Source organism: Amborella trichopoda, chromosome 2 (genome assembly GCF_054954075.1).
Source record: "Amborella trichopoda isolate Santa Cruz 75 chromosome 2, AtrichopodaSantaCruz75HAP2 v2.0, whole genome shotgun sequence".
In the NCBI taxonomy this organism is placed as follows: domain Eukaryota; kingdom Viridiplantae; phylum Streptophyta; class Magnoliopsida; order Amborellales; family Amborellaceae; genus Amborella; species Amborella trichopoda.
The window spans coordinates 57108387-57252565 of NC_142337.1; the positions used below are offsets into that span (position 1 = coordinate 57108387).

The 144179-nt window shown below is 37.4% G+C and overlaps 4 protein-coding genes and 1 pseudogene across 21 annotated transcripts; 3 read left to right on the forward strand and 2 right to left on the reverse strand.

The window, feature by feature from the left end:
* The first annotated feature begins 24908 nt into the window (after window positions 1-24908).
* LOC18431332 (uncharacterized) lies at window positions 24909-26393 on the forward strand. Of its 2 annotated transcripts, none has more exons than XM_006841457.4 (3): window positions 24909-25094; window positions 25189-25273; window positions 25444-26393. In XM_006841457.4, the coding sequence occupies exons 1-3, from the start codon at window positions 25077-25079 to the stop codon at window positions 26136-26138; spliced, it is 798 nt and encodes a 265-aa protein (XP_006841520.3). In that variant the 5' UTR covers window positions 24909-25076; the 3' UTR covers window positions 26139-26393. The 2 variants fall into 2 exon arrangements, with proteins under 2 accessions (XP_006841520.3, XP_020521214.2); XM_020665555.2 differs by having other exon boundaries at window positions 24935-25094; window positions 25441-26393.
* Window positions 26394-32688: 6295 nt separating this feature from the next.
* On the forward strand, window positions 32689-73561 carry LOC18431331 (transducin family protein / WD-40 repeat family protein). Of its 10 annotated transcripts, none has more exons than XM_006841456.4 (13): window positions 32689-32967; window positions 34260-34353; window positions 34671-34817; window positions 34957-35060; window positions 41520-41674; window positions 51945-52033; window positions 52220-52757; window positions 53077-53247; window positions 57716-57912; window positions 58027-58106; window positions 65265-65376; window positions 72318-72392; window positions 72479-73561. In XM_006841456.4, the coding sequence occupies exons 2-13, from the start codon at window positions 34264-34266 to the stop codon at window positions 72647-72649; spliced, it is 1929 nt and encodes a 642-aa protein (XP_006841519.1). In that variant the 5' UTR covers window positions 32689-32967; window positions 34260-34263; the 3' UTR covers window positions 72650-73561. The 10 variants fall into 10 exon arrangements, with proteins under 10 accessions (XP_006841519.1, XP_011622236.1, XP_088714915.1 ...); XM_011623934.3 differs by having other exon boundaries at window positions 32697-32967; window positions 34960-35060; XM_088858789.1 differs by having other exon boundaries at window positions 32719-32967; window positions 41520-41646.
* Window positions 73562-77024: 3463 nt separating this feature from the next.
* On the reverse strand, window positions 77025-79565 carry LOC105420435 (pentatricopeptide repeat-containing protein At3g22690 pseudogene; annotated as a pseudogene). 3 transcript variants are annotated; one of them, XR_016049759.1, is made up of 2 exons: window positions 79037-79562; window positions 77025-78839 (listed from the first exon to the last, which is right to left on the reverse strand). The product of XR_016049759.1 is annotated as a pentatricopeptide repeat-containing protein At3g22690 pseudogene, transcript variant X2 (transcript). The 3 variants fall into 3 exon arrangements; XR_016049760.1 differs by having other exon boundaries at window positions 78949-79472; XR_016049758.1 differs by having other exon boundaries at window positions 77025-79565.
* Window positions 79566-81100: 1535 nt separating this feature from the next.
* Window positions 81101-92962, reverse strand: LOC18431327 (PRP38 family protein). The gene is made up of 6 exons (XM_088858791.1): window positions 92564-92962; window positions 88911-89032; window positions 88700-88790; window positions 83701-83830; window positions 83524-83597; window positions 81101-81849 (listed from the first exon to the last, which is right to left on the reverse strand). Exons 1-6 carry the CDS (start codon window positions 92851-92853, stop codon window positions 81435-81437), a joined length of 1122 nt encoding a protein of 373 aa, XP_088714917.1. The 5' UTR covers window positions 92854-92962; the 3' UTR covers window positions 81101-81434.
* An 18105-nt stretch (window positions 92963-111067) lies between these two features.
* Window positions 111068-140944, forward strand: LOC18431325 (TOPLESS-related 2). 5 transcript variants are annotated; one of them, XM_088858793.1, is made up of 27 exons: window positions 111068-111220; window positions 111442-111615; window positions 111804-111983; window positions 112079-112192; window positions 112950-113108; window positions 113599-113776; window positions 113972-114101; window positions 114783-114901; window positions 115140-115275; window positions 115464-115573; window positions 117306-117375; window positions 117468-117541; window positions 117615-117710; window positions 117812-117904; window positions 122377-122504; window positions 122631-122865; window positions 122968-123135; window positions 123524-123619; window positions 124732-124884; window positions 124987-125097; window positions 125211-125390; window positions 125716-125844; window positions 126156-126251; window positions 135727-135909; window positions 136307-136485; window positions 136993-137231; window positions 140856-140944. In XM_088858793.1, exons 2-26 carry the CDS (start codon window positions 111536-111538, stop codon window positions 137213-137215), a joined length of 3420 nt encoding a protein of 1139 aa, XP_088714919.1. In that variant the 5' UTR covers window positions 111068-111220; window positions 111442-111535; the 3' UTR covers window positions 137216-137231; window positions 140856-140944. The 5 variants fall into 5 exon arrangements, with proteins under 5 accessions (XP_088714919.1, XP_088714920.1, XP_088714922.1 ...); XM_088858794.1 differs by lacking the exon at window positions 140856-140944 and adding an exon at window positions 139874-140178; XM_088858796.1 differs by lacking the exon at window positions 140856-140944 and adding an exon at window positions 139874-140178 and having other exon boundaries at window positions 114825-114901.
* Window positions 140945-144179: the final 3235 nt, after the last annotated feature.

Consider the following 144179-nt stretch of genomic DNA (forward strand, 5'->3'; position numbering starts at 1 on the left):
TTCTCTTATTTAATTGATTCCCATTGGTTGAAATTCCAACCTTGATACCAACATACAAGCAAGATATTCTTTTTTTTTTGACAAATATCAAGAACCTTTATTAATAATTACCCAAAGGAAATTGCATCATCAGAAATCAAGAGAGAAGGAAGAGAAGAACCAAATTTAGCTAAAGAGTCAGCAAGAGAATTGGATTCTCTTTAGTCATGGCAGAAGGATATCGACAAAACAACAGCAATATCCATAACCTGTAGCCAAATCGGTACTAGCTTCCAAGGAACCAGAAACTCCCTCTTGCACCATTGAATGACATTCAAAGAGGTTCCCTCCACTAGCCAACAAAAGCCCAAGTTTTTACTATGCAGAATCTTGAGACCTTGTTGGAGGGCAAGTAATTCAACATTATTTGTTGTGGTTTCCCCTACCGCCCAACTTCCCCAACACCTACAGAGCCTGGGGCCCCAACACCTATAGGGCCTGGGTTCCCCAACGAACTACCATAAAAGTTTATATTCAAAGTCCCCTATAGAGGAGGGGTCCAAAAGCTCACCAGCCAACTTTTCACCACTCCCACCATCATAAGATTTGAAAGGTTGGTGATAACATCAACCTGCAAAATGCCTCTCCCTTCCTTGGAAACACCAAGAATAGACCATAGAAAATGAAAGATTTTGTCTAGAATTCTCTCAACATGAAGGCAGACTCCGTCAAAGGTACGCTTATTCTTTTCCTTTCAGATCTCCCAAGGAATCAAGTCACCCAAAAACTTCCAAATTACATACCCAATCTTGGGTAAGTAGGGCATTGACAACTCCGAGATAATCCCTGCAGACTCTTGGGGCATCGTCAGCTGAAAGCCCAAAAGCGAAAAGAAATGATCTTATATCCTAGAAGCAAAGGAGCAATGAGGGATCAAATGCGCTACGGACTCCGCATTCTCCTTACACATAAGACAAATATTTGACAAAATATTTCCCCTCTTCACAATATTATTGACAGTAAGTATTCTATTTGGGCTGCCAGCCAATTTAAAGATTTGGATTTTGTGAGGAATGGGTCATTTCCAAACTTTTGAAACCAATGGGAGTGACCAGCGCCAACTATTATGGAACAACAAGCGGTAACAAGACTTTACTGAATATAGTCCATCATATTCTACATCCCAAATAAGATTATCTTCCATATTTTAAGGGATATAGACCTTATCCAGAATTTCCATAAGAGACCGAAATTGGTCAAAGACCTCCCCACTAATCCTATTATACCACAGGGACACATTCCTGACAGCATTATCTCCTTGCTCCTCAACAATATCTGCCACTTTAGCATCTTGATCCACCACTCTATTGAAGACATTCGGGAAACTCGATTTTAAAAGATAGTCTCCCATTCAAGAATGATGCCAAATGATATATATTCCCCATTATCAATATTCTACCGAAGATTCCTCGCTATGAACGGCTTACAAAAGACAATAGCCTTCCATACAATTAAAGCATTGGCACCTCTATTATTATCAATCCACATGCTATGTCTATCAAAACCATATTTGGTCTTCAAAACTTTATACTACAGATGATCCTTAAAAGTGAAGCTACGCCACCACCATTTACAAATTAATACTTGGTTAACCAATTTTATTCTCCTCATACCCAAATCACCCTCATTCTTTGGAGTACAAACCTGATCCCATTTTAACAAATGGAATTTCCTTGCCTTTTATGACGATCCCCACAAAAAATCCCTCATCATCCTCTCAATATTTTTAGCAACTGAGGTGGAAATTTGTCATATCGACATCTGGTAGATAGGTAAGTTTGACAGGCAAGATTAGAATAAAATAACTCTTCCACCGGACGAAAGATACATATGCGTCCAAAGGTCTAACTTAACTTGAACACATTGAAGTACCCTATCCCACACCGAAATAGGGAGACTCCTATCTGAGATAGGCAAACAAATCAACCCTACAGTTAAACACTTTTGCCAAATCTGAGAGTACCAATTAATCAAAGTTGATACCGATCATGGATGTTTTTCCGAAATTTACCTTTAGTCCCATAGCCATCTCACAACATCTTAAAAAGTAGCTATATGTTGTATTTGCTTCACCTCAGCCCCACAAAAAATTAGCGTATCATCCGCATATTGAATATGCGAGATACTAAGTTCACTGCTAGCAATCTGAAAGCCTGTGAAATAAACCTTCTTAACGACTCCACTGGGGATGCGTCACCCTATCGTTGGTTCGGTTTGCTCGCAAATCTTCACAACACTTAATCCACACTTAAAAATGGCTGTGGGGTTTACTAACTCCTCCTATTCTGCAATCGACTCTTATAAAGTCGTTGCTTCTGCGGGTACCAAGAAGGTCACACCCAACTCTTCTTTTCACATGCATGCCGCTCTTATCGGCATCACATCTCGCACACCCGAAGCTGGCAGTTCAACCACTTGCCCATCTCAGTTGAAGGACCACAATGTCACTCGACACACTTTCATGCCCACTATGACTAATGGCCTAGCCATTGGTTCGTCTTCTCGAGGCAAGCAAAAAGCTACCCTGAGTCTCTCGCACACTTTGGGTCTCTTGGGACCCGGACCCACTATCAAGAGTGACTCTCAAGTCACTCGAATTGCATTGTATACTATTCACGCAATCAACGATCCAGTCGTAGGTCAAATATGCACATGATCAAAGGCCATCTCCCAAATGCGGACACGACCTAGTCGTAGGTCAAATGTTCAAATGATATATTTGCATGCAAATAATGGTGGCCATAAGGCCACTCCAATCACTAAGGTCGACATCCCAAACGCCAGACCTTCTACCTCACTATGGGTTGGCTCCCAAGCCACCATAGACACGTCTACGAACTATGCACACACACGTAGGTCTGACACCACCACTTCAATCACCAAGGTCGGGAAAAGTGAATATAGCCTGTAGGAACTGCTCGCCTTTGCTATGGAGCAGTTCTACCTGGGCATCAAGAAAGGAAATGATGGTGAAGCCCGAATATAGGGTCGGGAGACCGAGACGCTAAAAGCCCGACTTAAAAGCAAAGAAGAGGACAGAATCAAAGATTTATTCTCTAAAGAGCCCCCTTCTTCCCCCTTGTTTCCCTTGGCGCCAACGAGACCGAAGAAGCCTGCTACATGGTGCAAGTCAAAGAGGTTGTTGTAGTGGGGACGATGATCTATAAGGTCTGAAGTTCGGCTCGGGGCAAAGAAGAGCCTACAAACGGGGCAAAAAGCTAGTTTGATACCAACAGCCCTATAAAGCCCATACAAGCTGAGCCACTACCGTTCAAACCCTTGAGCCAGAACCTGCTCGGCTTGAACTTGTTGCAGTCCAGAACTCTAAAGAAACTCCAATCGAGCTTGTTTCAAGTCGGGGTACCCAAAGCAATGGCCTTCCCAGGCCAGCTAGATCCGAGCATGTCATAATGCCATAGCCTAAGACAGCTCAATCTAAGTTTGGGGCAGCTCGTGAACCCGAAGAAATCTCACCTAGACTTGTCTTGAGTTAGGAAACACTAACTTGAGGCAGCCCCCAAGTCTCAAGCAAAATAGAAGCCGAACCCATGAACGGGGCAAAGGTCCGAGTCCAGGACGAAGGTCTGGCTAAGTCAGTCATTCTCGAGCCACCCATGATCAAGAATCCAAAATTTGCCCTTCCTAAGTTGTGAGGAGTCTATTATGTAGGGGCAGCTCTCAAGCTTTGACAAAGGTGGTTGAGCCCGAGAAAGTTATGGAGCATGCAGAAAAGAGCAATGTGATGCCCTTTAAAGAGGTCATTATATGCTCCCTTAAGCAAAGTATCCTCCGGATGGTGCAAGTTCTGAACCAAGCGAAGACTGGTTTCACTACCATGTTGCAAGAGAATGACCTACAGCCTTCAATCGACATCTCGGCTCCCCAAACTGAAATCAAAGGGCAAGTCAGTATTGATAAACTGCTTCAAAGGGCTGAGAACCTCATTGCCAAGATAAACATCATGAAGAAGGAAGAGGCTCTATCACTGTTCATCCCCTCTTCTTTTACCCAGATTCATCCTAGAATCTCGGAGACCGAATGAACTGGATTCTTCTTTAGCCAATTCAAATGAGGCGACCTCCATTACCTTCATCTACCCAATCACTCCATCCTCTTATGAGAGCTCGTCACTCTCATTTGCGAAAATCAACACCTAATAGTGGAAGAAGTTGCTTTATTTACTGGCAACCTCACTAAAGCAGCTTCTCCATGCCTCAAAGATGCCATGGTTCCCTATGAGGTTGATTGCATGTTTTATCTATGCCTCGAAAGCCCCATATGTTCTCTTGATGACGACGATGTGACCTTATTATCTTATAAGAGTTGCACACCCTCATTTGATGGTAAAGAGCCCAATACTGATGATGTAGCTTCCCTCACCCTTATCCGTCCAATCACCCCATCCTCTGATGAGAGCTCTTGACTCTCATTCGAGGAAAACCACCCCCTAACAGTGGATCGGATGAGGTGCATTCCCTCTATTGGTGACCTCACTAAGGTGGCTTAGCCATGTCCCGAAAGTACCATGATTCCTTATCATGATAATTGCATGTCCTCTCCATGCCTCAAAAGTTTCTTATATTCTCTTGATGATAATGTGATCTCGTTGTCCTATGAGAGTTTTACACTCTCATTTGATGACAAGGATATCCATGCCTTGAAAAATGAAGCGGGCTCGACAACCGTCATCAATGATGTTGTTCAGGCAACAATAGCCGAACCCTTGAGCAAAAACTCCATTGAGTAGGAGGCATGTGGTGAGCAAACTTTGTTGAAGTGTATCTGTAAGGACCCGAACTTTTTCGGCATATGGTGGTGCGCCGGCGAGTTGTCGGCATGGGTGATCTGGTGCGCGACGTTGCCGAGCAAGTGGTGCCACCGTCGTGCGCAACGCAGTCGTGTGTGTTGCCGTTGTGCGCGATGCTGCCATGTACATTATTGTCGCACATGACGCTGCCATGTGCGCTGTTGCCACGCACGTCGCTGCCGAGAGCGACAGTCTTGGGAAAACTTATTCTCTCTCTCATGATCTTGTGTTCCATGTGGCACATGCATGCCTCTTGTGTGCCATGTGTCTGCATGCAGTGTGCCATGTGTCTGTTGCATGCTGCTGCCCCCTCTCTTTTAATTATTTAAACCCCCCTTCACACCCCTCCATGAGCTTTGCCCTCTCTCATCCACATCCTCCCTCTCTAAACTTAGAGCCTTAAGCTTGAACCATCATTGGAGTTTGGCCTTTTGAAGAGAACCTGTGTGGGGGAACCTTGGAGTCTCTTTGGCACAGGTAAGTAGATCTAGGTTCCATGATTCCATGCTTTTATATGATGCATGTTTATTTAGTTCATCAAGTGTGAAATTCATGCATAAGTATGAATGTGATTGTAAATATGGGTGTGGATATATGCTATTGAAATCTTGTCAAGTTATGCCCTGTTTTCCAGAACTGTGACTCTCATTTGTGTGATCAATTGAGTATCAGAAACATCTCTGTTGATCACAAAATTTTGAGAGAAAGTATCCCTTTGAACCTTATTTAAGATTGCAAAGGCCTCCTTTTACTACCTCTTTTGATTTCAAAGTTATTAGGCATTTTTTGAAGTATGTCATAACTGTGAAATGCATTTTCAAAACTATTAGGTCTTTTTGTGTGGAACTGTTCACTGATCTAAATATATCATAATTGAGTTAAACTGCTTCTAAATGAAAGATAAGTGAGTCTATTCTAAAAATAATTTTGGAACTATGATAAAATGCCATGTGGATTGGAAGTTATGCCTATCTTTCTATGAGATGTCTAACTGTAAATTTCTACTCTGAAGACATGAATTTTCTAGAACTGTGACTCCCATTTGTGTGATCGATTGAGTATTGAAAATATCTCTGGTAATCATAAAATTTTGTAGGAAAGTACCCCTTTGAATCTATTTTAAGATGGAAAAGACATCTTGTCAATATTTCTTTTGGTCTGAAAGTTATTGGCTATTTTCGAAAGTATGCCAGGATTATGAAATGCATTTCAAATAACTTTATATGTTTTTATATGAAACTGTACACTGACCAAAATATATCAGAATGGAGTCAAACTACTTCTAAATGAAAGATAAATGAGTCTATTTTAAAAATAGCTTTGGAATCCTCATAGAATTTTCTATAAATTGAAAGTTATTCCCATCTATGAGAATGTCTGTAACAATCCTAAACTTTCAAAAAAAAAAAACTATTAATACATGACAATTCGCTTGAACATGATGGTCCTTAGGGACCATCGTTACTTTTAAAAGCTTTTGTTTTAAAAGCTTTGTGTTTCCTTGCTCTTGCCACGTCCACTAAAGGACGTGGGCTTTAGGTGTTTAAAGCGTAAACTAACGCTCACACCTGTAACGTAATAAAAGCTTTAGGTGTTTAAAGCGTAAACTAACGCTCACACCTGTAACGTAATAAAAGAATAAAATAATATGTTAGTAAAATTTAAATTCAGAGAGGTGAAGACTCCTACCTTAGAAAACTTATGAGATTTTTCTCTCTAGTCGAAACACAGTGAACTCCTCTCTCGAGCCGAATTTTTATCGGAAGCTCCCTCTCAAATATTTGTGTGTAAGTGAAATCGTCTTCCTGAAAAATAGTCTATTTTTAATAAATAGTAATATTTCTGTCCAAGATCTTTATTTTATAAGTTTTGTGTGTAAGTGACCTTATTGTCTCGAAAAATAATCCATTCTTTTTAAAAATAAAATGAAATAATTATTTCTACTTATTATCATGAATTTTAGGCGCAGTAAATTTTATGCGCATACGACCTCATTATCTTGAAAAATAATATTTTTAATAAAAATTGTGATATTTTATCTATGTTAGAAATTTTAAATGCTGTAAATTCTTAGAAAAATAAATTTATTTATTTTTCTTGTCTATTGTTAGAAAATTTTAGATACTGTAAAATTATTAAAAATAAATGTAATATTTCTGCTGTTAGTAAAATTGTGAGAATTCTTTCTACTGTTTTTGAATATTTAGACATTGTAAATTTCATGTGCAAATGACTACCTTACTATTTGAAAATTGATATTTTTGCATTTGATTATAGCACTGTCTGTGAAATGTTCATTTGTCAATTGATATCCCATAAATTGTGATAATTTTGTATTCTTGAATTTTTATAAGAGTTTTTCTATACATATTAAATTGGCAATTATGCTAGAATGTCTTTACGAACTGCTACCTTTCTAAATTTGAGCCCAAAATATTGGATTGGTTATTTTTGAAATGTTATTGAAAGTGAATGTTATTAATGGTTTCAGTGAGATTCATATTAATGATTCCAGTGATATGTTGAGTACATGATATTGCTGCTTTCAAATGTTTAAAGAGATTTAAAAATAATTTAAGTATGTAAGTGGACTCATCCGATTCGCCGGTGAGGTATAAATGGACCTATCCGGGACGCCGGTAGGGATTAAGTGGACTCATCCGCTACGCCGGTGAGGTATAAGTAGACCTACAGGGATTAAGTGGACCTATCTGGGATGCCAATAGGGATTAAGTGGACCCATCGGGACGCTGATGGGGTATATAGGTGACCTACTTGGGACGCCAGTAGGGTATTTTGTGAAATCCTTTGAATTATGCACTACCGTTAAAGTGTTTTATGCATTTCAATTATTCGGTTTATACTTAATTATGCATTTTTTGAAGTGAAACTATTAATGCATTTCTGTTAATAGATATCCTTTTTGGAAATATGGATATCTTTCAACCATGATTATTTTTAGGATTATGATGATCACTTACTGAGTAGCCAAACTCATCAAACTATGGTAAACATTTTTCAGGATAACTGCAGTTTCATTTGAGTGGTCGTCAGGATCAACTTTGAGAAGATATTGTAGTTGTGCTTAAACTTTCTTTATTTACTTTGTAAGACCTCGCCATTGTAAATTTGTCCTATCAAGAGTTGTATATATGTTTTGTCTGTCACATCTCAGGAATAATAGTATTGTAAATTCTTGGGGTGTGACAATATCACACTGAAATTCCTGCTATAAAAACATGAACTATACTCAAAGAATGCCAGTAAGTTTTATTAGTTTTAAGCTAAAATTTGGGGTCACCCCCTTCACAAAAATTACGTTTTCATGATCCGAGATTGTTATGGAAGTGGTCTTGGGTCCAAATAATTTCTAAATTTCATATTATGCCCCTAAAGGGGGACTGTGTTCACTGTGCATTGAGCTAATGAGCTTGATGACATGGGTGCCTGAATTATGCCCTGTTGTGATATGTTCTGTTATGATAATGCATGCTCTATTATGAAATGAATGCATGCCCTGTTATGAAATGATGAATATGCATGGTTGTAATAAGACATGCCTCTAATGTCATATATGTGCATGGTTGTAATAAGACATGCCTCTAATGTCATATATGTGCATGGTTGTAATAAGCCACATCTCTAATGTGATATATGTGCATGGTTGTAATAAGACATGCCTCTAATGTGATGAATGTGCATAGGTATAATAAAACATGCCCCTAATATGATGGTGTCGGAAGCTGTGATCGCTCCCTAACTTCCATGATAGGAAGGGGGTTGAGTTGTAATGGAAATCTGGGAGGACCGTGCCTCCCAAAATCTATGTGGGCACTACGCATTGGGTCATCATCTGGTAGTGTAACGCTCTCTCGCCAGAAGGGAATAAAGAGAGGGTCGTGTCTTGCAAGGCACCGCCTATCAAAAGCCCCAAAACATGCTAGGCACTGTGAGTGTGTGTGTGTGTGAAGGCATTACAAAATGGGTCATCCTTTTGTCATTGTTTTCCCTTCTAAGTGATGGTAGAAGTCCTAAGCAATAGGATTGGCTTGGCCTGATAGATAAGGCTTCTACTTCGGGAGTAGGGGAACTAGGGAGTGAGTTAGTTGTAAGTTGTTGTTACTTGCCTAAATATGTTGATCTGTTATAACTTGTACGGTTGAATGATTAAATTGACCTCTACTCCGTATCTTATATGACTGACCTGATATGTCGCTGCTTTACTATGAATTACGCACTACACACTAGCAGAGATGATTTTGATACATGGTTCATGTTTTATAAGAATTGCATGACACCTTGAGTATTGTTATGAGGGAATGTTCATAGGCAAGAAAGCATGACAACTTGATCTATTTATTGGGCTTTACAGCTCACTCTTTTATCTTCATCTATGTAGAGTTATAGTCGCGGGTGGAGGACGGGCGAGTTGGTGTTCGCGGTTGGCTGTTGGAGCTTCGTGCTTTTGTGGAAGTTTTTGTATTTTCAATTGTATGTGTTGGATGGCAGTAGCCATATAGTTCTTGTCTATTTTTGAAGCCATGTTAATGTTATTGGGCCTTTGAAGTCTTGGACATATATGTAATACTTTTGGATCTCTTTTATATGTATATGCAGTCTGGACGTTGGTTGTCCAGTTCTCTTTTAGTTTGTAGTTGTGTGTTTGGAGTTTTGTTTTTTTTCGTTCATGGTTTGCTTTGATTCATTCTTCTTAAAGCATTGAGCACACTCCCACCTGAGTGGCATTTGCTATATTTGGTTGAGGTCCTGCACCATGTTGCCGTCCGGCAAGTATGGTAGGACGGTAGGGGGCAGGGTCGTGATAATATCACCCCAAATGAAGAAGAAGCTTTCAAAGCAATCAACCCCAAAGCCTCAATTGTCCCTTCGCTCTCCAGTGATGAGTGACTTAGCACTTTAAGGGAAGAAGAACCCTAAAGCTTGGCATCATCAACCTAGCGACAAGATATTAAATCGCATCGCATCATGGTTAGCACTGCAAGACCCTGAACAACATAGTCTCGATCTAATATATACAACCCTAAATTATAACACACGTCCTAGGCGCACGAAGTTAAACTGCATCGCATCACTATCCAAGCTATACGACCGTAAACTATAACACATGTCCTGGTGGCATGACGTTAAACTGCATAGCACATGGTCTTGAAGGCATGGCCCTAAACTTGCCTCTATTAGGTCTTGGTGGATGACCTTAAAACACACCAACATTACGGTCTCGAAGGGACGACCTTAAACTTGCCTTCATTAGGTCTTGGTGGATGACCTTACAATACACCAATTTGACAGTCATGGTAGCATGACCTTTAACATGCCTCCCCATGGATACGACATCTTGACTTTAAAAGTGCCTCCCCAAAAAGCGCACATGACGAAAACCTGAAAGGTCGTCATGGGTAAAAGAGTCAAAATAAAAGAAAAAAAAGAAAAAGAAAAAAAAGAAAAGAAGATAAATGAAGGACATTGTTGTTGGAGGTATTTTTCATCAACATGGGGCCCCCACTCAATAAAGGCTTAGCAGGTAGTGGAAATTCAAATAGTCTTAGAATAGTTCCAGAACTGGCCAAGATCTTCATGAGGTCTCTCAAGAGTCTCCTGCCAAGTTTCGTCACATTCTGACATGTTTAAGGCAGTGCAGACTCAGTTCTAGCAAAATCGACCTCTACCCCCTAAAACGGACCCCTATAACTAGAGATACATTTTCAGCATCTCAAATTGTTGTGGGACTATCACCATTAGATCCGGAACGGTTGAAAACCCCTAGGGGCCAAGTTTCAGCTCAAACGGACATTTCAGGAATAAGTTATAGGCGAAAGAGTGAAACATGAGAAGCTGCACACTATTCTCGTACGGCCACCCTGTAACACTACACCATTGAAGGGACAATCACGACCAGTGACTTTCGATGCTCATATCTTATTTGTCCTAAGTTAGATTGCTCTCAAATTTGATGAGCATGTTCGTCTAGTTAAGATGAGCGATTCGATATGTGGCACGCCCCGTGACAATATACGAGCGCGAAGAAAAGCTAGAGAGAAGTTGTTGATCCGTAAAGAAAGTGTAGAAATTCAGCAGTGTCGTGCCTCACTAAAGTGGCGAAATCACATCGCTTTTGAGCCCAATCAACACGAAACTAATTCCATTGTGGGCGTAACGTCTCGAGCCATCTCTGACCTGAACCATGTACATGATTAACGGTTGGATTCTACACATGAAGCTGACGAACAGACTGCAAATTCCGTCGCCAGAATCCTTGATTCCGGCCAAAATTCCGAACTTACAAATCTTCGTTCAGCCGCATAATCGAGCTGCATTTGGTGCCCCGTGATCATAGTGGCATGCTCAATGTGATTCAGCGAAAAAAAACACAAAAAAACATCAAGCAACGAACACATTATCGACCCAAAGTTTTAAGATCTACTCAAATTTCAAGTCATCATGCATCATAAACACGATCCATGGCTCGAAGTTGGTATCAAATCGATCGTCATGTCAAGCCCCACAAGAAAACATTCATCTTACGATCAATTAGGCATCAGAACAACCCCGGATCAACCATGCAAGATCATGCAAGTCCTAGGGCAACACATGGATTGTTTTGGAATTCCATAACTTGTTAGGAATGGGCAAATTTATCATTTTGCAACCTATTTTTTAATTTCTTTTAATTCAATTTAATCTTAATTTCTAGCAATTAGGGTTACATTTGATCATCCACCCATGTTTGGGGCATACTTCTATATATACGTACCATCATTATACGCAGAAGAAAAAAAAGAAGAGACAAGCATACACACACAAGAGAGAGTTTTCACTTAATACAAGTTTCTTTTTCTTACCATTGTTGTGTCACGCTTGAGAGAGGGAGTAAGGTGCGAGAAACTTTTGACCGGTACCCTTAGGTTTGAGGTAAATTTTCTCTCTCTTCTTTTTCTTTTCTTCTTCTCTCTATTCCCCCCTCTCTTCTCCTTCTTCTTCACTTGAGTTCCTCGCAGGGGTCATGCATGGCAGTGGCAATGTCGTGCATGCCTCTCCTTGGTCTCACAGGGCACGCATGGCGATGGCAGCGCCATGCGCGAGTCTCCTTCCCCTTCTACTCGTCTTCAAGAGAGGTGTGTAGACGGTGTTGCCCATCGTCGCCCACAGACATAGCTTTGACATCTCGATGAAGAACCCAGACAGCAAGGTTTGTTGCCGCCTGCAGAGGTCTCTCCCTGTCGCGCATCTAGTGTAGACAGCGATACCTATCGCCGCCTGCTAGGGGCTTTGGCAACGCCTATCGCTGTCCGCAAGCCTCCTCCGCGTGTCTGGTGCTCGTTGTCGTTCTCCTTGCATCCCGCGCCTATCGTTGTGCGACTTAGGAGAAACTATCGACGTGTGCCTCGTCAGGAGCTAGCGCCGTCCTCAAGGGATGCGCCGTCTCCTTGCATTGCTCCCTGCGATGCCTATTGATGTCTGGATTTCCCCTTCTCTTTGTCGTCTCGTTCTTTCCTCTTCACCTCTTTTTCCTCTCACCTAATTGAGGGTAGACTTAGACTATCACCGACATACTGACCTCGGTTTCTAGTAGTATTGTCGTCGTGCTGGTCCTGAGAACTATGCTCGTCTTGCTATCACTCCAAGTCGATAATTTCTGGTTGTCATGCTAGTCTCACCCCTACATCAAGCTCTCTTCTCTTCTTTGTCTTTCATCGAACATTGCACTTCATCGCCTTCTCCTGCGAACGTGCATTGCCCTAAGACAAGGGTGGGTCCCTTCGACCCACTTGTCATACAAATTAACCATAGAAGTGTTGTGCAGAAAAACAAGAGGATTACAGGTCAATGGAGGCGATTCCGAACCAGCTCAAGCAGCTGGGCGGCTTTCGTCGTGATCTAAGAGGGCACCCACATGAGCCAGCCCGGGTAAGTCCCGAACCTACCTAAAATTCCTCTCTCATTGGTTGGTATACCTACCTTTGCCCTTGAGAAAGGTTCTAAGAGAGGGATCTCAAATCCCGAGTTCACTAGAGACCCGAGACACGTGCCGCCAGATCACCTAGATCCGGAGGGCGATATTGAGGTACCTAACCAATGGTATGCACCCCAAAAGTCACAATGGGCAAAATACGTCAAAAAGAAAAGAGAAAAAGACGATCATAGTGAAAACCCGCAAGGGAACTATGGTCAAAAGTGTCAAAATAAAGGAAGTGTGATAAAAACCCTTCAGGGCACTCACTCTCAGGTGATGGACGTGTTGATCTTGTCCTACAGGTCATCATGGGTAAAAATTTTATGGTCCTACGTCCTTGTAGCATGACGTTAAACTGTGCAATATATAGTTTGTTTGCACGACTATAAACTGCTTCTCATTCATACATATTCCCATGGGGTTGCGACATGACACCTCGCCCCTTATAGCCCCTATCTTATCGCCTCTTCATAACATCCTGGATGGAGGAGTACTGTCACTCCAACATCTCCAATAAAGAAGCACCATCTCAAAGCAATTTCAAAGTGCTCTCCCCAAATGAGGCGTACCGCAGTCCCGACTATGTTCCCTTAAAGCTTGTAACCGCCTCTTTATGCGAAGCAGCAATCTCCCCAAGTGAGGTATACCACAGTCCCAATTGTGTGTCCTTAAAGCATGTAACCTCCTCTTTGTGTAAAGTAGCAATATCCCTAGTGGAGGCCCACTACTGCCTCAATCGTGTGACCTGCTGACTATGCCACCATGTCACACCCATGAATTTACAATACTATTATTCCTGAGATGTGACGGACAAAACATATATACATATATTGATAGGACAAATTTACATTGGCGAAGTCTTACAAAGTAAATAAAGAAAGCTAGTACAACAACAGTATCTTCCAAGGTTGATCTGGACTATCACTCAAAATGAATCCGCAGTTATCCTGAAAAAATGTTTACCATAGTTTGATGAGTTTGGCTACTCAGTAAGTGATCATCATAATCCTAAAAATAATCATGATTGAAAGATATCAATATTTTCCAAAATGAGATCTATTAACAGAAATGCATCAACAGTTTCACTTTCAATAAATGCATAATTAAGTCTAATCCGAGTAATTGAAATGCTTATAACACTTTTAACGGCAGTACATAATTCAAAGGATTTCACAAAATACCCTACTGACGTCCCAAGTAGGTCACCTATATACCCCATCAGCGTCCTGATGGGTCCACTTAATCCCTATCGACGTCCCAGATAGGTCCACTTAATCCCTGCAGGTCCACTTATACCTCACCGGCGTACCGGATGAGTCCACTTAATCCCTACCGGCGTCCCAGATAGGTCCACTTATACCTCACCGGCAAACCGGATGAGTCCACTTGCATACTTAAATTATTTCTAAATCTCTTTAAACATTCGAAAGCAGCAATATCATGTACTCAACATATCACTGAAACCATTAATATGAATTTCACTTAAACCATTAATAACAGTCACTCTCTATAATATTTCAAAAATAACCAATCAAATATTTTGGGCTCAAATTTAGAAAGGTAGCAGTTTGTAAAGGCATTCTAGCATAATTGCCAATTTAATATGTATAGAAAAACTCTTATAAAAATTCAAGAATACGGAATTATCACAATTTATGGAATATCAATTCACAAATAAACATTTCACAACAATACTATAATCAATTGTAAAAATGTCAATTTTTAAATAATAAGGCAGTCATTTGCACATGAATTTTACAATGTCTAAATATTCAAAACAGTAGAAAGAAATATCACAATTTTATTAAAAGCAGAAATATCACATTTATTTCTAACAATAGACAAGAAAAATTAATAAATTTATTTTTCTAATTTACAGCATTCAAAATTTCTAACATAGATAAAATATCACAATTTTTATTAAAAATATTATTTTTCAAGATAATGAGGTCACGTGCGCATAAAATTTATCGCGCCTAAAATTCATGATAATAAGCAGAAATAATTATTTCATTTTATTTTTAAAAAGAATGGATTATTTTTCGAGACAATGAGGTCACTTACACACAAAACTGATAAAATAAAGATCCTAGACGGAAATATCACTATTTATTAAAAATAGACTATTTTTCAGAAAGACGATGTCACTTACCCACAATTATTTGAGAGGGAGCTTCCGATAAAAAAATTCGGTTCGAGAGAGAAGTTCACTGTGTTTCGACCAGAGAGAGAGATCTCAAAATTTTGTTTTAGGGCGGGAGTGCTCACATCCCCTATTTAAATTCTTATAACGTATTATTATATTGTTTTATTACGCTCTACCTCATACCTGAGGTGTCGCGTTAAAAGCAGACTTTTATCGTACGAGAACCACGTCCGACACTGAGCTGTCTTGAGCCTTTCACGAATTAATGTTATTTTATATGTAGTTACCTGGACAATTTCGGGCCCCAAAAGCTTTCTTTCACCAACCTCGTTCCAACATATGGGTGACCTGCATTTCCTTCCATACAGGGCTTCATATGGTGCCATCTGAATACTGGCTTAGAAGCTATTATTATAAGCAAACTCAATCAGGGATAAATGGTCATCCCAGCTTCCTGTAAGGTCAATAACACAGGCCCTCAGCATATCTTCCAAGGTTTGGATGGTCCTCTCCCATTGTCCATCAGTTTGGGGGTGAAAGGCAGTACTAAAGGTGAGTCTCGTCCCCATGACTGACTGTAGTCTAGCCCAAAATTTAGAAATAAACCGAGTATCCCTGTCCTATACAATACTGACAGGAACTCCATGCAACCGCACTATTTCCTTAATGTACAACTGAGCCAGTCGATCCAAAGTGTACGTCGTGCGAATCGGTAGAAAGTGGGCAGCTTTGGTTAACCGGTCCACAATGACCCAAATGCTATCATGTCCTGAATTTGTTCTAGGCAAGCCAGAGACAAAATCCATAGAGATGTGCTCCCATTTCCATTCTGGCACCGGTAAAGGCTGCAACAACCCAGCGGGCCTTTGATGTTCAGCTTTTACTTGCTGGCATGTTAGGCATTTAGACACAAATAGTGCTACCTCTTTTTTCATATTATTCCACCAAAAGGTTTTCTTCAGGTCCTGATACATTTTAATACTTTCGGGATGTATCGTATAACGAGAATGATGTGCTTCTTCTAAGATAGCTTTCTTTACACTCTCATCATTTGGGACACAAACCCGACCTTTGAATCTTAGCAAATCCTCACTACATATAGAGAATTCATCTCTCTTTCCTTGCTTCACCTCTTCTATAATTGTTATAAGTTGAGGGTCTTTCTTTTGTGCCAATCGAATCTGTTGGATTAATTGGGGTTCCGCCTTAATGTTGGCAATCATACTTACCACACCATTAATGGACGGAGTTGGATGCCAATCCACTATTTCCTCTAACAATCGTATTTCTTGGATCATTAGATGAGCTAAGACTCCCGTAGATTTTCTACTTAGAGCGTCGGCCACAACGTTAGCTTTTCCTGAATGATAATGGATTGTACAATCATAATCTTTTAAGAAATCCATCCATCTTATCTGCCGCATATTTAAATCCTTCTGAGAGAAAAGGTATTTCAAACTCTTATGATCCGTGTATATTACGAATTGCTCACCATATAGATAATGCCTCCATATTTTCAAAGCGAATACTATTGCAGCTAGCTCCAAATCATGAATTGGATATTTTTTCTCATATTCTTTCAACTGTCTTGATGCATATGCCACTACTTTCCCATATTGCATTAATACACAGCCCAAACCTTTATGTGAAGCATCACTATAAATCACAAATCCCCCACTCCCCTCAGGAATAGTTAAAATCGGTGCTGAAGTTAATCGAACTTTTAGTTCTTGAAAACTCTCCTCACATTCACTTGTCCACTCAAATTTGACATTTTTCTGTGTCAATCGAGTCAATGGGATTGCGATTCCAGAAAATCCTTTTACAAATTTTCTGTAATATCCTGCCAATCCCAAAAAGCTTCGAACTTCAGTCGCATTACTTGGTTGTTTCCAATTAACAACGGCTTCAACCTTTGAAGGATCAACTGATAGACCTTCTTTTGATATGACATGTCCTAAAAATGTTACTTGTTCAAGCCAAAATTCACATTTACTAAGTTTGGCATACAATTTATTTTCTCTTAATATTTACAATACCATTCTTACATGCTGCTCATGTTCCTTCTGATTCTTGGAATAAATTAAAATATCATCGATGAATACCACAATAAATTTATCCAAAAAGGGCCTAAAGATTCGATTCATCAAATCCATAAATGCAGCCGGTGCATTAGTTAATCCAAAAGGCATAACTAAAAATTCATAATGGCCATACCTTGTTCTGAAAGCTGTCTTGAGTATATCTTCACCTTTAATCTTAAGCTGATGGTGTCCAGATCTAAGATCAATTTTTGAAAACACTTGTGATCCTTGTAATTGATCAAATAAATCATCAATTCTAGGTAATGGATACTTATTTTTCATTGTCGCTTGGTTCAACTGTCTATAATCAATACACAATCTCATAGTCCCATCTCTCTTTTTGACAAACAGTACTGGAGCACCCCAAGGTGACACACTGGGCCTGATAAAACCTTTATCTAATAATTCTTCCAATTGTTGTTTCAGTTCTTTAAGTTCTGCAGGAGCCATTCTGTAAGATGCCTTAGAAATTGGTGCTACTCCTGGCAATAATTCAATGGAGAATTCAATTTCCCTGTCAGGCGGTAATCCTGGCAATTCTTCAGGAAAAACGTCGGGAAATTCTCAGATAACCGGAGTGGTATCCAAATTTATTTCTTCCTTCCTATCTTCTTTGATATAGGCAAGAAAGCCTTGACACCCTTTTCGAAGGAGGCGATTAGCTCGAATACAAGAGATTAAATATGATGGGGAGTCTTCTTTGACACCATTGAAGTAAAATACTGGTTGATTCGGAATACTAAAGGTAACAATTTTCTTATAACAATCAATACTTGCATGGTATGAAGAAAGCCAATCCATGCCTAAGATTACATCAAAATCTTGAATTTCCAGGAGAATTAAATCAACCAACAGTTCCTTTTCTTCTATCTTTATTACACATGATTTGTACACTATATTGGTGTTAATTGAATCTCCCATCGGTGTGGCTACCTCTAGAATGTATTCTAATTGTTCTGGTTCTACGTTTAAGTGGCATGCAAAGTGTTGTGACACAAATGAATGAGTAGATCCAGGATCAATCAAAACATGAGCTACTTTTTGGAAGATAGTAAGAGTACCTTGGATCACTGATTTTGAGGCCTGAGCGTCTTGCTCGGTAATCGCAAATACTCTTCCCTTCATCTGAGGCTTTGGAGCTATCTCTCCCTGCTTTGGAAGCTGTTGTGTCTGTAAGCTAGGACATTGTTTAATCTGGTGTCCCAATTTTCCACATTTAAAACAGGCTCCGGTATTCCAATAACAAGGGCTTGATCCATGATTTTTCCCACATTTTCTACATGGTTCTATTGGGTTTTGAAATGGCGAGGGCCTTGGCTTCTTGTTTGGCCTTTCAAACTGTTGTTGATTAGATGATGTAGGTCTAACATGATTGTTCTGATTTTTCGTCTTTTGGTAATCTTCAAAATCTTTTTCGACAATTTGGGCACGATCCACTATTTCAGCATAAGTTCTTAATTTCAAGACTGATATTCTGCTTCTAATAGCTGGCCTAAGACCCCTTTCAAATTTCTTCACCTTTCTTGCCTCATTATTAATCATATGTGGTGCAAACCTGGCCAATTCAGTAAACTTGGCCTCGTACTGTGCTACTGTCTTATTTCCTTGGATTAATTCTAGAAATTCCATTTCTTTTTGGTCTCGAATAAAATCTGGGAAATATTTTTCATTAAATGCCTCTAGAAATACTTCCCAAGTCAAGGTTTTATTTTCTTTGACCAATACTCCTTTTGCCATTCGCCATCAGTGTTGTGCCTCACCTTCTAACATAAAAACTGCCAAGGCCACCTTCCTATCATCAGGACATTCCATAACCTCGAATATTTTTTCCAGTTGCATAATCCATCCCTCGGCTTCCAGTGGGTTTACAGCACCCTTAAAAGAAGGTGGGTTTAATTTCTTAAATTGTTCGATATTGCTCCCACCATTTCCTGTAATTGACTGCCTAGGTGGATTGTTATTTTCCATCTGATGTTGCATTAGAGCAACCATATTTTCCAAGGCTTTGTGAATTCCTTCCATATTGGCTTCAGCCATTCTGGATCCTGACTTTATCCCGGTCTGTACACACAATAAATGTGATTTTACGTACATTCTTTTTAAATTTCCTAAGAATCTTAAACCTATTGCTCTGATACCATAATTGTCACACCCCATGAATTTACAATACTATTATTCCTGAGATGTGACGGACAAAACATATATACATCTATTGATAGGACAAATTTACAGTGGCGAGGTCTTACAAAGTAAATAAAGAAAGCTAGTACAACAACAGTATCTTCCAAGGTTGATCTTGACTATCACTCAAAATGAATCCGTAGTTATCCTGAAAAAATGTTTACCATAATTTGATGAGTTTGGCTACTCAGTAAGTGATCATCATAATCTTAAAAATAATCATGATTGAAAGATATCAATATTTTCCAAAATGAGATCTATTAACAGAAATGCATCAACAGTTTCACTTTCAATAAATGCATAATTAAGTCTAATCCGAGTAATTGAAATGCTTATAACACTTTTAACGGCAGTACATAATTCAAAGGATTTCACAAAATACCCTACTGGCGTCCCAAGTAGGTCACCTATATACCCCATCAGCGTCCTGATGGGTCCACTTAATCCCTATCGACGTCCCAGATAGGTCCACTTAATCCCTGCAGGTCCACTTATACCTCACCGGCGTACCGGATGAGTCCACTTAATCCCTACCGGCGTCCCAGATAGGTCCACTTATACCTCACCGGCAAACCGGATGAGTCCACTTGCATACTTAAATTATTTCTAAATCTCTTTAAACATTCGAAAGCAGCAATATCATGTACTCAACATATCACTGAAACCATTAATATGAATTTCACTTAAACCATTAATAACAGTCACTCTCTATAATATTTCAAAAATAACCAATCAAATATTTTGGGCTCAAATTTAGAAAGGTAGCAGTTTGTAAAGGCATTCTAGCATAATTGCCAATTTAATATGTATGGGAAAACTCTTATAAAAATTCAAGAATACGGAATTATCACAATTTATGGAATATCAATTCACAAATAAACATTTCACAACAATACTATAATCAATTGTAAAAATGTCAATTTTTAAATAATAAGGCAGTCATTTGCACATGAATTTTACAATGTCTAAATATTCAAAACAGTAGAAAGAAATATCACAATTTTATTAAAAGCAGAAATATCACATTTATTTCTAACAATAGACAAGAAAAATAAATAAATTTATTTTTCTAATTTACAGCATTCAAAATTTCTAACATAGATAAAATATCACAATTTTTATTAAAAATATTATTTTTCAAGATAATGAGGTCACGTGCGCATAAAATTTATCGCGCCTAAAATTCATGATAATAAGCAGAAATAATTATTTCATTTTATTTTTAAAAAGAATGGATTATTTTTCGAGACAATGAGGTCACTTACACACAAAACTGATAAAATAAAGATCCTAGACGGAAATATCACTATTTATTAAAAATAGACTATTTTTCAGAAAGACGATGTCACTTACCCACAATTATTTGAGAGGGAGCTTCCGATAAAAAAATTCGGTTCGAGAGAGAAGTTCACTGTGTTTCGACCAGAGAGAGAGATCTCAAAATTTTGTTTTAGGGTGGGAGTGCTCACATCCCCTATTTAAATTCTTATAATATATTATTATATTGTTTTATTACGCTCTACCTCATACCTGAGGTGTCGCGTTAAAAGCAAGCTTTTATCGTACGAGAACCACGTCCGCTAAAGGACGTTGCCAGCTGCAAGCAGCAGGAGGCAAAAGCAGGCAAGCAAAACAGGTAAGCAAAAGTTAAACGAATTAAAAGTTTTTGAAAATAGTGATGGTCCCCAAGGACCATCATACTCAAACAGAACATCACCCATTTATAAGCATATTTTCTCCTTTTTTTTTTTTTTTTTTTTTAATTTTAGGATTGTTACACACCACCTCTTCATAAATACCCCCAATAGAAGAGCACCATAGTTCCAAATGCAACACCACAAAGTTCTCTGCCCAATTGAGGCATACCACAGTTTCGATTGTGTGATTGCAGAGTATGCCACCTCCTCTTCATAAATACCCCCAGTGGAGGAGCACCATTGCTCCAATATCCCCAGTGGAAGAGCATCATCATTCTAAATTCAATGCCACAAAGTGCTTTGCCCAATCAAGGCGTGCCACAACCCCGACTGTGCGACCTTTAAAGCATGCAATTGCCCCTTTACACAATGCAATATGCCCAAAAGAGGCATACCACAGACTCAATTGTCCGGCTTGAAATCATGCTTTCACCTCTTCATAAACTCCCCGAGTGGAGGAGCACCATTGCTTCAAACCCCATCATTTCTAGTGCTAGTCCCAATGGAGGCTTACCACAGTCTCAGTTGTGTGACTTCAAAGCATGCAATCGCCTACTCATAAAGCCATATCCCCAGTAGAGGAGCACCACCACTCCAAACTCATTACTGCAAAATGATCTCCCCAATCGAGGTATACCGAAGTCCCGACTGTGTGACTTTATATCACGTCGTCTCCTCATAAGAAACAACAATATCATCCCCTATGGATATGTACCATAGTCTTGACTGTGTGACATTATAAAAGCATGCAACCGCCTCTTTATGTAAAACATCAATGTCCCCAGAAGAGGCATACCACAGTTTTGCCTATGTGATCAAACCCTACCACTATATCTGATAGGGCACTTCTATCACCCAAAGTGCCCTTTACTTTTTCCCGAAGGCACAACATTCTCCACGAGTCAATCCATCACCCACTTACGGAACCTTAACCATGAAATTCTTCATTTCCTCCCAAACCAGTCATTTCTCAGGGCAAATCATGGGGCCACCACCTTAGTCCCGAACCGTGTGACGCCTCAAGTGACATACGTGACCCGATTCCCCAGGAGTCAAACTACCCCAAGGGATTCCCAAAACTGCACAGCTCCCCGATGAAATCTAGTCATGAACAACAAAATCACAAACACCCCTAAGAGAGCCACGTGTTTCACAAAACTTGCAGTTCTCCCTTGGATCGTACGCCTTATGGTACCCCATGATCTCACTTTGTGTGCCCCTACCTTAACAGTCTAATATGGTTGATGACTTTAAAAGCACCCATATTCTGTCTAAAGTGGGTGAGGACCTTAAAATTTCTCTCAAGACGTCCAAGAAGGGTTATGACATTAGAAGATCCTCGATCACATCCAATGAAAGCGAATATATTAAAAGCCTATTTGCGTCAAACATGAGTGAGGACTTTAAAAGCACCCGTACTTGGTCTAAAATGGGTGATGGCCTTAAACTTTCCCTCAGCACGTCCAATATGGGTGAGGACTTTAAAAGCACCCCTAACATGAATTTCACCCCAAAGGAGTAAATACACAGTATGCTTCCAAGGGAGTGGCAAATCTTTTCACTCAATATGTGCCCCTAAGTACATAGAGATATGCACCATGTGTGGTTTAAATAAGGTTGCAACCTTAAATCATTAAAGGAGAACCTTCAAACTTTGTTGTCATATGCAATTTTGGTGTTGAAAATTCTTAAGATGTTGCCCAAATCTAATTATATCTCTAATTATAAAATTTTAAACTCTAAAATTAGTTTAAATCAAGCATATATATAAATGCATGAAAAGTTTGAAAATGGACGGTCCAAATAATGTGTTACAATATATACTATTTTTGGACTTGGAATCTTTTTTTTCAATATCAAAAGAACTTTTTCCGAATGACTTTAAAGATGCACCTTAATTGTACATTTCAATGTGTCAACCTTAAGTAAACTTTTCTCTCCAAATGTTTGGTGCTATGTAATTGGTTGCACATGTTATATTGGGTTTTCAAGTCTAACCACTATTTTAATATTTTTATTAAAGGAAAAGTATGCAATGAGACCATTTACCTTTGCTACAAGATGATCACAATCAATCTTGACCATTGGATGTGAAATTGGATGGTTGCATTTATTCCATTGACTAAACTCAAAGTTCAAAAGGAATTTTATCGAGCTTTGAGACACACTCAAGCTATCAGATTTCACATTTGATGGTTGTAATTAATTGTAATCTCCATGTACCAAAGTTAAATGATCTCATTGTTACAATCCATTTTTAAAATGTTAATTTGGAATAGGTGGGATTGGAGCTCCTTACGCCACTTTGTAGCTCCCCTTGCCCACATGCCAAGAGCCCCATTCTCAAAAAATTTGGATCGTTTCTCAATTCGTGCTTGTCATTCTTGCAAAAGGGCGTTAATCTTAATATGAAAGAAAACTAAAAGTTTCGGATTATTAATGGTAATAATAGCCATAAGTTTGAAAAAGTAAAAAAAAAAATTGTAATATTTTTTTTATTTTGCAATTTTCTTTTCCATTATTCTCCCCCTATTTTCCATTTTTCAAATTTAACTAGATAATGAGGTGAAATGTTGTGCAGTCAATAAACAACATATCTATAGATTAAGTATAGTTAAGATGAAGATCTTAAGATGGATACGTGGCATGACAAGAAATGATAAAATTCAAAATGAATACATAAAAGAGAGCTTATGAGCAGCTCCAATAGGTGATAAAATGAAAAAAAGTAGGCTTGATTATATATATCTTCGAACATAATATCACCGCTTAGGTGAGGCAATTTGGTTTAAGTGTAAAGTTTTAAAAAGATGAGAAAAAAGCCGAAAAAGATATGAATAGAAGTAGTCAGAGGAGATATGATAAACTATGTTACGATTAAAATATGACCCTTAATAGAATAAAAAAACATAACATGATTCATATAACCGACTCAAAAAAATAAAGCTCCCATGGTGACGATGAACTAAGTAAGGCTAGACGAGATGGAAATTGTACATGGGTAAGAGTGCCGATCACAAATATTCGCCACCATATGATGCATGCTTTTCCTTTCCAAAATCCGCCCCTTTTTCCTTGCCCATTCTTCAAAGCCGTCATTTCCATGTATGAATAAACGTCACCACTAGTAAAAAGTGGGTGCAGAATTCTCACTTTCTTGTCTCGACATAAAAAGAGAGGGGCCCAAAACGCATTATTAAACCCCAAAAGGAGATATTCAATGGGTGCGGTCCGTCCATTTCTTCTCCAACCTTAGCCGCAAATTATGATTTTGAAAACTTTAACCATTTAAAAAATAGGTAGGTCCTGCATTCTTCACCGAATTACCCAAAAATAAAATAGAACTCAACCATTTAAAAAATAGGTAGACCCTATATTTCTCACTAAATTACCCACAAAAAAAAGCATTGTATATAAAGAGTGTGTGTTTAAGTGACTACATTTCCAGGTATGAGAGAGAGAGAAGTGACTACATTAAGGGGAGAGCAAGAAAGGATGAGAGAGAGAGAGTAAGGTTGGCAACGAGCTGGGTCAGCCTTAGTCCTAGCCTAACCCTTGACAACTTTGATAATAAATAAATAAATAATAAAAATAAAAAGAGGGCTGGGTTGGGTGGAACCGAGCCGACATTGACCCTAGTCGGACCCTTGAGCCACAGTTCATAGCTCAGACCCTACTTTTTCTTGACCAAGCCGACCAGCCCATTGCCAGCCCTAGAAAAGATATGACCTAGGGGAAGAAGATGAGCCACAGGTGTATATACTATTGGGAAAAGGGCCTTTGGCGTTTTTTTGACCAAGAGGCCTCAACCATGGTTGCTTTATTTTATTTTTGGTCGGCTAAGGATATTCCGATAACACCTCAATTTTATACATGGTTGAATAAGGGGATAGGCCACCTTTAAAAAGCAAATTCCCTTTCTCAAATATTCCATTGCATCCACCTGCATGGCATTGCATCACCCGCCCCTTTGACGTGATACAACTCAAAGGAATCTCTCAGTGTCAAGTAACTGCACTGCATTACCACCTAACCTCACCTCTCCCCCTCACCCTCTTTCTACAAATTCCCTGCCTCTCCATATACAAATAAGCCATTTCACATAACCCTCACCCTCTTCCCATCTTCTATCTTCTTCTATGCAGCAGCCATGAATGTCGATCTCAAGGTCTCTCTTTCTCTTTCTCTTTCTCTTTCTCTCCCTCTCTTTCTCACACACATATTTGTGATTTTAATAAGCTTGCTTTTTTTTTATGTAACAGAGACCAGGGGTAACAGAAATACAAGTCCGAATGGACTGTAACGGCTGCGTGCAGAAGATCAGAAAGGCTCTACATGGCATCCATGGTGTTCTTCTTCTTCTTCTTCTCTTTTATCCGTTAGCATTTGATTTATATACTCATATAAATACATCAGTTTCGCCGAAAAGGCCAAGAATTGAAACTTCCTAATCTTCTCTATGTGCAAGCAAGTTGGAGACCCTGAGGTGACTTGTTTTTCCTTTTTCCTTAAAGCAGGAATATATGATGTGTACATTGATTTCCCTCAACAAAAACTAACGGTCGTCGGCTGGGTCGATCCGGAGAGAGTCATGAAGGCCATTAGAAAGACAAGAAAGCTTGCCACCATTTGTACCCACATTGAGCCCAGTGAACCCAAGAGTGAGCCCCCTCCACCTCCAGCTCCAGACCAGCCACCACCAGACCCTGCCAACCCACCTCCCCCGGATCCTGATCCACCGGCTGAGCCTCCAGCCGAAGAACAACCACCACCACCGCCGCCGCCACCACCACCACCTACAGAAGAGCCCAAGCCTGAGGTGGCTCCCCCTCCAGAAGGTGGAGAGACAGGGCCCACAACCTTTCAAGAGCCCCATTTTTCTAAACTAAAAGAAGTCCAAGAGGTCAGAGTTATGGATTACCACCCTAGGGACTACTACTACTACCCCGGAAACTGGCACAATGGCTACACTGGACCTGGTTTCCAAGGACATGGATTCCGACAAGAATATCCTCCTCGGCATGCCGCATACGCATATGAAACAGCCCCCTACGTGCCAGGACATGGCTATGTTCGATTGCCGGCCCAGAACTGGCGGCCTTACCGGACTGAATATTTGGGCTCAGATTATCCTAGCCGTCCAATTGGAGATGGGGCCAACATAACTTCTATGTTTAGTGATGAAAATCCAAATGCTTGCAGTGTAATGTAGAAGCCTTTTAGGCTAACTTTCAAATTTATTTTATTTTTTTAGGGGTTTTAGGGGAATTTAAGGGTAAGGATAATGAGTTCAGTAAGATTAGGAGATAGATGGGTAAATGGAATTAGATGCTTAGCTTGTGGGTGGTGGAAGGGATAAGATTCCTGCAGAGGTTTCATGGGGATGATATGCCAAAAGCAAATATTCCATACCTATATTTTCTCCCATTTTAATAAAACTCCTAGTCTTTACTTTGGTTTTCTAAAATATTTAATTTCGTCTTTTTCCTCTTTTTGAATGGGAAATAAATTCATTATCACCTTGCCAACTCTTTAGACAAAAAGAGTATACTTTTTGGAAGTGGGGGATCATTGGGAATTCCCATTGTTAATAATAAGAATCCATCTTATGCAATTCTTTTTTATTTATTTATCACCATGAAGGCTGGTTTTTTAGCCCCAAAACAGGAAAAAGTTTATAAATAGCAAGGCTAGCCACTAAAAATAACTAATATATATATATGAAAAAGCAACATAACTTAGAGAATAGACCCTTAGTGTCAAAGTTTTACGCTCATGTTTTATTATTTGTGGGTAATCTTCTTAAAATGCATCCACACTAGTCAATGGGTCTCTTAAAAACCCTTCATAATGGCATATTAAGCAAGTGATCAAATGTGGATTCTTTTTATGTGGAAAAAATTGAAGCTTCACTTCCTAAACCATCTGTCTTTTTGCCAATTAAAGGACCTTGGTAAGGGTTGCCAAAAAGAGAGTTTCTTAAACTTAAGCTAAGTATTAACATTTTGTAAGAGAATTGATTTAAAATTTATTAGTTGATTGAAAATTGAGCTATTAGTTGTCTTAAGACTCCTACATGATACTCACAGGCACAAAGTTGTTCTTGATTGGAATGCCACTAGATCCTCTTGAGATGATGATTTACAATGTTTTAAATATAATTTACGTTTATATTAAAAATTTAAAACCATATACTAATGCACAATTAAGAAGTTTATTGGGGATTAGTTTGTTAAATGAGGTTTATCTAAATGCCTGGCCCCTTCCAAAAATCCTTCTTAACGGATAAATTTAAGATGTAAAATACATCCTAAATCACTTTAGATGCATTTTTGCCTAGAATCATTATTCGCAGGTTAGAAAATAATGAATATTTGATTATCTGCGAACAATTTAAATGAATGGTTATAAACAATCTAAAAATAAAGTTCAAAATAATTTTTTTTGGTAGGAAATCGCATTTGAATAGGTGTGACTCATCGTCAAAAAAACTATCACATGTTTCTGTTGTACATGATTACTATCACTAAAAAAAGCTAAAGTTAGACGCACCTATTTTTATGCATTCCCCTCCAAGGAGACGGAATTTGGATCTAAAACTTGAGGGGTAAATGATCTCGACCGCAGTACTTTAAAAAACTAAATAAACTTTTAATTTTAAAAATGTTGCTTCTTTTTTTTTCAACTTTTTCTGGCACCACTTTTTTAGCTTCTTCATAGATCATTAGATCCATACAATTTTTGGAGCTAGAAAAAAGATCGATCTACGTACGAACAGTCTTCTCCGAAGTGTATTTTCAATAATTTAAGGTGTGTTTTACTTCCCAAATCCATGAAAAACCTGGTTAGAATCATTTGTTGGGGGCACTCATGCCACTTTTTCTTATGTTTAATTCTCAAGTACGATATGCTCTGTCACAAAAGGGGGAAAAGTTGATTCCAACCCTATCTCATCTCAAAAAACTTCTCCATTTACAATTCATGATTTCAAAATTCGATGAACTGGGTAGATCATTGATTGAATTCTTCATTTTATCACAAGTTTTTTGAATCCCATATTCTCCCATGAAACTTGTACACAACTATGGCTATTACAAATTACAGCATAGAGCCACTTTCTTGTAAGGGTGTGATTTGTATAAGGTTGCCACCTTTTAAACAATCAAATTAAGGCGTACTTTCAAATTCATCATAAGATGTAATTTTGGTATAAAAAATTCTTGGGATGGCCCAAAAATCCAATTTTATCTCTAATTATGAAAGTTCAAACTAAAAAAAAGTTCAAATCAAGTAGATCTATAAGTACATGAAAATCTTTAAAATGGCCGGCCCAAATATTGTATAGCAAGATGCACTATTTTTAGGACTCAAAATATTTTTCTTTTTCTTTTTTTCATTTTTATATACCTCGATGTCGAAGATTCATGGGTTTTTTGATAATCTAGTTACTTTCAAAATTATTTTGTAACTTTTATATTTATTTATTAATGAGAAGTATACACCAGCAAAATTTGAGCTTAATCATATGCATAAAAAATAAAATTGATATACCTTAGGTAAGGAAGAAGTTTATATAAAGTGTCAGCCTTATACTATATAAGTAAGATGCACCTCAAAAACACATCGAAGAATGTTGTTTCGTCACTTGAAAATTCTCCAATTAATCATCTTAACGTCCATATGTATGGATATGAAAGAAAAAATGAATTTTAAGTTTTAAAAATAGTACATCTTATTGCACATGATCTAAACCATCTATTTTTAAGATTTTCAAGTATACATGATCTACTAGATCTGCACCATTTTTAGAGGTTTCAATTTTATAATTGAGATGAAAAATATATTCATTAGACCACGATGAAAGTTTCAACACCAAAAATACATCTTTTAACAAGATTTTGTTTGAGGTTAACACTTTATACAAACCTCACCCCTTATATAATCACTAAAAATGGGACTTAATAAAAAATAGAAAGTATTCCAATTCATTTTTAACTTCTGAAAATACAATAAACTTATAACAAAAATTTCCTTCTCCTTCGTAAAATAGGTTTTAGAAATTTGCACTTGTCTGCCTTTCTTCCTTGAAGGGCCAGCGCTTCCCCCTCTTAGAGGGACATTACGATTCCATTCTATAACCCCCATCTTTTACTTAAATAACAAACTGTCCTAAAAGAATTTTCGGCTGTGAATTACTATTCTTCGTGGAATAAAGTGAACATATTATTAAATGGGTCATTTGGATATCTAAAAATATATTGTTTGTGAAATATATTTGGATATCTGGAAATATATTGTTTGTGAAATATATTACTCGCATAGTATATTACTTACAAATGTATTATTACTTTTTTGGTAGTATTTAGATCCATCCTGGGAAATACATGGCTATTTGGCTATATCGGGAAAAAATTTACATTACCTGAATTGTTATTGTTTGGGCAGTATTTAGATGCAACATAACCTAAGAAATACTGTTTGGCAATATCTGGAAGAAATATGGGAAATGCATTACCAATATTTTACAATAAACTGTCATTTATTTCTTTTTTTTGTCAAAAAATTCCACTAAAATGTGGAATTAAAGTCACCATCACATCGTTCCAAATAGATTTTCTAATAATAACATTATCACCATTCCCAAAAGATTTTCTAATAATAACTTGTACCATTTTAAATTCATCATCACACAATTTCTTACTTATTTTGCATGCCTTTGGCACTTACATGGGAGCACATGTCTTCTAACATGATTAGATTTTGGTTTCAACATGATAAGTCATTGGAATAATATGATTGGAATAACATGTTTTTATTGTGATAAGCCTTATTTTTATTTATTTTTTATAAAAATCTTTCAAATGTCTATCTATATAATTTCAGATAAGTAATAAATTTATGATACCAAATTAAAAATCTTTATGGTACAAGTTAAAAAATAGGAATAAGTTTGATTAGTAAACTAGAAAGTTTAGTAATTGCCGTAGAAAATTTTGAGGCATTGAAGGAAACTAAATACTCTTATTTCAATTAAGCTTTTACTAATGTCTTATGAGGATTATGTTGGGTGAAAATTTTTATTATAATTGTGTTGTATAATTTCTTACGTTGGTGAAAATTTTTAAGAAGAAAGGGCTTAAAAAGAGAGGGAGCACTTTATGCAAACCGGTTATTAGGGTTCAAGAGAGAGGTGACGGGTTTAGAGAGGGAGTGATCAAACCGAATAGGCGGGTTGGCATTTTATTAAGCTGTAACGCACGCTAAATATTTTTAAAGATTACCCATCAAGCACGTAATAGATTTTTCACCTTTCACGGTGTAATGTGTTTTATGATTTAATAGATTTTTCACCTTTCACAGCGCGTAATATGTTTCATGCTTTTTTAAGAAATCTCGAGTAGTGTCTTTCTATTTCCTTACTATAAAGTGTACCCAAACGGTGAAAATGTCATATTTTCTCGTAATAGATTGTCATGTAATAGATTTACAGTTATCCAAACGGCGCGAAAGGCTTTTTTGAACATAGTCAATAGAACTGATAATCCATTGTTTTAATAAAACTATTTTTGAATTATCTGTAATTTGACATTGTTCCTTATACAATAATATGAAGAAAAAAATTTGGGCAGCTTAACAAATGAGTTTTTTTAAAAAAATATATATCTTCATTTTATTCCAGGTAATTTTTTGAAAACCATATTTTTTTAGCCAAAAATAACTAAAAATAGTTGAAAGTCATCAATAAAGTTAGATGATTACATCTTATTGTATATATAATACAAGGTGTGGAGTAAACAGCCAACGAAACAATATTATGCAAATATTAATTTCAAATAGAAAGGTTGTTACGTATTTTAAAATAACATAGATTTTTGTGTGGTTTTCTTGAGCTTTAATTTTAAGAGAGGGAAAGGTGCGAATTTTTAGTCCCCAAGTTGAAGAGGAGAGTGAGGATTGAATGACATTTAAATGTGGGCATTCTCACTTTTATTATAAATGGTATATATGAGGAGCACGTTAAGCATGCCATACGTATGCACATGTGTGAGCGAGGGCGGTTGATGGCGCACACGCATTGGCACATTTTTTGCGAGCATGACTCGTGTGGGACATCCAACGGTCACTAGCCGTTGAAGAGATGACCACAACTGTCGATAACTTATGAGATGACCACAGCGGTCGATACTTGTGAGATGACTACAACCATCATTACTTGAAGGATGACCACATCCATCGATAAGAGTGTGGCTTGGTGGGACATCCAACGGTCACTAGTCGTTGAAGAGATGATCACAACCGTCGATAACTTGTGAGACGACTACAACCTTCGATACTTATGAGATGATTACATCCATCGATAACTTGTGACTGTTGATGTTGCATGTAACCACTCCTACAAATAGGCGACCTCTTGGAGCTCTATAAAAGGTGTCTTTTTTCATATACAAAATACATACTACACACATGGGTGTGGGAGGGTTTCATAGGATCATCACTCTTATATTATAGTATTTGTTATATTATGTATATTGTATATAAAATTCATATGGGATTGTTTACAAAGATACCATTTTTCTTTTGTATACGGATGTCATAATCATTCTTGTCCCTTAGATTTCAAAATAAGCGGTTGCAAGAGTGTAATTGATTAAACAAAAAGATTTTTTTAAAAATATTGGACTTTGTGACTCACCCCAATCCAGTCAATTAGATATCTAATGAGTGTAAATAGTTGTGACCTCCTTGTACAAAAGGTAAAGGAAAAAAATTATATAGAGCCTAAGCTCTAACCAATCAAATTAGAGCTCTCCTAAAAAATTTCACTAGAGGAGGTTGTTGCGATGTATCAAGATACATGGACATAAAAAAAAAAAAAAAGAATGGATTTCAAGTTTTGGAAATAGTATATCTTGTAATGCATTTTTGGACTGCCAAATTTCAAAATTTTAAGGTTTTAATAGATCTGCTCGATCTACACTATTTTGAAGCTTTAAATTTTATAATTAAAGCTGAAAATATATTTTAAGGCTCTCAAAAAGATTTCCAGTTTTGAAACCACATTTCTTGCACTATTTGAAGGTGCAGTTTACTTTGATTGTTTAGAGCCTCGACTCTATAGAAACCGCACCCAAAACAATCCCAATATATATTTATTATATTATATATAATACATAAATATTACGTATTATATTATAATAAACATTATATTATATATTATATATAATACAAATACACGTTAATGAAATAAATACAAAATATGTTATACTATAAAATAAAATATTATATATATATATTTATTTTCATAATATAAAATGTATATATAATATATTTTATTTATTTAATAGATATTCACAATATTATATATAATGCAAATATATATTAATAAAATAAATATAAAATGCACCATATTATATATGGTATTATGTTATATATATATACTATTACTCTTGCAACCGATTTTGGTGGATTGTAGAGATCTCCAGCCCGCATAATAATAGATGTGGGCTTAACCGTACCAAACAAATTCCCTTTCTATATTGTTTTTTAGTATTTATTTATAGAGTAATAATTTTATAAGACCCTCTTATATATCCGTATAAGACTCTAAAAGATTACCATTAAATTTGATAACATATTTTAAAAAGTTATCACGTGGGACTTCAATTTTTTAAAAATCTAGCCAAATTTACGGTGATCCTCTAGGTCTCGTGGGAATGGTCCCGTAGGATCATTACTCTCATTTATAAATTGCATTACTCTTATTTATAACATTGCAATAGGTTATCAAACACACCGGAACTTCCTTACTATGAGATCTTCTAACTTCACATCACCTAAGAAAGTTTACCTCCCAGTTCAGCGGGTGCTCGGCGGCCAGCACATTTGAACCAGAAGGGAGGACATTTGAACCAAAAGGAAGAGAGAGAAAGGAGCGAATTAGAAGGGAGAAGGAGGGAATTAGAAGCGAGAGGGACTGGCTGCTTTTCTTTGGGAGCTTTAGTGCGAGTCCTGATTCTCGAGAGAGGGGTTTGTTGTAGCTAGTAAGTAGTAACCCTTGATATGGGTGTGTTATAGGCATTTGTAACCCTAATTTCCATAACAGATATATTTTGGAGCTTCGTACCATCCTATTGATATCGACAAAGTACAAACGGTTGAATTTCTATTGCAGATATTGACAAACAATTGAATTCTGGAATTACGAGGTCCTCGATTTACATATTTATCTATTGAATTTTATATTTCATTCAAGGAAATACCCGAGGTTTAAGTTCAATTATTTTTGCTTTAGTTTATGCTATCCAAGGAAAAAAACAAAAAAATGAGTGCTAATTTCGTCCGCACTTACCTAATAGTTTTCCTTTTTTCTTTAGGCTTCCTTTTAACTTTCAAAATATTTTCCTACAATCTTTTACTATTGATAATACTGTTTTTGTTTGCGGCTTGGGTCAAAATGGGCTAGTGTGATTATGCTATTAGATAGTTGGCTCTCATTTTGGTTTCATTTCAGAAGTGTCTTAGTTTACTTGGATGTTGGGCGGGAAACTTTTTGTTGAAATTTGTGAGTTTCATGTTTTCAATACTTAGGTTTTTTAGTGAAGGTTTGAAGTAAATATCCTCACATTTATTGCTACTGAACTGTACATTCTAGTTCCTACTGTTTTTCTACTTATCAATGATCAATGATTGAAGAAATGAAAGGGATTATAGTTCTTGCAATTCCTTTTCTTTATTTTGTTGGGTTTTGGGAATTTAAGGAATGTAGTCTTTTTTGATATATTGGGTATTGGTTTTATTTTTTTGAGTTTCAGAAAGAAAAGATGGAAGCCATTGTCTGGGCTTCTTTTTGCTGTTTTCTGGACAGAGAAAGTTAGAAAAAGGTGTCTATGGGTATTTTTTATTGACGATTTGTATGTCATTAAAAGCGCTCATTCCTTGTTGCTTCATGGAGATATTGAGTTTCTCTTTCTATGTGTGTGCTGATTTTGATACTGAAAATTTCAGAACTCTGAGAAACCGATTGCACCAATCTTCTACAGGTTAATTGGATGGAAGTTCATTGAAATTGGTGCATGCTTGGCTTAAGTCTGTACCCATTTATTGGTTTTGAATAGATATGTGTGGTTAAAGTTGTTAATGATGCTGATATATATGTTCTACCATGGTACTTATGATTTGTTCAATTTTTGTTAGCTGAAGCTGCACATTTTATTCGCTTAATCTTGTTAGCTGAAGCTGTGCATATTATTTCCTTGATGATGTTTGACGTGCTTAATTATTCTCAAATTCAGATTTAGTTCAAAGGATTTGTGAAGCTCTGATTTCTTTGCAGGAATATGGAAACCCCAAATATCAAAGAACTCTTGACATCATTTAGTCCTTCTGGAGACTTTCTTGCCATAAGTGCAGGAGATGGTCGAATTAAGGTAAAAGAGTTTCCCGACTTAAAGAAAATGATAACTCAGATATTGACCTAACTCTCATTTTCCTTGGAAATATTGGTAAAAAGAGTCCCTCGAAAGATGGCTTTGTTGTTTCCCATTTTTACTTTTTGGTGTTGAACATCATGTCTACAGCTTGAACTTATCACTTTCCCTTACAATTTTTTAAATAGTGTTTAATCTTCAGAAAAGAGTGGATATTTTATGCACTTGGTTGGAATCTTCTGTTTTCTTTTCTTTCTCTCATTTTCCTTTTGCCAAATGAACGATGTTTGTTAGTTCATTTGTTTTTGCTTTTACAGATATGGGACACACTAAAGGGCTCTCTACAAATCGAGTTTGCCGATATCAATTCCAAAACTGATGGAATGGATTTGTCAGGTCACTCTAAAAGGGGGCATCTCTCTCTTGATTATACATGCATGGAGTGGATGACATTGGGGACTCAGGTCTAAACTCCAACATTCACTCATAGAACATATGGTGCTTTGTCAAAATCTATGAGGGCTTATAGTTTGATCATCTTTTGTTCCTTCAATCCAATAATCTGATTTTTCTTGCCTCTCGGCTTCTTCTTTACAACAAAAGAAGAAATCTTTGTCATTAGTATTAGGAACAGGAAATGGGGATGTTTTGGCATTAGATGTCTCTGTTGGTGAGATGAAATGGAGAGTTAATGACTGCCATCCTGGGTAAGTTCAACTATTAGTGTTTCCTTTTATAGTTGAGTTCCTCTTGGTATATTGTTTCAGTTTTTATTATGTGATATCTTTTCTAAGCATTTTTTTTACTATAAAAAAGTGACTGGAGCCGTGAGGTTGGTTCTATGAAGCATATTTGCATGATATGACTTTGTTTTCTCATGTGGATTAAATTCAATGGCTGGCTTCCTACAGTTATAGAATGTTATACATGTGGATTTGATCATCATATAGCAATGCTTAGCTGCCCTTGTCATTGTACCTTCTATAGTGGAGTAAAGAGAATAAACACAATATTTTTTCGCTGTTGAATGCATTGGAATGTTAAATCTTTTCGAGTTTTACTCTTGGACATGTTTCTTGTGTCATGTTGTGATGCATATCCATGATATAAAATATTATGTGTAGTCTCTCTCTTGATTTCCATGTTACTGTTGGGCTCTTGTAGTAAATATTGAATTACAAAATCTGAACGGTGATCAATGTATATTTTTTTTGAGTAAGGTTGACTATGTGGTGTGTATATCTTAAAGCTTGACATAGTTATGAAACAAAGCTTGACTGTGGAACTTGGGCCCTGGGTGGTTCGAGTGGCTTGGGTGAAATGCTGGTGTTTGTGGCCTTTAAAGGCCTTGAGAGCATGTAAAATAAATAATTTATAGTGGATGTTTACACTCCCGTGGGAGTGTTGGTTCACTGACCGTGGCTTGGGTGGTCTATGGCCAAGGTCATTTCTAAAATCCCTTATCCCTAAGGATAGGCACTACCATCCCCTTGTTGAGGTCGAAGAGATGCCTAGGGATGATGATCGGAGCCAGGAAGCCACCGAGATTCCTATGTGCGGTTGTGGGCTTGCGAGGGCAAGGGCCAAATCCTCAACAACCACTGCACGACATGTACACATGACAACCACAATCTGGGAACAACCCTATAGAGAGGGAACCATGTACACGTGTATAAGAAAGTATCCCCCATGCACTATTATGATGTGTGTGCGTCGTATGGATATGACTTGCTCTTAGGTGGGGGGGTTAGGGGAGGGGGTTGGGGGGGGGGCGGGGTGGGAGGGGCTACATGCCACCCACTCAGTAGATTTGTGGTTCCACTATTTATTGGCTAGCTTTGACGGGCTAATCATGAACCGTTACGGTTGAATGTGGGTCATAGGTCCCGTTGAGTTGGTTTGAAAAGATAGTTGTAGATCATGGATTATAGCACAGGTGGATTGCCTTAGAAATGTCACTTTTCTTAACTCATTAGTAGTAATCCACTGCTAGATTTGTTTTAAATGTGAATTTTGGAATGTTAGAAAGATTATTTTCTAACTTTATCATGTTCTTGTGATTTTTAAATATTTTAAGAATTTTTTAAAATTAAATTTAATCATTAAAAAGCCCTAAATGGTAGTTTTGATATTTTTAGAGTTTCCAGGGGAATGAATTCTGAGTGGGACTCCTGCGTTTTTTTTTTTTTTTTGGGGGGGGGGGGGGGGGGGGGGGGGGCGGGGGTGTGGGGGCTAAGATCCTAGCCCCACACGTGAGGGGCCCACATAGACTAGGATGGGGGCCCACAAGGGCGCACTCACGCCCCCCACAGGGGCCGCATGGTGGGATGCCCCATGATCTCACGGTTTTTTGGAGATCTCTTGGGGAATCATGACATGAATAATATTTCTGTTTTGAAAATACTTTGAAATAGATCTTTCTCTTTGACTTTGGATTTCGAAAATAATTGGAAGTTATTTCTGTGTAAGATAGAGTCCAAAATTTATGGGATTATGGATCTAATCTTAATAAAAGTGAATATGAATCAAGTATCTAAAGGATAATGGTTCTAGGATTCCTCATTGAGCATGATGGATTATCTAAGGAATGGATGGCACATATTTAATTCTCTTTCCTCACAGATTACTTAGGACTCCTTGGTCAAATTTGAGTTCCAATACAAGATGGCATACGCATAAGAAGGTGGCACACCATTTTGGCGAGCTTGAGAAGAGGGACACCCAGTCTAATGAGATTTCGTTGTTCAGAGGGTGTTTCCACATTGTGGCATGTCCTAGTTTTGGGTTGCAAGCATACCCATGCCATAGGTGTTTCCCAGATTTGGATGACCCAAGCAGGGCCAAGGATCAATGTGTAATCGGGTGTGGGGTGTGCTAAATCCTATGGGGGTGACCCTAGGCAAAATTCACAGTCTGCCCAGTTTTATTTCTCACTTTATTTTCAGTTTATTTTCATGATTCCTGTTTGTATTAGAATTCCTATTTGAGTTAGGATTCTTGTTTAAACTAAGACACTTATTTACGAATTGGGATTCTTATTTGGATTTGGATTTGGATTTCTATTTGATTTACAATTCATATTGTAATAAAAATCATTTTGTGAAGTAAAGTTTATTTTCTTTATGGCAGTAAGGGTTAAGATTTATAGATTGTAGTAGGTTTTATTTTCTGCTTCCGCTGTGTATTTTGGCATTGTAAGTAGAATAACCCGGTTGTTATTAAAAGAACAACGGAAAAATTTTGATTTTACACCTCGGGAATCCTAAATATCCACTGCTTTCACAAATCTGAGTCAACTTGCCCAGTCGTCGAATACTGGTCACAAAAAGTGGCAATCAGAATATTAAAGACCAAAAACAAGGGGCTGTACATACCCACAATAACAAACACAGTGGGCTAGGGTGCTAATGCTCTGGAAAAGTTTTAAAAATTTAATGGATCTAGATGTATTTTGGATGATTCAATAGTGTTATACTAAATAATTTATATTTTTATGCTAAATGACTTGAGTCAATTATAAATGACTTATCATTAGTTTTGGTTATACTTTAGGATTTTATCTTTTTAAATTTTTCTTATCTTTTTATATTTTCTCATTTCTCTACGAAAATAATCTTTAAACAATTCCTTTTTTTCTTTTTTTACTTTTTGAAAACTTTTTCTTATCTTCTATACATTTTCTATTTCTTATCGTTGTTTTTCCCTGTTTTAACAGATTTTAGATATTTTTCTTATATTTTGGAGCCTGGTGCGGACTTGGACGAGTTCAACCCAAGTATCTTGGCAAGGTCGGTGGCCAAGTTACCTGGCCGGGCTGAGTGAAAAAATCCTTGCGTTGATCTTCACGCTAACAATGCTTGCTGGCCATCATATTGGCTGTTCAGCCTAGCTTTAGGAGTGTGGAACTATTAAGGCGTAAATTACAACATTTCTGTTTTGGCTAATAGCCTCAATTTTAGTTCCCATACATGATGAAAGGTCAAATACGTGCCTCAAGAGGAACTTCCACGTGCCTGTGATGAGTTTCCTCAATACTGAAGTGATATGCTCATATCATCTGGTTTTGGCTAGCAAGTTAACCAGGAGTCTGGCTGCAACCTTTGTAAGATACAGGTCTCACTATGTGGTGTAACTATATGTATATTATTTTGTTTGTACTAATTTTGAACTACTAGACCATAATAGACATGTAGAGCTATGTTGTTTGGAAAACATGATTGAGAAACTTGGACAACATCCTACCAAAATGATGACTGTGGTGTTTTTGCTGCAATTCTTGGTTGCAACTGCAGCGAATTGTTGTGGTTGAAATGGTTTATAGCCCATTTACTACGTAATCATTCCATTTAATAGGTCCATATGATCACTAACTATGTATTTATAGTACTACTTGTCCAACTGCTGCTCAATGGAAAGAGATCCTAGTTTGCTAGTTGCTACTTCTATTCCGGTTCTCAAATTTTAAGCTCAACTCTCCAAAACTAAAGCAGCCAATGATTGGCTTATTACCGAGGAGGGTTATGGTTCAAAGAAGTTTAGCTTATTCTACAATGTCGCAACTGGGTCATATATGTTGGCTTCAGGTATAGGTTCTTATCGAGCCGCTTTATCCATTCAATCACTTATGCCTATTGCAAAGCATTATTGTTTTTAGGATCTGGATCAATTAGTCATTCAATGGAACCTATTCTTGGGTATTCTCCAGATAAAAGCCAGAACATGGTTTTTATGGGTGGTTTATGTGGTGCGGTTTGTATAGAGCCGAGGCTCTAAACAATCAAAGTAGAGCCCACCTTCAAATAGTGTCGAGAAATATGGTTTCAATACTGGAAATATTTGTGATAACCTTAAAATATATTTTCATCTTTAATTATAAAATTTAAAGCTTAAAAGATAGTGTAGATCTAGCAGATCTATGAAAACTTGAAAATCTTGAAAATTGATGGTCCAAAAATATGTTACAAGATGCACTATTTCCAAAATTTGAAATCCATTTTTTTTTTCCAAGTTCATGCATCTTGATGTCGAGATGATCAATTTGAGGATATTTGGGCATCAAAACAACTTTTTTTAGTGAAAGTTTTGAGGTGGGCTCCAATTTGATTGTTTAGAGCCTTGGCTCTATATAAACTTTTTCCTTAAGTAAATATGTGCTGGTAACAAAAGCTACTTTTTTTGTTAGGTACGCTCTCCCTTTGTGGTATTCCACCCCTTGCTTGTTTCTGGTCTTATAAAATACACTATATTATATATTATATTATGTTATATATATTATATATATATATTTAAAGTATTAATATATATTTGTATTATATATAATATATATTTATGTAGTATAATATATTTTATTTATGTAATAGATATTTACAACACAATATATATTATATTCTATTTTATATTTAATATTTAAATAATATTTAATATATAATATTTTATTAATATTTAAATAGTATTTAAATAAATATAACTATATAATCCAATAGGTTGTCAAACATAGGTACCTAGAACTTCTTTAACATTCCAGTAGAATATCAAACACAGACACCCAAAACTTCTTTTTGAGATCTTCTTTCTTCCGAGCAAAGAAGAACATCCAATTTCCAGGAAACATTTACCTTCTAGTTATTAAACAGGCCCTAAATGTATAGATTACATGACAAGTTGTAGCCAGGGTTTAGGCAGCTCGAATAAACTTACCTATTTTTGTTAGGCTTGATGGGCGGTAGATTTTAACATTCGCATGAATTTTGTTTCTGTTGAGCAGTTGCCAATCGCGTCCGACAATGGCCTTTCCGTAAGGGGTCTACGTGTGTCAAACATATTATAGTTACTCACTTGAAAGCTTAGCTTTCTAGGAAGTCAACATGTTTAGGAATTATCGTGGTCATACTTATGGACCCTGGTCAAAACACCTAGTTAAGGGTTTTGTGTGACGTAAAGTTTGCTGAGATCATCTTTGATTCATCCTAAGATTAATTGGAAAAAGAAAAAGAGAAATAGATTGATTTGAGCACAAGATCCCCAATGAGAGGTCTATCAAAATTGACTGTCCAGTTTTAGTTGTGGAGAGGATTTTGATGGGGGCATTTTATTGATTACGAAAACTTTTTTTTTCCTTATTAATTGATCTTAGAGTGTTCTGAACTATCATCTGAAGAGCTTTGGGTCCATCAAAACACTCCTAAGTAGGAGTTTGACTATGTGGTCCAAAACAATTTGGACGCATGGGTGTTTTAAGGTTTAGGGAAGGGGTAGTTCACAGCCTGTACAATGAATAGGCTAAACCAATTAAATTTTAAATTGTCTTTCAAATCTCATATTTAAAGTTGAAACAAATTATTTCTAAACAATAAATATTCATAATAAAAAAAATTTAAAAGTTTCATAGTAGAAAATAGAAATTAAACCAGTCCTTATAATTTGACACTTTAGATTCATCGGGCATGGAAATAAACTTTATTTATTCGGAATCTATGCTATATTGATGGCTTATTTTTTGAATTCCTAATTTTAGAATACCTAAAACTTTATTAAACAATAAAAATTGTAATTAAAAATGAGAAAAATAAAAAGTTGTATTTCTTAATTTACTTAAAAATCTTAAATAAATAAAAAAAACTAGAAATGTATCCTGATTTCGTACATGGAAGGAAATCTTATTATAAAGAGTGATTCCTACCTTAGAAGGGAAGAGAGACTTTTGTAAGGAGAACTTATATATTAGGACCCTAGTGTGCTAGCGGAGTTCCCTACTTTGTAAGGAGAGAAGGATGAACTAACAAAATCAAGGGCCTTTATTACATGATAGAAATGTATCCTGATTTCGTACATGGAAGGAAATCTTATTATAAAGAGTGATTCCTATCTTAGAAGGGGAGAGATAATTTTGTAAGGAGAACTTATATATTGGACCCTAGTGTGCTAGCGGAGTTTCCTACTTTGTAGGGAGAGAAGGATGAACTAACAAAATCAAGGGCCTGTATTGCATGATAGTGACGCACACACATACACTCAAAGAAAGTTAATATATTTAGTATAGATTATGATTATGTGCCCTTGTTGCTACCATAAATTGCCTAGTGAATTTTTGAATGCAAATGGCTACTGATTGTCTATATAAAAAATGTACTAAACTCAGTTTACTGCTATATTCTGAAATTGTGCAGGGGCGTTCATGCCATTTCTTTTTCTAGACATCGTGCATGCATATATACTGCTGGTAGTGATGGTATGGTTTGCCGGTTGAACTCTGATACAGGGACTGTACTGGGGAAGTTCAAGGCTTTCTCAAAGGCAATATCGTCCTTAGCTTTGTCACCTGGTATTATGCGTATTTGAATTACAAAAATATTTGAGTGCATAATTGGATGTTTTGCTGTTTTATTGCATCATGAGATTCATTATTTTCATCACTATTGATACTTGAGCTGAATTCTTGATTCGTTTTGATTGTTGAATTGGAATTTTTATGATTAGAGAAGAATCACTTAATTTTGCCTTGTGATTAGAAAACTACGACCAATTATTACCCTGTTTGTGATACATCTCATATTTCTTGCGACTGCTAAACTATAATTGTCTTATACTGAGGGGATTGTAGACCATTTCATCTATATTGAATGAGGCGGGCTAGCATAAAGCCTTATTATTACATGTATGTATCCTTGTTCCATCTCCAATGACTTCATTTGGGCCATTGTTTTACATGGCTTCGTATCTTCTCCTTTGTTAATGGACAAAAATTACTGAAGTTACTGAAGGGCAAGCTGTTCATGATTGTACAGCTTGAGGGGGCATATTAAGGCTATAACGTGGTTTGCAAGGGAAAACTTTTAGGTCTGTCCTTATGTAATTATTAATAATGCCATGGGCATGTTCAGCATATACATCATGAATCATTTTATAAATATAAGGACATCCAAACCAGGAACTTGTCGTGGGCATTCCATTCTTTCCTATCAAGAAAAGCTCGTAGTTCCTCCTTTTCTTCCTTCTTGAATTGTTTTATGGTATATCAGAGCTTGAGATTGAAGATTGATCTAAGAGAATAAAATTCAAAAGTGAGATCAACTATTTTCTTCCTTTCTTGAATCTCAAACTCTAATTCTTCTCCCATCAAATCCCAATTTCTTCTCAAGTCCTAACTCTTTTCTCAGCCCAAATTCTATTTTCTCCTTTTTTGAATATCAAACCCTAATTATTCTCCTCTTAAATCCTAATTTCTTCTCAAAACCTAAGTCTCTTCTCAAACCCTATTATTTTACATCAGTTCTTAATCCTATTCATTCTTGATCCTAATTCCATTCTCATGTCAAACTTTACCTCTTCTGCAAAACCAAATCTCCCTTGTAACATCTCAATCTCTTTCCATCTTATTTCTTCGCCTCCCAAAATCGAATCTGGTATTCCCTTTATACTTTGGACCTTATTATCTCTAATTTCGTCTCATCATTAGATCAAATCAGATCAGAAAATCCCCAATTCAGATTTGACCACTTGTTATATTTTTCTTCATGTCAATCCCCTCGAATTGACACTTTTGATTTTCTAGTTCATCTCTCAATTTTCTTTCCTTTCATTATTTTTCCAAAAGCCTAAATTCTTATATCTTTTCCACCTTAAATTCAAACTCTAACCTTCTTTTTAAACCCTAAGATCTTTTTTTTTGAGAATGTTAGCTTGTATTAAGTATATTGAACTTTACAAAAATATATACAAGAGTAGCAAAAACCAAAAAAGCTAGGCTGAGGGCATCTAGGTTAAAGTGGACTGAGGTCCTTAGCCAGTTCATCAGCCGAGAAATTCGATTCCCTAAAAATGTGGTTCCAGGAAATGATGAACCCTAGGATCTTCTTTTTTCATCTCAAATGTGGCTTCCTCATCTACAAATTTCTCTTCTTCACTGAACATGCTTCTACATATGTTCTCTATTAAATTGGATTCTACAAGTTCATTATCTGGAAAGTCAAGTTGTTCCACTCTGACGGGACATCTCGATGGAACACTATCTTCTCCCCCCCATTTTGAGAAAGAAATTGTATTTAAAAATGACACAAAAGAGGTGAAACTAGTCCCTAGTTGTGATTAGGAGAGCTGGTTTGCCTCAGAACAGTCTTTGATCGGTTGGCTAAGGTCTACTATTTCTTAAGGCATTTTGTCTCAAGTGATAGTTGTTCATTCAGTTAAACAATTATGGGATTGTCTTCATGAGGATTATTCTCAATCATCTAAGGCAAGCATGGCGCACAATCACCGTCAACTCCACCAATGTAAGAGAGAGATTTCTACCATTATTAAATTTTTCAACAAGGAGAAGGGAATTTTTGATCAACTAGCTACCATTGACTATGAGACTAGTGATAAGGATAAAGTGCTCTACTTGTTTCGAGGGTTAAGTGAACAGTGTGTCATGTTTGTCAAATCGATAATGTCTAGACCACCTACACATGGTTTCAATGAGCTTCACCCACATTATTGCAACATGGAACCTTGTTTAAGAAAAATTAGTCTAAGGCTATGGACGAGATTCATGACATCTTGAATGTCAATTCTTATAACTTCAACACTTCTACTAGATGTCATGAAAGAGGAAGTAACAATCGCGGTCCTGGAAATGGTCGATTCTATCCAATTAACCAGCATTATGGAAATCAAGGATATTCTGGTCATAACAGTCAGCCACAAGGACACAATGCTGTGAAAATTTTACTGAGGTAGTGATGTTTGGTCAGCTTGTATATGTCAATCAATCCATTATATGCCAGCTTTTTGTAAAATGAATTACACTGTCTCCCAGAGGTTCCATCGCTCTGATCCAGTTTTCAAAATGATGCTGCTGACCTGGCATATTTAATTGCCAATCTGAACATTTTGTAGCCCTAGGTGACGTCCTCAGCACCGCCTTCAGATCCCTCTTGGATTATGGATACAAGGGCAGCCAATCATGTGAAATCAGAGGCACATAAGTTTCATTCCTTGGTTCCATATGTTGGTAAAGGGACGGTTTTTCTGTTGTTTGATGATTTGAAGTATTTTGATATTTAACCCTAACCATGTCTTTCTGAAGGATCTTTGCAATAGGACAACATTCACTGAAGGAACATGGAACATGAACTTGTCCTTTATCAAAGAACCTTTTTCTTTGTGAAAATTTCATAGCCATTAAAAGCATTCTCCTGCCTTTCCAGTTCAGTCATCCATGACTTTTCTTCTTAATAAAGCCATTGAATTCATATGGTTCTAGTGACTTGCTCATTGTGGGCGAGGTCCTCTTCAAAGTCTGAAAAGAGTTAGTTTGATTTAATTTACTTCAATTAATAAAAAAGAGCCAAGTTTTATGTTCAAGTCGTCAACTCAGCAAATATTGTGATCTTCCTTTCAATGTTAATAAGAGCCACTTTTCTTTTAGAGTTGATACATTCTGATGTTTGGGGTTCTTCTCTTGTGGAATCTAAATCTCATTTTAAATAGTATGTTCTTTTTGTTGATGATTACAACAGATACATTTGGATCCTCTTTCTAAATAAAAAATCTTATGTTTTTGATGTCTTTGTTAAGTTTTGTTCCTTGGTTGAGTCGTATTTCCAAGGCTTCATTACTCAATTCTGGAGTGATGGAGGAGAGTACTCATCTGATAAATTCAGACCAAGGGCTTTCTTTTCCTAACACACTACAACAAATTCGTGTAATAGAAAGAAAGCTTTTAGACATATAAGAGTGGCAGCCCTATGTATGACATGCAAATGGAGTTCCCAAATTTATGTGGAGTATGGCCTTTCACGCCACGGCGCATGTTATTAATCGGTTGCCATATTGGTGGAAAATTGCCATACTTTATTCTTCACAGAAGGCACCCAGATTACATCATATGTTATGAGTTTATGAATGCTACTGTTATGCCCATGTCAATTACAGTCAAAGGGATAAGTTGATACCAAAAGCTTAGATGTGTGCGTATGTTCATGGGTTACAACAATATGCACAATGGATAGTGTTGTTCTTGTCGAAGAACCAAGGGGATGTTAATTTCTCGACATGCGACCTTTGATGAGAACAATGTATCTCCTCCAAAGCTTCAAAAAATCGAAGGAGAAGACATTCAGGTTGCTACCTCAGAACCCCAGATTGATTCTCCCTCATGCACCATTGCTACCAAAATGGATTTGAGCTTATTGCGTGATGAACCAGCAACTGTTAGAAGTCAGCCATCTGAAAAAGATAAAAGTGTTGCACATGAAAAGCATGACAAATAATTAATAATCTATCAAAAAGGGCAAAAAGGGAGTAGCCCATGGACATTCCAAATAGAAAAAATATGCACCAAGAAGAAGCAACTCATGAGAAAGAACCTGACATATCCCTTCAAGAGCGATAAATTCCAGAGTGTAGTACTTCACAGTTCAGAGATGTTGGGGACCAAAATCAATTCATTGCACTCGGCCATCCAGTAGAAAGGTGGGTAATTTATGAATCTCTCTTGAACATTAAGTTTTCTTGTCAAAAATTCTAAAAGACCGTGGGTCTAGTTCATGTGAAGTGGCAACAAAGAATGTGAGATGGATAGGGGCAATGAATGGAGAGATCCAAGCACCTCTGTTATATTTATTGCATTTTATAATAGTAAAAGAAAAGAAGAATTAAATCCATTCCTTCCAAAATTACATTTAATGAAAGGAGTGGTGGGTCCCATATTTATGTTCTTTGTTTACTTTGGTAATTGCCCCTTGAACCCTAGGCATCTTCTTTATGTCCTCAATCATGAGGTCTATATAATGTGCTCCACAGAGAGTCTTAATAGATGCTTCCTCTTAAATATCACCAAATGCCTGGTTGTAGAATAATTGGCACCATTGTCTATGATAACTTGCACATGCTCTTCCCCAATTGCATCAATAATCTCTTCAATCAGTACACACAAGTAATTTGAATTATGTGCCTTGTCTAATGCATCAATAGATTTCAAAGAGAAGAGTCCCCAAGGGATAATTGATGAAAATGTTAATAATTGACTAAAACCTTCCATGGGACCATCTACCCATCCTTAAGGAATTTGAAATTTTCTTGCTCGTTTTCACTGTATCTCTCCAAAAGGGCATGCTTGCCAAGCTCATAAAGATGAAGGGCTTTGACCTGAGGCCAAATTGTGCAATTGCCTCAATCATAACCTTGAAGCTATCAAGGCTAATGGTATTGAATGCATACTGACTTGGTTTAACCACTTGGCAATATACTTGCAAAGTGCAAACCTTGCTCCATTCTTCCTTTTTGTAGCGATTTTCAATTGTAGTTCATTCCTTCTATCCTTTACCACAACCTTAAGGTTTGGGTGCAAAATGCATCCATTGGCTCCTTTAGGCGTGGCCTTTTTTGTCCAACACCACCAATATTTATCAATCTCTGTTGTAATCCCATGAGTACGACCACTTCCAACTTCAGATTCATCATCTTTTATCTTCTTCATTATCAAATTATTGAACCTCTTCCAACAATTCTTGTTGCTTCAAAGCTCTCTCTTTTTCTTTTTTGGCTCTCAATGTATGCCTTAATATCTCTTCTAGTTTTGTTGGTTGCTTTAGGGCCTGCCCTTATATTTGGAGTACTACCAGCAAGATGTTCCTTTTGCCAGAAAATAACCTCGGCTTAATAAGTTCCACCACAAAATGTACAAGAAAAACTTTTGACCTTTAGGGTTGTTGAGTTTTGAATATTTATATGTTAGATCTTCAACTACCTCAAAATATGTCCGACCTTTGTTCTCGATGACGATGAATACATTGTTCCAAAGGAAAAAAAAATTGTATTAGGCAGTGAAACTTACCCAAAAATTGGCCTTGGCTCTGATGTCAAACCCAAATTCAAAAGAAAGCTTGATAACCCTAGGTTTCAATCTCCTCTCACCCTTAAAATCGTCAATTTCTTGGTAAACATTGGCCTAAATTCCTTCAAAATAATGCACAAAAAAACTCCAATTTTTGCCCTGGAATCATCAAATTTTATTGAAATCTTCAGATTTTATAAAAAGATTTGATTGAATTGTCAGTACTGTAATCCCCTTAGAAACATGAAAAACTGGTTCTAAGGGAAAATATGCTCCTGCTCCTGGGCATTTTTTCTGCCCACGAACAGTCACTCGCATATGCGGGCGCATAATTGTGAGAGATGCACGTACATGTGCTGCATATGCGGGTGCAACGTGATGTCCCTCATATATGTGGTGTCTTGTAGGGCGAATCCCCTTTGATTGGGTTACATAACTCATTGTGCAGCCACTTTTGATAACTATGCTGCGATTTGCCCTTATGTCTCTTTATTCAATTCTGGATATTTTTTCCCCAGAGAATTGTCATATGATTGTGCAAAGTTTTTGTCAGGTTACATGTATTCTTAACCTCAAAGGTTTCCTTGGTTGATTTATGCCTGTGTCTTGAGCTGTTCCTAACTGGTTTTTGATGCCTTGAAATTTGTATTGCCTAAAACAAAGGATATCTTGAGCTGGACCTGAAGTAGATGTTGAGGACCTACAGAAATTTGTAGGAGTCTAAAAATTGATTCGCGTTCAATGAATAATGAGTCCCTAGGGGCATATTGAGATATTTATCAGTTACATGTTCCTTGATTCTGTGCAAAAATTTGGTTTTCTTTTGTGCATGGGGTTGGGGCATTCTTCCTCGGCCTATTTGAGAGATGCTTTCTGTCAGGGGCTAAGTTGGATAGTTCTAAAAGATAATTTAGAGTTAGACACCCAGTAAACATCGAAAGCAGGGAATGATTTACGATTTACTCTGGAAAATTATCAGAAAAAATGATTGTGTATCCTCTCTTTCTAGATCATTTGCCTAAGGATGTTTATTTCTTCTTGAAAAGTTTCATTTTCTGAGATGAACGATTCATCCAATGCCTGTTTATGGATTTTCAAAAGGCTTCCGGATAATTGAGCATAGGAAGTCATATCCTTACTGCAACTCAAAAATTATCATCAGTCTATGTTGTTAGAGATGGCAATGAGTGGGGAGGTAGCCCAGCCCGGTCAGTCTGGCTCTAAATAACCCAGGCTTTAGCCCCGATTATTGACCCCCGGTTGAGCTTGGGCTTGGAATCTAGGCGTGGTGGTGGGGTTGAGTTGGGCCTTGGCCAAGGCTCAATAGCCCTGCCCAACCCTCCTCCATACGGGCTATAGTGTATATACCCTAGAGACTATATGAGAATGATTATATACTCTACATATTATAGATCTTATAAACTATATAGTATGCATATTCTATAAGGACTCTTTAGACATATGGACTTCTAGTTACCGGAATCGTCCACCCTAGGTAGCGATTCCTGTTTAGAATCGTGATTTCGCGTTTCCATGAAGGAATCGTCACAAATCTTTGATTCATGGAAGTTAAGAATCACGACGCCATGTTTTATCAATCTCTTTCTGATGTCTTTGGCATCTAGATTCCACCTCACCAAATTTTGTGATTCATCGATGCGTAATACCATGATTCAACCAATATGAGATCTCACTTCCCCAATACACATACATTGTTTGCCATTCAGCAAACATGAATTCCCTAGCTTGCTTTAACAAGTCACATGCTAAATTCGTTAACATGCTTTAACAAGTTAGGTGGTACTATGATTGCCAAAATTTTATGGAATGCTTGGAATTTCTTAAACATTTTTTGAAAATTTTTGTTATTTAAAATTTATTCATTAATTTATGATGGGTATCTAAAAACTGTGTGTGTGAACAAATTCTAGTTTACATCATTCCCAAAGTTGGAGAATTTTTATAAATATTTTTTAAAATACATTATTAATAAATAAAGTGGTGATATAGATGAGTGGCAAGACAAGAAAGGATAGAATTTAGAATGAATACATCCAAGGGAACTTAGTGATGGCTCCAATAGGCGATAAGATAAGGGAAAGTGGACTTAAGTGGTCTGGCTATGTGCAACGTCGGCTTAAATGAACAATACTTAGAAAGGGCGACTGTTCAAGTAGAAGGCTCTAAAAAGGTAAAAGGAAGGCCCAAAAGGACAATAGATGGAAGAAGTGAGAAGAGATGGTGATTTATGGTCTGATTGAGGGTATGGCCTTTTGATGGAGCAAAATGGTGGAACAAGATTCATGTAGTCAACCCCAAATAGTTAGGATAAGGTTTGGATTATGATGATGATCATGCAATAAATGTCTTTTTTTATATATGTTATTAATAAATTAAAGTAGTTTTATTTTCTTTATTCAATCTAAAAACTCTAGGAAAGTACTTGTTAAGTTGTTCGACCTTGTATCACTTGTGGAGAACTGTGATGGAGGTCATTCAATATATCGACTCCAATGTTAATCAAAGACATCGATTCAATTATGTATGTTGTTATGCTATTCTCCAATTTTGTTATTACAAAGTTTGTTATTAATTACAATTAAATATCTCGTATTTACTATTTTTAAGGTGAACTAAAAGAATTCAAATAATTTGATAATCTAATTTTATTCTATATGTATAATTATATACCCAAATAAATAGTTTCTTACCAGCTGTAGCTTTATTATCTTACCATAAAAGAAAAAAAACTTTTAGGGTAATGTACATTGCCAATATTAAAAATCTAGAAAGAGAATAATGAAAAAAATAGCAATTATCACATCTCTTACTTCGTCAAAATAAAAATTTTAAGAAAATCCAAAATAGAATGTAAGCAATAGTCGTAATTCTGTATTAATTTCCAAGATGACCTACTTGAATGAAAATTTTATGAGAATTTCCTACTTTATGGGGGACTAGGGAAGAGAAAATCATAAATAAAAATTAAAAAAAGCATTGAAGTAACATGTCCTTTATAATGAAATATCAAAAGTTAAGAAAAAATGAAAAGTTAAGAATACCATAAAAATTAGAAGTTAATACTTGTGTATATGCAAGGAAACCTTAACAGAGAGCAATGTGGGTTTTGGGCAGAGAGAGTAGCAATTTGAGTCTGTAGAGGAAGGAAGAACTTTGAGGGGAGAAAGAAACAGCGTGGGTTTGTGTTTTTGGGGGTGGGGAGAAAGAAACAACTTGGGTTTGTATCTGTGGGGCTGGGGGGGGAGAGAGAGAGAGAGAGAGAGAGAGAGAGAGAGAGAGAGAGAGAGAGAGAGAGAGAGAGAGAGAGAGAGAGTTGACTGTGTAAAGAGGAAGGGAGGTAGGTTTCTAATTTAGTGAGAGAAAGAGCGACCTAGGTTTCTGATTTAGCAGAGAAAGATTGGGTTTTTATTTGTGAGAGAGCAATTGGTTTTGTTTGTGTGTGTACAAGTGATAGAGATTGTAATATATTTATGTAGTGAATATTATATCTATAATGTATTTCACAAGTAATGTGATAGACAACTAGTTGATTGGGCCTTTAATGGTTAGTGTATCATTGTTAGTTACTATCAATAAAGTTTGAATATCGATCAGCCTATTTTAAATTTTTTTATATTTTATAGAATACCATAAGAAAAGTCTAGGCCAGGCCCTAGCAATGTCTGAACCACTAAAAAGGCTGGACTTGGGCCACCTGGCCACCATTGTGGCCATACCCCGGCCAGGGCCCTTAAGTCAAGTCTAGGTACGACCAATTCATATCAGAACTGTGAAAGTTATTTTGCACATCTCCTTTTTCAGCAGTTCATAGTTGCCAAAAACCAGAATAAAACCAAACTCATTGAACTCTTGAGCTTTGGTATTTCTGTATAGGAAGGTATGTCAATTAAGGACTGGGCATGTGATGTTACAAAACCTTGTTTAGAGGAGTATAGTTGATTATTGGTCTTGGGACTCATTTCTTGATTTTTCCTTCCAATTATTAACATAGAATGCCGTGCAAGGGGTGAGGACTTTATCTGGATCATAGTAGTCCTTTTGATAAGAGTTCCTTGATTTCCTTTGTTTGAGCCTCCTTTGTTCCTCTGGCATTTGTTTAGATTTGACTTTGATTGTTATGTCCTTTTCATCAAAGTTTTTATGATAGTGTTGTTCCTGAAAGCCTTTCGATTGAGTCAACAGTGTCCTCAAACAATTTTCAAATTTAATGAATTTTGGTAGCCAGTTTGGAGCTTTTCGAACTTCTTTGAAATTCTCTGCTGTCGTTTTTTTTATTATAATTCACTGCATTGTAACTTCATGCCAATATTAGCAAGCTCTGGGCAGGTTCTAGGGTTTGTGAGGGAAAAAGACCTCTTTTCACTGCATCAATTTTGTGAAAAGTAACCAAACTAAACAGAAACCCATATCTCTTGCATGCCCATATCTCATTGTTATGACCATATCTCTTTGATATGATTTCTCTGCAATCAAAATTTCCCCTAAAGGTCAGAATCCACCTTCTATTGAAAGTTCTGGAGAGAGATGGAATGTTCCAGACTGTATAACTTATCAATTCTTTATTAGATATTTAATCACCTCAATGAAAAGAACGAATGCCGATGGATGACATTGTGGCTGCTCCCTACTCTGACAGTCTGACTTGCTTTTCCGTAGATGTTATGTTATTTTGCTTTTCTATGATTAATGATTTTTCTATACCCTATGCCTATCTTGTACCTGATTTCGTAAAGCATTCCATGGGATTTCCCAGATGGAGATATGCTGGCAACTGCAGCTGCTCAATTGAAGGTTTTCAACTGTTCGGCTTATAAACAAGTTCAGAAGTTCTCTGGCCATCCTGTGAGTTTTATCTTCTTAATTTTGTGGAATTGGATGAACCTTGGTTTTCTTGATGTAGTTCATGCACAATAAACATCTTCATGCAGTTATTACCTTGTTATTATGCCAGCTTTGAGAGTTTAACTAGCATTTTATGGATTGTTGCTTTGCTGTGTATCGATTAAGTTTTGAAGATTGCCTTCATAGGTTTCTGTCCGCTGTATGATCTTTACTGAAGATAGGAAGTACATTATTTCATCTGGTGTTGAGGAACGATATGTCGCCATCTGGAAAATAGATGGTGGAAGAAAAGAATCCGCATCTTGTGTCCTTTCAATGGAGCAGCCTGCTATCTGCTTAGACAGTAAGGGTACTGACAGTAAGGGGATCTCTTTTCTGGCCGTTTCAGAGACAGGATTTTGTTACTTTTGGTATGGGAATGAGGTTGAGAAATTACATCCTAAGCCAGTCAAGATTTCGGTGTCTGCATCATTTATCGATCCCAATGTTACGAAGTCTAGAAGGGGCATGATGCCTGCAATATTTGCCGCAAATATACAAAACTCTGGGAAAGAGGATTTGGGAACTGTTTATGTTGCATATGGTTCTATAATAAAGCCGGAATTCGAGAAAATTTCCATGAAGCCTGATTCAGATGTGACCTTGAAGCTTTCAAGCAAGGGAGGTCTTTTGCTAATCACGCGATCTGATGCATCCCAGAAATCTAAATTGGCAATAAGTCAAGGTATGCAATGATTGATTTCATAGTTGCATGATGGAACAGGTTCGTCAATTTGACGAGTTGGAAAGAGATTTGGGCTGATAGAAGTTACATGTATCAGTCAAATTATTTCTATATCTTGGAATATTCTGTTAGGCATCTTTTGTACATTCTTGAAGAATTTTATATTATTGGTTTTCTGTACATTAATTTGCACAGGTTTATGTACGCGTGTTTATGTACTGTTCATAGAGCATTGATGGACATGTTGAAATTGGTTGATGGACCATTGTTTTAGTACTTCTAAGAGACACTAATGTATTTTATGAAATGTTCGCCGCAGTTACTGCACTGGACCGTGCAAATGCAGAAGATGCTATACTTCCAATTCCTAAACTCCGTGATTCTCATGAGAAAAATCAAAAGCATGAAGAGATGGATTTCTCTCATGAACAAATTGTTGCTGATGTTGAGGATGATAGCGAGGGAAAATCAAAACTTCATTACAGGAAAGGTAGAAGTAACAATGACGAATACGTCACAGCTTTGATAACTATATGCTTATGTAGTTGAGATACAAAAATTCTGCTAATATGCATGCCCAATTGGCTGTGTATCAATCATTTTACTGCAAAGATGTCCTTATCTGAATATTTTAAATAATCTCATTTTGCTGTTGCTGCTTCAGATGATTCTTCAGCACCCGGTAGGCTTCAATTTTGGCATAATTGATTTCATCATCTATTTTTTGCTTTCGTCACTCAAGTTAATTATTGATGTACAACCAATTGCCTATGAAAATCAAGAAATACGTTAAATGAATTTGGTGGTGTGTTTTAGCAGAAAATATTGCAACCAAACCAAATGTACTGATAGAGCCACACAATTTATGGTTGTTCTCTTTGATGCTTGGTTATTTTATCCATTTTGTTTAATGCTGATTTGGAATAATATGTTTACTGATGAGACCCAGTACTCTTACCGATTTGGAATGCTACAAAAAATCCATTTACAGATCTTCCTCTAGAATATGTCCTATGAATGCCTCTCAACATATTAGAAAAATGTCCTGATTTCTTTCTGTCCCCATAACTTGAACTGTGCATTTGTTAATGCATGCTAGTTAACTTATTCACATATTTGAATATGCTGCCCAATGTCCATATTGCTTTTTTGAAAGTTACAACCTTTTATTCACTTTACACAAATTAATCATACAAGGTAGTTTTTTGGTGTTAATAGTATTGATGTACCAATTGAATGGAAACATCTGCCTTCATTTTCTGGGGGCTTAACCAATGCACATTTCTAGTAGAACATGCTCTATATGGTATTGGTGTAGACCCTAATGTGCCAACGCCACTTACTAATTTGGGATTGTATGCTATAGACCATATATGACAATCACCCCTAGCTGTCAGACGTGATATTTGACAGCTTGTGGTATGTTAAAGTTCGAAAGATTTTTGATGGAACTTTGAGTCAGGTCAATGGCACACCTTATGCTATCCAATTTCACATCCAATGGTTAGGGGTGATTGTGACTTTGTTGAACCTGAACTAAATGGTCTTATTGTTTACTACTATGATCTGAATTCTTTACTCTTTCTCATTAATTTTGAACTCCTCTATAAATCATGTCCTCACTCCTCTCCTTAACAGATGGGACTTGTTGAGCATAGACACAGGCATATGGGCAAACTGCCCATGCTTTTACCATTCTATGAAGGAACCATTAATTTTTCAGGACATGGAGAATCTCATTTTGTTCTTTTCCACTCTTTGGATCTACGTAGTTTTTGGGGCTGAGGAAAATTTAAGGGTTGTTTAGCTACTTTTATCTTTTCTATATTGTGCTGAGGTATCTTTTTCTGATGAGATTCTTACCAAATATCACATAGTTAATTGACTCAGCTTTTGGGTTGTCTATGATTTTCCTCTTTTTTTCGTATCCTCTAAATAGATTTTCATATAAAATCATCCAAAGATTAATGCTAAAAAATTTAAAAAATTTATCCAAATGTCTTTTTTGATTATGATTGATGCAAAACAGGTAGTGAATTTATATGTATTGCCATTGAAGCCTTTCTGGAGCACGTCCATCTTATTCATTTGATGTATTCTATCAATCCACTGTATAAGTAGTAGTTCATTGCAGCGTTTTAAAAAACGCCGAGTCGAACCGGACTCGTCCGGTTCGACTCGAAAATCGTGAGAAGGGACCGGATCGCCCAAAAAATCGGAAATCGTCCGGTTCTAGAGAGAACCGGACGATTCTGTACAGTGAATCGCCGATTCACTGTACGGAATCGACGAGTCCGAACAGTAAATCGGCGATTCCGTACGGATTTTTTTTTTTTTTTTTTTTTTTTTTTTTTTTTTTTTTTTTTTTTTTGTAATCCATGATAGATTTTTTTGTAATACTTGATCGATTTTTTTGTAATCCATGATCGAATTGTTTTTGTTTTTTTGTAATCCATGATCGAATTTTTTGGTTTTTTGTAACCCATAATAGAATTTTTTGTAATCCATGATCGAAATGTTTGTTTTCTTTTCTTGTAATCCATGATCGATTTTTTTGTTTTTTTTTTTTTTTTTGTAACCCATGATAGAATTTTTTGTAATCCATGATCGAATGTTTTGTAATACATGATCGAAATGTTTGTTTTTTTTTTGTAATTCATGATCGAAATGTTTGTTTTTTTTTTTGTAATCCATGATTGAATTTTTTGTTTTTTGCTTTTTTTGTAACCCATGATAGAGTTTTTTGTAATTCATGATTGAATTTTTTGTAATCCATGATCGAACTATTTTTTTCTTTTTTTGTAATCCACGATTGAATTTTTTGTTTTTTTTTGTTTGTTTTTTTTGTTTGTTATTTTTTGTAATCCATGATCGAATTTTATGTAATCCATGATCGAATTTTATGTAATCCATGATCGAATTTTATGTAATCCATGATTGAATTTTTTGAAAATTTGTGATTTTTTTTGTTTAATCCATGATCGAATTTTTTTTTGTAATCCATGATAGAATTTTTTGAAAATTTGTGATTTTTTTTTTAATCCATGATCGATTTTTTTGAAAATTTGTTTTTTTTTTTTTTTAATCCATATTATTCAAAGAGAAAACGAGAGAGATGATGATTCTGAGGCCACCCTATCCCAGCCATATTATTCACATATCGAGTCCCAACAGCAACAGTGTAGGGATGAGCACGAAATACTGTAAATTAAATACTGAATGGCAGTTCATGCAGGGAAAGAACATATCAATATTCGCATATTCATTCAAAAACATGAAAATTCTTAATGGAGTACCCTCATTTTTTATTGAATTCCTAAAAAACAATATTTATAATGAATTTTAATAATTTTTTCGATTTTTTTTTAAGCTTTATTCTGACCGATTCACCCGATTCCCGATCCGGATCGCCGATACGCCGATCCGGATCGGTTTTTTGGAAGCCCGATCCGGGTCACCGAACCGTTTTTTAAACCATTGGTTCATTGTAATTCCTACATGGTATTTCTTACCTCCTGCATGCCACCTCATGCTCATCTTATGCTGCAATCTATCCCTATCAGTGATGACCCGGTTTCCTCTATTAATCTGCGGTATTTTATTAATCAACCTTCATCATGAGTACCATGTACCGCTGATCCTCTTAAGGCGATCTTCATGAGAAATAAGTGTATCCTGATCCTTAGCATCTACGCAGTTTTTTGGCAATATGCATTGAAGGAATCTCTTTTTTGAGAATCTTGCAGGCAACCAGTTGCCAATGAACATGAGACATTAAAACTAAGTTCATGGTATGAATGGTTATATATTGTGCATGTCTTGTTGTGAAGGATTATTATCAACAGTATAGATTTGATAATGAGCAGATCTTCACCTTAGTCACCATTGGTCACTTACAATAATATTCCTTTTGCATTTTCTGCAGTTAGGATGTGGTCTTTTTATTAGTTTGATGTAAAGTTTGGAAAATGCATTCTTCCATAATATCTTCATGAGATTTATAAGCAGCCTTTTAGTGGTCATCCACTTGGTATCTATCTTTGGTATGGTCTCCTTGGTATTTAAGGACTCAAGTGAGCTGCCAGAGGGTGTGAGAAATTTAGATATGGTCATCATTTGGTAATGACAGGGTTCATGTGGCTTCTCATTATGGTCTGGGTCCACTTATTTTTCGTGACGTTTCTTTGGGTTTAAAGTTGTTTAAGGGTAACTCATTCTATGTCCTATTGTGCAAAGTAACTTTTAACTCTGCAGCGATCTTCAATTTGGCTATACATCTACTGTCGTTGACATATCCAGTATCCCAGCCTTCCAGGAGTAATATGGTGTGCTGATAGACTAACCAATCAAGTGTAACTAGGTGTTCATTGGATTCATGGAATTTCATGCAATACAGAAATTATTTTGTTTCTGGAATTTTGTATATGTTGCTTATTTTTAGTAGTTTCTTACCAAGATTTTTGCACTATATGTATCAAAGATTTAATCTAAGCAGACTGAATGACATGCAATTGACTGAAAAGAATTGCTTGAGTTGTTATCTTCTTCCTAAAAAGCTCCTATGTAAGAGTAAATGCAAATTTGCTCGATACTTATTAACTGTGATTTTCCTAGAGATAAAAAGATGCCATTGATTTTAGCCTGGCAACATATTGTAGTGTAGGAATAAACCCTCCTGTTTTTGCATTTGCTTGGATTGCTTCTCTTTGGGCAAAATAAATGTTTGGTTCAATATTATTTGATTAATGATTAGCGGCCTTCTATAAAGAGTCATTTTTTGGGAATATAAAGGAGCAGTTTGATACTATTTGTCATAAATATCTTTTCAGCTCATTAGAACATGGGTAGTTGGTATTTATTTTATTAGTTCAAATCATTGTTAAATCTCAGTTTTTACTTTTTATGTCGCCTTTGCTCATTGAGGCTGTCTCACTTGAGTATTGCATGTATATTTTTAGCCGATGGTGAAGAGGATCATACTATGGAGGAGAAGCTATTATCGATGGGAATCTTAAACGAAAGTGTTGGCAATGATCACGAGGGAATTAGACACACATTATTCCCAAATGACCAATCCATGAATTCTTCATGGTTGACGGAGGCCTATCAATGTTTTGATTCCTTATTCACAGACCATGACATATCTGCAAAGAAGGTCTGTTATTGGTGGACCACAACTTTTTGCATCAGAGGGCATGCAAACCTTTTTACTGCATAAAAAATACGATATCTTTTTCAGGTGCTATGGCTGAATTGTCCATTTATGCAGATTAGGTTTGCCATCAAGTCAATGAGTTCAAATGATGCATGCAAATTTCTGGCTTTTATGGTATCTATGTTGAAGTCCAGGTTTGCAAATCATATTTCATTTCTCTTTGCCTTTTTTCACCTTTTACGTCACAAAATGGAAGGTACCCTTTGTTCTATTTTGATTCTCTCAGCTCACAAAATGGTTGGTTCTGTTCTCCTCTTTTGTTTTTCTAGCCTTGTTTACTTGATAATGAAGTTTTGCATTTGGTGCTCATGTAATGTTGGTCTCAGATTTATATTTCTTTTCAGTATTACCGAACGCTTATTTACACAGTTCTTCTAGATGCTTTAAGCCAGCTAAAGCATTCTAATTCCACCACTTCTAATTCCATCTAATTTGATCATAAGCTAGGCTTTATGTATTATTTGTAGGTGTTGTAATTTCATTGTAATTCTCTAGAAAGAAAACCTATTACCAAAGTTCCCATGAGGCCCGGTTTTCAATTCAGGCAGTCATTCATCCCTTGGACTTTTCAAATTTGTCTAATTTGTAATTATCTGAGTGCTCTTAATTTTTCGATGGCTATTCAATTTCCTTCTAGTTGTCCATTAACACATGTAGGTGTGGCAACGGGTTGGGTCAGGTCGGACCAACCCTGACCCAGACTAAAAAAAAAAATTATGGGCCCCAGACCTGAATGGACCCGGACCCGACCCAAAAATAAAAAATATATATATTTAAATGTTATGTATTTTTTTCTTTTGTAACGAATTAAATGTTGTGTTAAATATATACATGTATTATTTAAATGTTATAACTAAAAATATATAAATATATATACTTAAAAGTGAAAAGTTTATATAGATCCTAGGTTCTAAACAATCAAATTAAAGCCTACCTCAAAAAGTTTACTAGATGAGGTTGTTTTGGTGCCCAAATATCCTCAAATTATTCATCTCGACATCAAGATGCAAGACATGAGGAAAAAATGGATTTTAAGTTTCGCAAATAATGCATCTTGTGATGCATTTTTGGAACGTCAATTTTCAAGATTTTCAAGTGTTCATAGATTTGCTCGATTTACCTTATTTTTGAAGCTTTAAATTTTATAATTAAAGATGAAAATATATTTTAAAACTATCACAAAGATTTCCAATATTGAAACCACATTTCTTGATAGTATTTGAAGGTGGGCTCTAATTTGATTGTTTAGAGCCTCAGCTCTATACAAACCGCACCCATACTTAAATATTATTAAAATACTATATATTAAATATTATTTATATAATAACACTATTTGATTCGGGCCCACTTGGACCTGGACCCATGTCGGGTCTGGACATTGGGTCTTGGGTTGGGTCCGGGTCCATTGCCTCCCCTAAACACGTGCTTTTGGCCTTGTCAAGGAATGGAAAATATTACACTCATGACAATTAATTGAGAGCACAGAAATGTACCATGGATTTAAGATTCTAGGAATTCAAGTTTTTGAACATTACTAGGGATGCTTTTGATTGAACCGCTCAAATATGGTTTTAGTACAATCAATGTTAGCCATTATAATATAATGAAACCACACTTCTAGAAAACCATATCTGTGGCATTTGTATGACCCAAAATTTTTGCACACGCACTCTTTTCATCCCAACCCCCTTCCTCCCCACCCCCCACCCCAAAAAAAAAAGTCTGCACATTAGATATAAGACAAAATGAGTCCAACAATGAATCTAAAACAGTATATGTTTAAAAATTAAGATGAAATAAATGGCCCTAATATGATTTTTGAAGATTGTCTCATTATATTTTTTTAGAATGTTAACTTTTATATATATGGAAAAAGTTTATATAAGGTTTCAACCTTATAATGTAGAACTACAGATGCACCTCAAAAATCCATCAGAAAACTTGTTTTAATGTTGAAAAACCCTGTGATTGATCATCTCGACATCGAGATGTATGACTATGAAAATTAAAAAGATTTTGAGTCTCAAAAATAGTGCATCTTACAACATATTATCTACACCGTCTATTTTCAAGATTTTCATATGTTTATAGATTGACTTGATTTTAACTATTTTTGAAATTTAAAATTTTATAATTAGATATAAAAATAGATTTTGAGATAATCTCACGAACATTTTACATCAAAATTATATATTATGATGAAATTTGAAGGTGCTCTATAGTGGGATTGTTTACGGTTGCAACCATATGGAAACCACACCCTATATATATAGTAAAGAGACCCGACTATAGTTGTTGGAAACGTCTATGATTCCGAATCATTTCTGGAATTGGAATCACGAAATCGTGTGTATCAAAAGTTTCAGAATCTAGGAATCATTGTTCGTACGATTCGGATTTGAGAAAAATGATTCTCACTATTTCAAAATCGCGAATCAAAAAATTAGGAATTGTGTGTTTCCTATTTGCAAGAATTGATGTCCCTTCATGTTGGAATCGTGTTTCATACCTATATGGAATCACACATGACCCCACTTGTTTCGGTAGTTGCTGGAATCGTGATTCCTAAAAATATGGAATCGTGATTCCTAAAATTCTAGAATTGTTGTCCCCATCAACTTGGAATCAACATTCTCACCATTCCGGAATCGTGATTCTCCCCATATTGGAATCAAGATTCTCCCCTTACTAGAATTGCGAACTGATTCCCTCCAGTATATGAGAGAAGTATTTAGAAAATATATAAATTTACCCATTACTACAAGATCGAATTTTGGTATGTATATACTCCGTCCAAGACTTCAAGTACTAATGTCAACGTTTATGAAATCTTTGTGGACAATCCCATACAATGGACTCGGTCTACCGATAACCCTATTATGCTTACAAGGTCTGGAGCTAGTCTATGGCATACAAGGAGTGAGAACAAGGGCAAGCTCCCTTTATCTCCTTTCCTTGAATTATAAATTAAGTACATAACATAGTAATTCTTCTTTGTTAAATGTAGTTTTGAGTCTTTGGACTTTTGAAAATTGAATTATTCAATTTTTAGTCATTTTCTCAGATATTTAATGATTAATTTAATCTAAAACACCACACAGGGCACTTCGCTCATATCCTTATTATCGTCTTATTTTGCTTGAAGAAAAGCATTTTTATCCTCTTATTCAACTTGAAGAAATGATGATGCCGATCATATATTAAACATTATTACATTAGTAGTTTAGTGCCAACACCATTTACCAAACATTATTAAATTTGAAATAACATATTTTTTTAGTATTATTTATTCTTAGTAGGAGTTCTTAAAAAGTAACATGGAATGAATGATGAAAATTAGTAAATAAGAAAATAAAAAATGTAACATATTACTTATATTTTAAAATTTGATTTTATTGCCATGTGCAACAACTTCAAATTCTCTCACGCTCTCATACATGTCGCGCTCACTCATGATTGAGCACATATCGAAGGGTTTCTGCTCTCCTTATGCTCACATATTACTCATATTTAAAATTTTGATTTTATTGCCGTGTGCAACAACTTCAAATTGTCTCATGCTCTCATACTTGTCGCGCTTACTCATGATGGAGCACATATCAAAGGGTTTCTGCTCTCCCTGTGCTCACTTTGATTCCTGACAACATGGATTCGTAATTCCTTAATACTTTGAATCAACGTTTAGCATAAGTAGAATCGCATTGTTGTGTAGCAAGGAATCACAATGTCTGCGATATAGAAACTTGATTCCAAACAACATGCATTCGCAATTCCAAAAAATTTAGAATCAATGTTTCTCACAAGGAAAATCACATTCTTGTGAAGCTAAGAGTCATAAGGTCCTCGATATGGAATCTTGATTCCGGCAATCCAGGAATCGAGATTCCTAAACTAGGTGGAATTGCGTTCTGCAAAAAATGGAAACGTGATTCCTTTATTTTAGAATCGACTTTCACCTGGGGAAACGACGAATCGAGATTTTGAAACGGAATCGTACCCTCATAGGCGATTCGGGTAACTATAGTCTCGACAGGGTGAGAAAGTAGAACCTAGCCACAGGAGGCTAGCAGAGGTACAGGGGGGAGAAAGAGAGGGGGATAGATAGAAGGCATAATTAAATGGCCATCTTTTTTATAGTTACATTGAAAACAAAGCAACCAAGAAAAAGAAACCCATTCAAAACAAGTTGTCCTTCACGAAGATAGTCAAACGAAATCGAGGAACTTCTTCACTAGTTGCTCCTGCTTTGGCCATGGTGTCTACATCGTGGTTTGCTTCCCTTCACAAGTGCTTCCATACGACCCGAAGTCCCCAGCAAAGATGGGTTATTTCGTCAAAGATGTGAAATAGAGTCCGAGGGGAGGAAGAAGAGTTCTAGGCCCAGGTGATCACGTTCTTCGAATCTCCCTGTACTGTGACTTATTCAAACCTATGTTGTGAGAGACGCCTCATACCCTCTAGCAGTGCCAAAGCTTCTACCGTCATTGATACCTTGTGGCTTATGAATTTGGAGATAGTTGCTATCGGCTCCCCCAAGTGGTTCCTAAGGATGACACCTACTCTTGAGGGACCTGGATTCCCTAAAGAACACTCATCGAAGTTTTGTTTGAAGTGTCCCAGGTTCAACGGGCTCCAGTATGAGGCTTTAGATACTTTTCTTTTGGGATGGTTAAGTAACGCATTTCAATTCTGGTGGAAAGCTGTTGGGGCAACTCCTTTGAAGTATTTGTGGTTTGAAGCCCAAAAGATCAAGTTTGCTTTGATTTTGGCAAAGAGGAGGTTTGGGGTTGAGGATTCTCCTTCAAAAATCCTCTGGTTTCGCTCAATCCAGAGCGCCCACAAAGTTCCTGCTGCCGCTGTTTTCCAAAGTTGGATCCCTGATTTGGACCACGGGAAAGGTTCTATGGCACCGAGGATTGCTGCTGCATCTTTGGGAGTGACCCACCGAATTTCAAAGAGTGATAAAATTTTACCCCACACCTCAAAAGCGAAGGGGCAAGATAAGAATAGGTGGTAGTTGGATTCCTCATCATTGAGGCACAAGGAGCAGCGGTTAGGCATAGAGAAGCCTGTCCTCTGGAGTTTAACCACAAAAACATCTGAAATCTTTGAGGGGCAAACGAGTTCCAAGCTTGCGCCACTCGGGAGGTCGGATTTAAAGGGAAGGTTGGGGGTTGAGAGTGAAACAAGTAGAAGGATGAGACCGAGAAAGTTCTTGAGGCAGAGGGAGTCCAAACCAACCTGTCCTGACCTTGAAGAGCTAGGAAACAAAAGGAGAGAGAATGAGAGAGGTTTGAGAAAAGAGTAATCTCTTCATCAGAAAGGTCTCTCCTGAAATTGGGGTGCCATGATCAGACAGCTTCTGTCTCGATCATTTCCTCTGAAACAGTTGCTCCTTGGTTTCTCTCCAATGAGAATAATTTTGGGAACTGTTCTTTGAGAGTTTGTTGGCCAAACCAAAGGTCTAACCAGAATCGACCCTATTTCCTTCTTTTGGGTGGAGCTTAAGGCCTTTATTGAAAGAATGAAAGGTCAAGATAATAGATCGTAGATTGTTTCATTATATTGACTACACAAATATTGCATCAAATCACTCATATATATATATATAGGAAAAGTTTTCCCAACGCCTATAGGCGAAAATGAACAGTGATTTCACCTTACGTTCATCACTGTCCAAAGTTCATCCCACAGTCACGATTGTCCGGTAGTGTTTCATTTTTCATTTTTTTTTTCTACAAATCAGCATGATTTGAAATTTGGAGCGTGTGTACATCTTAGTGAGGCGCACCTAAAAATAATAATTCGTGAAAAGACAAATTGACCAAAATACCCTCCAAAACTTGAGGGGTATATTGGTCAATTTTTTTTATATAAAATATGTTTTTGATATTTTTGTAGATTCACCTATTTTTGATGAACACACGTTCCAAATTTCAAGTCATTCTGATTTATAGACAAAAAATGAAAAATGAAATGCTACCTGATAATCGTAACCGTGCGATGAACTTTGGACAGTGATGAGGGTAGGCGAAATCACTGTTCATTTTTGCCTATAGGCGTTTTATAGTGTCTTCCATATATATATATATATATATATATATATATATATATATATATATAATTTTCGCACGAACGATCACCGGGTGCAGTCGTACACATTAGTTCCTTAAAAAGATGTCCTGACTCAGGTTTGTGCTTCTGTTTTCTTTTTTTCTCGTTTTTTTTTTTTTTGGGGCGGGGGTCGCTATGTATGAAGTGCATAATGTGGACCAAGATTCATGTAGCTGAATTTAAATAGTTGGAGTAAGGCTTGGATGATGATGACGAAATGCATAATGCCAACAGTTCCTAAAGGCGAGTTTTATGTTTCTTATAGCAAAGGCATGTGGATTGTGGTTTCAACATAACCATCATGAATTGACAAAAAATGAATAAATAAAAACACAATTATCATGAATTATTGGCATTATGGGTATGCTTTCAGACCTTCATTATAGAGGAGAATATTGTTGCCTTGAAGTGCTGGATTGGCCATTCTTCAAAAAAGAACGCTACTGGAATGGGCAGTCAAATTCAGCATCAAGGGTTTTTTGAGCTCCAAAAATGGTTTGTACTTAATTGGCAAGAAGGCTCTGACTGAAGGTTATTTCAATGACTTCAACAGAGCACACTTGAAGAAAATAACATTTGAAAGTTTTAAAATTGAAAAGAAAAGAAAGATGGCTAGAACTGTCTAACAATGACAATAGTCAAACTATTGCAAGGCAGATTCGGGCACCCCTTCCTTACATATGGCCTGGCAGTGCCCATAACTGTACTCAGGTAACAAAGCTGAGTCATATCTATTCTAGGTAGGAGATGTATTGATCTGTTGGAAATCAGTTAGTTGACATTTAACAAATTGATATTCTTTCCGTCCATTTTCTTTTCTTTGTCCTATATTCTTTGAATAGGTTTTCTCCATTCTGTATTCTTTGATTGTATTTTGCTGTGCCAGCCTATTCTTTCGCTCACTTGCAAATTCAATTTCTCGCTGACTGTTCCATGTGGTATACCGTTTTAAGTCCAATAAATGTCCACAACTTTGGCTAAAATGATCATAATGAGTCCACTTTGTTGTTCTCTGTCGTTACTTGCCATTATTTGTGATGTAAAATGAAGTAGAGCATGATCTGCATTTTCGGAATCCTGGTCTCTGAATAGTAACTGATAAAAATTAAATGGCAGCATGATCAAGCTACAGAGAGATTATAGCTTTTTTTTTTTTTTTTCTTTTTTGGTTTTTGCAGGTCAATCAATGCAAGTCATGTTCTTCCTTCAATACATGGTATTTTGGTGAATCATGGGAGGTACATTGCAGCTAAGGAGCCCTACAAACAACTTCTTGACACTTTACATGAGGTAATGTGCTGGGAGACATCATTCTATGTTTGCAATAAATAAAGAAGACCTATACAGTGGTTTTTTTCTATATTACATGAAGTAGTTATGCTTCTTTGTACAGAAATTTTCAGAGTATCTGCACCACTCAGACTTTCAATTTACTTTCAAATTATATCTCAGACCAATATACTTGTATCTGGCCTCGAGCTTGGCACTCCTCACATTAACAAAGTACAGGCGTAAATGTAATGTGATTCCTTTAGTAAGCCATAAATTTTCTATAAATTCAGGTGTAATTTTTAATCTTTGAAAAAACCTAAGCAACAACTAGAAAACTCGCACACTTTTAAGGAGGAGAGAAGTCCCATCTCCCATGCGACATCATCCCTTGTTTTGCATTTTTGATATCTTCCATCCCTAGGATTGCAACATTCCCCTAGGTGTGTGGCAAAACTTTGAAACTTCTAAGCACTGTAATCTCCCCCACGATGGCCTTCATTCGTTAATGGGACTTTCACATCCCCTTAATCCCACTTAGTGGCATTTAGTGAATTACCCTCAACAATACAAAAACGCAGATCGGAAGTTTTTAAATATGGACATCTAATAACTGTTTCTCAATATCAGCTTTAACGATAAAGAGCCCCCTATACCCCTTTAAGGTATCACTATGTGGAAAAAGATGATTCCTCAGAAACCCCATTATGAAAGGGGAGGAGAAAACGAAAACAAAATTCCTAACACCCCCATTTCGTTTGGCATATCCATCAGAAATTTCATTTGATGACTCCTGTCTGGTTGTATCTGGACTCTGGTCCTCAGTCTAAAGACCTCAATGGAGTGGTCTATGTTTTCTAAAACTTCTCAGCTCTTCATGGCATTGCTGCTCATCAGAAGGCCTAGCGTGTTGTTGCTGTCTTTTATGACATTAAGCAGGTCCTGCTGATGAGAAAATCATGTTGTTTCTTTCATCCCAGATTTTCCTGTCACAATAAATGATGCTGGCACAAGGTGGCTCCCTTTTTGTTTGACTAGTTGAAGCCATAGCCTACAAAATTGATATAAAGTACTTAGGAATCGTAATTAAAATATTAATGACCTCGACAACCCTATCTGTGCCAATGTTCAACTTCAAAATGAATCTCCATTAGTGAAAGAGATGATTTAAAGATCCCGTCCAGTTTCCTACAAACTATACAACACAACTGCGATCAAAAGAGCCTGAAGTTTAAAATTATGAGCAGTTAAAATGTCATTTATAGCATAACCATGAAAGTCAGCCGCTCTGATGTATGAGGAGGTGGTTCTCTTTTCTCCATGTCAACCGTGTTGGAAAACTGGACTTGTACTACAAGCATATGGAGATGTAAATAGACTTGAGACATCTGAAAATATCCAGATCTTACACGACTGACCACTTCCATTGTCAGCTGGCTCCTCTCCTCTCAGAGTTATCCTGCATGAGGTATTCATCTGGTACCCTGATTGGATGTCTTGTAACACGCCACCACACCACTCTTTTGGATTATTTTTGCCATTCGACTTGTGTTGCAACCGTCCATTAGGCATCCATTTTGAAGTTAATAAGAAGGCTTCAATCCATTGCAATTCTGCTACTCTGGAGGGGATCATACCTAGAAATTCAATGATGATTGTGTAGAGGCCAGGAGACAAAAATCGGTTGATACTGTGAGGTCTCAATTTTTATTCAGGAATGACTGCTTAAAGATTAGCAATTCCCGTTTTCTTCCCCTCTCCTGGCCCCTCCAACAGAAAGCTCCATTGACCTTTTGCTGTTGATTGTCACTAGTAAACAGCTGGCCCTGATGCCCTTTTTCGTACAAAAACAGCAATGTTGGTAACCTGTAACTACATTAATACAGTACTGTCTTTTTCACTCTAGAAAAGGGTCACTTGCCTTTGGCCTCTGAAGCTTCTAAATACCCTCCTAGGCTTCATTAACCAACTTAGAGATGTTAGAGTTTGATGCACAAGTCCACATCCATGTAATCCATCTCTACTGCACAAGCCAGATCTTTGAAACAAGTGACTTAAAAGCCTCTAGTCTTCACAGCCAAAAAAAAAAAAAAGACAGAAAAGATGGTGCAATTTACATAAGCTTTACTTTTCAGAAATCACCGCTGTTTGTAAGTCATAAGCTTCCAATCTACTCAATTATCTGGGTAAAGAAACATGTTTCTTGTCTATATTGTTATAAGATCTTCCTCCCTCTGTTTTTACCGGCATTTCTCCTTCATTTAAAATCATCTTTCCAAATGCTTTTACCCCCATTTTATCCTTTGTTCGTCTTTCTAATTGTTTTTTACTGGCATTTCATCCTTTGCCTGGTTTCACCATTTCTGTACAATGAGAGTTGTTTCGCATAGTACGTTAATTATTTCAGTCTAATTGCTAAAATAAGATGTTTGAACTTTGAACTTTCAGTGCCAGATACAAAACTCATTGCTATTAGTGTCATGCCCAGCTTGCATCACGAGAAGTTCTTGCTGGCAAAATTTATTTGCACAACTACAAATAAAAAATAGGAAAAATATCTCCGTACACCCTATTTTGGTGTACTATTTCCCAATGGACCCACATATTTTAAAATTTGCTAGCGGCATAGAGGTTCCGGAAAACATATCTTCTAACCCCTTAGACCCAGTTGACCCCCTTTTACCACCACCTTTTACCCCAAACAAAATCTAAAAAGACAGCTCTATTACTTTCTAAAAGATAAACATTTTTTTTCTCCCTCTCTCTCTCTCTCTCTCTCTCTCACCTCAATCCCCCAACCCTCTCCCTCTCACTCTCTTGCCGCTCTCCTCCAAGCCCTCTTTCTCTCTCTATCTCCTCTGTCCCCCAACCCCTCTCCCTCTCATTCTTGTGCAAGAAGAAGCATCAAACAATCCAGAAATTAGGGTTCTTGCTGGTTTTTCATTCCTAGAAAAGGCAGTCTGCCTTTTGATCGATTTCACCCTCTATAGTCAGTCATTCCGGCTGATTCTTGATTTGTTTTAAAGGTTTTTGAGTTAGCTACAAAGCCCTAATCAGATGGAGCTTATAAATTGTCATTTCGATTCGACAAGGAGCCTCAAACAATCAGAGTACGTGAAGTTCTTGTTTGCACAAAACCAGTCTACTTTTTTATTGATTTCATCCTCAATAGTCAGTCATTCGACTGATTCTTGATTTGTTTTGAAGGTTTTTGAATTAGCTACAAAATTCCTAATTATTTAGACCTTATAAATTGTCATTTTGATTCAGTAAGAAGCGTCAAACGATCAGAGTTTATGTGGGTTTTTGTTTCCAGAAAAACCAGTCCACCTTTTGAACGATTTCATCCTCTATAATGGGTCAATCGACTAATTCTTTATTTGTTTCAAGTTTTTTGAATTAGATACAGAAGCCTTAATCAACTGGAGCTTATAAATTGTGATTTCGATTCAATAAGGAGCTTCAAACGATCAGGCCCTTTTTTTGAAAAAAAACGAATTTCTATTAATTTGAATTTCTAAAAATAAAGTTATAGCCACCAGGCTCAAGGAGGTCCTTCATTGGATCATCTCCCCCACCCAAGGTGCCTTTGTTAAGGACCGACAAATCCTCAATGGAGCTTCCGTTGCTCACGAGTGTCTCCACTCACGGCACCAGTCTCTCTCCTAGGGTTAGTTATAAAGCTAGACTGGGAAAAGACGTACAACCATATAGATTGGTCTATTCTCGATCAGACCCAGGATGGAATGGCTTTGTTCCTTCATTGGATCATCTCCCCCACCCAAGGTGCCTTTGTCAAGGATTGACAAATCCTCAATGGAGCTTCCGTTGCTCACGAGTGTCTCCACTCACAGCACTAGGGAAAACTCCTAGGGTTGGTCATAAAGCTACACTGTGAAAAAACGTACGACCATGTAGATTGGTCTATTCTCGATCCAGGATAGAATGGGCTCTGGTCCCTGGTGGCACAATTGGATCAAGGGGTGTGTATCATCTGCGTCCTTCTCTATCCTCCTCAACAGTTATCCCATAGGCTTCTTTAGGTCCTCTTGTGGGCTGAGACAGGGAGACCCCCTCTCTCCCTTCTTGTTTGCTATTGCGGCTAGGGTATTCAGCCGGTCCATTTCGGGCCTCTATGAAGCTAGCCTTCTTACAGGCTTCCACTTAGGGGCCCATGGGCATGTGATCTCTCATCTCCAAAATGCAAACGACACCGTCCGCTTCTGTGATGCCTCAACTCAGCAGGTTGATACCTTGCGGGTTTTCTTTAAGTGCTTCAAATTCGCAACGGGTTTCTGAGTTAATATGGCCAAGTCCTCCATGATGGGGGTTGCTTTGAGCAGCCATTCTGTCGAACTCCTAGCAGCTCGGTGGGGTTGCAAAGTCGACCATCTGCCTTCCACCTACCTTGGCCTTCTCCTCTGTATAGGGAAACCAAAGCAAGGTTTCTGGAGTCATCCGAGAGACAAATTTGATCAGTGTCTTGCTGCCTAGAAGGGTAGGTTTCTTTTTCCAGCGGGCAGCACGACTTTAATTAAGGCAACCCTATCAAATATTCAAGTCTTCCAAATGTCCCTTTTCTTTATGCCTGCCTCGGTTCTTGCACGGTTGGAACAATTCATGAAACAATTCCTTTGGTTAGGAGGGGGACGTCGCAAATTCCACCTCATCTCATGGGACAAAGTTCGCAGACCTCTTTGGGCTGGCGGCTTGGGCATCCGTAGGATTAAGCTCTACAATTTGGCCCTTTTAGGTAAATGTTGGTGGCGCTTCGCCACTCACCACAACCACCTTTGGAGATAGGTGCTTTCATTGAAATATCGTATCCCCAACTCCGCTTGGTTCGCCCTAGAGGGTGGGCTTAACAATTCCTTTGGGATTTGGAAAGCCATTAATCGGTCTCTCCCTCCTTTCAAGGCTCACACTCGATTCCGAGCCAGAAGCAGCAACAGGATCCAATCTTGGTTGGACCTCAGCATGGGCCACTCCCTGCTTATGGAAAGGTTTCATAATCTCTATCGTCTGGCCTCAGATCGAGGCGGCAGTTCCGGAATACTTCGATGCCATAGGGGGGACCAGAGTATGGAATCGTAGATTCTGAAGACCTCTGGGGCAACACAAGGAAGCCAACTTCATCGCCCTCTCGTCCCTGCTACACTCTCTCTTCCTTCCTAACCAGGGCCAAGATACCCTCATCTGGGCCCCCACTCCTTCATGTTCTTTCTCAGTCTCATCTTTCTACAAAGTTCTTCATGCCCAAGCCATCTCTTTGTCCCCTTCGATTGTTGCCCGGGCCTGGTCTAATCTCTCTCCCCCTAAAGTGAGATGGTTCACGTAGATTCCGTGCTCGGAAAGAGCCCTAACGGTGGACCAGCTACAACGGAGAGGCTTTCTACTCCCTAACAGATGCATTATGTGCTTCAACAAGGAGGAACCTAATCCTCGTCTCTTCCTTCATTGCCCCCTTGCTGAGGCTCTTTGGGCGGATATACTGCACCTTTTTGGATGGCAGTGCATAACTCCAATCCATCCCCCATACATTCCAGCAGCTCTTCTCCCCTCCTTGGCCCAAACGAGGGCGCTCCTACGGCGGACAACAGTATTGGCCTGTTGTGGACCTTATGGAAAGAGAGAAATTGCAGAATCTTCCAAGGCAAGATTAAATCACTCGACTATGTCACCGACTTCCTTAGAGCTTCCATTATTTGCTGGGCCAAGAACAGCGAGGTCTTTAAGCACGCCTCTACCTCGGACTTCCACCAAAGCTGGCGGACCCTCATCTCTCTTTACCCCACTATCCCTTCCCACTCCTCCTTCTGGCGACCTCCCAATCCAGATCAAATCAAATTAAACTTCAATGGTTGTTTATCGGGTAACCCGGGCCTGTCAAGGGTAGGAGGCTTATTTCGAGACTCAATGGGGAATACTGTGTATTCCTATTGCAACCACATTGGTATCACGGATTCAACAATAGCGGAGGTCACTGCGCTCCTTGAAGGCCTTGGAGCTTTCAACCCCAGCTTGGAAACCTTCCCTCATCATTGAAGGGCACAACCGCAATGTTATTGAGTGGGCCTCAGGAGCGGCACCCTGTCCTTGGAGATTGCAGTACCTCTTCGAAGAAATCTTCTTTTGCTGCTCAGCCTCACAAATCTCATGGACACGTACTCAGAGGGATGCCAACTCCGAAGCCGATGCACTTGCCAAAGACGGAGCCTCATCAACTCTTTCATCAACTGGAACTTTTTTAGTTTTTCATTCCCATTCTTCTTTGCGTTTGCTATATTTGATTACCCCTTCAGAGGGACTCAGTTTTTGGAACGCATGAAGTTCTAGTGTAGGGCCTCATTTTTGTAGGGGCCCCTGCTCTTTTCTTTGCTCATTTCCCAATCTCAAAACAAAAGGTAAGCATTCTTAAAAACAAAAAACAAAATAAATAGAAAAAAAAATTATTTTTATTGGGGGAGAATGGCGATAGAGAGAGAAAGAGGATTTGGGGGAGAGGGGTTGGGGGAGAGAGGCGAGAGAGTGAGAGGGAGAGGGTTGGGGATTGAGGTGAGAGAGAGAGAGAGAGAGAGAGAGAGAGAGAAAAAGACTATCTTTTAGAAAGAAATAAAGCTGTCTTTTTAGAATTTTTTTGGGGCAGAAAAGTGTGGTGGAAGGGGGTCAACTGGATCTAGAAGTTAGAAGATATGTTTTTTGGAACCTCCATGCCTCTAGCTAGCTTTAAAATCTATGGGTCTATTGGGAAATGGTACACCAAAATGGGGTGTACAGATATATTTTCCCTAAAAAGTAAAAGGACCAACTTATGCAGTCTATCCCATAACATGTGAAAGCAACACATTTTACTTGCATTTCTGTATTAGACTGTTTAGACTGTCAAAGAATACAGCTCACTTATCAGTTTTTTCAGGGATTCAGTTCATAACTGGATTAATCCATCCTTGTATCTATTGCAGATTACATCGGCCAGATCTTCAATAATTCAACCTATGTTACAATTATCCGGACGCTTGGATCTCGTTATGTCTCAGGTTTAGTAGGGACTTCCTTGGCCATTAATGTGACTTCAAAATGTGAAAGTGGTATCGGAAATGATCAGGCTGTCTTATGTGTGCAGATAACTGCTAGAAAGGGCGAAACACAAATTATCAGTGAAGTAGCGCATGATCAGGCAATTGTTGAAATGGAAGAAGATGAAATTGAAGATGAAGAGCAAGACGATATTAATGAGTATGTGTATGGAGAGGATAATTCAGAAAGTGAGAGTGATGTTGATGATAACCAGTAGGCTTTCAAAGGGCAGGAGTTCTGGGAGTGACCATCTGTCTTGCTAAAAAAAGCCCTCGGTTTCAGAATTAATCAAATGGGTTGATTTAGGGGCCTAACCAAAATTACTTTCGCCTTTATTTTCAATCCGAAACCGATTTCAGTTTTGTAAAATACTGGAATAGCATTACTATCCTTTTTTATCCTTTTTCTTTTTTTTTTGGTTGCGGGGTTGGGGGTCATTTAGTTTGTCTTCTTTACCTAAGAAGTGAGAGTTGTCTTTGCCTAAAGTGAACAAAATTTCCTTGGGTTCCTGGGATAGAAAGTCAAAGCACCTGAATTTCCTCGAAATTGATGCTGTATTTGTTGAAAGACGAGCAAAAATGCCCATGTACCATCTCAAACAATACCTACACAATTTTGTTGACCTCCCCTTTTTTGAAGAAAATTTTTGTAAACCCATCTTGTAGTTCTTTATTCTCGTGAATGATTAAACAGCCATGATTTTCCAGAAATGAGCAGAATTAGCCCTATTTGTACTGGAGATGAGTGAATGTGTGCTTTGATGAGGCACCTTGTTTCCTACAAGTGTTTACATACCTTTCTTTTCTTTTTTTATTTGTAGTACAAGTAGCTTTTTCTGAACGTTGGCCCAAGCATTCTTGAAGTCCTTTTCGACCTTTTCTTCTGACTCTATTTAATTATTCTACTGCTCAAACTGGGGGATGTTTCCCATTAGTAATCGGGAGATTAGATCCTAAAAGCCAATGTTGAACTCTGTGCCTTGTAACTTCCTTCTGAAAAGTAATGTTGCAGCAACAGTATAATCTCTTTTTAGTGTTTTTTACATTCAATGTTGTAGCTTACAGCCCTGGTGTGAAATACCATGACATTTTAGAATGTAGTCCAATCAGTAAACTGATTCAAAGGCAAATTGAAATGCCTGCCCTTCGCCATTTGGTTATTTTCTTACTGTTTTTGCAAAGAAATACAATGGCATCTTAGAATGTGCTTAGTGAAATGACTGATTTAATGGTAGATTGAAATGCCTGTCATTAGCTGTTGGTCGTTTGCCTTGTGAGTTTTTATTGATGATTGTCAGATTGAAAATCTTGTTTCAAATAAGATTTTCTGGTGATCCCCAGTAGGGTTGTATCGATTTGAGAGTAACATACCATGTGGTAGGAGTTACAGTACTGTGGTTATGGCCACCAAAGCAACGTTAGGATTTTCCTCTGGAGAGATTTATTTATAGACTGACTGACAGGGATTTTGTTGGTGATATTGAACATTTCAAGTATGTATGCTCGTGGAGCTTTCTGATGTTGCCCAGTGAATTTGAAGTTTTCCTGGTGATGTCTGGTTTTTCAAAGGGGAAGTGTTTTCTGGTGAGTTCTAAGATGTAAAACACGCACGCACGCACGCACGCACGCAGAGAGAGAGTGAATGAGAGGGTGAGAGAGAGTTGCATAGGAGATTTGATTGTCATTGGCGATCTCGATTCAACTGTTTGGTTTTTACTTGGGGTCTCTATGTTGTAATTCCTCGAGTATTCTTCATTCTGTTGTACTTCTCCGAGTTCAATGAAAGTTAAGATGTTAAATATAGTAGTGGTTCGTAGAGAGCGGGAGAGTCGCAAGCGATGATTTAAAAAACCGACCGGTGACTAGGATTGACCACCGCAAAAACTGGTTTGGATTGGTGAGTCTGTGGTCAGAATTGCCATTTTATTGTGGAAAAATAGTGAACCGGCAAAAAAATACGTGCAAAAATAATGAACCGGTCACCAGTTTGTATCGGTGAATCGGTGTTTTACTATAGCAAAATGTTGTTTTACTAAGCAAATTGTTGGTTTTCTTTTAGACCAGGACAATTTTCTATATATTTAGAGAATTGATGGGGCGACCCGGTCAGACTAGGCAATTTCATGCCAACCCGGAGTTTTTGAAAGCACTGGTTTGCAATGATTCGCGTCAAAAGGGGTTATATTTTCTGACATCTCCATATTTCAAATTTAGGGATGCACAATGTTAATGTTAATTTGCTTGTCTTTCATTTTGAGGGATAAATACCACGTCCAATGTTCGACTCCTGCCACTAACTAATTCTACGAGAGAAGAAAAAAAAGGTAATCTCTCAAATACTTCTCATACTACACTACTAACTCTCAACGTGGTTTATTTTTGTAGCTACCTCCAATACTACACTATTAACTCTCAACATGGTTTATTTTTGTAGCTACCTCCGATACTACACTATTAACTCTCAACATGGTTTATTTTTGTAGCTACCTCCAATAGTACACTATTAACTCTCAACATGGTTTATTTTTGTAGCTACCTCCAACTTGAAAGTTGAAAGTTGAAAAGTGACCTTTTTTAAGAACAAACTATCCTCGTTTTAACCTTTTTGATTGGCACAACTTGAATATAGGCTGTCCGGCATGCAATGTGCTGGACAGGCACAATTTCAATATAAGCTCGTGTGATGCACTTTGTGTTGAACTGGTATAATTTGAATATCAGAAGCCAGTCCAGCACAATTTGTGTCAGTTAGAAATTGGTCACATTTTGTGCCGGACAGGCATATATTGGACATCACATTTTGGAAAATATTGGTTAAAATGGGCATAATTTGGTTTTAAAAAATTAACTCTTTTGCTTGAGGTTAGGTGTAAAAATAAATAATGCTGGAATTAATGGTGTGGTATTAAAGGGCAATGTCCAAAAAAGACAAATTGGGAGTATCTATAATTTTCCCCAAAGGAAAAGAGTAAGGGGGTTGATACGTATTTGCGATCCTATGCGGTCTTAAGATGGCTTCCCCTATTCTAAGAAAATTTCCCTTCTCCCTTGCATGCGTTTTCAGATGGACCTGAGCAGCTGGGCCCCTCTACCGTAAAGTTAGTCTCTCTGTTATGAGTCCTAAGTAACAAAACGGAGAAACTCATTAAGTCACAAGATAGAGGAATTTCAAATTTTTTTTAAATTTCTCAATTTCCACAAGGATTATCTATAAAGAGACCATTTATCTTTTGTACATGGATGCCACAATCATTCTTGTCTCTTAACTTGCAAAATGGGTGGCGGTAAAAGTGCCATTGAATAAACACAAAGTTCAAAAAATAAATTCTCGGACTGTGTGACTCACCCCAAGTCACACAATTTGACATCTAATGAGTGTGCGATTGATTGTGACCTCCATAAACAAAAATAAATAAAGAGTCTCTTTTGTAGACAATCCTATTCTCCCAAGTATCTTAAATGTTTTCTTTTTTTTAGTGTTGACTTGGGACATGGTAAGAATGGAAGACCAGCCCTCATCTTTCTTATGAAATTCTTAAAATAGCAGCAACCCTAAAATACATCCCCAAACTCAAGATAACCCCATGATATTGCATATTTCCCACAATCATTATAAAATTCTACCTCTGTTTGAATGCTACCTCCATTTGAAGCATAGTCATTAGGATCTAATGAGGGTTGGACCATTTTTAAAAAATTTATAGAAAAGAACAATAATTTAAAACATGGAATATATTAAAAAAATGTTTATCAACTTTGTTTAACTTGTCATACCAGTCAACAATGACTTTGATAAGTTTTCAACCATATAGGTTTTTACTTTAGATTTACTTTAGATCAAACATTCTAAAGCACTAGTCAGTGGTCTGACAATAAGATCAAGTGGTCCAGCCCAATCTTTATTAGGTATGATCCGAAATTCTCCAAATTTCCATTTTGTTGTGGATTTGGAGGATCTAACCCCTCTACTCACTACATCTCCCTTACACATTCTAAGGAATTACATCTCTTATATATAAACTTGAAACCCCACCATAAACTTACTAAAGATTATATTTGAAGCAGAACCAGTAGTTCAGAGAATAAATATCACTCTGCAAGTCATGGAAAAAATAAATATATTTAATTTAACCAAATCCATGAAGTATTGCAGTTTCTTGCTAGGCACTTCAATAGAGATTTATAAGGATTCAATCCATTGATCCTTCCTAAGGCGGTTGCTAGGGACCAGTTTTGGGTAGACAAGGAGTGAAGCCTAGAGTCTCCAGGTTTGGGTAAAGAGAGATACCTCAAAGTTCTTGAGGCATAACAGAGGACACACAAAGTTTTGGCGTTCAGGAAAGACGGACAAGGTGTTCACTTTTCAGGTTCGGAGAGAGAAACCGACCTTAGAGTTCTTTAGGCCTAGAAAGAGAATGCCAAAGCTTTTCAGGCTTGAGGAGAAGCGGATCCGGAGCATGCTCAGCAAGAGAAAAATATTAAAAAGCAAGCTAATTTAGAACTATTGGTCTAAAGTTTGGGAAACGTGGTATCACTGAAAGATATTTGAGGTTTCCCCTAAAAACTCATAGTAGTAATGATAATCACGAAATATTTGCAATTTATCTGAATCATTGATCTATAAATAATATTTGCTAACACAGTGGGGAGAATAAACAAGTTTCCCTTCATCCATGGCCTTGGACTCATTTTGCCTCAAAATCAGGCTATGGCCAGCTTCCTTCTTCCTAAAACCTCTCACTCTCATCAATTTTCTCACAGAACCAACTTCGTTCCACTTGCTAGCTGCTGCATACACATTCGATATGAGCAGATAAATTCCTTCACATTCAATTTCCTCCAATTCAAATCGTTTAATTACGCTTTCAGCTAGCTCCGTATTGCCATGGATCCTACAAGCACCCAAAAGAGCACTTAACACCGAAGCCTCAGGCTTCATTGGCATGTTTCTCACTACCTCCACAGCCTTGTCGAGAAGACCTGCTCGCCCCAAAAGGTCCACCATGCAACCATAATGCTCAACAGACGGCGTGATGCCGTAGACTTGACTCATACTATTAAACAACTCTTCACCTTCTTCAATTAACCCAGCATGGCTACAAGCTGACAAAAGAGCAACAAATGTTATATCATCAGGGGGGCAACCAGCCTTTTGCATCGCATGGAATAACTCTATAGCCTTGAAAGCGTGACCATGCATGGCTAGCCCAGATATCATAGCACTCCAAGTTGATACATTCCTATCATTCTGTCTGACACTCGCAAAAATACGATGGGCTACATGCATGCGCCCGCACTTAGCATACATTGTAATAAGGGCATTATCAATGACAAGATCATGTTCAATCCCTGTTCGTATCAAAATGGCATGGAAACATGATCCTAGACCCGCATCCCCCATTTGTGAACAAGCTGAGATCAAGCTCACTGTGGTGACCTTATCAGGTTTTAGTGGCATTGTGCTGAATAGGGCTAATGCTCGATTAGTGAGGCCAAATTGCGCATAACCAGTGATCATCGTGTTCCAAGAGAGAAGATCTTTTGAGGGCATCTGATCAAATAATGTTTGAGCAAATTCTATGTCTCCATGCCTAAGATAACCCGCTATCATGGTGTTCCAACATACTATATCTCTACTAGGCATCAGAAAGAAAAGTTTGCTAGCATCATCGATAGGTCCACGCTTCGCGTACATGTCTATGAGAGAATTGCCTATAACTCCATCCTGAATCATCCCAATTTTCTCTATGTGAGCATATATACTTCTAGCCATCTCAAAATCACGAACCTCCATAAACACCTTTAGAATTATGCCAATGGACACCTCATCAGGCTTTAAACAAGACATTCTCATTGCTCTGAAAAGACTAAGGGCCTCTTCAAAATGCTTCTCCCTAACATAGTTTGAGATCATTGTGTTCCAAGAGATGTGATCTCTTTGAGGCATGTTATTGAACACTAGCAGTGAAAGTTCTAAGCTTCCACACCTAGAATACATGTCAATAAGCGCATTATATAGACCAATTGACAAACAAATTTCATATTCAGTAATAAAACCATGAACCCATTTTGCGGTTTTGAGATTTCCCAACTTTGCACAAGCTGAAACCACACTTAACATCGTTATATCATTGGGTTTGAGCTCTCTCTCTAGTAATAACGTTTTGAAGAGAGAGATAGCCTCCTCACCAAGCTTCATACTAACATATGCACTAATCATGACATTCCAAGAAACTATATCTCTTTGGTCCATTCGATCAAATAGCAGTTTAGCCGATAATAAGTCGCTCGACTTTGCAAACCCATCAATCATAGCATTCCAACAACCCACATTTCTCTCAGTCATTTTATTGAACACTAAGTATGCACCATCAAGGCACCTGCACTTCGCATACATGTCAATAAGGCCTGCAGCAACAAAGAAATCAGCCAAAATCCCTCTTTTCAGTATAGTTCCATGAACCCACCTCCCCAGATCCAGATATTCCAATCTGGAACAAGAATAAAGCAAGCTTACCACTGTAATTTCATCCGGAACAACCCCATTTATCAGCATTTCCATTAAAATTTTAAAAGCTTCACAGTGTAAACCATTTTTAACATACCCAGATATCATAACGTTCCAAAGCGCCGAATTCTTGGAAATTTGGCCATGAAATAGCAGCCTTGGGGTTCTTAGATCACCAAAGGCAAAAGAGAGATGGATTAGAGAAACTTGAACGTAAGGATCAGAGTGAAAACCCGTTTTTAAAATTCGGGCGTGGATTTCTGAGGCCTTGTGAGAGGATCTTGAGAGAGAACAAGCTTTTAGAACAATGGGGAATGTAAAATTGTTGGGTGGAGCTCCATTTTGGATCATTTGGTTGTAGAAAGAGATTGCGGTTCGTGGACGGTTGGCTTGTGTATGGGATTTGATGAGAGCGTTCCATGAGGAGGGGTTGGCTTCTGTGGTGATTTGGCGGGTGATGGATTTGAAGAATGGGGTGAAGATGGTGGTCGGGTGCATTGAGGTGCATGATGCTTGTTGATGGAGAGAGAGACGACGATAGTCAAAATTAAGGGAGTGCATATAATGACACTATTGACCTTTACTCAAAACTATCACATCATGTGCAATTTGAGAGATTAGGTGTGTTATAAAGTTCCAGGACACTTATTTTGAACTTTCATTTTGGCCAATAGCCACCAACCGTTCAATAATCAAGATTAGTTGTGATCACCTTCACATACTTTTTTTTCAAAAATAATATTGTGTGCATTCGAGGCTGAGGCTCTAAATAATCAAAGTTAGGTGCACCTACAAATAGCGTCAAGAAATATGATTTCAATATTGAAAATCTTTATGGTAACCTTAAAATTTATTGTCATCTCTAATTATAAAATTTAAAACTTAAAAAATAGTGTAAATTGAGCAGATCTATATAAACATGAAAATCTTGAAAATTGACAGCACAAAAATGCATTACAAGATGCACTATTTTCAGACTTTAATCTATTTTTTCTCATGTCCACATGAGATGATCAATTTGAGGATTTTTGAGCATCAAAACAATATTTTCTAATGAAATTTTTCAGATGCACCTTAATTTGATTTTTCGAGCCTCTCACTTATATAATTTTTTCTTTTAAATCAGTCCATGCCATCTCTTTTACCCCAAAAATAAGATTATGCACAACGCAGGGATGTTGCGGCAGTTTCCACTTGAATAAAATGATGAAAGAAATTCTAAGATAAAATTGGTTTTGGTACAAAAGGCCCAAATCGATTGCGGATGTTTGGATGTGAAGTTTGGCAATTGAGAGTGGTTATTGGCTAGTGTAAGAAGTTTGTTTCAAACTTGGCGACAGTCTTAAGCGGTCAAATTTCATATCTTACGACTTTAGTAGCGAAAATTTGTTCTCATGGTATACTTTCTCCTGCATATATAAGTAGGGTGGCAACACTCGGGTACAGGTTGGATCTGACTGGACCTGGACTTAGACCCAAATAGTGCTCCGGTCTAGATCTTGGATCAGAACATGATCTGTCGGGTCCAAAAATTAGACCCATACCCAAAACCGAGGTTGGGTCCATTGCCCTATAAATAAGCCCTCACAGTCCTAGTGGTGGGTTGCATACTCACGATCCCAAGCTGAGTTGGCAAGCCAGCTCCACGGACCTGACCAAATTTAAAATTTTAAAAAACAGAAATTCTTTCCCCCCCTATTCCATACTAATAAGCTTAGAAATCTCATAGAAAATAGAAATCCCACAGATGACACACATATATGATATTAACTAAGTTTCATCATTTACATAATTTAGTTGGATTACTATTTCCTTTGTCCAATCGTAACCCTACTTAAAATAAGGTTTTTATCAGTCTCCAATAGGAAGATCTATTGTAATCCAATGAACCATAAAATGCTGTAGTCATGTACACAGTATCACCAATGAAACAGAGGGCTGAGGAGAGATGGAACACAACTTGATCGTACCTCAAATTTTGGGATGTAAACTTTTTGTTCTTGGTTTTTGAAACGGGGTACATACCTCTTAAACCTAATAACCAACCTCCAAGAAAAAAGTTAAATAGGACACACTCTGCACCTCAAAAAAATGAACTTCCTAAGGACGAATAAAAATCACCAGAGGCCAAGACTGAGTTCAAAAACTTAAAAATCCAAACTTTCTTGAAAAATAATTACCTGCAACGTTTTAGATGGATTTAAAAGTTTCATATCAAAAAATTTCTCATAAGTTACTCTTCCGCCTGAGGGGAGCTGTTGTACAGTAATGCTCCTGCAGGCGCATACCTTTCACGCTCAGGACCATTTGGAACTTAGAACCAAAAAGCGCGCATCAGTGCCTCAAAATCTTAAAAGACCAGAAGGCCAGCATCAAATCATACCAATGGCACATTAGTGAGAGTGGAGACCCCAGCAAAAAACATGTTACAAAGTGAGTATACTAGAACGATATCCTCAAACTTCTATTGGTTTTTCCTTTCTTTTTGGGCTTCATCACATTTTTAGAGGTTTCAGACCCAGTGAAGCTCGAAGGCGGTTAGCTTCAGCAATCTCTGGGTCTGGATGGTCTGTACCATCATCCTTCTTCTTCTCCTTTTCCTTCTTTTTGCGCTCTTTCTCTTGTGGGGGACTAGGGCTTCGGTGCCTCTTCCGATGGTCCCCAGCTCCATCCCGGTCCCTCTCTTTGTGATCTCTACTCCTACTTCGGCTTCGCCGTCTCTCCCTCTCTCTCTCCCTTTCACGGTCCCGCCTGTGGTGGTGATCCCTACCATCACGACCATACTCCTCATCCCTCAAGCGATCACGATGATGCCGGTCTCTCTCTCTATCTTTATCTCTTCCTCTACCACGGTCACGATCGTAGTCCCGATCACGATCATAATCCCGATCACGGTCATAATCCCGGTCCCTAAAACACAAATAGGTGCTTTGTGATTGTTCAGACATTTCTAACAAGAAGAAAAAGCCAAATTACCAACGAAAAATAAGGATTGTATACTATCAAACCATTTACTTTCAGTAAAATGAGGTTACAATTTTATCTCAGCCATTGGATGTGAAATCCTACATATTTAAGTGTTACAACATTCGACAAAATTTAATTGGGGCTTTGTGCCCAATCAATAACACATCTGTATCCACTTGATTTCACACTTAACGGTCAATAATAATTGTCACCTCCTTGTACCAAAAAAAAGTGGTCTAATTATACACTTTTCCTAAAAAATATTCATGTCACTTGTATAACTAACATGACAACATTTTAACACCCAATGAATAAATTGCATTACCAACTTAAAAATAATAATAATTGAAGTCAGTGTCACTAGATTTGCTTCACTTCAGCCGAAGAGGCTGAAGCTTGGGGCTCCAAACCAACGCGAAGCAAATCCCTCCTGACAATTTAAAAAATATCAATAAAATATCATCCTTATGTTCATAATATCAGATAAATGTGAAAATATCAGCAAAATATATCCTCTTTTTTTTTTTGGAAAGAGAGCAAAATATATCATCATTATTTTAGAAAAGACAAAAAATTCTTGTAAATGCACCAGGTTAGATATATTGTTTTGAAACTTCTTTTGTTTTATATATCTTCCCTAAATCAGATGAAGGGCCGAAGTGCTCATCTTGCCACTCCAAAATGTAAGTGGTAATAAAGTGAATCAAACAACATTTGTTGAAGGACCTTTAGATTACTACTGCATTAAATTTATGTATACCGTTCATTGAAGTACCAGTAGTATACTAGTAGCTCAGAGTATCGAACTAAACTAAATAAACGATGGTTATGTGAGGAATAAAGCACACAGTGACACACCATCATAAAAACATAAAGAAATTTAATATAAAATAAAGTCGAATAAAAGGAGATGACATCCAAGAAGCCAAAGTTGTATGACCCATCATACTTCTCACTGTACACTACCAGTACAGAGAAACCTGGCAGGGTCGTTCCATAATTTTCTTTAGGAAGCAGTCCTTTCCACCAAGGCCTGAAATGCCTTGATAGTAACAGAAGTTAGGCATGTTGAAAATTCGCCAAGCATAAACGCTTCCATGAAGTCAGTTATCAAACTGGCTAGAAACTTCTTATCGAAATTGATCAGGTGAAGGAAGGCAATAGAATCATATTTTGCAGATCAAGAACAAAGGATAAGAAAAGACCACATAAAACAACAATCTGGCTGAAACCTGAAATTTAAGAACATCAAATATTCAAATAAAAAAAAGGAAAAGGATATCATGTCCAACAGAATGTGGAGAACTGATGAACGGTGGGAAGCACACGTGTGTGTGTGTGTGTGTGTGAGACAGAGAGAGCTCCACCAGGACACAACATGATATGGTCAGTCCCACTCTCATTTTTTGAGGAAAGTCCCACTCTCTCCCCTTACCATCCATAATGTCAATGGACAGTGATGAACTAATGGCCTATGCTTTTCAACTAGTCCACTGGTTTTAGCATAAGTTCCATTTAACAATATATAAAACCGAGCACAAATAAAGTGTTAAAGCTGTAAAAAAAGAAGAATAACACGAATTATCCATATATATTGAGTCATATGAAGAAGTATACCTGTATTGCCTATGACTATCACGCCTCCTGTCCCTATCTCTTTCCCTTCCAGGACTCCTTCCACGATAGGAATCCTACATAGACGAGAAAAAACATGTTATGTACACTGCAAATTACAAGTTTTGAGAAAGATAGGGAAATTTAAAGCTAGTCATGCAAGAGAATCAGCTCCAAAACCTTTTCATGCGCCCCATTTTCAAGTGCAGCCGTAGCTTGGTCCTCTTCTTCTTTTTCTTCTTCCTCTTCAAAGTCATCTTCTAATGCACTTCTTCTAGGTTCTAACTGCCCTGCTGATTCAAGAGTCCATCTGCAGGTGAGGGACCGAGTCTAGAGATTCAGTTCCAGAAATAAGCCACTCATCCTCAATGAAATAAAGGGGGCCAAAAACAATTGTGTGAACTAAAAATAACAATCTAGTATAATGTCACAGAATCATATGGAGAAGGAACTTTATGAACCATTTAAGAAAGTGCATTGTGATCATCTAAAAATATAACATTTACAACAGGGATTTTATTTAACAAAAAGACCCAGTAAACATGGCAATGAGTCGATTTTTTTCTGTCATGCTTAAAGATCTCAGTGACAGCTTTACTGATGGCCTACATGGATGGTAAAAATCATCCATCGCAAAGGGAGGACTTAGAAGATGGATTAGATTGGTAGGGTCCATGCCTAGGTTCCTAGTTAATCAACCACTTTTAGAGTCTCAACATGAAGAGAGCCCGAACTCTTACTAATGTTAGTGAATGCATATTTCTTGGATGTTGCGGGAGATATGTGCTGGTAAACTACCCGATCCAAATATTAATAATCATAGCAGTACCATAGATACAGAATTGGACGGAAATATTATCCAAAAACACATTGACAAGGTCATTTTCTCTCTGGTTGCTAAATAATCCTGCAGCCACTTGGAGGCCTACATCAGATCCCCTTGCTAAGCCCACTCTATGGGAACTTAGCCCATCCCAATATGTTTTCAAAGCATGTGAACAACATAACCTGGTTTCAGGAGTTCATGGGCAGTTGGTGGATTTATTTGCAGTCTAAGGATGAACTTGCTCATGTATATATATATATATATATATATATATATATATATATATATATATGTGTGTGTGTGTGTGTGTGTGTGTGAAATTTCACCATTTGAGTGATAAATCAAGTTAAGAAATGTGAGAATGTTAGTACTTGCCCACTTGGTTCTTGGGGCTCCACCGGTAGGTTTTTTCTGAGTAAGTTTGTTGGATATTGCTGAGAGAGAGAGAGAGAGTAGAGGCAACAACTAAGAAGGAAGTAAAAATTTGAAAATTGGTAATGTTAAATTGCAATAAAATTGAGGAGCTGCCTTTGAGGTAAGATTCAAGCATTAGGTGACTAGAATATAGCACTTTCCGACAAATATTAAATTGGTGATGAAACTGTGTTCAATCGATGAATATGGATGGGTTCAATGGTTCAATATAGCAAGACCTTGAGGATGCAACAGTAGGGGCGCCAAATAAACTGTGCACCAATTTTATTTTTTTTGAGATAGTATTTGATCTGCACGAGGAGAGTAGCAGACATTCATGTGAGACACCAAATTCGGTAAACCAAGAACTGCGTTGGTTAACCTAAATATTTTAAACTCTCCAATATTTTCCGACCATAAGATTTTACTATCGGTTGGCTGCAAGAATTTTCTTCCCACTTTCATTTGTCCCAAGAGCTTTTAGAGGAAAACTAAATATTTAAAAATCAGATGATATTATGTTGGGTGCAGTTTATATAAGGGGTTGACCGAAAAGAATCAAAGTGAGGGGCAGCTTCAAACCCTGCAAAAAGTAACATTCCTAGTGTCGAAAGCCCCAAAGACAGTCTGAAAATCTATTTCAACTCCTAATTATGAAATGGGTGCAGTTGGCATACGGATGCATCCGTAGCTGTAGAGGTAAGGTGCACCTTCAAATTTTATCATGGTATATAATTTTGATGTAAAATGTTCTTAGGATTATCTCAAAATCTATTTTTATATCTAATTGTTAAATTTTAAATTTCAAAAATGGTTAAAATCAAGTAGATCTATAAACATATGATAATCTTGAAAATGGACGGCGTAGATAATATGTTGTAAAATGCACTATTTCTGAGACTTAAAATCTTTTTATTTTTCATGGTCATACATCTCGATGTCGAGACAATCAATCAAAGGGCTTTTCAACATTAAAACTACCTTTTCCGATGGATTTTTGAGGTGCATCCGTAGTTCTACATTACAAGGTTGCATCCTTATATAAATTTTTTCCTTATGAAATTTAAAGCTCCAAAAATGATGTACATCAAGCAGATTTATAAATGCTTTAAAATCTTGAAATTGGACAATCCAAATACTGTGTTACAAGATGAATTATTTTTAGGACTTAGAATCCTTTTTCTTCATATCCATACATGTAACAATCCTAAACTTTTTTTAAATATATATATATATATATATATATATATATATATATATATATATATATATATATATATATATATATATATATATATATAATATTAATAGTATTAACAGAAATAAATACAAATAAATAAATAAATATATAAAATAATAAGTATATATTAGTAATGATAATAATCATAATCATAATAATATTAATATACTGTTAGGATATTGTTGCTTTTATTTTAACAACAAATAAACGATATTATTGTTAATATACTTGAAGGTTCAATTTTATTTGGGTGGACCTTAGGTCCACCATCTTAAAGCTTTATGTTAACATTCCTTGTACAACACCTTGCATCTGAGGTGTTTCCTTTTATTGGTCTGATTCTCTTTCTCTCTCTCTACGTTTTTAGGTAAAGAGGCTTCTCTTTCTCTCTCATCAATAGCTCATCCATCCCTCGCTCATCAACGCATTTTTCACACTTCTCTTCTCTCACGAAGAGGCCTCTGTTACTCTCTCTTGTATTTACACAACTTCCTCATCTTTTTCTCTCTATAAGACCTTCATCTCAAAACCTTCCCTATCTCTACTCTCTGTACTGGACCTTCTGCATCTATAACCTCACTCTCTAACCATGGCCTATGAACCGTACACATGAGACTACGATGACACATATGATAAGCCCACATCCAAAATTGATGTTTTCCCAATTTCGGAGTTAAAGTGACATCATCTTCCTGAAAAATAGTCTGTTTTAATAAATAGTGATATTTCCGTCCAAGATCTTTATTTTATAAGCTTTGTGTGTAAGCGACCTCATGGTCTCGAAAAATAATCCATTCTTTTTAAAAATAAAATGAAATAATTATTTCTACTTATTATCATGAATTTTAGGCGTGATAAATTTTATGCGCACGCGACCTCATTATTTTGAAAATAATCTTTTTAATAAAAATTGTGATATTTTATCTATGTTAGAAATTTTAAATGCTGTAAATTCTTAGAAAAATAAATTTATTTATTTTTCTTGTCTATTGTTAGAAAATTTTAGATATTGTAAAATTATTAAAAATAAATGTGTGCTGTTAGTAAAATTGTGAAAATTCTTTCTACTGTTTCTGAATATTTAGATATTGTAAAATTCATGTGCAAATGACTGCCTTATTATTTAAAAACTGATATTTTTGCATTTGATTATAGCATTGCCTGTGAAATGTTCATTTGTCAATTGATATCCCATAAATTGTGATAATTCCGTATTCTTGAATTTCTATAAGAGTTTTTCTATACATATTAAATTGACAATTATGCTAGAATGTCTTTACAAACTGCTACCTTTCTAAATTTGAGCCCAAAATATTCGATTGGTTATTTTTTAAATGTTATTGAAAGTGAATGTTATTAATGGTTTCAATGAGATTCATATTAATGATTTTAGTGATACGTTGAGTACATGATATTGCTGCTTTCGAATGTTTAAAGAGATTTAGAAATACTTTAAGTATGCAAGTGGACTCATCCGGTTCGCCGGTGAGGTATAAGTGGACCTATCCGAGACGCCGGTAGGGATTAAGTGGACTCATCCGCTACGCCGGTGAGGTATAAGTGGACCTACAGGGATTAAGTGGACCTATCAGGGACGCCGATAGGGATTAAGTGGACCTATCAGGATGCTGATGGGGTATATAGGTGACCTACTTGGGACGCCAGTAGGGTATTTTGTGAAATCTTTTTAATTATGCATTGATGCTAAAATGTGATATGTATTTCAATTATTCGGATTATACTTAATTATGCATTTTGGAAAGTGAAATTGTTAATGCATTCCTGTTAATATATCTCCTTTTTGAAAATATTGATATCTTTCAATCATGACTATTTTTAAGATTATGATGATCATTTACTGAGTAGCCAAACTCATCAAATTATGGTAAACATTTTTTTCAGGATAAATGCGGATTCATTTTGAGTGCTAGTCAGGATCAACTTGGAAGATATTGTTGTTGTGCTAGCTTACGCTTTCTTTTGTTACCTTGTAAGAATTCGCCACTGTAAATTTGTCCTATCAAGAAATATATATATGTTTTGACTGTCACATCTCAGGAATATCAGTATTGTAAATTCTTGGGGTGTGACAATACATCTCGATGACGAAATGATCAATTGGACGGTTTTCCAATATCAAAACAACAATTACAAATGGGACTTTGAGGTGTGCCTTACTTTTATAGTTGATGGCTTATGTAAACTTTTTCCTATTATCTCCCCCAAGAAATTCCAGTTACAAGATTTCTCACAAATGATAATCTTTATTGGGAATGAGATTTGTGAAATTCTTTTATCAGAATGATATTATAAGATTATTTCTTAAACAGTGAGTTTCAGCCTAGAATATGCACAGATCATTAATCTCCCTTCTAGTAAACTTTTATATAAACACAATTAAGAAGACCTAACAAGCTCTATGGAAAATTTATATAAAACTCAATATTTTCATTGCCTCTGCAGCATGCAAGAAGCGACACTTAGCATGCAATCCAAATGTCCAAACTATAAAATTATTTTTCTAAATAAAAGAAAAAAAAAGAATCTAATGGTCAGCTACTTGCTACATGTGTATTAAATTTTAAGTGGCTACTTGGAAAGAAAGCGTCACATGGATAGTATGGTGTTGATGGTCTAATTAGAATAGATGCCCCTAACTTACAAATTGATATGGAATATAAAAAATTCCTAGCAATTACCTCTTAGGAACACGTGGTAGTGCAATGTCACAAGAGTGCTCTTTCGTCAAGAGTTCATCTATGAATTCATCCACACGAATCAGCACAAAACCTGAGAAAGGGAAAACCATGTTTGACTTTATCTAGATAGCATGATCAAATGTCAATCACTAAACTACAAAAGCGGAATATTTGAAGGAAAGGATTCTCAAAGCTTGACCAGCGTACTTACTTCCGTCTGCTGATTTACGCCTCAATTTCCGATAATCATTGTACAGAGGCTCGAGATATTGATATACATCAGTTGGCTTTCCAACAAGACGCAAATAGAAAGCTCCAAGTATGCGAACATATCTGTAGGCCAAAAATTTGACATCATTAGTTCTTACTAATCTGAACAATTAAACCAAAACCCTAAAACCTAATAAAAAGTAGTCTAACCAAAAAATCTAAGGATAAAGATAAACTAAACTAAATTGAGAACATATATGTAGACACCCCATTTCTTAACAAGGAAAATTACATTATTTTTCTAAACCCTAGTACCACATTATTCGAAGAAATCCCTGAACCACAGAACACCATAGTCCACGATCCCCATCCTGTGATCCAGTATACTGACAGACTCATCGATTTTGGAAATAATCATGAAAAATAGTAAAACATCGCATTTTATCCTGAAACTTGGAAGATAATCATTCAAAATCGCGTAAACAACCAGAAAATTGGAAATTTTGGATTTTGGTCAAAATGGTGTAAGCACCCACGAAGGGTGTCGCCCAGTCAAGATTGACCCAAATCCCTTATTTTGTGCTTCCAACCTAATGTTGGTCAAAATTCACTGAATCTAAACATTTTGGGCTGGGCGACATTTTGTGTCACCCAAGCCCGGGTCTGGTCTGGGTGGTCGCCCAGCCATCTAACCCCCAAAAACGTCTTTTGGGCTAGCAGATCCACCCATTTTTTGTAGTAATCCATTTTACGCATTTTTTAGTCTATAAAATGCATTTTTGACGACCCTTTTAGGATTAAGTGAAAAAAACGTGAGCAAACCCTAATTGGTGAGCATAAACCCTAGAGCATAGAAAAATCCTAGTGACACCCTAAACCATCAACCCATGACAACCATCCTCAACCTCTAGGTCAGATCATAACTCCAGTTCAACCAAGACAAGGCTTGGTCTTTTCTGAAGAGAGAAAGGAGGATGCACAGCGTAAACTCAACCGCGGTCCTGATACAGGCGAGGCCTCGAAGCATTGAGTATCCCGAGCCAATTGGCTCGGCCAGGTAAGTTCCTTTTCACCATTTCCTTGCATTTTCATTTACTTTAGTTATTTGGTTAGATTTAGAGTAGTTTTATAGCTTTATTTCACTATTTTGTGCATAGGACTGATGCCAGCTCTGCTGATGATCTAAGGACGGATTTATTGACTTTTGAATAGATCAACCCCTAGATCATAATTCGATTGACGCCACCTCTCTATTAATCTTTAATAACGAGTTTGTAGTGTCGGATCGAGGGATCTTCATTCGAAGATCTCTCCGATTTGTGTTGTAAACAATATGACATATACAATTCACTAAAACATGAAATTTACAAACAGGTCATCACCTAATATGGGAATAAGTGCCAAAGAGAACACGTGCACATAAAGCCAATCCAAACTAAGACACTAGGAAAACAAGTAAACATCATTTGAACATAGAAAAAAAGAATTTTGTTAGCATGACCAAACTAGTGCATTTCAATCACGTCAAATAGAGTAAATAACATCTAGAAACAACAATAAAACCACTTAATATAAAACCAGTTGCTTGTAAAGCTGGAAAGACAGCACTAAGGAAAACTCAAAAAATACTAAGTTACATACATAAGAAAAAATTAAGACATGCTAAGGAAAATATAATGACCAAGTTTAGAGTACTTAGCTGCAATGGATTAATATCAAAAGAACATTGTGGCACCGAAAATTAAAATCTGGCATGCTATAGGTATCATTACAAATAACAAAAAAACAAGCAAGCCAGAACGTTCTTGCATTGGAGGTGTCTCTGAGGACAAGCTAAGTAAATTGGTAATGACCTCCGCAGGCCAACTAAAAATATAGGATACGACCACTGAATTGCAGGATGTCCAGAACAAATATTAATTCTGCAAACATGGTGTTTCTGAGAAAGTAGGAACTTGAAGGTTATAACTTTGGACCTTGGAAGTGGCCTAGCTACTTAATTACAACCTGGAGAGCCACTTGCTTCAAGTGTTTGTGTGAAACGAACACAATAGAACACAAGCTTAAATTATTGAGAAACCTTCAAACACATTCTTCCCCTATTCATTAGTTACGTACAACCCGGAGAGCCACTTGCTTCAAGTCTGCATGTCTGTGTGAAACAAATGCACCACAAGACAAGCTTAAATCATTGAGAAACCATCAAACTCATTTTTCCCCTATTAATATCAATCTTTTGAGCCTGCTAAGAGCTTCGTTGTTGGGTTGGAGCTTAAGTTCCTTCAAATGTGGACTAGTGCTGCTTTTTTTTTCTTCTTATTTTTCTGGTAATTAGTGCTACTAATGCTTCTCTATGCCCAATACCAAAATAGTGAAACAAAGCAAGGACTTAGAGATGGGACTTATGAGGGTCCCGATCCCAAGTTGGTAATTCGACTCCATCAAGTCCATCAGAGATCCAGCCAAGTTAAAATTTTAACACAAAGATTTAGGGAACCCGTAATAAAAATTGGGAACCATAAAGATTCCGCCAGTTCCCATGGTTTTGGTTCCAGACTCAGCAGTCTGCCAAGTCCAAGAAACTGAGGGAAGTCCAAGTTCGGCTCGCCAAGTTTCCAAACACTGTACTGAACTGATTCACTCAATAAAGATAATTGCTGCATAAAGAACTGGAAGATTGTAATTGATATTCAAAGAAAAGCAAGGAAAAGTAAAGTTGAACTACGTTGTCATTAACTCATTACAAATACCAAGGATCAGACCAATATTTTTTGCCATAACAAATAATAAAACAATGCCACTATGGACAATCAAACTAGTAAGAAACCAAGGGAAGTAAATGAGAAAGGCATCGAACGCCCAAAACTTCAGAAGAACCGAGAGATGGTCAGCTCTTTTTGCCCATCATTGAGATCACAATTCTGAAAATTTGTTCTGAAATCTCCAATTTTCTACAGAACTCCTACCAGTAGACTCTATAAGGAACCAAAGCCACTCTCAAGGGTACGAATCACTATTCTAAAACTAAAAGGGATGCAGAAGTTGAAAAATAAGGTGAAGGGTTTCCACAGTTTCCTTAGATGCTTAAAGCTATCGGTCTAACAAACTTCCCACCAAGTTAAGACTCCTTGCTTTTCAAACCCATCTCAAGTTTCATTAAATTTTTTGAGTTTTATAGAATTCTATTAACCACAAAGTATCTGAAAATTTGATACTACTGCCTCCCTCTCTCGGTTTTACAGACAATAGACACAGAAAGAGAGAGAGAGAGAGAGAGAGAGAGAGAGAGAGAGAGAGAGAGAGATAGAGAGAGAGAAGCAGCACATACCAATCCTAAATCAATCCTACAAGAGGTAAGAATCTACTCAAAGCCAATATAACCCATCCAAAAAGAATCTAGAGAAGTCTGTGGGAAAAGCAGTCCAATAACTCGAAATCCCTTTAACAACACAAACCTATCAAACCCTATAGAATTTAATTTGGTCATCAAAACAAAAATTTACAAGCGCTATTTACACATAGTATCCAACACCAACAAAAATCAAGTAGCAAAAATACCAAACAACAATAAATAACAACCAAAGCGCAATATCCCCATTCAAAATTGTTACGAATAACATTCAGAACTGACAGAGAGAGAGAGAGAGAGATTACTTGTAATCTTCGTTTTTTATGAACTCAACAACAATCTCCTTCTCAGGTTGGATCTGTAACATCTTCATGACAAGGCACATGAAAGGGGTGGCCTTCCTGTTACCGCCAAAGGTTCCACCAAAGTGGTCGAGCTCCATGCCCTTGTCCACCAATGTCTCAGCAGTGAGACCAAAGCATTGCTCTTTCCAGTACGTGTTCTGGTAAATCTTAGACCTCAATATCTTCTCCACCAAGTTCTGAGGGTTTGTTCCATGGACGCTCCTCGCTGCAGGGTCCGTTCTATTAGCCATTCTCGCTCTCTATTGATCACATTGCCTTCTTAAACCCCTCTCCCCCTCTCTCTCTCGAAACCCCTCTCTCTCTCTCTCTAAATCTCCCTCTTTCTCTCTTCTTCACAACTCGCAAGAACCCTAGGATAAAGTACCCGTGGAAACTGAGATGCAGTGGAAGGAAAAAGTGGGCTTTGTCGTGCTCCAGCACGATCACGAGCATGCTGTGAGGACTTATCCGAATTTGGGGGGTGTTATATGTCATACTATTTGTTTAGTTGAGCATAAGGCACGCCTAGGATGATATTTTTGTAGAATTTTGTTTTCTTAATCACTTTACATCTTTTAGATGTAAAGCACCTAGAATCTGATAGCCCGATAATGGATAGTGTTTATCGAATTTTAAGACATTATTTTTTTGATAAATGATTTTTTTACATTTTTCTTTTTACTTTTTGGCCTTTTTGACGTTGGTGGCTAGGGTGAAGATGTTACATAACTAAAATTTGAGGTCCTCAAGGTACTGATGTAGTGATATGTAGTAATAAAAGAGGAAAAAATATGCATATTGTAGGTCACTGTATGGGAATGGTGGTTTCCGCTAAAAGAAGAGAGAGGCAGGATGCTACCGTAGATTGAGAGGCTGGCTTCTTGCAAATAAGCGTTTCCATAGAGATTTGAGTTGTTTTATCTTTTTGAGAGAATATATCGATTACTCTAACTTCTTGGACAATGGTTTGGTTGTGGTATAGTGATGGTTCTCTTTCTGAACAATGGTTTGGCTGTGGAATATAGAATATAGTAATTTGGCGGTGTATGATTGGTGGGCGACAAAATGGATTTCTACTTATGTCTCATATGCTCTTACCTATTTTGTTTTTAGAAAAAAAATACAAAAAAACCCAAAACTACATTTTTTATGCAACTTACCCCCAACCTAACTTTTTCTCTCACTTTTTTCTCCAAAATATACTTGATATGCAAACCCCAACCAAATAAAAAAAAAAAAAAAAGCCTAAACTACCCTCCCTTACTTTTACTTTAGCCACGCCCCTCTCTCCTCTATCCCACTAAAATAGGGGGCTCCAGCACATGTAAATGCGATCCGATAGTGGCGCTCTGCACTGTGTAAAGTTCGGTTCAACAGTAAGGCTCTGTAAATTGCGGTTTGGCAATAGCGCTCTAGCACTGTGTCAAGTACGGTCTGGCAATTGAAAAGGGCAGTCCAGTAGTTGCAAAGGGCGGTCCGGCACTTGTGCGTTCCGACAATGTGATGGTGCGCTCCGGCAATGTGCTACTAGGTCCAAAAGTGAACGTCAAATCTGTCTAAAATGATTTTTCTGTGTATGGGAAAGGCATTTCCTTCTAAAAAATGAACTTTTTTATTTGGGGGGTATTTGCATAGAAAGTTTGTCTTAGGGAAAAAAATGAAAGAAAAAGTTTCGTTGGAGGGTAAGTTGCATAGATAGTGTGGTCTTGATTTTTTATTTTTTATTTTTTGTAATTTTCCCTTGTTTTTATCTGGATAAGTAGATGTATCTAGTAGGATCCAACTTTTAGAAATATTTTTTCCGCATCTAAGATAACTCTGAAATCCTAACATTAAGTAGGATATGCTCTAAGGTGTAAATTTATTACATAAAAAGAGTATGCATAGCATGCTCCAAGCAAAGACCAACTCAAGAGGATTTTCTAGTTGTGTACTTTAGGAAGCCATTTTAGAATCACTAAATGAGTATTTTAATAAAAAGAAAATAAGATTTTGAATTTTGAAGTACTGATCTAGGCATCAAAAAATTGAATAGTCTCTATTCATTCTTAAGGTGATATTTCTAAAAACAAATGTGGGTGTGTGTATTGAGTTGGTCACTATGGTGAGGATGTTGCATATCCAAAAAACATTTGTTGTAAAAATACTTCTAAGTAGGATTTTATTTGAGGGGAGTCAATATAGGATATACACTTGTGAAAGAATATAGATTTTTGGCATAAAAAATAGCACGTGTAGGGTGCTCGTGCTGTTGCCGTAACAATGCTTAAAATATTGGTATAAAAGTTTCGATGGACTGCGACGTCCAGTAACATAACACGATAGCAGCCAATGCATCACGTATCAAAATGGAAACATCTGTAATAATTAATTTTTGAAATAATCGTTAAACTGGTCATATTTGATCAATGCTGTTTATAACATACTACATAATGGAATGAGTTTTAGAAATAATGAGTAAAGGATGATATTTGATAAATTGGGAAAACGAATTTCATTATCCTAAAAGGTCATTATATGCATCAAGGTGCTGTTTGGGTACCTGAAAAATCTATTTTAGGGAAACATATTTAGAAATAATAATTTAACGATGATATTTGATAAGTTGGGAAAACGAATTTCATTATCTTAAAAGATCCAAGGTACAGTTTGGTACCTGAAAATCTATTAGTAAGAAAATAAAAATAAATTACAAAATATTTCCATAAAAAAAAAAAAAAAAAATCCTCTACCTCCAAAAAAAAATCATTTTATCTCTCGTCATTCTCTCTCCTATACCTATCCATTTTACAAAAAAAATACTGTCTTGTAAAAAAATCATTTTATCTCCCTTCATTCTCTCTCCTGTACTCATTCATTCTTCCGCCATTCTCCCTCTCTCCTCTACACATCCATTTCTAATTTATCTCTAAACTCTATTTATAAGTGTTTGCACATACTGCACACATCAATTTCTAAGTTCCTCTGTCCCCAATTTGTTATCAGCTCTCATATAAAAACAAAAATAATAATTGGCAATCAATAAAAAATTACATAACACAATCATAATAAAAAAATTCACACAACATAATTATCATAAGAGATTAATAAAAGCTCAATTGAAATAAGATACATTTTTAGTCTCTTCCAATACCTCAAAATTTTCTACTGCAATTACCAAACCTTCTAATTTACTAATTACTAATTAAACTTATTCCCATTTATTAACTTATACTATAAATATTTCCAATTTGGTATCATAAATTATTGTTTATTTAAACTTATATAGAGAGGCATTTGAAAGACTCCTATAAAAAAATAAATAAAAATAAGGCTTCTCACAATAAAATCATGTTATTCCAATGACTTATCATGTTAAAACCAATATCTAATTATGTTAAAAGACATGTGATTTCATGTAAGTGCCAAAGGCATACAAAATAAGTAGGAAATGGTGTCATGATGACTTTAAAATTGTACAAGTTATTATTATAAAATATTTTTGGAATGGTGTTGATGTTATTATTAGAAAATCTTTTTTGAATGGTATGATGATGACTTTAATTCCTTATTTCAAATGAATTTTGTGACAAAAAAGAAATAAATAATAGTTTATAGGAAGTACTAGTAAAATGTCGATAATGCATTTCCCATATTTCTTCCAAATATAGCCAAACAGTATCAATATTTCCCAGGTTGCATCTAAATACCCAAACAATAACAATCCATTTGCAGGTAATGTATTACGCCAGTAATATATTTCACACACAATATATTTTCAGGTATTCAAACGACCCCCAAATGCATAATCACAATCCCTTGATTATGGGGATGTTGCAACACATATTACCAAATATTATCAAGATATGATTTGCACATATCTTATATAAAAAAGAAACTAACATAAAGATGATTGAGTTGTAAAAACCAGCTAACACTTCCCCCAAGTTGAAGAGTGAATATCAAGAACACATAACTTGCCGATTAGAGATAAAAATTGTTCTTTGTCCTAGGTTTTGGTGAAAATGTCAGCAACTTGATGGGTGGTTAGAACATAGGAAGCTCGTAGAATGCCAGATCGAATCTTGTCTCTGATGAAAGGACAATCTATTTCAATGTGCTTTGTGCGTTCATGAAACATTGGATTTACGACAATGTAAAGAGTAGCTTGGTTGTCACAAAACAAGATGGGTGGTTTTAAATGACAAACACCCAAGTTATGAAGAAGAAAGTGGAGCCATGTAATTTCACAACTTGTAAATGCCATGGCACGGTATTCTGCCTCAGCAGTAGAGCGAGAGACCGTGTGTTATTTCTTCGTCTTTCAGGATAACTGAGAGTTTCCTAACATGGCAAAATAGCAAGTGCTAGAGCGACGCGTATCGGGACAGCTTGCCCAGTCAGAGTCACAAAAAACTCGTAGTTGGAAGGCACTATCAGAAGGCATGAGTAAACCTTTACCTGGAGGGGGCTTCAAATATCAAACTAAGTGCAGGGCCGCTGCCAGATGTGGTTTGCAAGGTTGGCTCATATATTGACTAAGGATGTAGACATAATAGACAATGTCGGGCCTAGTGATTGTCAAGTATATGAGTCGACCAATAAGTCTCCAATACATCGTAGGGTTAGATAGAAGATCACCAATAATGACATTGAGTTTGTGGTGTTGTTCAATGGGTAGATGAATCGGATGTGCCCCAAGAAGCCCAAATTCTTCAACAATTTCCAATGTGTAATTGCGTTGGGTGATGTAGATGCCCTTTTGGGGACATGCAACCTCAATACCAATAAAATATTTAAGGAGCCCGAGATCTTTCACTGGGAAACGGCAATGAAGAAACTGCTTGAGAGAGGTGATAGCAGTTAGGTTATTGTCAATGCCAATGATATCATCCACATACACAAGTACGATAGTGACCTCATGATGTTTGCAACGTGTGAATAGGGAATAGTCGACTTTAGATTGAACAAATCCAGCATCGAGGAGAGCAGATGAGAATTTTGCAAACCATTGTCGAGAAGTCTATTTAAGGCCGTAGAGAGATTTGTGTAAACGACACACACGTTGCTCCCCCTGTCGACAAAATCCTGGGGGAAGATTCATATACACTTCTTTGTGCAATTCCCCATGTAGAAATGCATTTGAACATCAAGCTGATGTAGGGGTCAATTTCCAATAAAAGCAATAGTAAGCAAGCAACGTACCGTAACTATCTTTGCTACAAGGGCGAAGGTCACCCTTGGCGTCAAGACATGCTTTATATCGCTCGACAGTGCTATTTGACCAATATTTAATTTTGTAGACTCATTTCCAACCAATAGGCTTTTTGTTAGGAGGTATGATTGTCCAGATATTATTTTGCTCAATTGGTCAAAACTCATTTTGCATTGCTTCCTGCCATTTCAGGTCTTGCACATCCTGGAAAAAGAAGTGTGTTCGAGACAACGAAAATAAAACTCTGGTGCGATGGAGATAAATTGTCATAAGAGATAAATTGAAATAGTAGATATCTAACACATTTGACAGGTCCAATTGCGGAAGTCGACGTTGGAGGAGTTGGCAGCGTGGCCTGAGAACAACGGAAATCTTTAAGATAAGATGGTGGATGATGAGATCGTTGTGATTTGCGAACATGTGTGGGAGGAGATAGAGAAGGGGTGGTTTGAATTGATTTTTCTTGACTAACTTGGGGTGCAGTAGAAATCTTATCAATTTGATCCATGTCATGAGAAGTGATTTGGGGCAGTTCCTGAATAGTTTGTGGGGAAGCCAAATTTCTAGATGGATGGGGTAGTGAAGACAAATTAGTAGTGTATGGGTTAAGTGAAGGAGAGGGGTAATCTGAGGTTTGTGGAAGGTCGAGAATGGGTATCGGTAGAACCACTGCTGGTTGTGTGGGCAGATGTGGTATAAGAAAAAAAGAAAAAAAATTGTTCTCAAGAAAAACAACATCCCAGCTAGTGAAAATTTTTTAACTTTACAAATGAAAAGCATGATATCCTTTTTGACCATGAGCATATCCAATGAAAAGAAAATATGATCATGGAATGAGAGAGCAGTAGCCGGAAAAGGAGACAACAAACATTAGAGCCGCCAATAAATGAGAAAACAACACGTAAAAAACTCGCCAAAAAATGCATGGTGACACTAAAAACCAACCAAGAAATCCAACAGAAAATAAATTGACATGAATACTTCTCTCTCTGAAACTTACTGAGAGAAAATGAACGCTTGAAAAACCAGAGGTCACTGGAAAATGGATAGACTGATTGTAGAGTGAGAGAACAATCGCCCAAAAAGAATTCACGAACTTAAAAGCTGCTCGCAAATGATTTCTATAACTTGCAAGAAACTTGTTGGTAAGCGTATGGTGACACTATAAATAGATTGAAAAGTATATAAAGCCGACAAATGAGTCGCCGGAAAAGAAGTAAGCCCATAGAATGAGGGACAATCATTGGAAAAAGGAGAACAAACATTAAGGCTACCGATGAATGAGAATTGCAACATGCCATAACTCATCGGAAAGGGTATAAAGACACTAAAACAGACAAAGAAATTTACAAAGACGTCAACAAAGTCGTCGGAAAACAAACTGATCGGAGGAAATCATGAGTGAAAATAAAAAAAACTGCAAATAATTTTTTTATTGAAAATACTACGTGAGAAGTGTTGGGATTTATGGTGGTGAAAATATATCAAGGGTGTGTCACATTAACAACTATGGGTGTAGTTGGCATACAGATGCATCCGTAGCTGTAGAGATAAGGTGCACCTTTATAATTTTAATGTACAATGTTCTTAGAATTATCTCAAAATCTATTTTTATATCTAATTATAAAATTATAAATTTCGAAAAAGTAGATCTATAAACATATGAAAATCTTGAAAATGGATGGTGTAGATAATATGATATAAAATGCACTATTTATGAGACTTAAAATCTTTTTATTTTTCATGGTCATACATCTCGATGTCGAGATGATCAATCAAAGGGTTTCAACGTTAAAACTACCTTTTCTGATGGATTTTTGAGATGCATCCGTAGTTCTACATTATAAGGTTGCATTCTTATATAAACTTTTTCCATCAACTATTGTGCATCTAAAATATTATAAACCAACAATAAAAACAGTGTAGCACCAAACCAATATCATGGAATGAAAATACAACAGCATGCATATCACATAACACTTATCATGACACAATGATTTAATGTGGTTCAGTCACAAATTGTGACTTGCATCTACGGGAAAATGGTGCTAAGCTTTACTTATTGATTCAATGGAGGTTACAAGAGAAAATAATATCCAATGCTCCAATTTACAACAACTTTTTATCACTAAAGCAGACCTCCAACACACTATAAATGTGTATTTTCTCTCTCTAAAATCAGCAGCTAAGCTTCAAGAACCCAATAAAACTCTCTCTTATAGTACTTTCTCTCATAAGAAATCAAGGCCCAAAACACAGCACAAAATACCCATCATGAATTCTCCCTCTTCTTATTTTTTTCCCTCTCTTTCTCACTCTAAAACAAAGAAGAAAAACCCATTTAAGCATGAAAAACCACCCTTGGAAAAAAACAATCCATTGGCCTAAAAAATGAGGCAGAGAAGTCAAAAAAAAAATATAAACAAAGGAAACCTTAAGATAACATTTGTCAAGATATCAAGAAAGTTCTTCTTAGTGTGAATTTTGTCCATCTGCAGATCTCTATACTCCACGGCCAACTGAATGAAATGATATTTGACTTCTATATGCTTTGTTTTTTAATAATAAGTTGCATTTTTAGCTAAATGAAACGTACTTTAGTTATCACAATGCACAACATATGTATCCTTCTTCACCCCAAACTGGTCAAGTAACATTCTCGACTGCCATGTAAAAAAGGGTGGGGATAAAGGGGGTACTTGGAGGTCTAGGCCTCCATGTATGGACACCTAAAGAGTTTTGGGGACTCATGGGTCTCAACAGTGAAAATGCACCTACTATCTATTTTTCTACTTTTTGGTTGTTATTGGAGACCACTCAATCCACATTAACCTTGGGTTCTGGTTACCCAATTATTTAATCTTGAAATTCATGAACCATCTACCCTTACTCAAATGGACAACTTGAATCTTAGGGCCTGCAAAATAATAGGTGCGAGCCCAAACACACAAAAACCGGATCTTTTTTTTAAGGGTGTGGTTTTTATAAGGTTGAGGCCCAAACAATCAAAATAAGGCGCACCTTTAAATAGTGTTAGAAAAGATTTTTCGATAGTAGAGAACTTTGTGATGGCTTGAAACTTTATTTTCATATCTAATTATAAAATTTAAAGCTTAAAAAAAAATGTAGATTAAGCAGATCTATGAGCACTTGAAAAATCTTGAAAATTGACAATCTAGAAATATATTACAAGATGGACTATTTTCAAGACGAAATCTATCTTTTCTCATGTCCATACTTCTTGAAGTCGAGACCAACGATTTGAGAATTTCTAAACATCGAAATAACCTTCCAGTGAACTTTTTAGTTTTGCCTTAATTTAATTATTTGGGGCCTGGCCCATATATAAACTCTTTCCTTTTCATGTTTTTTTTTAATGTAAAGCCTCACCTCATATTTGAATCATTCTCATCTCAACCCTCTTCATTAGCAAGGAGATATTTGCATCCATACAATCATCTAACGGGAAAGAGCACCCCTGTGGGTAGGCGAACATCATGTCCATATGCATTTTAATTAAGGGTGTAGTTTGTATGGAGCCAAGACTCTAAACAATCAAAATAAAACACACCTTCAAATAATGTTGAGAAATGTGGTTTCGATATTGAAAATCTTTGTGACAACATTAAAATATATTTTCATCTTTAATTATAGAGTAATATAGGACTCTCCCATACCCATGTGTGTAGGACTTCAAATGATCACTATTAAAATTGTCATAGATCTCTAAAAAAGTTATCACATGGATGTGAAACTTGACTTTTCTATAGATTTGTACTAAATTTAATAGTGATCCTTTGTGGCCCTACATACATGGGGGAGGGAAGGTCCTATAGGATCATTTCTCTTAATTATAAAATTTAAAGCTTGAAAAACAATATAGAATGAGTGGATATGTGAAACTTGAAAATCTTAAAAATTGACGTTTAAAAAATATGTTACAAAATGCACTATTTCCAAAACTTGAAATCTATTTTTTTTTCTCATGTCCATGCATCTTGATATCAAGATGGTCAATTTGAGGATATTTGAGCATCAAAACAACATTTTATAATGAAAATTTTGAGATGGGCTCAGGTTTGATTGTTTATATCCTCAGCTCTATATATGCTTCTTCCTTTAATTAATCAATTGCGATAGTAAAAATTGTTAAGAATCAACTGCTATAGTCAAAATTATTAAGTTGCAAAGACCAAAGACCAGCATCAAATGACTGAGAGAAATGAAATACCTCATTTTTTTTTAATTTAGTAAATAAGTAGGGAGTGGGGTTGGTTGTGCAAAAGTGTGACGAATACTACCAATTACCACTACTCACCAATCAACACAAAAAGACTAAAAAAAAACTCTATTGAACGTGTCAAAAGAAAGGTCTTACGTGTGTTGGAGGAATAATTCTGCCTCAGCAAATTCCCCCCTCCCAAACAAGGCATTACACATCATGAATGTAAAGAAATGGTGGTCCCACCAAAACCTAGAACCAGCACTACAAAAAAAGGGAATAATTTATATAAGAGTGAGGCCTAAACAATCAAATGAAAGGGCACCTAAAAAATTCACTGGAAAAGGTGATTTTGATACTGGAAAACACTAAATTCGATCGTACCAACCACAAGATGCATGGATATGAGAAAAAAATAGATTTTAAGTTTTGAAAATAATACATCTCGGGATGTATTATCTAGACTATAAATTTTCAAGATTTTTAAGTATTTATAAATTTGCTAGAGTTACACTAGTTTTTAATCTTTAAATTTTATAATTAAATATAAAAGTAAAGATTTCCAATATGAAAACAATATATTTCGGCATCATTTGAAGGTGCGCCTTACTTTAATTGCTTAAGGCCTCAACCTTATACAAACTGCACCCATAAAAAAAGGGAAAAGTTTATATAGAGCCGAGGCTCTAAATAATCAAATTAGAGCTTACATAAAAAATTTCACTAGAAGAGGTTGTTTTGATGCCCATATATCTTCAAATTGATGATCTTGACATCAAGATGCATGGACATGAGAAAAAAATGGATTTCGAGTTTTAGAAATAGTGTATTTTGTAACACACTTTTGGACCGTTAATTTTCAAGAGTTCATACATATATCGATCTACACTATTTTTGAAGCTTTAAACTTTATAAATAAAGATGAAAATATATTTCAAGGCTACCACAATGATTTTCTTAATTAAAACCACATTTCTCAACACTATTTGAGGGTAGGCTCTAATTTCATTGTTTAGAGCCCGGGCTCTATACAAACCACACTCTAAAATTCCTATGAAGAGTATTTTTTTTTTCCACATGTTCACCATGGTATAGATTTTCAACTCTCAAATTTTTAGAATTGAAAATTTATCTCGAAGATGTATTTGGAGGGAGGACATATAAATAAATGAGGTGAGGGACTCACCAATCTTGTCCATTAACAAAAAGGTCAAAGTATGGGTTAATTACAAATGCTAGATTAGCTTTGTGCATGCAGCAAAAGTCACCATCTTATTTACAAAAAAGGAACGGAAAAGTACCTCCCAGTGACTATTCAGGAGAGAGGTATATCACTTTGGCATGGGTTCCTACTGTGAGAGAGATTATTATTCTAAGGACAATAATTTGATAGGGCTGCAGCCCCATCAAAACAAGTAAAACTTCACTTTATAACTCATCAAAAATTACAATTCAATTATTGGAAGACCTTTACATCATAATCTTGCCTTGTTAAAAAATTAGAATTTCAAGCTCTAAAAATAGTATACACCAATGGTTTAAAAACCGGATCGGTGACTCGGATCGGGCTTTCCAAAAACTGATCCGGATCGGCGAATCGACGATCCGGATCGGTGAATCGGCGATCCGGATCCGAATCGGGTGAATCGGTCAGAATAAAGCTTCAAAAAAATCCGAAAAAATTATTAAAATTCATTATAAATATTGTTTTTTAAGAATTCAATAAAAAATGAGGGTACTCCATTAAGAATTTTCATGTTTTTGAATGAATATGCGAATATTGATATGTTCTTCCCCTGCATGAACCGCCATTCAACATTTAATTTACATCACACAAAAGGATAAATATAGAATTATCATGGAATAAGTGTATCAACATACATGGACTACAATAAAGCATAAAATTAGTAACATACGATCTAAAAATAAAATGATAGACGACGTTGTTGTTCTTCTTGGTCACGCTGGTGCCATTGATTGAATTCGTTTGACAATTTATTGATTCGATCTAAAAACGAATCATCGATATTAGCGGGCGCCTGACTATTCTCAAATCCCTGAGTGTTAGTGTTTTGTTGTGTTCCCAATCCAAAATCCCCGAAGCTTGTCCATCCTTCATGCTCACATGCACTGTCGTGCTCATCCCTACACTGTTGCTGTTGGGACTCGATATATGAATAATATGGCTGGGATAGGGTGGCCTCAGAATCATCATCTCTCTCATTTTCTCTTAAACCCCCTTCCCACTCTCCCTCATTAGGTGGAATATCACCGACATATTGTGGATACATTGGCTGGCTGCTTCCTCTTTCATGCCGCTCATCACTTTCTTCAATATCTTCATCACCGATAGCCTCAAGGAACGCTCTCTTGTGCAACACTGGCTCCTCCTCTTCTACTACCCATCGGTCTGCTGTGTCTGTGACAAATATTGTGTCTAAGTCTATCGGCCCATAGTCTTCAAGCTTCCTTCTTATTTGTCGCTCTCTAAGGTTTAAATTATAATGAACGTAGACTAGTTTATGAAGCTTTTCAGAAGCGAGTCGATTCCTCCTAGTAGTGTGCAACCATTGGAACGTACTCCAGTTGCGCTCACAGCCAGTAGCAGAACATGTATGGGAGAGCACCTTGATTGCTATCCTCTTTAGGTGAGGTGCATCAGTACCATATATCTCCCACCATTCAGCTGGATTAAAATATAAAAAGCATTGTAAGGGCAAGAACAATTCATAAGATTAAATATATGAATAAACAAAATATTAGCAAGGGGATAACCTGGATCCATCATAGTTCGAGAATTTCTGGCAAGTCTAGTTCCGAAGGATCCTATAGCATCCCTATACATAGAAAGCTAAAACAAATATATTACGTTTTAGTGCATTATTCCTCACAAATATAACAACTCAATGAAGTTCTTACCCAAACATTAAATAATACCTCTTGTATTGCTGCTACTTGGTTTCGATGGCTCTCTCCAACCTTGCAATAATGTATTTGACCCCTTCCATAATCTTGTGGGGTTGTTCAGGTGTCAAATAGAAAAATTTTGGGTTGAAGTAATAACCTAAAAAATATATAGGTAAAAAAATGTCATTTACAATTTCATAAAAAAATGATTTAAACTGAAACATTGCAATGATATAAATATATATTTACCAGCATAATGAATTGGACGTCCGAATTTAGTGTTCCACCTCTTTTCTATAATCTCGATCACTTTGCTAGGAAAATTACACTTCTCCCTAATAGCTGATTTCTCCCTCTCAATACCTTCATAAAGAATACCCATGGTAGCTTTCTTATCAGCATCCACCATTCTTAACACCGTGACCAAAGGGGCAGTGGCCTCTACAACACTGGAACATCGAGACCAGAACAACCTATTTGAGATTATGTTGTCCACTTTTATACCGGTACTGGACTTCGAGAGGCGGTCATTTAACCACTCTTCACAAGTAAACAATCTCTTTAATGCACCTTCAGATTGTCGAATGGAGTCCACAGCTAAGTAATCGGTCGCAAAGCGGGTTATGGCAGGCCTGATTATCTCTTTTTTCTTAGAGTGTTCTCTAAACAGAAATAATATTTTCGAGTGGTTGTATATAAATCTCGACACCAACCTTGCTTCATCTAGAGTCTCCTTCAATTTTGATCTCACCGATTTCCTCTAACATAAGATCGATGCTGTGTGCAGCACACGGGGTCCATACTAGATGCTTCCTCTTATCCATCAACTTGCTGCCCGCAGAAACACATGCACGCGCATTGTCCGTAATAAACTGGACTACATGCTTATCCCCCACCTCCTCCACTATCTGATCATATAGTCGTACGTAGAAGTTTGCATCCTTCTTCGTCCCTGATACGTCTTTGCTAGACAAAAAAGCTGTACCTTTTGGGGAATAGGCCATGAAGTTTAAAAACTCCTTTTTACTAACTTTATTCAACCAACCATCACTCATGAGAGTAATTCCTGTCCTTGGCCAACTCTGTTTATATTCTTCAATCCACTTTTTAACTTTCTCTACCTCTTCGTCTAATATTGGCCCACTGAGCTTATATGCCGTCGGGGGTTTTACCCCGGGCCCGGCTCTCTGGATTACACTAACCATAGGTGGAAAATATAGGCTATTGGCTGCATCAAAGGGAATCCCTTTATCGTAGAACCATTTACCAACATATCTCCCTAACATGTTTCTTGTACCTTTAACCATGCCTTTTAGGGTCATCTGTTGTGACTTAGGCTTTGAGAGAAATGGGTCTTTACGACCATGACCTGCAATACTGGCACTCCTAGGTAACTTAGAAACAATTTCTTCAACAACTGATTCTTCTTGATACATATTGCCACCAACCCCTCCATACATATTTGAGTTGGGCCCGCCATACATGCTCGAGCTGGACCCGCCATGCATATCTGAACTAGGCCCACCATGCATATCGGAGCTAGGGCCACCATGCATGTCTGAGCTAGACCCACTAGGCATTCTAAACCCACATTCCCTCTGATATTGTTCATGTAAACTCAATCTTGTGGCCATGTCCAGCTCATTATTATATTGCTCTTTTAGGTCATAATTATATTGCTCTTCTGTATCATTCCTGCTTGATGGTGTATATAAACTAGCTATCTCCTCATTCATCCTATGTTTGGCAATTTTTTTACCTTTGCTAGCATTAAGAATTGCCACCATCTGTTTTTTTACATTACTAGGGACACTAGTGCATGCAGAAACTTCTCCCTTAACCCCTGCCAAGTGTTGCTTGAACCTATGTACCCCACTACTTATCACTCTTTGACAGTAATTACAAATAATTTTGTCTTTCTTGTTGGGATCAAGTCTGACCCCATGTTGCCATGCAGGGTCTTCTGTAGATCTTGACATGATTCAACTGTTTTAAGATGTAAAAAGTTTAAATTAACCTGACAGTTAAAAAAGAAAAATAATCACCATATGTAGTGATAATATGTTGCGGTAGTTCATGTAGTCATATTCGTTGTTATTTGCTATTGCAAAACACCTTTTTTGACAATAATATTTTCGTACATATCAATTACAAACATTTAGAATAATACAAAATGCAAGCTCCAAACATGGCTACAACTCAATTATCAAGAACATACATTTTTTGCATTAAAAAATTAATAATAAAAACAATTCTTCAAAGAGCCGGCTAACATCAGTCATTCCAACTAAAAAATCCATGAACAACAGATAAAAAAAATACAGTTTTGTATTGAAAATATAATAACATGCATTTTTTTGCATAAATAATCCATCAACATACAATTTTTTCAACAAAAACTTTAACAATAAAAATTTAAAATATGGTTTAATACCTCATGATAATTAAAACCTTGTCACGATTTTCACATCTTTTTGGAAAATCATCAATTTTCAAAAAATTTGATCTTGAAAAAAAAAAAAAAAAATTACAGCAAACTCAAACAATAAAAATTAAAAATTGGGTTTAAATGTTTAATACATCATGATAATCAAAACTTTATCACGATTTTCACATCTTTTAAAAAAATCATCATTTTTCAAAAAATTCGATCATGGATAAAAAGAAATAAAAAAAAAAAAGTACAACAAATTTTCAAAAAATTCGATCATGGATTAAAAAAAAAAATTAACAAATTTTCAAAAAGTTCGATCATGGATTAATAAAAAAAAATCATAAATTTTCTAAAAATTCGATCATGGATTACAAAAAATTAGATCATGGATTACATAAAATTCGATCATGGATTACATAAAATTCGATCATGGATTACAAAAAAAAAAAAAAACATAAAAAAACAAAAAATTCGATCGTGGATTACAAGAACAGAAAAAAACAATTCGATCATGGATTACAAAAAATTCAATCATGGGTTACAAAAAAAAAAAAAACACAAAAAATTCGATCATGGATTACAAGTAAAAAAAACAAACATTTCGATCATGGATTACAAAAAAGTCGATCATGGATTACAGAAAATTCTATCATGGATTACAAAAAATTCGATCGTGGATTACATAAAATTCGATCGTGGATTACAAAAAAGTCTATCATGGATTACAGAAAATTCTATCATGGATTACAAAAAATTCGTTCATGGATTACATAAAATTCGATCATGCATTACCAAAAAAAAAAACAAAAAAAAACAAAAAATTCGATCATGGATTACAAAAAAAGAAAAAAACAAATACATCATGGATAACAAAAAATTCAATCATAGATTACAAAAAACTCTATCATGGGTTACATAAAAAACAAAAAACAAAAAATTCGATCATGGATTACAAAAAAAAACAAACATTTCGATCATGGATTACAAAACATTCGATCATGGATTACAAAAAATTCTATCATGGGTTACAAAAATAAAAAATAAAAAATAAAATTCGATCATGGATTACAAGAAAAAAAAACAAACATTTTGATCATGGATTACAAAAAATTCGATCATAGATTAAAAAAAATTCTATCATGGGCTACACAAAAAAAAAAAAAAAAAAAAAAAAAAAATTTGTTCTTCACAGAGTCGTTTTACATAAGCGATTTTAACTCAAAAATTCACCTCCAAGTGAATAAATTACATCCAATTGACTATATTTTCTGATAAACAACAATATAAGGAATCAAAAACCTAAATTTTTAACACATTATTTCTAATATATCATGAAAACAAAATCAAAAGGCGGAAAAAAAAAAAAAAAACAACGGAATTTGGTTCCGCAGACATCTAACTGTTCATATCAAATTTCATGCTGTAATTGACCAGATTACGTAAAATTGAAAATTTTAAATCATACTAGACACAATAAAGATTAAAAACCCTAATTATTGAACTCATTTTGTTCAAAATATGCAGTGAAATAAATCAAATGGCGGAAAAAAAAAAAAAAACCCAAAGTTCTTACCTGTTTTTGTGAACCGAAGCCTTCAATCTCCAAAAAACTCTGTTTTTCTCAACGATTATCACAAATTAGTAACAAAAGCTTTTGATTCACAGCTTTAAGATCAATATGCTTACAAATTTTGAAAGATTCATGCCCTATTTGGCATGAAATTTCAGAAATGGCGGAAACCCTAAACCCCGAATTTTTCTTGATAAAAAAACAACCAATTTTTCCACCATTTAATCCTTGAAAAAGCTGAATAAAGCTGTTTACAGCTTGCAAAACAGATCACATGCCGAAAAAAACAAAAAAATGATCAAAAAATGACAAATTTGAAAAAATCCGTGAAGAACACTGTGCAACCCGTGTTCTTCACGGACTCGCCGATTCCGCACGGTGAATCGGCGAGTCACTGTGTGGAATCGTCCGGTTCTCTCTAGAACCGGACGATTCCCGGTTTTTGAACCGATCCGGTACCTCTTTCGTGAATTTCGAGTCGAACAGGGCGAGTCCGGTTCGACTCGGCGATTTTTAAAACGCTGGTATATACTATAACAAATTAGGAAGACCGTCAAATTTTCCCTAAAAATAAGTGTTCACATATCTCCAAGATCTGTACCACTCATTTAGTATCAAAATTTATTGCATGTGTAGGAAATTGATTGTAGAGTAAACATTGAGATTTCCGTTGACGCCGAAAGTGCTTTCCTAATGAGGATTTGAGGTGATGCTTTATTTTGTTTTCGTAAAGCCCGAACCTAATAGAAGCTTCATCCTTATTCTAAAAGGTATGGTTTGTATAAGGTGTCTTCTAAATCTTGGCAAAAATGTAATTAGGCCAGGAAATAGTCGTGATAACTTAAAAATCTATTTTCACACGTAATTATTAAATTTAAACCTTAAAATATGATGTTGAACGAACACATCTATAAAACTCCATAGTATTTAAAAATGTGTAGTTTAGAAAGTATGTTACATAATGCATTATTTTTAGGATTTCTTTTATATGCATACATCTCGAGGTAGATATGATCGATTTTAAGATTTCTAGAAAGTACGTTACAAATGTAACGCATTATTTTTAGGACGTAAAATTTTTATTTTATATGCATACATCTCGAGGTGGACGATAAATTTAAAGATTTTTCAAGACCGGATCTGACTGGGATTTTGGAGTGCACCTTACTCTTATGGTATACAATTTGACCCTTAAGTTTTTTTCCTATTCAAGGCAAGGGATAGCTCGTCAATATTTGAGAGAGAGATTTTATGTTGGATTTCTCTTGGAAATGGTTTTGAAGTACCAATGTTGAAATGAAACATATCTATTAATGGTTTGAGATTATAAAATACGTTCGGATTTTAGTACCCCACCTTACAAGACCATAAAGTAGAGAGAGAAACATTCAAACAGACCGGTAGAGAGAGACACTGACCGAGGGCATTTTTGTCAATGGCGGGAGACTCTGAAAAACGGGGCATACATAAATGGTATTTCCGTCATATTAGAGAGAGAAATTGAGAAAGGGACATTCCAAATTTAGAGAGAGAGAGGGGTCAGAGGGTAGTATCGTCATTTAAAAATAAGCACGGTCTTTTTGGCGTCCCATTTATGGAATCAAGTCGTAAAACAAATCCACGTACTGGAGTCTCCTCACTGAGAATCAAGAGAGCGCGGGCATTATCGTCATTTGGCAACGAGCACGGTCCGTTTTACGTGTCATTTATGGAATAAAGAAATGCAAGTCTGGCATGGACTCTAGACTAGCGATCGTCTGGTTACCCAGAATCAAGTGTGGGGCCCACTCAAACCTTCCTATCTAGTCTCAACCTCAACCATAATCAAACCCGAGTTTAACCTCGGGTTCGAACCACGATAGCGACACGCGAGCACCCGACAGCGTAAGGGGGCGGACTGCTTCGAGAATAATCAATTCAATTTGATATTAGTCTTTGGAATCCGCCTAGCTGCTGGCTTATATGATAAGTGCTGTTGCATTTGTAAGCTCTTATAGTTATGCTGGTGCGTTTCATAAGTGAGCGTGCTTATCACTGATAAGTCGGTGCAACCTGCAGAATGCATCGAAGAAAGCGAGACGAAGTCGCTCTTTTTCCCCCTCTTCCCGCTTTATGTATCCCTCTATCCTCTCTTTCTTGCTCTTCTCTCTTTGTCTCTCTCTTTAAGCTGTTGCTGAGATCGTGGTTCTTGTGTGTTTCCATGGCGGATTCGAGGCCATGAGGAGTGAGAAAGTGGTATCGAAAGCGAAGTTTTGCTGCCTCTGTCTTTCTGAAACAAACTTCCATTTATGGTAAGCCTTCTTCTTCTCCTGGCCGCACCATAATTCTATGGATGTTCAGTTCAATTTATCAGGAAAAATGCTTCAGCCCTAATTTTTACAGAGCATCTGGTAGTTTGGCTTTCGTTGTTTTTGTTACTGTTGTTTTCTCTTTCTCTTGTTCAGAGAATGGGGACAATTCAGAAACTTGCTTTTTCATTTGCACAATCATTGTTTTGGTGTTGGGTTTTCAGTGATAGGTGGCGCTCTGAAGACCTGGTTATTGGAGGTTGAAATCGTAGTTGAAACGGAGGTTTATTTGGGTTTTCAAACAAGCGGGTTCCAAACATGTCGTCTTTGAGCAGAGAACTTGTGTTTCTTATTCTTCAATTTCTAGATGAGGAGAAATATAAGGAATCCGTGCACAAGTAAGAAACTTTCTCTCATTTACTCTCTCCCCCCTCTCTCATTTCTCTCACTCTGGTTGGTTATTTGGTTCATAGATTAAAAGGTTGAAGAAATTATCTCTGCCTTAAGAATTTAGTCTTTTTTTAGAATTTTCCTTGCTTGTATTTTTTATTTTACGGGTTCTTATGGTCGGATATGGGATTATTAGGCTTGAGCAAGAGTCAGGTTTTTTCTTCAACTTGAAGTACTTTGAAGAGAAAGCACAGGCTGGAGAATGGGACGAAGTGGAGAGATATCTCTCTGGTTTTACCAAGGTGGATGACAACAGATACTCCATGAAAATTTTCTTTGAAATAAGGAAGCAGAAGTATCTAGAAGCCCTTGACAGGTGAAATATAAGGGACCAGTTTTCATGTTTATTTATGAATTCAGTAATTTCTGACTCAAATTGCTGAATTCTCTTGCTTCTTTGTGTATTTTTAGGCAAGATAGAGCGAAAGCTGTTGAAATATTGGTGAAGGATTTGAAAGTATTCTCAACTTTTAATGAAGATCTGTACAAGGAGATCACTCAGCTTCTGACACTCGACAATTTTAGGTATATACTATTCAACTGTGCTACATTCGCCTTTTGTGATATGCTTAGTTTGCTTTCTGGCTATGCATGTGTGCATTTATCAGATAATTCTAGCCCTTCTTGTATGTGCTGTATGTGCGTGTCTGAGAGAGAGAGAGAGAGAGAGAGAGAGAGAGAGAGAGAGAGAGAGAGAGAGAGAGAGAGAAGTCTATTTAATTCATACTGTGTTGGACTTTGGAGCCTCATTATTGTTTGTTGGAGCTGTTTCCTTAGACTTTTTCTTCATAGGTAGTCTATACTATTGAATGATTTCAAACCGATGTTTCTGGGCAGCTCATGCAAAATGTAAATAAAAGAAGTTCTGCACCTGCTTCCTTCCCATATTATATAACTGTGAATATAATATCTGAATGTTAATTGCAACATTATCAAAACAAAAAAAATCTCATGTCAATTGTTTCAGAAATTTTATTGGTATGGGGATGGAGCTAATGAGAAAAGGAGCTCTAATTGCAGGATGTGCGAAAAAGGCTACCTCATCATGCCTATTTCAATTGATCATACTGAATAAGTTTACATTTTCTTTGGATATCATTGTCATCTTTGTTTATTCATTACTAACATAATTTTCTTATGTTTATTTATTTTTTCTCTTTTGTCGTGCCATGAAGTTGAAAACTCGCTGTTCATATGATGGAGATGGACAGGGTCTCTATTGAGATGGAGTTGTGGTGGTTAAGTTGGTGGTTATGTAGTTTAACATATTGTTTCCTGGCAGGGAAAATGAACAACTGTCCAAATATGGTGACACCAAATCGGCTAGAAGCATCATGCTAATTGAGCTAAAAAAACTGATAGAAGCAAATCCGCTCTTTCGTGATAAGCTAGTATTTCCTGCTTTGAAACCATCAAGATTAAGGACCCTAATCAACCAAAGGTAATCTTTCTTTGTATTCCTCACAATTCATGATTATTAATTTTGACCTAATGAACTCAGTTTGGAGTTAGTTGGTAGTTATTTGAAAGTTTCCTTCTAGTGTAAGATTTTGTTGATCTAATAGCAAGTTACATTGGGCCGGAAGTGTTCATATTCTTGTCTGTTTGAAGGGATGTTCAGATTTAAGAGGGAACATTTAATGCTTGAAAATCTGGACCATCCATTTACAGATAGGCCAAGTATACCATAGTCAAATGGATTATTTTGTACATAGTCCGTTGGGTCCTTCACTGCCCAATCAAATGATGGACAACGGAGATAGTGGGATGTATCATTGGGGCCATGTTCTGTTCCAGTGGGGCCCACTCCCTCTTCCCGTTCACCATCCTTCATTTCATTGGATGGTGATGACCTTATGTATGCATGTCCTTGTAAACCAGGAATTGTAATTCTGGCTGCCCAAGTATTTATTGTTTAATGGTCTTGGCAGTTTAAACTGGCAGCACCAACTCTGTAAAAATCCGAGGCCCAATCCAGACATCAAGACATTGTTTACAGACCATGCCTGTGGGTCTCCTAATGGAGCTCGCACATCCACACCTGTCACAGTTCCACTTGCTGGTGGACTTGCCAAGACTGCTACTTACACACCTCTTGGAGCTCATGGGGTATGAGGTCTTTCCTTTCCATCGAGCATTTAATTTCCTTATTTGGTTCTTTATATGATAAGTCTCTAATAATTTACTGGAGTTATACATGGTGAAGGTTATGAACATGTCACTGTTGAAGCATTCTCTGACAAATTCATTTATTTATGGAGCTTATTTCTTTAATCTTAATTATGTGTTTTTACGATAATGCAGCCCTTCCCACCCACTGCAGCTGCTGCTAATGCAAATGCTTTGGCTGGCTGGATGGCCACTCCAAGTGCATCTACATCAGTCCAGTCTGCTGTTGTTTCTGCATCAGCTATGCCTGTACCCCCAAATCAAGGTGATTATCTGGTTGCTTTGTGGGAATTAGAATTCTTGGAGGGTGCATCTCAATAGTAGCCTCTCTCTCTCTCTCTCTCTCTCTCTCTCTCTCTTTCTCTCTCTGTCTCTCTCTCTCTTTGTGTGTGTGTGTGTGTTGAGATACTTTTCAGTGTAACCTGTATTGTGGAGGGAAGTGTTTCATCATACCATGTGTGTGATGGGTAGTCTGCAGTATAGAGCTTGTCAATCTTACAATAATGATCTCATGAGTTAGAACATCAGGTTTGTATAATGTTCAGTCTTGGCATATTTAGAAGTTCTCTTCTGGAGGAACTCAATGTCAAATAATGGCTTTTAAGTCCTTTGTGCACTTGCTTTTTGAAATTCGTTGTATTTTATTATTTTCTATATTTGTTTTTCTATCAAGATTACTTCATTCATTTTCTGCTAGATATAACTGAATTGATTTTGAGTGGGACTTTATTTTATGTCATTTTGAAACTGTCCAAAAGAAATTATATTCTTGGTCTTTGAATTACTAGTAATTTCTATCATTTTGTTTTGGTTTATGATTTTTCTTGAGTGAACATGATAGTTTCCATTGTTGGTAATATGGCAGTAGACATCCTTGTGCTACCATAGGCTTTTCCTTTTCTTTCTAAAGGAGTATGAGCATAGGCTTTCTTTCTCATTTAAACAGTCTCCCTTTTAAAACGTCCGAGAACTCCTCCAAATGCTCTAGGTATGGTTGATTATCAAGCTGCTGACTCTGAACAAATTATGAAGCGTTTGCGCTCTGCTGCACAACCTGTTGAGGAGGTGAGACCAGTTTATTGACTTCATTATATTTGCATATAAATATTGTAAATAAAAGGGACCTTAGTTTCCACTGTCCAACCATACTCCATTGGATTCTAGTGTTGTTCCCCATGTATAAATTATTACATATGTCCACATGCCCGACTATGGCATTTGTTAGTTATTTTGTCTATTCTTGCTGATGCTGGAATCTTTTTCTTTCATTCTTATAGTTACTTTGGGTTTCTGTTATATTCAGGTGACCTTTCCAGCACCACTTTCGCAGGCATCTTGGTCGTTGGAAGACCTACCAAGGACGGTAGCTCGGACTCTTAATCAGGGGAGCAGTGTAACAAGCATGGATTTCCATCCTTCACATCAAACACTCCTTCTCGGTAAGGGGATTCTTTTAATTTTGACATCTTATTCTATTTTACTTCCCATCCTCCCCACCCCGGCGCCCCCGGGAAGAATTCGGTATAGATGGTTCCTTTTAGTGAACTTAAGTCAATCCAGACCCAGACAATGAATAATTAGACTGGGAAGATAATTGAATTTGTAACTCTGTATTGTTTTGGATCAGTTGGTTCCAACAATGGGGAAATTACACTTTGGGAGGTTGCTTCTCGTGAGAGATTGTTATCAAGGCCATTCAAGATATGGGAAATGACAACATGCTCCTTGCCTCCGCAGGTTGTTATGAACATCTTCATCATAACTATTGGTACTCTGCAATCTTTTATTTATTTATTTATTTAGTGCGTGTGTGGGTGTGTGCGAAGGGAGATTTGACACGTGGTATATGAGCTGCCTTCTCCCATATACTGTTTTTTTTTTTTGTAAAAATATTTTCTACTAATATATGGTCACCATTTCTTCAAACACCCATGCTACAATTTTTGTAGATGTGCCCTACTACTCAACCCTGTGAACCAACCCCACCCCCCACAATACCAACCACCTCCACGCCCTCTTTTTTCTTCTTTTCTCCCTCACTGGAAAGAGAAAAAAAAAGGGGGGGGGTAGAGAGAGAGAGAGAATTACATCTTGATACCGTCTAAATGCCTAAAAAGTCCAGCCCCAATAGTGAACATAGTATCATCTATTTCTTGGACCGTCAGATATGGGGACTTTCTTTTTTCCTTTTTCTATGTTTAATTCAGCTGGTGATGATAAGGCAATATACAAAATTTGGGTCAAACAAATCCCTATTGGGCCTTGGTTTAACACCTTTGGTTAGAAATAGATGGCCCACATTTACTACAATTTGCCTCTTCTAAAAAAGAAAAAAGCTTTAGTTTATCCTTTTCAGTTGTTTTAGAGTGCATGTGCACTTCCCTTAAGTCCCAAAAAATGATGTGAGGTGGACACTATAGCGGTCTTCAAATCATTTCCCTATAAAATTTCCGCCCTCCATAGAGAGCAATCTGTGTATGCTTTTGGGGCAGTTTTTATTAGGAACTTTTAGCATGCGTATTAAACTTCTTTTTTTTTTGCCTTTGGCTTTGGCCCTAGGATGAGTAGGGCCTTTCTCCAAAATTTGATTTGGTCATACTCTAGGGGTCTGCCCTTGGCGGACACACACACCCCCCAACCCACCCACCCACCCACCATTAATATCAAAATAAGTCCATCCAGCAAATCTTGGATTGTATAGAGGGCTGTCCTTTTTTTTTGGTTTTCACATGCACACTTCACATCTTCGGTTAGCAGTTCTCATTAACTAATTTTTGGTGGTGTTTTATGTGATGAGTGTTTATTAAGTGTCTGAAGGAATGTATGCTCTAATGCTTGTGTATATGGTATGTATGCTGAGATGGTAGTTTTCAGCATATGGATTGCATGTGACCGGTTTCTCCACAACTTAAAGAATAAAAAGTTCTGCATATTGGCAGTTAATCTGGAAGCATGGAATGTAAGGCTTTTTAAAATATCTGAAGGCCCTGTCTTATTGCATATCACCCATACCCTTCAACTTTTTCGTATGACTAGTGGATTGTGTTATTGGACACTCCTATCTATCTTCATATACAAAGTCTTGAGCACATCTATCCTATCTTATGTTCCTCTCCTGCTTAGTGACCCATCCTTTACTAATTATTAGTTTCTGATTAAATATATACTCTCGGGCAAATTTGTTATACTAATGTGTTAATTCATTTTTGTTGAGGTAGCATATCTTATTCGACTATTTTGTTGTATTTCATTCTTGCATATTACATACTGTGATTAGAGTGTATAGTTTTATTGAAATTGCCGTCCTTAGATTCACATCCCTGTTATGTATTTAGCAGGTATCGTTTGACTGTAGATAAGAATAGGCATATCGTGCTTATTGACTGTTTTTTAAATGATCATATGCACATTATTCTTGTGTTCTTGAAGCTGTTACTCTACAAATTCTTGGTTTTGTTGAACTTTACAGGCCGCTGTAGTCAAAGATACTTCAATATCCATTAATCGAGTAACTTGGAGTCCAGATGGATGTTTCATGGGTTCGTGTCCTATATCCAGTTTTCTAACTTGATCTAAAACTCGTTTGAAAACTAATGTGCATCTTTACTTGTGAAATGTTGCCTGTTTGCAGGGGTTGCATTTACAAAACACTTGGTTCACCTGTATGCTTATCATGGTCCAAGTGATCTGCGCCAGCATCTAGAGGTTTGTCACAAACTTTTGCTTGTCTCAGATGGAGACAATCTGAAATTTGAATGTTGTTCTTTCTTTTTGGCAGATTGAGGCTCATGTTGGTGGAGTCAATGACTTGGCATTTTCTCATCCAAACAAACAACTTTGTGTAGTGACCTGCGGTGATGACAAGTTGATAAAGGTCAGTCTGTGGAAAACTAACATCCCCATTACTATTAATAATTTGCTTCTATTATTGGGCCCCAGTGTCTCTTACTAGGTGTGTAATACTTGGTATTGCAGGTCTGGGATTTAAATGGTCGAAAGCTTTATACCTTTGAAGGACACGAGGCTCCTGTGTACTCTGTTTGTCCTCATCATAAAGAGAACATTCAGGTATTCTTTTTAGTAGATTTTTTTTTTTTTTTTCTACATATGTTATTTGTAAATGTAGGATTTAGAATATAACATGTGCATAAACCCTATTGGGGTTTTCTAAGTGAACGTGATGTACTTATAGAACGTTGCTTTTGAGGTTTTCCTTCAAACTTATTTACTTTCTGTTTATTTGCATTTGGTCCATGATTTAGTTATCAAAATTTACAACTTGTTCGCACAAGAAGGCATACATTGCTTCTTGAGGGTTGTCATGTAAATTTAATCATAACAACAGGGAGAGATCTGTTTAAAAAAAGAGGAGAAAAAAGCATGAGGGGGACAAAAAGAAATTGTCTATTGTTTCTCTTTCTACTAGTCTCTTTCTATTTTTTTCTCCTTACCTATTGTAATTGCAGCCTTATTTTGAGGGTGTATGATATATTTTCCTGTAATAAATTCATTGCCCATCAAAATAAATTATGAGCTCAACTGTAATCCACCTTACGAAGCTTTGTCCTCAAATGAAACCCAGGAGTAAAATCAATAAAACCATACTAATGACAGCTCCATGGAGTGGGTTAAGTTTTGGTATCTGCACCCCAATATCATATAATACCATGTTATTAAAAGTATAATGGTTGATAAAATTTAATATTGCATCGAGCAAACCATTCGATGTAGGATCAACGGGGCATATCTCTTACGCAAGTATGACGCAAACGGTGGGTGTAACTCAAGTGGTGGGTGTATGATTGGAAGTTTTACTTAGGTTCGGATTTAGGACTTCTAAAGCATTTGTGGCTCCTACAAAGATTAGGGCAAGATAGCTTTATAAGTATTGAGCTATCCTATTGACTATGAGTGGATGATAGGAGGCCTAAAAAGAGTAGGAGTTACAAGTAGGAGTGGATGATGTGGCTCCAAAAAGGATTTGGTATGAGTAGGGCAATAATTAGGGTTTGGTTTAAGGATTTTAAGGAAGGGGTATGTTGCTGGTCCACCAAGATAGGAGGATGATGATATGGATTCTAAGGTTGAATTGGGGAAAACTAGGGTTTACACTTAAGCTTGAAGGCTACTGGGTTGGTAGCTGTTGAGCTGATTTACTTAGAGTTTGGAGAGGCATGCCTAAGGGGTTTATGGTGAGGCTTGAACTGGTGATGATTTAGTTGTTGAGGAATCTTAGATGGGGGTGTGCCATGCAATAGGGGACCCAAGCTCAAGTGGGTAGAATATCCGAATCACAAGCTAGGGTTTAAGGAAATCTCTCCACCCAAAGAAGAGGATGGGCTCTAACTTTTGACAAGAGACCCTCAAACCCATGCTAGATTTTAAGAATCACTCTCTCGATACAAGGAATTCAGCAATCACTCTTCTAAAGTTGAACTCTCACCACAATTGGAAACCCATATTTTATTGGAAAACAGTGCAATTAGACCATTTACTTTTACTACAAGGTCACAATGTCCCTTAGCTGCTAGATGTGAAATTAAGTGGTCATGGAGTGCTATTGATAGCTCTCAAAATGCATCAACTTTCTTTCAGACTCTGTAATATATCCTTAGCTGTTTGATTCCACATTTGACGACGAAGGGTGATTGTGACCTTCGAAGACAAAAAATAAGTGGTCTTATAGTATGTGATTCCTATTTTATTACAGCCATAGGGGTACAAGGGTTTGGAGAAGTTTGATTCCATCATTATTTGAGTTAGCTTGGGACTCGAGCTATATCTACTTCAACTTTATACTCCTCTAGATTCTTTCAAAATCAGGTGACTAACTCCTTCATAGTTTTAGAAACTATACCTTATGAAACGTGGATGTACTCTTAAATAAAATAAGGAAACTAATTTAACTTTCAAAACAAGGAAAGAAACAAGTTTAGGAAACTTGCTTGGGTCAAGACGGTAGAGGCCAGGATTTCATAGCCCAACGTCTCTAGATCCATTCCTATGTAACCTTGTCTAAAGAAAAAAAAAAACAAGGAAAGAAACAATTTACCAAAACTATTGAGGCTTGCAATTGTATAATCTTTTTGATCTTTAGCCTAGGGTTTCTAGGACTCATGGAACAAAGAAAACCTAGTACATTAAGGAAGATTGAATTTGTCATTGGTTTTTCTGGCATGCTTTCATCCATGATTAAAGTGCGAAACCTTTCAATACAAGAACCGAAAGTGATAAGGCTCGTAGATCTCAAAGAGATCTTCGATTTAGCTTTGGATGACCCAAAACCAACATCCGACTGAAAAGTTATGCCTTCAGGAAGCAGGCATGAAGGAAGAGGTTTGCATTACCATGTGAATAGGCATCTGGACCTAGCACGATGTTCTGCCTTAGATTATGATTTGGCTCAATATTTTCCTTCTGCAAAATCTTAGTTATTATTTCTTGCTTTACCTGGAAACAAGTGAATCTTCCTATAATATCTCATAGCCAGGTGTAGATCGCCTTAGTATCCTGACATCTTGCCCAATTTGAATGTGTAAGCTACGAAATGAAGATCTAATGAGTACATAGTGAGGTTTCATGTTGGTACGGATTAAATATCTCTAATCATGCGATGGACAACAATCAAATGAGACTAGGTGAGATTGTACAAACCAGTGTTTGAAGAAATGCCGATATGGAATGGGAATTGACTGGTGGGTGGACGAACCAGCCAACCAGGTCCCCCAATCGCTGAATACTATTTTTATTTTTTTTACTGATTTTCATTGGTTTTGACCAATCCAAATTGGTATAGTGGAGGCCAATCCACCGAGACAATCCAGATTTAAAACACTGGTACAAACTCATTTACTAACTATAAGCTGAATCTTAAATATCTGGCCTGCAGTTAGTGAAATAAGAAATTCATAAAATCAAAGCATATTTGCATAAATGGATGAAGAAGAACTGGAGAAGCTCTGCATCCTTAACTGAATGCTTAACATTGGCTTTTAAGATGTCTCCATGAGCTTTCTACTAGCTAGATGAACCCCTGATGTGATCTAGATGCATGCATATCCATTGACGGATGGTGGTTCCTGATCGGGTTATCTCAGCATACAATATATGTGCCACAGCTCATCTCAAGGATCACCAATAAATTCTTGAAATGATACAACCCCTAAGTGGCCATATATGCCATGTTCTTTGAAGAGAATAGGGTCCAAGCTGGCTGACAATGACAGAAATTCGGTGGCTGCTTGGTTCCTTGACATGTCATTGATCAGATCTGCTAAGAAATCCTGGCACCATTCTTGCCCAAACACCCATAAACCTTGATGCGTTTGTCTTTTGTCTAGCTTAGTGGACTGGAAATACTCTTGACTAAAGTCTATAACAAAACCATCTATCCTGCCAGAAGTTTGGCTTGTGTCGCATTAGTGATAAGGAATCAAAGTGGTCCTTGATCATTGAACTTTCTAACCATCAAACATCAACCCTTATTCCTCCAATTTCCCTAGCATGGACTCTTCTGCCACATACTTGCCCAATCATTATGATTGTCATAAATTACAAAGATCACTTCATCTTTATGCAATTTCTATGCATCTTGATGTATGTTTTGTTTTTGTAGCAGATGAGATTTTGATTGGTTAAGAAATTAAATTACCAAAATGAAAGGAAAAAATTATATGCATATATGACTTGCTTTTACGTGCAAACAAGCATTCTTTTGAACTTTTTAAATTTTGTGCCTCACCTATTCTCTCTTGAGCATAGTTCAACACAAGATTTATGGCTCTATGCACTTAATTTAACAAGCTTTTGGAAGTTCTATCTTAGATGATCACTACTGAGATTTTGATGTGGATGTGTCTTTTGGAAGTTACTCAATTTTGCGAACTTGAGGTTGTGGTTTGAGCCCTACTAAACACCCCCCACAAAGTAATATTCTCATGTACTTGAAACTTGAAATTTTAAGGCAACCTTGTAGACTACAGGCATTTTAATCAGGCCCCTTATCTTCACTGTCATGGTTACAGGTTACGATAACTACATCATCTGGTAAGTTCCCATATATAAAGTACTTAGTTGAGGAAATTAATCTGAAACAGTAGCGAGATCGACCTATTGAACATCTATGAATTTAATTCAAGGAAATCACGCAAATAGAATCTTGGCCCTTTGCTTCATTCTCTCACGAAGCTTCTTCAAGTCTCCTTGAATACTCCGGGGTTTTCAAGGACAATGTGAACACTACCTAAACCTATGTCATTGTTATGATATTATCACGCCTTTGCAAAAGTTGTTAGTGTCTGACAATATGTAAGCAAAAAAAGGAATATAAATCCTAACTATTCTTTAGATGAATTTTTCAATGACGATGTAAAGACTACCTAAACCTATGTCATTGTTATGATATTGTCATGCCTTTGCGAAAGTTGTTAGTATCTGACTATATGTATGCTGAAAAAGGAATATAAATCTTGACTGTACTTTAGATGACATTTTTCTGTTGATATGATGATATTTTGTGGTTTGGCATTGCAACTTTGCAGTTCATTTTTTCGACTGCTTTTGATGGGAAAATTAAGGCTTGGCTATATGACAACAATGGGTCCAGAGTGGACTATGATGCTCCCGGACATTGTTGCACAACTATGTTGTATAGTGCTGATGGAAGCAGGTATGTCAAATGCTACTATCAAGACAATGTTATTTTTTAATGGGTGAGCAAAATATTTATTTTGATGAAGTTAACAATAATTGAGTTTAAAACTAAGCACAGTTTTTTGCTCTTCTTATGACGCAGGTTATTTTCCTGTGGAACAAACAAAGATGGAGAGTCTTTTTTGGTGGAATGGAATGAAAGTGAAGGAGCAATCAAACGGTCATACGTGGGGTTTAGAAAGAAGTCAGCAAGTGTGGTGCAATTTGACACAACGCAGAATCACTTTCTGGCTGTAGGTGAGGACAACCAGATAAAATTTTGGGATATGGACAGTACAAATATTGTAGCGACTGTAGATGCTGAAGGTGGTCTCCCGGTGGGTGCTTTGTGATTCACTTTTTTTATTTTTGATGCCTCTCTTTTTGGCACTCAATATCCTTAATAATTGGAGTTTTTGTGTTTTCTGTATTGGCTTTAGAGTCTCCCTCGCTTGAGATTCAACAAAGAAGGAAATCTTCTTGCTGTGACTACGGCAGACAATGGATTCAAAATTCTCGCCAATGCTGATGGTTTGAGGTCTTTGAGAGCCATGGAAAGTCGATCATTTGAAGCACAAAGGGTGTCCATTGAATCAGCTGCACCCAAGGTATCCTTCATAAATTATCCTTGCTATTGAAGATCTATTTTGTCTCAAGACGCTTTTAGACTGCTTTGAGTTTTAGTGGTGGCGCGGTCTCGTGTGGTCCACATTCTGGCAGTCCACCTGGTGCTGCGTCCACAGAACAAAACAAAAAACCCAGCACGCAAAGTGTCAAGGAGAAAAGGAATGGCCTTTAGGCCTGGCTAGTTAGGGTCACGAGGTGCCACAACCTGACATGTAGAGTTCCATTCCTACAAAGGTCCCAAGTTAACATTGAAAAAACTAAAATAAAAAGAATGGTTTGCTTCTCTCTCTTTCTTTCTCAAAAGGAAAGGTCTTGAGGTTGCTCACAAAACCATTTTTGTGCATCTCATTTATTGTCATGTGTTTTTAGGTGTCTGGTGCATCTATGGTTTCTACCATCACTCCAGCTGTGAGCCGAGTTGATCGCTTGGATAGAAGCTCCCCGGTGCGACCCATTGCTTTGATGGTAAGTTGGATCCACAGGGAATTATGGTATAGTTTTTCTATTTTGGAACACTAAATAGAATAACAACCATGTGTGTTGCCTATCGAAAAAGCAAAATGAATCATGCTTGTGCGTACTTGTAAGTTGTAACCCTAAATGTGTTATGCTGATAGTGTTTGGAGACTTTCTCAAATAAATATTTGACATAATTAGTAGTCGGCGTGTGACTTTCCGACAAACTTCGAGTGGGGAATGTGGAGGCTTAAGAGGGAGTGGGGAAGAGATCATGCAATTACAAAGTTACAGTCTAGTTTGTATGTTGATGTCTCATTTTCTGCTGGAGTATCTCATTTTTGGTGAAGAATATACATGCATGCCTAATAATTTGTGTTCTGCTGATATTTCAAAGAAATATGACATTTATAGTGCTCTTAGTGAGTGAGGGGAAGGTGGAGTTAGGAACCAGAACCTTGAGTTACAAATTTCTAGTCTAGTCGATACAGCTGATGTCCCATTATATGCCATTTTATACAAGGATCTCTCTTTTTCTGTGTGGAACATACATGTATACGAGGATATCTCATTTTCAAAAACATATATGTATACTAAAATTTATCAATGAAATGAACCATCGAAAAAGAAAAGTTGCGATACATTTTCGATTGGGAATGTATAATTTTATGCTATAGTCTAATGGACTATGGCGAAACAACGTCCACTATGTCCTTGGTTTCCAATAAAATGGGGGAGGATGATGGGGTGAAGAGTGGCCCATCCCGTGTTCCATGTCATGTTCTGGACTCTGGAGGGTCCCACTATCTCCCTATCACCATCACCTATCATTCCTTTGGGCAGTAATGATCTGATTGGATGAAGGTTTTCCATACTTCATTGAAATATAGTTTACTTTCCCTTATGATTTTCTTGAGATTAGATTTGTCCGTGATGGTACTGTGTCTGTCCATTTTGGGCTTGTGTCTTGCATTTAGATCCATAATTTGAATGGAAACTGGATTTCCTCATTATACAAATACATATATGGAGCATCATCAAACCAAACTGCCCTAGAACGAGACTATGGAGTACAGTTCCGGTCTCATTTTTTTTTCCACCTGTTAATGTGAATTTTGCAGAATGGAGTTGATCCATCTGCAAGAAGTACAGATAAGCCGAGGGTGTTGGATGATATTCCTGAGAAAGCCAAACCCTGGGAGTTAACTGAAATTTTGGATCCAATTCTATGTCGAGTTGTAACCATGCCAGACAGCACGGATCCTGCAGGAAAGGTTTGTGTCATGCTTCACACACTGATTTGGTTTCCCTTTTGGATCTTTTTCATGTGAGAGAGAGAGAGAGAGAGTATGCCAAACCTGAATTTTACTTCACAGGTTTCACGACTTCTCTACACGAACTCCGGAGTGGGCTTATTAGCACTTGGGTCAAACGCAATTCAGAAATTATGGAAGTGGAGCCGAAGTGAGCAGAACCCAACAGGAAAGGTAACATTAATTTAAATGTATGTTGTGACTGTATTTTCCTATTAGTGTTAAAAACTATTTATTATGTGTAGCTGTGAATTGGAATGGGATTACTGATGCAAGTGAAATTAAAGGCCACCGCCAGTGTTGTTCCACAGCACTGGCAGCCGAACAGTGGTCTTCTTATGAAAAATGATGTGTTAGATGTTAACCCTGAAGAGGCAGTCCCATGCATAGCCCTCTCCAAGAATGATTCGTATGTGATGTCAGCATCAGGTGGAAAGGTCTCATTGTTTAACATGATGACATTCAAGGTAACTTGCTGTCAGCATTGTTCAAATGGAAAGTATATTATAATCTACTAAATCATGGTAAAATCATAGTCCATTGGGTTGTCAATTGTCCATTGAAGTGATGGACTCTGATGAAATCTGTTACTCACCCGAAGGTGACATGACTAGTATGATGCCTCAAACTCTCTCTATCTCAGTCCATCATTTCAGCGAATGGTGATGACCCAGGGGACTGGTTTTACACTTTCCATTGGAATATGGGCACTTTGTCGTTCTCAAGTTGCTTGTCTCTTTTGTCCATTATTCCATTTGATGTCATGGAATTTTTTTGTACTTCTTGTTGCAGGTGATGACAACATTCATGGCTCCTCCCCCTGCTTCAACTTTCTTAGCATTTCATCCCCAAGATAATAACATCATTGCCATTGGAATGGAGGATTCGACCATCCATATTTATAATGTCAGGACAGATGAGGTAATTATGGTTCAAGTGAAGTCAACGTTCGAAGGAAAGTATGCTACATTCCAATATAATACAAAAAAAACCATCTCCATTGGATCTTAACGATCCATTTAAGTGATGGTGGGAGATGGGGAACCCACTTTAGCGTTTCTGTCACTATTCTGGTGGATCCCGCCCACCCTCTGTCACAACTCATCACTTCAATGGTTGGTGATGACCCAATAGATTATGGATTTTCATATTCCATTAAATTATAGTATATTTTGCTTGTTCAAAAGCTACTGTGTAGTGGCTTGTGATGGATGATTGTGGTTATTTGCCAGGTGAAAACGAAATTAAAAGGTCACCAGAAGCGAATAACTGGTCTTGCTTTTTCCCACAGCCTTAACATCCTAGTCTCCTCAGGTGCTGATGCACAGGTGAGTTGCTGTTGTGCTGTATGCATATACATTTTCTGCTGGGTTGGCCTCTCATGTCAAATTGACATTTTCTATACTTTTTGGTGGTTAAACTGAAAGTCTTTCTGCACTAAAACTGATGTTTTCCCCTATCTACAATAGAAAACTAGGAGTCTTTCTTTCAGATTTTTCGTCTATAAGTTTCTTCATACAACAAAATTTGTTGTGAAATTACATCCAAATAGCTAAAGTCTTGGAGACTGAAAATGCTCCAAACATGTATAGCAACCCCCTTTTTTTGAAGTAAAGGTTAGCTTTTTTGTAAGTGTAAACAAGGAGTCAAGAATGGCATCCCACAAATCAGGCGCTTTATAGATCCCAAGAAATCATGCACTCTGTTAGTGCTCTACACATAAAAAATGTGGGATTGCTCCTGTGTAAAACCAAAAAGAACAGTAATCCAAAAGTGGGACCATCACTCAAACCAAAATGGTCCAACTGTCTCTCCCTGATGTAGCACTGTCTTTGGCTAGAGTTTCAGCTTTGGTGTTTGCCTCTTCCATGTATGCCGAAAGGAGTAATGTGTAAACCTGCACAGTTCGAATGTTTGGTCAGAAAGGTGTTCGAGTCACCATGGGCAAGGTGATGAACTTGATGTCTAGGAGATGACGTTACTTGGGGTCACCCTTGATCACAAGAAAGGTGCCCCAATCTTGGTTAAATCTTTTGATTAGAAGGGATATAGTTCCAGCCATTGTGGAGTCTTTGTGTCCGCTGAAACTCGAGAAGGAAAGGAGTGTGTTCCTGCGGTGGTCCCGGTCCCGGAATAGGCTCCCTGAGCTGGCTGGGCTACAGTTGCTGAGCAATCAACCATCCAAAATTAATTTGATATGACCTTCTTCAGGCAGTCACTATAGTGGGGGTCAAGATATAGTGGGCAGTCTTCCATCAAGCATTGCTGCAGTTAATGAGGAAGTCAGTGGTGGCATAGGTTTCAAAGGTTTTTGTGTTTTTTGCCTAGAAGATGACCAAAGCATTGGATACGATTCTTTGGGCTTGTGTTGATGTCTCTCTTACCTTTCAGAAATTCTGGTATTTCTCTCTTCCCACACCACCCCTATTGTAGCAGCCACTGCATCATGCCATAGGAATATGCCTGCAGTCGACGATGGGGGTCAGAGGAAAACCTAGAATATTTGAGGGGTTGACTGTAGAAGCACTAACGACCACTAGAAGTTTTATTGGAGGTTGGTACATAGTTTTTAGGCCACTTCGCATGTAGGAAGAGGCGTCATGGGGTTCTTCGGCTGGCTTGCACATAGCGTATATCGCGATTACCCTCTTGGAGATTGCAATCCAATTGAAGGCTTGTATTTTGACCACCTAGAGGGGGGTGGAGTGGGAAAGTGACTGCTGCTGAAGGCTGTGATAGAGGGAAGAATAGTAAACGTATTGGAGGGTGAAGAGCCCAAATCATCTTATGAGGTCTGATGCTGGGCAGGAAGGCCTTTTGCATTAGAGAGGACAATGTCTTGGAGTCAGTGAGTTCATGGTCTTGTAAGACTCTTCTGACATTTGGATACTCCACTGTTGTTTTGTCACAAATCTCGAAAGATTTTGCCGCTGTGATTTTCTGATTGGACTCCAATGGGACAAGTGTGTGGAAACGAGCTTGGAGTGTGGAATTTCCAAGTCGACCCAAGATTAGACAAGCTTGCCCCTCCTTGCCCAGAAAGGAATATTCTCATGGAACTGTTTGTAGCTGGCTACAAGAAATTCCATGCCCCTGAGAATCCGGCAATGGTACTAAAGTTAAGTAGCCACCCTGAGGCCTCAATCTGGTTCTTATGCCGGGCATCAGTTTGCCACAGGTGATTCTCTTGAGCGGCAAACTGTCATCACCTTTTTCCAAGTAGAGCTATGTTGCAGCCTCAGAGACCATGAATACCCAGTCCTCTTTGAGATTTAGCTACGCAAATATTGTGCCATGCCACTAGGTGGAATATATGAGTCTCTTCTATTCCATACCACAGGAAGTTCCACATTCGATGCTCCAGTTGAGTTGCTATACATGCAGGCATTTGAAAAATGGACATTTTATATATAGGGAGGTTTGAGAGCTTGCTTTGAGGAGTGAATGGACCCACCAAGGGAGAGGAACCTACCTTTCCACCCTGCAGATTTGCAATGGGGTCGAAAATTTACTTGCTCGGTTTCCTGATGTACACGGGTAAACCAAGATACCTGGTTGGCAGTGGCTGGACAACACAAGCCCAAACGTTTAGCCAGAGCATGGATGGTTTGGTTGGTGGTGATAGTTCCCATTATTTTTAAATTTGTCATGTTGAGTTTGAGTCCCATTGCTAGTTCGAGGCATCTCATCTTAAGAAAAGCCACAAGGTGCTGCTTGTTCTTGGGTTGCATCACAAAAAGGAGGGTGTTGTCGGTGTATTGAAGGTGAGATATGACCGGTTGTGATTTCCTAATCGAGCCATCAGAAGCCCTTAGTGATACAATCTTTCAATGAGTCTACTGAATACTTCCATGATTGTGGCAAAAAATAAAGATGGTGAAGGAGATACCCTTTACCTAGGCCTCTGGAGGAAGGGAAATGGCACTTGGGGTGGCCATTGAGGAGGCTTGAGAACTAAGTTGCTGAGACTGCAAAGCCTCCACTTTTCACCAAAGGCCATTTCTAAAAAATATCTCCTCTAGCATGGCCCGTTTTATATGATCATATGTTCTTTCCCAGAAAAGTTTAGGACCGCCCTGGGGATTTTTCGAGGTGTCTAGAGTGAATGAATTCGTGGGCCACAAAATCCACATTCAAGATTTGTCTTTAACAAAAAACCCCTGGTTTGGTGAAATGGCCCACTGCAACACCTCTCTCAAGCAAGAAGGAAGGACTTCAGAAAGAAGGTTATAGAAACTAATGAGCAAGCTAATTGGCCTGACGTCTTTGAGGTCCTCTGCCCCTTTGACCTTAGGTTGGAGGTTCATGAAGGTAACATTAATGGCTTCCTAAATTCTGTCTTTGTGGTGAAATTCATTGAAAAAGGAAAGTATGTTAGGGCTTATCATATTCCAAAATTGATTAAGGAGTGCTCCTGGGCAACTATTAAGGCCAGGGGTTTTGACCTGTCCAAGATCCTTGATTGCCTTGAGAATTTCCTCCTCTGAGAAGGGGCATTCAAGCCACAAAGCTCTCTCGCTTTGAAGGATTAGGGAGTCGAGATCTTTCATTGTTGATTGATGGCCCTCTGGATAGAGAAAAGTTTTCAAAAGAATCTGATGATTGGATTTTCAACTTCTTGGGGATGGCTGTATAGGGTAGGACCGACTTGATCTGGGTTATCGTATTGACCGATGCTTGCGATTGGAAATTTTGTGTAAAAAGCTACTACTTCAGTCTCCTAGCTTAAGCCATTTGACCCTAGAGTGTTCATAACAGAAGATTTCCTCTTCCTTGAGAATCTCATGTTAGCTGAGTTCTTATGTCTCTTTCTTCTTGGGTTTAAGACCCTAGTTTCCTCAATGGAGTCCAGATCAGTGATTCCTCTCAGGCTTCTTTTTTGAAAAAATGGTGACTAATATTAATGCATATATCAAATATGTTTGCAAAAACTCACAAGATGCAGGTGTAGGCAGCCCACATACTGGTTGCTCAGATCTGTACAGGCAAAAAAATCATATAACACACATCGAGTCTCATGAGATTGGAGAAATAATCGAGGTTTGGAAATAGTGAGTGGTGGTGTTAGGAGAGAGAGCGTAGAGAAGTCTAGCAGAGAGCGATAAGAAATGGGGTTATAGTGAGAGCATGGAGTGAGAAACAATAATATGTTTTTTTTTGGGGGTGGGGGATGGTGGGCAGAGAGAGAGGGAGAGAGGAGGGTGAGAGAGCAGCAAGTGATTAAAAAATAGAGATGTACAACCCATGAGAGTTGTGAAGGAGCAGAAGGAAGACCTAGGAGAGAAAGATCACCTAAGTAAGGCATATCCCACAGACCGGGATTCAACCCCAAAAAATAAAAGCTGAAAAACTTCCAACAAATTGCAGCTGGCTTCTTTTCTTGTTCCAAAATTGCCTGGGAGCTGTTTGCTTCACTGTCTTTTTAAATTTTTTAGTTTTATTTTTTTTTGGGGGGGGGGGGGGGGGGAGGGGGCGAAGGTTTGCGGCAGCTGTGGAGCTTCTTGCTCCACTGTTTGAAGAAGTTTTTAAAGAATTTGTAGCTTATTTTGAAGATGGAAACTGGCTCATCTGTGGATTGAGTAAGAGCTCACCACTTTGGGGCAAGGTTTAGAGAGTTTGGCTCCTTAAGCCATGACAGTTCAAGCCTAAATGGTCTCCTGCTCTCAGAACCCGAGTAAGTGTCTAGAAGGTTAGGTATGCGATATGAAACAGGTTTTGGAAGGTGAAGCAGTGGGAACTAGAGGATTGGTTGTCCCCGTTCAGTGGAGAAGAAACTGTCCAGTATTGAGAGGGTGAGGCAGGCTGAGTGGTTCTACCAATTGAAGTCAGACCCATTGAGTGGAATGAGACAGTTTATATAGATAAATCTGAGAAATGATACATGCCGGTGGTGACCCTACTAATTTTGCTTTTCTCAAGGGAACATCTAGTAACATTGCAATTGCCGCTGATGTGCCATGGAACGGATGACATGGAAGTGAACTCTGTCCAGCTCCTCCCATATTTGGCTCCTTGATGGGGTTCTATTGGGGCCGTGTGCCATAGTGAATTTCCAGGCAAGGCCATATGAGATTCTTTAGAGGCATACAATAGCTAAGAACGATGCAGCTATGGAATTTGTGCTGGAATTAAGGGTAGGGTCCCAAACGACCCAGAAGCCACAGGATGCACCTGTTGCTTCAAAGGCAACCCATTGGCATCTTCTGCAGCCCTAAATTTCCAGACAATTGAAAGGGAGGGGGATTTGTGACTTAGATTCGTTCACAACTAGAATGTTGGGAAAAATTTATTGCAAAAGGCAAGCAGGGACTTTTTTATCAAGGTCGCTCAAACCCTAACGCTCCACCCCGGTAGTTTCATAGGGAAATGTTTGAGGAGGAGGAAGCCACACATCTCTAAGAGCACCTAGGAAGCTAGCTGATTGAGGGGAAGGGACCAGGAAAAGGATTGGAGGAAGAGCTTGGAACTGCCTTTTCATATCTAATACGATGTGGAAGGTTATCAAGTTCTCTAACTATTTTCGTTTTAGTCACTGATGTCCGTTTCCTGCCTGTCATAGTTCAGACCTATAGCCTTGAGCAGTTTGTGGATATCTCCCTGGGCATTATTGATCATGTCTATTTCCTGAGAGCTTGTCAAATAGGATGATTCCCTACCCTAGTACTCTGAAGAATCAAAGCAAGGGTCATGGGTGTAATATCTGAGACACGGGCCTTTCACTATTGAGGGAGATTGGGGTAGGCTTCCTCTCCATAACAGGAGATAGCTATCTGCCTTTGGGGGAGTTGGGTTGTTGAAATCGACCAATTGATAAAGCCTTCTGATCAGTGTTGATAATGGGTTGGGATAGGGGATGGGGAAGAGAGGATCTGGGGCTCGTTCATGTTTGAGGGTGTCAAAAGCTTGGAAGTGTGCCCCTGGTGGGGGTGAAAGCATTGTATGGCGGTTGGAGATTCGTCTCTGATTGCAAAGATGAGCATGAAACGTGGTGGGAGAAGATGCAGTATTGAAAGTAGTGGGGTGTGGGGGAGAGTAGGCTAGAAGCAGTGAAGACGTTGGGTGCTGTGATGGGAGGGGCTGGCAGAGGCAAGGATGGCAGCACCACCTGTGCCCCAGCTAAGGTCGAGGCTTCCATTCTCACCTAACGCATTAAAAAACCGCTAACGGTTTAAAAAACGGGTAGGGGCTCATCATCCCCACTGAATTACCCAAAAAAAAAAAAAGGAAAGTGGGGAGAGGGGAAGGAGAACAGAGGTGGTGGAAGGGGGTGATGTGTGCATAGGGAAGAGGAAGTAGAAAGTGGAAGGGGTAAAGGTTTTGGGTTTTTGTTATTGTGGTTCTCTGTGATGGTGAGAGAGAGATACTGGAACCAGGGGCTGGTTTGGGGAAGTGTTGGGTAGAGGACCTGCTTGGGAAACTGTGGAAGGTGGGCCAAGGTTTGCTATATGTATGGCGATGAAAAGAGCTGGTTTACATGTCTGGTTTGGGTTGTTGGATTAGGGATTAGGATGTCCAAGTGTAGGTGTCATGTCAATGCATCCTTGCGTGGGCATTTAGGAATCACTGTATAAAGGGGATTGCATGTTGGGTATGTCGGTGCATTCAGGCACATGTGGGTGGGGTTGTGTCGTGAAATAAGGGCACTGGGGGTTGGCATGTTGAGATTCGTGGGAGGGAGGAGGTCCATGTGTCCTGAGTCCCGACTGGTGGTGGTATGGCTGATGATGTGGGGCCCAGTGGTAGCATTGGTGGATGTGGTTCACATGACGGAATGGGGAGGACCAAGTCCCAAAAAGTGGGAGAGTTTTTGCTTATGGGATGGAGTGCGATTGTGTTACTGATGGTACTGATATTGTCTGGGAGGGGTTTTTGGGGTAAAATGGAGGTTCATTGGATAGGACATTGGATGGTTGAGACGGGATTTACTTTTTGGTTGCTTGTCCCATAAGGTGACCCACTCTATGTTTGAATTCAATGGGCCATTTGAATTTGAAAATATATTAGAGCTGTTGTGGTTCCACATGGATTGTGGTACAGCCTCCTAAGGCTACACGTGCGAATTATGGTGATTTTAGTGCGATCCACTGTATGTTGTGTGGGACTAGGATGATGTTTCCAGAATAAGGTTCCTCTTTGGATCAGCAGTTGGATCCGTTGGCTGGTTGATCTGGGGCATTGAGCGAGAGGGAGTAGAGTGCATACCCAAACTTGACCGTAGGCTTTCAAAGGAATTGGGAACTATTGTAGATTTCTCTCTCCACATATGGCCTGTCAATTAGGCCGTTCCATTGGAGCATCTACTATATTGGCTCCTTTGGCATTTCGTATTCCATATCACCATGATCCAGCCTTCTTCCTGGTGTATGAAGCCCTTTCTAGAACTAGTGTGGTCCATTTCGTGCTGCTTGCAATGGCCATTGTGGTTTGAAGCAGGCAGGGTATGCGAATCAGGAAGTATTGGTACTGATGGAGATCTATATTTTTGTTGGGATTGAGCCAGGTTCCAAGGATTCCACCAGCATTTGGATAGAGCCCAATGGGGGGAAGGTGGTGGATTTCCAGTGTCCTGAGGAAACCCCCACAGTGGTCTCCACTGTGCTTGAAGGTTTGTGGGTGCCAAGCATGTAATGGGCTTTCACTGCCAAAATCCATACCTTTTGTTTATGGTGTCTACTTAGATTCTGAGACCAAGGGGAGAGAATCTCTGTTGAATTGGAGGTGTTTCGTTTAGAGGGTGGATTGAGCGCCTGTTACAAAAGGAAAGTAAAAAGGATAGCTCCCCCAAGTATACCTCGGCAACCTAAGTTAGGTTGTTTGGTATCTTCTTACCCTATTTTTTAATTTTTCTGATGTTGCGTCTCTTGGGATTGAACATACCTTAGAGGGGCCCTTGTAGGCTTTATAGGCCCTTTGAAATGAAGCTTCTGTCCAAATTTATAAATATATGGTATCGTGGTTAGTGGCCTTGTTATCCTTGTATATGGTTGGTACAGTTTGGGGTTAATGTTGGGTAGGTGGAGGTGGAAGCACAGTGTTGGTTGTTTGGCGGACATCCCTTCTTCAGCTGGAAAGGGTTTTGGTGATGGGGAATGGTCTTATCAGGTGAACGTAGTTCTCATATAGTTTAGGTATGGATGGGTTGGGGGGATTGTAAGTGGCTTAGGTTGAGTGGTATTAGTCATGGGTAAGGTTTCTGGGGTTCATTACAAGCAAGGAGGGTCTGAAGATACAGTCTTGGTTGGCAGAGACAGAGGGAAGGGGAGAGGAGGCTAAGCTTCAGGCTCTCAGATGAGAAAGAGAACTGGAGAGAATCAATCGCTCGTTCCTTCTCCCATAAATTTCACTCCTGTAAACCTTTTTCTCCTAGTAACCTCACAAATGCATCTAATGTGCACATCAAGTTGTGCCAAAGCACACAAAAAACACAAACATATTAGTATGCCAACCTTGCATATCACAACACTCTAAATTTTGGGAAGTTCAGTGTGTAGATTTGGTTGGGGCCTAAGTTGCATGTATGCTTTTGTGGCTTTAGAGTAGTGTATCAATTGGAGATGAATCTGATATTCACATGGATACTAAAGTATGATGCAAATGTTCTTAAACTATGCCAAAAACTTGTTATGTTCTCTCTATAATGTAAGAAAATATAATTTTAAGATAATGAAGATACATATCACATTTTTATGTTGTACACTGTAGCTGCATATTATGTGTTAATACATGTATTCATACATACATGTAAAGGGCTTGTGTAATATGATCCGTATGATCGTAACCTCATGACCATGAGGTTGTTGCTATCCTAAGAATGAGTTTGACAGTGATGGATGCGAGAGGTCTCTCCATCAGTGTCCAATCCATTGTTCTTGGACAGCTATAATCCACATTGTCATGGTAGTTTATTTTTGACCATGTGGATGACATTATATTTTTCCTATATACATATATCATGTCAGATAGGATGCTTGTCCGCATATAATAGGCTGGACCTGTCCCAGATTGTTCTTGGTCCACATTCACGAAGTTTACTGCAACTTGTGGATCAACTTTACAGTTATCTAAAGCAAGAATTTCAATGTTAATGGCTGTGTTCATTCTCCATGTGAAGAAAAAATACTTGCAGATAGACTAGTGAATATTTGTATGTAGCTGGGGATAATTTTCTGGCCTAAGAAGGGTGAGGACCTTAACCTTTCTCTTAATCCGTTTCATACCCGCGTAAAGGGGCTGGGTTGTATTAGGTTGGCACCCAACATAAGATTTGGCCAAAACTTATCATGAGCTGGGGATAATTTTCCCTAAAATCCGATCTATTATGTCCTTTATGTTTTTCTCTTTTGCAATATGGGGAACACACAGGATGACTCATGTTCTCTATTGCCAGCGATCCTCGGTAAATGCATGCTTTACTTCCAATTTCTTTCTTTGCAACTTCTGTTGAGTCTGGTTCTCTCAAGACTGAAACAAAAGAGCGTAGAGAATCACGAGAGGGTAAAAAGGGAAAGCATAGCGGTAGATGTGAATACAACTCAATGATGACTACAACAACAATATTGATACAACAATAATGATAATACAAAAGTGAACTTATTAAAAAAAATGATAATAATGGTAACAATAGAAGTGTTATAATGGAAGGGTCTTGGCAAGCAAAACCTGTCCACCAAAAAGAAGCTTGCCCCAGCTATAAAGGATCAATTATCTTTATGAACATCTTGGCAAAGGTGCTTGTTTCTTGGTGGCGTGCAATTAGGTTCTAATATTGGTACTAGTGACCATTTTAACTATTCTTCTGTGCAGATTTGCGTGTGGAATACAGATCATTGGGACAAAAGGAAATCAATCACAATCCAGATGCCAACAGGGAAGGCACCTTCTGGAGACACTCGTGTTCAATTCCACTCTGACCAAATCCGCTTGTTGGTCTTTCATGAGACACAGCTTGCTATTTATGATGCATTGAAGCTGGAGCGTGTTCGCCAGGTAATGAACTCAAGTCCAATTGTGCTCAGATTTTTCTCTCTCACATAAAATGGAAAGAACTACAAAGCTACCAGTTCAAAATATGATTTAAACGCTGAAGTACATAGTGCTAAAAATATGTCACAAACTATGGTCTGGACATTTATCAAATACCCACCCACCCCACCAGCATCATCCGTACCTTGGAACTTGCTTCTGTGCGTAGTCTGTGTAGCCTCTTTTTTTTCTTTGCTTTGTGTAGTTGGTATCCTCCCTCTCTCTCTCTTTCTCTCTCTCTCCCTCTCTCTCTCTATATATATATATATGAGAGAGAGAGAGAGAGATTGCCCTCAACCTCATTCCAAACTTCTGCTTTTTGGTAAATTGTGACAAACTGAATTTGAATATGTTGTTTCAGTGGGTCCCTCAAGATATCATGTCCGCACCTATCTCTTATGCAGCATATTCCTGCAACAGCCAGCTAATTTACGCTGCTTTCTGTGATGGAAATGTGGGTGTCTTTGATGCTGATAGCTTGAGACTGCGGTGCCGCATTGGCTCGTCATCATACTTGTCTGCTTCGGCAGCAACCAGCAGGTAACATACACATTTTCAAATTGCTATGGCCAACAAACTAGAGATTCTCATAGAGAACTGCTGATTGTTTTTACATTCTTCTTTTTTCCCCTTCCAAATCATGCATAATAGGCAAAGTATTTATATAGTCCATTGGGATCATGGGAGGCGGATGAGACGATGGGAGGTGATGGAGAGTGGTATGCACCATGGACAGTCATGACCCCATTGGACTATGGCTTTTTGGCATCCATTTGACTTGATTATAATTACTATCAGGCTTTAGATGTATTGCATGCTATGTTACTGACTGGAGTCCCGTAAACGTTGTCTTTTAATTTTTTTTAAGTTCTAGATTTTCTTTCAATTGCAAGAGAAGTTTTTTCTGAGGTGTAATTTATAAGAAATAGGAGTCGGTGGCCAGTTTGAAAGGGCCCTTTTTGTCTTTGAATTTTTTAGTTAAACTTGTCAAATAGAGCCATCTGTCGCTTTTTCTTTCTTGCTCATTCATGCTTCTAAATGCTACAGTTCAATTGTGTACCCACTTGTTGTTGCTGCTCATCCACATGAGTCCAATCAGTTTGCCGTTGGGTTGACCGATGGGGCAGTGAAAGTCATTGAGCCAGCTGAAACTGAGGGCAAGTGGGGAATGATGGTTCCCATTGAAAATGGGGTACTCAATAGCCGGATTGGTGGTTCATCCTCCTCTACTGCAGCTGCTAACCCAAGTACAGAGCAGGTCCCTAGATGATGCTCATGGTGAGCAGGTAACTGTTCATGATGAGCCCATAACTGTTCCATTTTCTTTCTCTGTATCATGATATGTAAAATAGTTTACTTTGCCTCCCATGTTGCCGAGGTAATTTGGAATGGCATAAGGCAGGTCTGCAAATCAATTAGTCCAGGGATTGCTTCTAATTGTTAATTTTTACATGGAAAGGTTGAAATTTATCAGTTTTTTCAAGAAATATTACTTCGAATCAATTGCACTACTGTTGACAACCGGAACCTCATCATGTACAGTGTTTCTATACTCTTGTGATCAACAGTTGAACACAATTTTGATTTTAACAATGTACTGGTTGCACCTAATTAAGGGATAGGTTATGTCATATGCAAGTTTTATTTGAACAAATATTCCGGGGGTGATAACAGTTTGAGATATGAATGCAGCCGCATTACTTCGAATCGTAACCATATATTAGATTGAATGGTGCTATGCTAAAAATTTATGTGTTGGAAAGTATGTTATTTGTTATGGTTGTGCTGCAAATTATATATGTTGCAACTTATTTAAGTAAAACAAAAAGTGCTGGAAATTGGGCATGCATAAGGAGAATGGATTTGGATGTGAATCGTTATGGCCAAATTTCCATACACACTTTATAAAAGTGATAAAAGACAAATATTTGAATATCAATTGGTTATGTAAACCGTCTTTTATAATATCAGAGCAAAACATTCTTACTATACCAATAAAAAATAAAAATATATTTCTGGTTTACTTTTGTATACAATATCTAATAATAGCCACACTTCCCTGCTATTAAGCACATACTTATATGAAACTACAAATGTATGCATATCGCGCAACCTGCCAATATACCAAGAAAAAATAGTGGCCCCAATTTTTGGTAGACTGATCTTATCCCAAGTCATCCCTTCAGTAGGGAACTCAACCATGAGTTTGTATTTACAATATGAGGTATTTGATCCTAAATGAGTCCCTCTATTATATTTGAACCCAATTATGTATGGTTCTTTTATTGAAAACTGGATGTGTTGAGATTTTAATAGCATTGGAGTTGTGGTGAAATAGAGTAGAATATCCAAAAATGCAAGAATTTGGACCACTTCACTGCAAGTGGCTGATATAACCTTATCTGCTACTTCAAGGATGACTCTTCAATTGATTTTCAATCGTCAGAAGATACAAACTTATGCAATGGTTATCATCTTTGTGCAAGAATCAAAGTATTCCCTTCTAGTGTATGCTATATATTTCCTAAGGGGATCAACCTTGCCTGATGTATGTCTATTCCCTTCTAGTGTATGCCATGGTATTTCCTAGGGCAATCAACCTTGCCTGATATATATCTAGATTCTCATCAAAGTAATACTTCGTTTTGTAAATCATTTGCACAACAAAGACATTTGGTAGATTTTATTTTTAAACTTTTAGGTCTCGGTTGCGAGTGTCCCCTCAGGCATTCCGCTCTTCCTACAGTGGTTGGCTGAACTGTCTGTGAAGTGTTGTTTTTAAGGTCTATGATTGCATGGTAAATGAAGGATTAAATAATGGAAGAATCCTATCAAAATTTTCAATGTCACCTGTTAGATATGGGCCATGGCTGCTTATCTCTGCTACCTGTTCTAAGGCTGGACCAATATATATTTTGAAATTTGGGAGAAGAACATGGTACAGTTGGGGGAATAGGTGGGAATAGAGACTCTACTATGAACTCAAAGAAATTTGGCATGTCGAGAGACGAACCCTTCAGCAATGAGCACTTGATAGTATCATATTACCCTAAATGGAGATCTGACTTAGAGAAATGCCCGCTTCTCACAAATTCTTCAGATGTGTGCTCAACATGCACAGCTATGTTTCTTGTGTAAATCCATTCTCTGATAATCTAATTTGATTTGCTCTGTGCTCAAAATAAAATATGGTGGGAGCTTCCTCCTTGGTGTGACTCTATTGGGAAAGGTGGGATGTATCAGAATCTTTTGTTCCTGTAGAACTTTATCCACCATTTCCATTGAGAATATAGGATTTAATATATGCACATGCACACACAAACACATGTGTGATGCTTAGGCATATATGTATGCAGGTAAAATAAGCCACTGTTGTGTGGACATAATGTGATAGTGGGTTACTAACCCCTTCTCTGAGAAGCTTTCCATAACTCACTTGAGCCAATAGACACCAATGGACTTGCCAATAGATGCAGGGTAGCATTCAATAAAGCAAATATACAAACACGGGTGTTCGGGTTCCAGCCAAAATCATCCCCCCCGCCCCCTCAAAAACAAAAAAGACCCTCCTCCCTCACTCAAAATATTATGGACATTTTAGATGAAATGTTTAGCTGAAATTGTAGATTTTTGAGCCACCTCCCTCCCTCTCTTACGCATTTTGGACATTTAGATGAAACGGTTAACTGAAATTGGGGATTCTTGGACACCAAGGAGAAGAAAGGTTTTTAAGTACTCGGCTATGCACCTCAATGGTTTTGGTGCGGTGTATCTGGCTTCCGATATCTTATCTGGCCTTTGTAAGATGCAAATGCTGCTATTTTACACATGACACTTCGAAAGAATTATGTGGAGCCCTTGTTCGAATTAGTGAGTCAGATTTAAAAACATTTGGAGCTACTATATCTTGACTGTCCTTCCTCTCCAGGACTCTGAACAGGTACTTTTGGAACACCAACAGGCATGAAGGAAAAAGGAGTTAAGCTCTATAATTTCACTTTGATGCGGAAACGTAAGAGTGGGTTTATTGTCTTCATGATATTGTCGTTTATCGTATTTTATTCATAAATTGAAAGGTTTGTAGAGGAATACAAAATAATTTTTTTTTTAGTTGGGGCTGAAGTAGCTGGGTTTGTACCATTGAATGCCTTCTAGTCAAGCTGTGGGGGGGAACCCATTCAAAATGATCTAGCTATGGTATACATTTGAATGAATGAGCCCAGATTGGAAGGATATAGTGGCTGTATATAGCATCTTGCCCACACATCCAGACAATCCATGAATCCATTTCTGGAAAGCTTTCATGGTGTCCTCAGATTGAAGGTCCATAGATTCCTCCACACATGAACTTTACATGCACTATAATAGATTACCACTCATATTTGTAATGATCTCAAAATCACACCCGTTTTTTGGGAATTCGATGATCTCTGTCAGTGGTGTCGGGATGATTCATTGCTTGGTGGCACAGTTCGATCACCTAAACTTTTAGGTCCCTTTGTTTATTTTTTCTATACATTTTGTATCCCATTTTTGGGTGGGGAAGTTGGGGTTGAGGACGACCCATTTCAGCGCATTGATCCCTCCCAAAGAGGGAAGGACAATGATATTCCTCAGCAGTTCGAATTCATGTGCAGTTGTGTCCATCCTTGCAGTGGGCAGCAATTTTTCCAAGGTGTCTCTAAAATGCCACCTTTTCCTCGTTGTTTAACTTGTCCATGTCAAAAGAAAAACAGTCTTCTCAATCTAAGTTGAAAGGCTTCAGACTCCGTTTCAAATATTAATTGGGGTGTTTTTCATATTTATAAATTTATATTGATGGTTTGAAGGCAAAGGATGTTTTGTTATTCCCTCATGAGAGAGAAGGTTTAGTGTTATTGTCCTGAGACCTCGCTGTCGCTATGTGCCAGGTGTTTGGAAGAAGCATCCATGGGCCTTAGTAGTTGTTGTACCTTTTTTTCACTGAAAGCAACTGGAAATCTGCCTCTAATTTGTTGATTAGGATTATTCTATAAACCCATTTCAAATATGTGATTTTGATGCAGCCCCCTTTGCTAATGATAGTACCCTCCATATCCCCCAAGTCAAATGCCCAAATCATTGAATATTTCATAAGCTTCTTGGCTTTAATAATTTGGAAGGAAACTCGAAAGCGAGCAAGTGTTTATTTGTGCGTAGTAGAAGATGAAGGTGTATGTTGGTCATTTTGTAAAGCTTATGGTGGTGCCCAATTATCTGATCATTGAACGAACTGGGGACCTTCATGTCACATTTTTACCCAGGAGGAAAAAAAAAGAAAAATAAAAAAAAAGCAAGGGATTATATACAATGCGACTATTTACCTTTGGTACAAAGAGGTTCACAATTAATTATAACCATCCAATATGAAATCTAATAGGGTGTTTCCTAAAGTTGGTGAGAATTCTATTGAACTTTGAGCTTGTTCAATGGAATAAATGCAATCAGATTTTGCATCCAATGGTCAAGATTAATTGTGACTACATATTAATTGTGATTACCGTGTATTAAATGGTTTTCTATTATGAGTTTGTCCAAAGGAAAAAGTATATATAAAGTAGCAATCATATAATGTTAACGTAAGGTGCACCTTAAAAATTCTACATTCTACAGTGGAGTGTTTTAGCATAGGAGAACCCTCCAACTGATCATCTCGACTTGAGATGAATAGACAAAGAAAAAAAATGAATTTCATGACAAAAAACAAGTGCATCTTGTAACACGATATTTGGACCGTCTATTTTCAATATTTTCAAGAAACTTTTAAATTTTATAATTAAGAATAAAAAGAGATTTTGAAGCCATCATGAGGTTTTCGATGCCAAAACGACATCTCTAAGTAAATTTTATTGGTGTGCCTTGCTGCAACGTTATATAAATTCCACCCTTGGTCCAAATACCTTGTATTTAGAGGGTATTAATATGTTTAAAGAGCCATTATCTGTATTTTGCCCTAATGGTGGAGGCTGCAATTGATGACTTGAGTAGTGGGAACAATTATTCAGTGACAAATATGAAGGCATGCCTTTGATTAACTTAGTGTTGGACTTGGATTCCTATAATAATATTGGTCTTTATTCACTCCCCAAAAGAAATGGAAGAAAAAATTATTATTTCTATGGGTGGGTTTGTTGGAATTTGTATCTTGGACGTTTATGCTGTGGCTCCTATTTGCCCTAACTACCAAGTGAAGATGCCGACACTAAATTATCTTTCATAGCATATTTGATGCTATTTGAAATATCTAGAACATTGAAACTGTTGGTACTGCCGACATATGGTCGAGAAATTGCTGGGGAAGTATTGCATGCATTTGTGGTCTGCGATATATATATATATATATATATATATATATATATATATATATATATATATTATTATTATTATTATTATTATTTGAAGTAGTGTGCGATATATGTTGGTGGTATGGGATCTCCACCATCTGTTCCCAATGACCGATGGTGATTTATCTGCCTTGGTGGATGTTTCCATGATTAGTCTTGACCATCCGTCATTGGAAATGGACAATGTATGTTCCAATAATGTATCATATGTCAGGCACATCTGCCACATTGTGTGCTTATGTGGAATTGTAAATTGTACAAAAATTACATATACCCCGTAAATGGTACTCTCTAGGCATTTCCCACCCACCCCCTATTAGCCCTTCAAAAATTGGACGGTCTCTATCTAATCTTGAGTTTTTTCTATTACATAGAGTTTATTTCTGAAATTATAATATGGGTTGTAGAGATGATATCCCTAAAATTTGAGATCTAAAAAGTATCCCTAACATGTGTGTTACATGAGGTAGGAAATGGATAGTATACTCTGATGAGGTAATCATTTAGTACATTTTTTATACCACATTATTAATCCAATGCTGTTTATTTTTGAAACAAAATACCTATCTATTTTAACCCACCTTTTCAAAAGGTGATGCCTTATATGTGCGTATAAAAATGTGTCAAACCGGCTTGTGCGGGTTTAGCAAAAAGTGTTAGTCCAGCATGTTGTGCAAGACCAGCTTTTGATATTCAAATTTTGTCTATCCGGCTCAAACTGTGTCGGACCAGCTTATATTGAAATTATGTCAGCTTCTATATTCAAGTTGCGTTGGTCCGAGCGGCTTGGAGCGAGAAAAGTGGGTCAAAATTAAGGTATTTGGTAAAAAAAATTCAATTTGTTTTACTTGAAGAATGGATAGAAAAATAAATAATGATGAGATTAATAAAATGGTATCAAAAGTATTGGGTGGAGGCATGTCCAAAAAATCTAGAAGCATTTATAATTTTCCCCTTGCAAAAATGCAATCGTGGCTTCAATTTGTTTTTGTTTTGCATATTCTTTCTAGTTCCTTGTCCATGTCAAAGGGAAAGAAATTTCACAAAACAGAAGGGATTGGGGTTACAGTGCAAGCAGCACACGATGTAGCAGTAGTGTGTGACAGTATGATACCAGTGAAACATAGGAGGAACCAAAAGATGGGGATGCACTAGTTGTGTTTCATGATGTATTTTTTGACGTAAATATTATGAAATGGGCAATCATTTTGGATGATGATACCATCAATCAATATTCCACCAATTTCAAAGCATGATAGAGACCAGTGGTGATTTCAATGAGGGATAGGGTTTCCATGAGTGAGCATATGCGGGTCCCCTCTTAAACCATCTTAAAAATAAATTTTTAATCTAAAATTTTAAGAATTCATTATCTAAGTTAAAATGATCATGAATATAGTAGTAATAATAATAATAAAGATATTTAAAATGTGATTTTAAAAAAAAAGTTTTTTTTTTTTGTACAACAGTACTTTTATTTCATTAATATGTCAGAAAACAACATTACAAACATAAAATAAATAAAAAATAAAAAAAGTTAAACAATTAAAGCCTCTGAAATAACCAACTCTCCCAAACATGCTCCTCATTTTGCCAAGACCTCATTTGACGCCCTTTAAACATGTTGAAAAGAAACTTCCAACTGAGTAGTGGTATCTATAACTTCCATCCATTTCTCTTGTAACCTTGAGTTTTTTACGACGTCTATCTTTAAGATGGACGTCGGTGAGTCAGCGGGCTCTTGTACCCCCTGACTTATGAAGAACTTTTCTTTTAGTGAGCCATTTACTTTGAAGGGGATAGAAACTCCACACCCAATATCCAAAAAAACTATTCCTCTCCCCCTACCTCCTTTCTTGAGTGGCAAGGAAC

Bases quoted from the DNA above. Each gene is read 5' to 3' on its own strand.
- LOC18431332 (XM_020665555.2), top strand. The intron at 25,274-25,440 runs GTGTTCTTCTTC...TTTTCCTTAAAG, and splicing joins GGCTCTACATGGCATCCATG to CAGGAATATATGATGTGTAC.
- LOC18431331 (XM_006841456.4), top strand. From the start codon at position 34,264: ATGGAAACCCCAAATATCAAAGAACTCTTGACATCATTTAGTCCTTCT. The intron at 35,061-41,519 runs GTAAGTTCAACT...GAAATTGTGCAG, and splicing joins GTTAATGACTGCCATCCTGG to GGGCGTTCATGCCATTTCTT. The intron at 52,034-52,219 runs GTGAGTTTTATC...TTGCCTTCATAG, and splicing joins AGAAGTTCTCTGGCCATCCT to GTTTCTGTCCGCTGTATGAT.
- LOC18431327 (XM_088858791.1), bottom strand. From the start codon at position 92,853: ATGGCTAATAGAACGGACCCTGCAGCGAGGAGCGTCCATGGAACAAAC. The intron at 83,831-88,699 runs GTAATTGCTAGG...CCTCACCTGCAG, and splicing joins CTACCACGTGTTCCTAAGAG to ATGGACTCTTGAATCAGCAG. The intron at 83,598-83,700 runs GTTTTGGAGCTG...TCGTCTATGTAG, and splicing joins AAAATGGGGCGCATGAAAAG to GATTCCTATCGTGGAAGGAG.
- LOC18431325 (XM_088858793.1), top strand. From the start codon at position 111,536: ATGTCGTCTTTGAGCAGAGAACTTGTGTTTCTTATTCTTCAATTTCTA. The intron at 115,276-115,463 runs GTAAGGGGATTC...GTTTTGGATCAG, and splicing joins ACATCAAACACTCCTTCTCG to TTGGTTCCAACAATGGGGAA. The intron at 125,391-125,715 runs GTAACTTGCTGT...TTCTTGTTGCAG, and splicing joins TTAACATGATGACATTCAAG to GTGATGACAACATTCATGGC.